General features: G+C 48.7%; 3 protein-coding genes across 3 annotated transcripts; 1 reads left to right on the top strand and 2 right to left on the bottom strand.

Annotated features, from left to right (window-relative positions):
* Positions 1–6,545: 6,545 nt before the first annotated feature.
* On the bottom strand, positions 6,546–36,725 carry FAM151A (family with sequence similarity 151 member A). The gene is made up of 8 exons (XM_075321068.1): positions 36,274–36,725; positions 25,397–25,537; positions 14,921–15,070; positions 12,954–13,113; positions 12,529–12,756; positions 10,717–10,856; positions 9,395–9,532; positions 6,546–7,340 (listed from the first exon to the last, which is right to left on the bottom strand). The coding sequence occupies exons 1-8, from the start codon at positions 36,386–36,388 to the stop codon at positions 6,673–6,675; spliced, it is 1,740 nt and encodes a 579-aa protein (XP_075177183.1). The 5' UTR covers positions 36,389–36,725; the 3' UTR covers positions 6,546–6,672.
* Positions 36,726–53,977: 17,252 nt separating this feature from the next.
* Positions 53,978–129,748, bottom strand: TTC4 (tetratricopeptide repeat domain 4). The gene is made up of 11 exons (XM_075320111.1): positions 129,667–129,748; positions 127,100–127,209; positions 126,746–126,851; positions 113,840–114,001; positions 92,976–93,053; positions 92,578–92,702; positions 89,527–89,613; positions 81,360–81,574; positions 81,195–81,279; positions 72,445–72,527; positions 53,978–55,891 (listed from the first exon to the last, which is right to left on the bottom strand). Exons 2-11 carry the CDS (start codon positions 127,202–127,204, stop codon positions 55,789–55,791), a joined length of 1,149 nt encoding a protein of 382 aa, XP_075176226.1. The 5' UTR covers positions 127,205–127,209; positions 129,667–129,748; the 3' UTR covers positions 53,978–55,788.
* Positions 129,749–129,789: 41 nt separating this feature from the next.
* Positions 129,790–134,069, top strand: PARS2 (prolyl-tRNA synthetase 2, mitochondrial). The gene is given in 3 exon segments (XM_075320110.1): positions 129,790–129,819; positions 129,821–129,866; positions 132,640–134,069. Coding segments are annotated over 3 exon segments (1,473 nt in total). The 3' UTR covers positions 134,037–134,069.
* The last annotated feature ends 10,110 nt before the right edge of the window (positions 134,070–144,179 follow it).

Genomic DNA, 144,179 nt, shown 5'->3' with positions numbered 1-144,179 from the left:
AAAGTTGTAAATGTACAATTCCAAAAATATAAAAAAAAGGATTTTTTTTTTTTTTGCAAAGTAAAACATCTTTTAACAGGGCTTAAAAAAATAATTAGATATTTTTTTTATGCACCATATGACATTTTCTTCATATGAGAATCCAATGATCAAAAACACAGAATAGTGCAGAGTCAATAATTTTAGGATAGAATTTATTTTTATTATATTTATTTCTAAGTCATTGCATTAAGAGGCCTTTATACATACTTTACATAATGGCAGGCCACACTGGACCTTCTACTCAAAGTACCTTCACCTTTGACTTGCCAACCCAGGAGATCTGTGACTGCCTGCCCCATCACCGCCATTAATGGTTCAGAAGTTCTACTAAGAGTTGTCGGGGAACAGGTATATAAATAATATACACTGTGTACCCTTATTATACACTGCTGTTTTTCTTTGTCGCTCCATTGGGAGACCCAGACAATTGGGTGTATAGCTTCTGCCTCCGGAGGCCACACAAAGTATTACACTTAAAAGTGTAAAGCCCCTCCCCTCCTGCCTATACACCCCCCGTGCATCACGGGCTCCTCAGTTTTTATGCTTTGTGCGAAGGAGGCACACATGCACGCATAGCTCCACATCTTAGTCAGCAGCAGCTGCTGACTATGTCGGATGGAAGAAAAGAGGGCCCATAACAGGGCCCCCAGCATGCTCCCTTCTCACCCCACTCTTGTCGGCGGTGTTGTTAAGGTTGAGGTACCCATTGCGGGTACAGAGGCTGGAGCCCACATGCTGTTTTCCTTCCCCATCCCTTAAGGGCTCTGGGTGAAGTGGGATCCTAATCGGTCTCCAGGCACAGGGGACCGTGCTCCCTCCGCAGCCCCTGGGGAATCTGCTGACAGGAGCCGAGTATCGACAGGGACAAGGCCCTGCTACTGTGAGGTACTCTGTGTCCCCGTGGGGACCGCGCATAGAGCGCTGATGCCACACACACTGCAGCACTGCTGGGTGTGTTAGTGCGCCGGGGAATAATGCCACTGACAGCCGCGCCGGCCGCGCTGTGAGGTACTCTGTGTCCCCGTGGGAACCGCGCATGGAGCGCTGGTGGCCATATACACTTCAGCACTGCTGGGTGTGTTTGTGCGCCGGGGACTACCGCGCCGACCGCGCTTATATGCCGGCCGCGCTTATTACTTTAGTCCCCGGCTTTTGCGGCCTAGTATCGCATATTCACGCCCCCAGGCCTGCCAGTCAGGGGAAGGGCGGGACGCTGCACAGGACGTTAGTGCTGAGGGTTGGAGCATACTTGTATCCTCCTCCCCCCTCATACAGCACACTGGGGCTCCAGATTCCCGCACTTTCTAGGGCACGCCCACGGCCCCCTCCTCTCCACAGAACGCCGGCAGCCATTCCTGTCAGCACTTCTAACGCTGGAGAGGAGAGACAACAGGCTCTGGGAGGCCCATGCAGGGATTCTGGTGATCACACAACCGCTTTGAGCGGTCGGTAAGCAGCACCTGAGGTGCTGGCCCCACTGAGTGCAGAAGTGTACATATATATATATATATATATATATATATATATATATATATATATATATATATATAATATATATATATATGCTTATATGCTATACATTTACACTGTACTGTCGCACTGTTGATTTTTGGCTATATACCCTCCTGGATTGTACTCAGAGGAGACAACAGCATGTCGTCTGCAAATAGCAAGGGTGCCAAAGCACAGGCTTACTTTGCAACCTGTACCTCATGTGCGGCTATACTACCGGCTGGTTCCACGGACCCTCATTGTGTGCAATGCTCGGCCCCTGTGGCACTTAATCAGCCGGAGCCTCTGCTACTGGTGGCCCAGGTAGAACCACCTGCTACCACTGTCCAGGTGACAGGGACGGAGTTTGCAGTGTTTGCTGACAAACTGTCTGAGACTATGGATAAATGGTCTGCTAGGATACTAGAAGCCTTACAGTCCAGACCGGTGACTCAGGCCCCGGGCACTGTTCAATCATTGACCCCAGGCCCCACTCAATTGGAGCTGCAGAGTGCTCCTGGGATGACCCATGGGTCCCAGGGTGAGGTCTCTGACATGGACCGCAGTCCCAGGCCGCCTAAGCGGGGGCGCTGGGAAATTCCCTCGACTTCATCACACTGTTCAGGGTCTCAGCAGGAAGACTCTCTGGATGATGAAGCGGAGTTAGCAGATCAGGATTCTGATCCTGAGACCGCGCTTAACCTGGATACACCTGATGGTGACGCCATAGTGAATGACCTTATAGCAACCATCAATCAGGTGTTGGATATTTCTCCACCAGCTCCTACAATTGAGGAGTCAGCTTCTCAGCAGGAGAAATTCCGTTTCAGGTCTCCCAAGCGTCCATTGAGTATGTTTCTGGATCACTCTGACTTCAGAGGGGCAGTCCAGAAACACCGAGCTTGTCCAGATAAGCGTTTTTCCAAGCGCCTTAAGGATACACGTTATCCCTTCCCCCCTGACGTTGTCAAGGGCTGGGCTCAGTGTCCTAAGGTGGATCCTCCTGTCTCCAGACTGGCGGCTAGATCCATAGTTGCAGTGGAAGATGGGGCTTCACTCAAAGATGCCACTGACAGACAGATGGAGCTCTGGTTGAAATCCATCTATGAAGCTATCGGCGCGTCTTTTGCTCCAGCATTCGCAGCCGTATGGGCATTCCAAGCTATCTCAGCTTGTCATGCGCAGATTAATGCAGTCACACGTACATCTGCTCCGCAAGTGGTGTCCTTAACCTCTCAGGCGTCGGCGTTTGCGTCCTACGCCATTAATGCGGTCCTGGACTCTACGAGCCGTACAGTGGTAGCATCCGCCAATTCGGTGGCAGTCCGCAGGGCCATGTGGTTACGTGAATGGAAGGCAGACTCCGCTTCCAAAAAGTTCTTAACCGGTTTGCCATTTTCTGGCGACCACCTGTTTGGTGAACGATTGGATGAAATCATTAAACAATCCAAGGGAAAGGACTCTTCCTTACCCCAGTCCAAACCAAACAGACCTCAACCACGGAAGGTACAATCGAGGTTTCGGTCCTTTCGGCCCACGGGAAGGTCTCAGTTCTCCTCGTCCAAAAGGCCTCAAAAGGATCAGAGGAACTCCGATGCATGGCGGTCTAAGTCACGTCCTAAAAAGACCGCCGGAGGAACCGCTCCCAAGGCGGCCTCCTCATGACTCTCGGCCTCCTCACACCGCATCCTCGGTCGGTGGCAGGCTTTCCCGCTTTTGCGACGCCTGGCTGCCACAGGTAAAAGACCGATGGGTGAGAGACATTCTATCCCACGGTTACAGGATAGAGCTCAGCTCTCGTCCTCCGACTCGTTTTTTCAGAACATCCCCGCCCCCCGAGAGAGCCGATGCTCTTCTTCAGGCGGTGTGCACTCTGAAGGCGGAAGGGGTGGTGATCCCTGTGCCTCTTCAGCAACAGGGTCACGGTTTTTACTCCAACTTGTTTGTGGTACCGAAAAAGGACGGATCCTTCCGTCCTGTTCTGGACCTAAAACTGCTCAACAAACACGTAAAAACCAGGCGGTTCCGGATGGAATCGCTCCGCTCCGTCATCGCCTCAATGTCCAAAGGAGATTTCCTAGCATCAATCGACATCAAAGATGCTTATCTCCACGTACCAATTGCACCAGAGCATCAGCGCTTCCTGCGTTTCGCCATAGGAGACGAACATCTTCAGTTCGAGGCACTACCTTTCGGCCTGGCGACAGCCCCACGGGTCTTCACCAAGGTCATGGCAGCAGTGGTAGCAGTCCTACACTCTCAGGGACACTCGGTGATCCCTTACTTAGACGATCTGCTTGTCAAGGCACCCACTCAAGTGGCATGCCAACACAGCCTGAACATTGCTCTGGAGACTCTCCAGAGTTTCGGGTGGATCATCAATTTTCCAAAGTCAAATCTGACACCGGCCCAATCTCTGACATATCTTGGCATGGAGTTTCATACTCTTCCAGCGATTGTGAAGCTTCCGCTGGACAAACAGCGTTCACTACAGACAGGGGTGCGATCTCTCCTTCAAGGCCAGTCACACCCTCTGAGGCGCCTCATGCACTTCCTAGGGAAGATGGTAGCAGCAATGGAGGCAGTTCCTTTTGCGCAGTTTCATCTGCGTCCTCTTCAATGGGACATTCTCCGAAAATGGGACAGGAAGTCGACGTCCCTCGACAGGAAAGTCTCCCTTTCACGGGCAGCCAAGGCTTCCCTTCAGTGGTGGCTTCTCCCCACTTCTCTGTCGGGGGGGAAATCCTTCCTTCCCCCATCATGGGCCGTGGTCACGACGGACGCGAGCCTGTCTGGGTGGGGAGCGTTTTTTCTCCACCACAGGGCTCAGGGAACCTGGACTCCGATAGAGTCCTCCCTTCAGATCAATGTTCTGGAGATAAGGGCAGTGTATCTTGCCCTAAAGGCGTTCCAGCCGTGGCTGGAAGGCCAGCAAATCCGAATTCAGTCGGAAAACTCCACAGCGGTGGCATACATCAACCACCAAGGGGGAACACGCAGTAGGCAAGCCTTCCAGGAAGTCCGGCGGATTCTTATGTGGGTGGAAGCCACGGCCTCCACCATATCCGCAGTTCACATCCCGGGCGTAGAAAACTGGGAAGCAGACTTTCTCAGTCGCCAGGGCATGGACGCAGGGGAATGGTCCCTTCACCCGGACGTGTTTCAGGAGATCTGTTGCCGCTGGGGGATGCCGGACGTCGACCTAATGGCGTCACGGCACAACAACAAGGTCCCAACATTCATGGCACGCTCTCAAGATCACAGAGCTCTGGCGGCAGACGCCTTAGTTCAGGATTGGTCGCAGTTTCAGCTCCCTTATGTGTTTCCTCCTCTGGCACTGTTGCCCAGAGTGTTACGCAAGATCAGGTCCGACTGTCGCCGCGCCATCCTCGTCGCGCCAGACTGGCCGAGGAGGTCGTGGTACCCAGATCTGTGGCATCTCACGGTGAGTCAACCGTGGCCACTACCAGACCGACCAGACTTGCTGTCTCAAGGGCCGTTTTTCCATCTGAATTCTGCGGCCCTCAACCTGACTGTGTGGCCATTGAGTCCTGGATCCTAGCGTCTTCAGGGTTATCTCAAGAGGTCATTGCCACTATGAGACAGGCTAGGAAACCAACGTCCGCCAAGATCTACCACAGGACGTGGAGGATATTCCTATCTTGGTGCTCTGATCAGGGTTTTTCTCCCTGGCCATTTGCCTTGCCCACTTTTCTTTCCTTCCTTCAATCAGGATTGGAAAAAGGGTTGTCGCTCGGTTCTCTTAAGGGACAAGTCTCAGCGCTCTCTGTGTTTTTTCAGAAGCGCCTGGCCAGACTTCCACAGGTACGCACGTTCCTGCAGGGGGTTTGTCACATAGTCCCTCCTTACAAGCGGCCGTTAGAACCCTGGGATCTGAACAGGGTACTGATGGCTCTTCAGAAACCACCTTTCGAGCCAATGAAGGATATTTCTCTTTCACGCCTTTCACAGAAAGTGGTTTTCCTAGTAGCAGTCACATCACTTCGGAGAGTGTCTGAGCTAGCAGCGCTGTCATGCAAAGCCCCTTTCCTGGTGTTTCACCAGGACAAGGTGGTTCTGCGTCCGGTTCCGGAATTTCTACCTAAGGTGGTATCCCCCTTTCATCTCAATCAGGATATCTCCTTACCCTCTTTTTGTCCTCATCCAGTTCACCAGTGTGAAAAGGATCTGCACTTGTTAGATCTGGTGAGAGCACTCAGACTCTACATTTCTCGTACGGCGCCCCTGCGCCGTTCGGATGCACTCTTTGTCCTTGTCGCTGGCCAGCGTAAAGGGTCACAAGCTTCGAAATCAACCCTGGCTCGGTGGATCAAGGAACCAATTCTCGAAGCTTATCGATCTTCTGGGCTTCCGGTTCCCTCTGGGCTGAAAGCCCATTCTACCAGAGCCGTGGGTGCATCCTGGGCTTTGCGGCACCAGGCTACGGCTCAGCAGGTGTGTCAGGCGGCTACCTGGTCGAGCCTGCACACTTTCACGAAACACTATCAGGTGCATACCTATGCTTCGGCGGATGCCAGCCTAGGTAGGCAAGTCCTTCAGGCGGCGGTTGCCCACCTGTAGGAAAGGGCCGTGGTACGGCTCTATTACGAGGTATTATTTTACCCACCCAGGGACTGCTTTTGGACGTCCCAATTGTCTGGGTCTCCCAATGGAGCGACAAAGAAGAAGGGAATTTTGTTTACTTACCGTAAATTCCTTTTCTTCTAGCTCCAATTGGGAGACCCAGCACCCGCCCCTGTTCCCTTCGGGCTGTTGTTCTTTGTGTACACATGTTGTTCATGTTGAATGGTTTCAGTTCTCCGAAATTCCTTCGGATTGAATTTACTTTAAACCAATTCATAACTTTTACTCCTTCTTGCTTTTGCACCAAAACTGAGGAGCCCGTGATGCACGGGGGGTGTATAGGCAGGAGGGGAGGGGCTTTACACTTTTAAGTGTAATACTTTGTGTGGCCTCCGGAGGCAGAAGCTATACACCCAATTGTCTGGGTCTCCCAATTGGAGCTAGAAGAAAAGGAATTTACGGTAAGTAAACAAAATTCCCTTCTTTGTGCTGAAATTAACCAAAGAAATTTCTGTAATTCAAGTGATCTGCACGCGGTCCTTAAGTGACTTTGCTCTACGTACTGTAGATACTTGTCATGAGCTTATAGCGGTACTCCGGTGGTAGTTTGTAATAGACACCATTTTCCGTGTGGGTTCTGAGGGCCATCAGTCCATGATACCCATCCATGAATGCTCCTTGTTCAGTCGTGTGTTCTACAATAAGAGTATACATAGGGGAGAACCTCTGCAGATTTATTGTGCTCAGCCAGGCTTTACCCAAGGAAACTGCCTGCAGTTGGAATGAGACCTCCTGCATGACGCCATTACAGAGATGAAGCATGTCCTCCACCATTATCTCTGTGTAACCTTTGTCCAACCGTTCTTGCGGCCAACTAGGTACAATCGTAACAGCGGAAAAGATATCGTTGATGCTACCAATGAAGTCTTCACCATGGATATACCCTGGTGTACTAAAACTTTTATAAGACACATCCATGCCAACCCACACTGGAAGATATAGGAGCTTCTGGTCATCTAGTTTCTTCAGGACATTGAGTGTCTCGTTTAGTGAGAGGTGGTCTTTTGGTTTAAGGAAAACTCCCCATGGATTATTGCTGTCAGTGACCAACTTGAGAAGATCTTCCAGTGGAAATGCCGATGATGATGTAGCAAAGATAACCATTGGGGTAAGAGAACTGTTTGATTGGACTTCGACCTGGAGCGTGAGCATCCCAAAATTACCTGTAGTGGAGGACAGAAGATTCTATAAATAATCCAACAGTTTCCCAACTGTTATATATCAACTTAATGATCTGATGAACCAATCTTCCTATAAACTCAATTGGGTGGAGAATCTTGTACATGTTCGGAAACGCAAAATCTAGTCTTCAACGTAGGGCTTTTTTCCACTTGCGAGAGACTCACGCGTATCTCGCATTGCATTACCCGGGACGGCCTGCCTCTTTCCCGACGGGAGCGTCTCCGTTGCATAGAAATACATGCAGCTGACCCGCTCCTGTCGGGAAAGAAGCAGGACGTCCCGGATAATGCAAAGCGAGATACCCGCGAATCACTCGCAAGTGGAAAGGAGCCCTAAAGAAAATACTCTAAGCCTGAATTTCTTCAAATCAAATTTCTACAACAAGCTTTTGGCTACTCTTAAAAGGAATCTGTCACCAGGTTTTTAACACCTCATCTGAGAGCAGCATAACATAGGGGCAGTGATCCTGATTCCAATGATGTGTCACTTACTGAGCTGCTTAGTGTAGTTTTGATATCACTGTTAATCAGCAGGAGATTATCATTACAGGACTACTTGGCATGCTGCAGGTAGTCCGCAATATTCATGACCTCTGTATAACATCTAGATCTGTAGCAGAGAAAATATTGATTTTGTCAAAACGACAGCAAACAGCTCAGTAAGTGACACATCGCTGGAATCAGGGTCTCTGTCTCTACATTATGCTGCTCTCAGATGAGGGAACAAATGCCTGGTGACAAATTCCCTTTAAAGGGTTTATTCCACTCTACTCACTTTCACTTTGAGAAGTGAGCAGGGTAGATGTTACTTCTACAGATACCAGCAGGCGCGTTTTCAATTTGCAGCTTTTGGACACCTGTCCCATTTATTACAATAAATCAGTTATACGATGACTTACAAGGTGCTTCCGAGATCAGCAAGTATCATAGAAGATGACACCTGCCCTGCTCACTTCTCAATGTGGAAAAAGTGTATGCAAATGAGCCTCAAAGTGAATTGGGGGTGAGCCATCTACAGCAGCTAGCCTATTTACCCACCCTCAATGCACTTACAGGCTCATTTGCATAAACTTTCCAATCAGGTTTTCGTTGTACTAATAAATCACTTTTGGATTTTACAGGTATACAAGAATTTGTAATTTTATGATGTACACGGCCATATTCCCTCTTTACTTACACTAAACACTAATCTGACGTCAGAATTTCACACCCCAAACTATTTACATGGGCATCTATTCAAAGACGTTTATCAATACATTTACACGACCAGTCCTCTCCTCCGTTACTGAGAAATCAGCTTATAAATTTATATGCAAACTAGGAAGAAGGGCTATGGTAGATCTGAAGCCTCTGTCACTCCAGCTCTATTCCCTGCCCAGAACCACCTCCTCCTGTGCTTGACTGATGGACCTTTTGTTTGAAGTCACACAGCAAGAGCATGTCCGTCACGCAGGAGGAGGTGCTGCTGGGTGGAGACTAGAGCTGGAGTGACAGAGGCTTCAGAACTACCAAAGCCCTTCATCCTCAATTGCATATCCGTTCAAAAGCCAATTTTTCAGTAAAAGGAGACTGACCATGTAAAGGTATTGCTAAACTTATCTTTATATGCGCATGTAGCTCCATCAAATAGTCTGTCCTGCTCACCGATTCCCTTTAAAGACAGAATCTTTTTGATTTACACATACCAGCCATTAACCAACATTAATAAATTGCATCAGCTGAGGCCGGAATTACCCACGTAAGCAAATTATTGCACAATAATAGCCAGTGACATCTGCCTATGGACACAGGAAGTGAGTAAATCACAGATATGGGTACTTAAAGGAGGTTATCTGGTACCATGAAAATAAAATAAAGCGTATCCTTTGCGGGATGGAATTAGTGCTATGTTTTGTTTTAATCTCTGCTTTCTGTCAGTGAATAAAATTTACTGATGATTGAAAATGCACATTTTAGACAATCGCATAGGAGAAATAAGCTTTATTTTGGTTATTCTGAACATTGTGGTTCTCCATGACTAGAGATACTTTTCTTACTTGATAAAAGATTCTGTACAGTGGAGACATTTTCCTCAGCATCAAACCATTTCACTGAAATTCCATCATCATCATCGGGATGAAAGTACAGCCGAAGACTGACCCCGGAATAGAACAGCTTCTTCCTGTTGGAATTCACTTAAAAAATAAACACAAGTAAAATTCACATATAGTATCATAAGGATCTGTGTATTCCATCTGCAGGAGCCCACCGCTCCCCAGCCTCGTAGCTTTCTACAGATTTTGACACTACAATGATTGTGGATGAAAAACGTAATTGTTGCAACTGTCTAAATAAACATTTTTTACTCTTGTTCCACCATATACTAACATTATTTAACTATTACTTTCACTAAGTATCTAAAACAAACAAAAAAAGCAACTTATTTTTTGTTTCACCACTTATTTGGCTTCATCATGGATACAGAAGCTTATAACTTTGTACCCCTGATGAAGCCAGATTATTAATGAAACATGTAACTCAACTTGTGTGTTTCGTTTTTTAAAGGGAACCGGTCACCAGATTTTTACCTATTAAACTAAAAGAATCCCCTTCTGCAGCTCCTGGGCTGCATTCTATGAAGGTGCACCTAGGCCCTGACTCACCCTCCAAACCCCAAAAATAACTTTATAAAACTTGGCCGTTAGGTATGCTAATTACCTTGGTTGGCCAGATGGGCGGGCTCATTTTCTGCTCCTTTATCCCCCCTCCTGCCAATGATCGCCGTCCTCCTTCCTTGATTGACGGGAGGACGCCCTCCATCATCCTCCTTGGCGCATTTTCAAATCTCGCGCCTGTGCAGTTAGGTCTGCTCGCGCAGGCGCAGTTCGCTCTGCCATATCGCGGCCAGAGCAGAAAACAGCTGCCCTCGCTCGCGCCGGTGAGCTAAATGCGCAAGCGCGAGATAATGGGTGGGTACGAGCATGACGCTGGTGAGGTCAGTGCTGTGCATGACCTCAACAGCGCCATGATCGTATCCGCCCAATTGTGGGTGTTGTCCCACACATGACTATTGCAGCAATAGGAGAATATAGCAATAGTGCTCTGAATTAGACAACAGTATTGGAGGAGAGTCTACACATTAGGGATTTTGCCTGCATGTTCCTTTTTAGTAATTGTGGGGTATATCACATTCACCTTAAATGATGCCTAATAAAATTAATCTTTTAATAATCCTAGCGGAAATGATGGAAGAGGGGTAATATTTTTTCTGTTAATTTGGACAATTATTTATGTATTCTGTATACCCTAGCACCATTCCATGGTCTGCACCCTGTTGTTATTGTAGGAGGATAGTCTTGTCACCAGGTTGATAACTTACATGCTATTTGTTTAAATTCTGATAGCAGCGGATCATAAATGTCATAGTAGATTTCCTCAGGCCTACTGTTATCTCGGATGAACAAAAGGTCGTCCAGTTTTAGTGGGTCTGAACTCCCCTGCCATAAAGTCAGGCTGTACCTGTGGAGATAATATTAACACCGTTATCAGACTGATATTATCACTGATGTGTTGCGTAACCGTGCACAGATGTGAAACTTATACAGTGCACAGTGTTCACATCAAGGCGAGCTCAGAATTATTTTTTTTTATAAAATCAAATATAATGCTAAATAAATCTTTTATTTTGGTAAAAAATTCAGTTCCTATATAAAAATGAAATGATGTACCACATTAATATTATACCATATTATGAGATGGTCATACCAATACCAATTCATTAGCGATTTTCAAGATCTCTGGATGCAGTCATTTCACTCTTTTAACCAGTTAGTGCAAATGAACGCAGGTTTAGAACAGGTTGAGGTGCCAGATGTTATACACCGAGGGCAGGGGGCCAAATGTTTACACCGGGGGATGAGGGGCCAAATGTTATACACTGGTGGCGGAGAGCTGGATGTTATGCACTGGGGGTGAGGGGTCAGATGTTATACATCGGAGTGGGGGGCTGGATGTTATACACCGGGGGCAAGGGGTCGGATGTGATACATCGAGGACGAGGGGCCAGATGTTATACACGGGGGACGAGTGGTTGGATGTTATGCATCGGGGTAGAGGGGCTGGATGTTATATACCCAGGGTGAGGGGCTGGATGTTATATACCCGGGGTGAGGGGCCGGATGTTATACACCCGGGGTGAGGGGCCGGATGTTATACACCCGGGGTGAGGGGCCAGATGTTATACACCCGGGGTGAGGGGCCAGATGTTATACACCAGTGGCGGAATGTTATGCACTGGGGGTGAGGGGTCAGATGTTATACATCGGAGTGGGGGGCTGGATGTTACCACGGGGGTGTGGTTGGATGTTATACACCGGGGGCAAGGGGCCGGATGTGATACATTGAGGACGAGGGGCCAGATGTTATACGCGGGGGACGAGGGGCTGGTTGTTATGCATCGGGGTCGAGGAGCCAGATGTTATACACTGGGGATGAGGGGCTGGATGTTATGCATCGGGGGACGAGGGGCTGGATGTTATGCATCGGGGTTGAAGGGCCGGATGTTATACACCCGGGGTGAGGGGCCGGATGTTATACACCCGGGGTGAGGGGCCGGATGTTATACACCCGGGGTGAGGGGCCCGATGTTATACACCAGTAGCGGAGGGCTGGATGTTATACACTGGGGTGGGGGGCCGAATGTTATATACTGAGGTGGGGGACTGGATGTTATGCATCGGGGCGAGGGGCCGGATGTTATATACCCGGGGTGAGGGGCCGGATTTTATACATAGAAGGTGAGGGGATGGATTTTATATATCGCGGCGAGTGGCCGGATGTTATACATCAGGGGCGAGGGGCCGGAGATTATACATTGGGGTGAGAGGCTGGATGTTATACATCGGGGACAATGGAGCCAGATATTATACACCGAGGGGGCCGAGATGTTATACACAGGTGGTGAGGGGTTGGAGGTTATGCACTGGCGGAAATGGAAAAGAGAAACCTGAATTCAATGATTAAGACATGTGGTCCTATACTTTTCTTTATATAGTGTCTGTAATCACATATGCTATGGTTTATGTATGGTTTTAGCTGTGTAATACCTGGGTTCTAGCATGTGGTTTCCATCTTGATCCGTAGTACATACACTTTATGTATATGCTTCTTTGGCCTCAGGGTATCTGCTTACCTATCTGATTGCTTCAGGAGCCAGTAGAAATTCTGCCAAGCCGAGCGAGTGAGGACAGCACGAGCCGGGAAAGTGATTCTTTGGGGCAGATCTTTTACTAGATTGTACATCTTGTCAATCATTTCTTTGGAGTAAGTCCTATTGGAGATGATAGGTGGCAAGTATAATGTCACCCAGCCGGGAGAGATGGTGATATCGGGGAACCTTTCTTGGATGAGGTTTAGAAACCTGTAATTATAGATTATAAGGGTTGTAAAGGATTAGAAAAGTTAGCTTTCTTCAAGAAATAGCGCCACTGTTGCCCACAAGCTGTGTCTGGTACTGCATCTCAAATAAAGCCGAGCTGCAGCACAAGACAATGCCCGCGGGGTGAAGTGGAGCTTAGTATTTAAAATTCTAGTATAAATACATCACCAGATACTGACTGTGTCGCATTTACTCCTATTTCATGATTGACATTGGGACCAGCCACGATATCTGCATTTAGCCACACGGGACGGTTTATAGGAGTTTTGGAAGACTTAGCAAGTAATATGTCTAGTGATGGCCCAACAGCTTTGATATTCTTGAAATCCAACTTGATTCCTACACGGGATAAACCAAAAACATGGATATGCATGAGACAAATACACGGAAGAGGTCTTCATATGGACAGAGTGCATTTTCATTGCATTTACTTAACCGCTGCTTTTTGTCACATCAGATTATATATCGGGCACACAAAACATGGCTACTTTCTTCCAAACAAGCAGAACTCTCGATCATGGGCTGTTCATGGTATTGTGTCTGCAATACCAAGCAAAGCCTTAAAATGGAAGAAAATGGCCTCGTTACAAAAGGGGGATTTTTTTAAATCTCTCCAGTCCAGTTTTCCTGTTGTCAAAAATTCGCAATTTGGTGCAAAATTTGGTACAAAAGTCAATTTTGGTGCAAATTCTCTACCCTGCTACCCTGCCTGTAACCTCTGACAGCAGTTGTTGTTGTTGTAAGCCTATCACATTGGCTCCCTTTCAATTTAAGATGGTGGAATCTGTCCTCTCATGCCTACTGTAGTTTATTGCTGTTTTGGTATGTGCTGTTGTGTCCCGGTCCTGCTAGTGATTATATTGCATAGTGCTTGGAGGAGTTGTGAAATTCTCTTGTTATCTTGTTGTTTCCTCCCTGCTCTTATTTTCCTCCTTACCTTTTATTGTTTTATACCTTTGTGTGAGCGTGCTGTGAGACACAGTTTTGGTTTCCCCTGTTTGTCTATTTCTGTTGATTTTATTCCTGTGCCAGCCCGCCCCAAGGGTAGGGAGGAAGGGGGTATAATATCAGGGCTGGTCAGGTGCAGGGTCAGGTTGGCGGCTCAGACATCCTCACCTTCAGATATAGCTCTGAGATCAGAGATAGCTAGGGTCCTCTAGCCTGTGGGCCAGTCTAGGAGCCCCTGTTCCCTGCTTTTTCTTTAATCTTCATGACACATATGAAACCCCAATCTTGATAAAGTCCTCCAAAAGACCAAACTTTTAGACTGTCTGTTTTGGAGCCATATGGGGCTTCTATCAAATCCAGCAACATCAGTGCCTCAACGATTTTATGGGACACTGTGTAATGCCCTATTTTACCCAATGGTGGCGCTTTTAACCTGTGTTTTTTCACAGATTAGAGCTAATTGTTGAGGGTTCCAGTATGTACTACACCCCGATACAGAGCTTTCTTCAGCCCTGAAGCCCATACAGCATTTGGGCTTGTTCAGACATTCATTTTTCACGTCAGTGTTCACATTTGATACAAAAAGAAATGATGACAAAAACTAACACACTGAAAAAATACTGATAAAAATCTGTTTTTTCATATACAAGAAAAAAAAAACATATGTATGAATGAGGCCTAATAGAACATTTTGTTATTGGAGTCCAAAATATTTTGTGTAGTGGATCTTGGCTTAACAAGGCCCTTTCATCAAATGACAAGCTTTATTCCTGTTGCTTCCAAGATAATTCTGGTTTTTGTTTTTTTTTTTTACAATACCACATAAGGTTCTGGATATTTGTTCCTGATTTTACTTAGCGCTAAATTTTACAGTCTTCAACTAAAATGTGTGGCTCACAGGATCCTCAGGGGCGTGTCTTTAGGCTGCTTTGCATAATTACCATGTAAGCCACACCCACTTAGTAAAGCCCATAAAAATGATCACTAAATAAAAAGGCCTGATATTGCAGATTGTAAAAAAATAAAAATAAAATCTTCTGGACTATTCCAGGAGGCTTCTGCGTGACCGCAGACTATTAGCCAACTCTTTTGGATATTCTATTATCAGGCAGAGTTCTCAGGGGAGCAGTGGAAATGAAATAAGAGCAAAAACCTGCTTTTTTAATATGTTCTTTGTCCAGACAGAATTATTTATTACCTTGTGAAGACTTAAGAACAGTATCCAACCAGTCTTGTAGGGTGTTGTCACTATATACCACGGGTGGGTGAGCCATAATCGGAATATCTGTCTCATTTGGGGTTCCTTGTCCTTCCACATTGACGTCTGCTTCTAAGACCATGACACCGCCTGTGGAATCATACAGTCACCATGTGATAATCCTCCCAGGAGTTATAGAAGTATGGAACATGTACATTCAGAGATAGTTTTAAGGAGTCCTGGCAACTACCCCAATTTTTAGAATATGAACCACACAAAATATAAACACTAGAGCCACCAAATATTTAGTAGTGGCAGTATACTGGAAATGTATTTACTATAGAACATGGCAGTAATCTGTGGGCTCTTTAGGAGAATAATGCTTGGACATAGGATATTATGTTGAGCACTATGTGACGGTGTTAGGGTGAACTCTTATGCTGGCCCCACGTTGGGCGCGATCCACACCAATTAGGCCAGGCAGTAGGCAACAAGTGATCTCTGATTAAGAGTTCACCCTAACAACGGTATTATGTGGGTTCTTTATGGTAGTATTATATTATGTCAGCAGATTATCGGAAAAAATAACTATAGATAAGCAATATTATTAGAACTGCTAAAATTACAAGAATGGCCTCATTTAGATTAGTAGCATAACTTAAAGGGAACCTGTCAGGTGCAATATGCACCCAGAACCACAAGCATTTCTGGGTACATATTGCTAATCCCTGCCTAACCGTCCCTGTATCTAGTAGCATAGATAAAGAGATCTTTAGAAAAATTTATTTCTATAGATCCTTTATGATATGCTAATGAGCGCGGGGACTAGTCACAAGGGCGTTAGTTCTTGTGCTCATTCCGCCCTCTTAGCATGTAAGCACACCCACAGGGACATGCTACCATGCTATTCAATGCAGCAATTAAATCACCAGTGGTGACGCTGTGACCACTGATCTGAAGTCCCGGCACTTCTGGTCATGCGCACTAGACCTTTCTGAAGGCGGGACACGTACACCCAGCTTCATACTGCGCATGACCGAAAGTGCCGAGCATTCAGATTCGCGGTCACAGCAAATACAGGTACGCGCGGCACTAATAATGATGATGATGCTGCTGCATTGAATAACATGTTAGCATGCCCCTGGGGACGCGCTACCATGCTTAGAAGACTGAATGAGCACAAGAACTATCGCCCTTGCGACTAGTCCATGACCTCATTAGCATATCATAAAGGATCTTTAGAAATACGTTACCTAACAATCTCTTTATCTATGCTATTAGATACAGAGACTGTTAGGCAGGGATTAGCAATATGTTCCCAGAACTGCTTGTGGTTCAGGGTGTATATTGCACCTGACAGGTTCACTTTAAATGTTCATTAATTTTAATAAATATTGCATACATCGAAAGTACAAGCAAATTAAAAAAAAAAAAAACAACAAAAAAACCCCAAAACTTTTTAAATGTTTTATCAGAGAAATCTTCTAAAATCCTTTTTGCTCACTGAGGTGTCAGATTTCAGTTGCCTATTGAAGTCTACAGAGTATTGTGGATGGAGAATCCGAGTAACAGAGAGAGGCAGATACACACAGAGCCATTCAGCTTCTTTCTAGTGAATGTGGTATCACACTCAATGGTGGCTTCACAGCTACAATGCTCAGTAGTGCTGCTGGCTAATGTTCTCCATGCTGCTGATTCTGAACATGAGAGACAGACGAGAAAGGAATCCCTTATGTCTGTGTGTGCTGTGTATGGATGACAGCAGCTAGTCTTCACACACTCACTCAGAGACAACTGAAAATTAAAGATAAAGTCAGCAGAAGATCTAGTGAATATTCCTAGAGATTGCCACATGAGTAGTTTTGTTTTATAGTACAGAGCTAAAGTAATAATACTGCAGCCTTCAGAGCTGTAATCTCCCAACATTCGTTCCTAAAGGGGGCTTTACACGCTACGACATCGCTAATGCGAAGTCGTTGGGGTCACGGAATTGGTGACGCACATCCGGCCGCATTAGTGTGGCGCCCCTGAGGCTTCCGTCGCCACAGGAACATTGCACCCCATCCAGCGGTGTGATGTCCCATCCTGGGTAAGGAAAGGAGTGAACGCCGGTCCACAGGCAAATTCACACTACACCCATTGTTAGGTGCACATAGGGACCAGGGACAGTGGCAGGCCCATCCCTGCTCCCATAGGGTGGTAGCTTAGCAACTGGGTGGGTGGGAGGAGCCAGCCAAGGGTAAGGGTATGTGCACACTAGGCGTTTTTTTCACGCTGCGTTTTTATGTGCGTTTTTGTCTCAAAAAACGCACCCGTGGCTAAAAAACGCGACAAAAACGCATGTGTTTTTGCTGCGATTTTGTGCGTTTTTTGCTGCGTTTTTGCTCACTGCGTTTTTAATCAGTGCACAATGCCATTAAAGATTGTTGATGAAAAAAAAAAAAAAGGTCTGATGTCATTTCCTTCTTCAAAATGTTCATTATATGCAGGAGAGCAGACAGCTGCAGAACTAGTGTATGCAGGAGAGCAGACAGCAGCTGCAGAACTACAAGGCTCAGCATCCTCCATTCACTAGTGTATGCAGGAGAGCAGACAGCAGCTGCAGAACTACAAGGCTCAGCATCCTCCATTCACTAGTGTATGCAGGAGAGCAGACAGCAGCTGCAGAACTACAAGGCTCAGCATCCTCCATCCAGGATTGTATGCAGTTTTTTGCCCCAAAAAAAAAAATGACATGGGCTTCGCCATATTTTTGTATGCTAGCCAGGTACAGCAGGCAGGTACGGGCTGCCCCCAACCCCCAGCTGCCTATTTGTACCCGGCTGGGAACCAAAAATATAGGGAAGCCCTTTTTTTTTTAATTATTTCATGAATTTCATGAAATAATTAAAAAAAAAAAAAATGACGTGAGCTTCGCCTAATTTTTGAGTCCAGCCGGGTACAACTAGGCAGCTGGGGATTGGAATCCACAGTGCAGGGTGCCCAAGCTTTCTGGGCACCCCCACTGCGAATTGCAGTCCGCAGCCACCCCAGAAAATGGCGCTTTCATAGAAGCGCCATCTTCTGGCGCTGTATCCAACTCTTCCAGCTGCCCTGATGCCGGGTGGCTAGCTGGGTAATAATGGAGTTAGGGCTAGCTGTATATTATCAGCTAGCCCTAAGCCCGAAATTCATGGTGTCACGCCAATATTAGACATGGCCACCATGAATTTCTAGTAATGATAAAAAAAACACAACACACAGAAAAATATTTTTATTAGAAATAAAACACAACACAATTAGTGACTCCATCTTTATTGAAATAAAGAACCCCCCTCCGCAGTAATCCTGGGTTAGGGTCCCACGCCGTCCAATCCGGGTCCAATATCATCTGACCGGTTTGCTGGAAGGCAAAGCGATCAGATGATGTGTCAGGTTAAACTACGTGAATCACAAGACACATCAGCTGATTGTATAAAAGCCGATTATACAATCAGATGATGCATCAGTAGAAAAAAAAAAAAATAAATAAATACATACTCCCTTATGTGCTGATTACCGGCGGCAGCTCCTGGAGCGATCGATCGGACGGGAGTCTGATCCTGTCCCATCGCTGCAGGAGCTGCCGGTAATCAGCTGATGAAGTCCCCTGACGGCAGGATCAGCTGATAGTCGGCCGGGCGCGAAAAAGCCGGCGACACCGCGAGACTACGATCAGCTGATGCGTCAGGTGACTGCATCAGGTGATCCACCGCCAGGTCCTGCAAGCTTCGTACGTGCCCCGGGGAGACTGCACACAGCCAGAGCGGCGGTACCGAGACAGGGGCTGGGAGCGGACATGGCACCGGGACCCTGCAGACAGGTGAGTATGACATTTTTTTTTTTTTCTACTGTTCACTTTGGTTTTCGCCGCTGCCTCCACCTCCTGCCCAGACATGGCGCCGCACGGAGCTGACATGGCACCGGGCGGGTTGTGGACGCAGCGGTGACGGTACCGGGAGGATTCATGCTTCTGTGTTTACCAACAGAAGGAATCCTCTTCCTGTACACGTCACTGTAGTACCCACCCCTTGCGTTTATAGCTGCGTTTTAGTCATAGAAACGCGGCTATATGCGTTTTTCATTGCGTTGTTGAACATCTCATTGAACTCAATGGGTGAAAAACGCAGAAATAATTGACATGCTGCATTTTTGTGGTCACCACAAAAACGCAGCTACAAAAAAACGCTGTGTGCGGACAGCACTTATGAAAACCCATAGACATTGCTGGGGAAGCAATGTCACTGCGTTTTCAGCACAAAAACGCGGTAAAAAACGCCGCTAAAAACGCAGCAAAAACGCCTAGTGCGCACAAGGCCTAAGAGTTGTCAAGGAAGGTCAAGTTGAAGAGTGAGTTGAGTCTGAGAGAGAGGAAGGAGAAAGAAGGAGTTCTGCGGGAGGCAGAGGAGAGAGCTGAGAGAAGTGCTCTAGTCAGCCAGGAGCAAGAGAAGAAAGTGACGCTTCCTGGTGAAGACCCTGGGACTCAGAGGGTCCAGGTGACACCAAGTAGAGAAAAGAAGGGATCCCAGGGCCACAGATAGCTTTCAGGCTCGTGGCCTGTTCCACAGGAACATCGGTGGAGGGATCAAGCTGCACGCAGGGGACGGTCCCTAGAAACCGGAGGAGGAAAAGTCATCTCCAAAAGTAAAAACCGAGGCCCAGGGAAAGTTGCAAACTCCCCGGGCCACAGCCCACAGCAGAACCTCTGGAAAGGGGGTAAATTACCGACAGGCAAACCCCTGGCCCGGAGGCTGTAGTGGAGGCCGAGCCAGGTTCAGCCAACAAGGGCAAGGCTTAAGGAGTCAGCTGAAGGAAGGAACACATAGAGGGGTGCATCGGCTTTCATTCCAGGATCTACCCAGGATCGGCAGAGGTCCCTGACAGTGGGTTCCAGCAGTCCGAAGGCACCAGTGTGCTGCAGCCCAGGACCAGTGAGTAAACATCTTGAAATTGCACCCCCTGGTGTTGTCTCCGTTATTCTGCCTGCACCATTCCATCACTGCATAGACACTTACAAGCACCAACAGTGTCCCCGGGGCACCGCTCCACCTGTGGGGAGCAGGACCATCCAAGCTGCCATTCCACCAGCCCCGGAGGCCTCATACAGCAGCGGCGGCTTAATAGCCGCAAACCACAGGTGGCGTCACGAAGATTATAAACTTTAATCACCCCCACTGAAGCCATATTTAATTGACTCCCGCCAGGGTCACGGAGTCGGGCCCCGCCACCACTGACGACCCCCGGACTAGTCCGGCCCGGCACCGGGTGTCCCATAGCCCTGGGGTGGGCAAGTCATTAGCGATGCCGTTGCGTGTGACACCTATGAGCGATTTTGCATCGTCGCAAAAGCATGCAAAATCGCTCATAGGTGACATGGGGGTCCATTCTCAAATATCGTTACTGCAGCAGTAACGAAGTTGTTCCTCGTTCCTTCGGCAGCACACATCGCTATGTGTGACGCCGCAGGAACGAGGAAGCTCTCCTTACCTGCCTCCCGGCCGCTATGCGGAAGGAAGGAGGTGGGCGGGATGTTACGTCCCGCTCATCTCCGCCCCTCCTCTTCTATTGGGCGGCGGTTCAGTGACGCAGCTGTGACGTCGCTGTGACGCTGAACGAACCACCCCCTTAGAAAGGAGGCGGTTCACCGGTCACAGCGACGTCGCCGGGCAGGTAAGTAGTGTGACGGGTCTGGGCGATGTTGTGCGGCACGAGCAGCGATTTGCCCATGTCGCACAACAGATGGGGGCGGGTACCCACACTAGCGATATCGGGACCGATATCGCAGTGTGTAAAGCCCGCTTAACACAATGTCTCATAGTGATTTGTATGATCCAGCCCCATGACTGTCCAGTAGTCACATATCATATAACATTATACGAGCTAAGCTAAGTGGTTAGGATTAGTGATGGGCAGACCTGGACTGTAAAATTTTGGGCTTGATGACAGTTGTGCACTGTCGATGACCCCTCTTACCCCGATTGCCACCACACTAGGGCAATTGGGAAGAACCAGGTAAAGCACCTTGATTGTTGTATATAATGGATGCGACAATTCCTGGGCGGTTGTAGGCCGCTATTCTCAACCCTGGGGGGTCCCAATAACCATGGGACTCCCCAGACTGAGAATTCCAGCTCCCAGCTGTTGGGCTTTATCATGACTGGGTATCAAAATTGAGAGGGACAGCACGCCCTTTTTTAAAACTATTTAAATAATTTAAAAAAAAAAAAGTGCCACAAATGGTTCCTCTTATTATGATACACAGCCAAGAAAGGAGCATTGCTGGGGGCTGCAGACTGTAGCTGTATGCTTTATATGTGCTGGGTATCATAATATGGGGGGAACCTACGCCAAATTTATTTATTTTTACTGTACGATACTGACCCGCAGACAGTGCCTGTGATAGGAAGCGTCCGACACACTGTCATTCAGCACGGTGGCGCGTCTGGCTGCAACCAAGCACAGACGCCGGTGGGTGTGGAAAGCAGTGCATATGAAATGAAGGTAAATTATTGGCCACGGAAGTGAATGCGCAGCATGGAAGCAGTGTACAGCTGACCCTGGGCCTCATTAAGTATAGCGTGCTTGCTCCTATCCCCTATCCCTTCTATCAACATTTTTAATGGCAGAATTCTGGTCCCCATAGACTTGTATGGGGACCGCAATCCGACACGGAACCGGATTTAAAAAAACAGATAACACAGACCTGCCGGTCCCGGTTATCTGCAAGTCTGCTCATCACTAGTTAGGATGTGTCTGAAAATAAGCTTGTTGACTGTTTTCAGCGTTGGCCATTAGAACTGTGATCACAATTTTGGTTTATAATTCAGCCTGTAATGCAGCGACCTTGTAAGTCGCTGTTATGATCGCTGCTTAGCTGTCAAACACAGCAGCCGAAGCAGCGATCATAACGACACGCGTCGCTGTTCTGCAACATGTGCAGAGAGCAGGGAGCCGCGCACACTGAGCACTGGCTCCTTGCTCTCCTAGCTACAGTACACATCGGGTTAATTACACGATGTGTACTGCAGCTACATGTGCAGAGAGCAGGAGCCGGCACTGGCAGCGTGAGAGCGGCGGAGGCTGGTAACGAAGGTAAATATCGGGTAACCAGGGAAAGGGCTTCCCTTGGTTACCCGATGTTTACCTTGGTTACAGCTTACCGCAGCTACCAGATGCCGGCTCCTGCTCCCTGCTCGCTTCATTTCGTCGCTCTCTCGCTGTCACACACAGCGATGTGTGCGTCACAGCGGGAGAGCGACGACCAAAAAATGAAGCTGGACATTCAGCAACGACCGGCGACCTCACAGCAGGGGCCAGCTCGTTGCTGGATGTCACACACAGCGACGGGACGTCGCTGCAACGTCACAGAAAATGGTGACGTAGCAGCAACGTCGTTGTCGCTGTGTGTAACACCACCTTTATATGTAAAATACATCAAGAAATACCGTGATTATGAATATTGTGTGATTGCAAGAATATAGAGAACTTACTATCAAGAATGTCTCTTATACAAAACTGTTTCCTTAGACTAAAATAGAGACTTCATGCCCAATAAATTCTCTTGTCATCAAGACAAACAGCTCGTTGCACATGAACTACACTGCACTGGGCAAATAATAGTATCTAAAATACCTGTAGATGGTTAAAGCACCTGAAGGGTTAAAATAACTAGAAAGGCAAAAGCAGGTCACCGGATAGTGATCCATAGCAGAACAACTACATATCACATCACATCCTAATCTTGACCTTTCCTCGATCACCTTTTCCCATTGATATTCGGTTACAGTGAATAAAAGATCTGGATAAAAAGATTAAACTGCGCAGTGCTCATGTCACGCATTGTCCTCCTATGTGAGTATATGGTGAAGATAGTACAGAGAACAGAACCTAAAAATTAGTAATGGGTGCAAATATTAAACTTGGTACCTATTTCCAGAGTGGCACAGCCCCCCCCCCTCCATCTACCATGTACCATTTAGAATACAAGGTTGTGGCAGTGTCCTTTGGGGTCTGTGATGTACTAAGGGCCCCCATCCACCTGCTACCTCTGCATCAGTATAGCTATTTCTCACATTTTAAGGGGTTGTTCACTTCTTTTACATTGACGGCCTATCCTTAGGATAGGTCATCAATGTCTGATCGGCCGGGGTCTGACACCTCGCACCCCTGCTGATCAGCTGTCTTCAATCAGGGCAGTGGCAGCAAGAAATGCTCATTTCCAGCACTGCTCCTTCTTCTGATAGTGGCCGCGGCTGGGTACTGCACATCCGTCTCCCTTTCTAATCAAAAGGAGGCGGATGTGCAGTACCCAGCATTGGCCGCTATCAGAATATGGAGCAGCGTCGGAACTGAGCATATCCGGCAGCTAGCTTCCACCACCGAGACCAGCTGATCAGCGGAGGTGTGGGGTGTCGGACCCCAGCCGATCAGACATTGATGACCTGTCCTAAGGATAGGCCATCAATGTAAAAGTAGTGGACAACCCCTTTAGTATATTTGTGGGCCAGAGATTATTAGTCCCACTGAGGACAGAAACTAATCCAGCATTCCCTTTTTTCAGTCTAAAGTTTGATATTCTAACATTAGGAGATATACCATACTGGCCAACTCATCTGGAATGTCTGGGAAGGTCCTACAAAAATGTGAAATCTTCTGGACTTTTCCAGAAGGCTTCTACGAGACCGTAGATTATTAGCCAACTCATACATCTATGTTGAAAAGACAACCTCTGGATATGATGCTGAGCACGTGAACTCAACTTTTTTGGTTGACCATGGCGAGGCCTGTTCTGAGTGGAATCTGTCTGGTTAAACTGCAGTATGGTCTTGGCCACCGTGCCAAATCTTTTGATGTTTTTGCATTTTTTTGGGGTTTCCTTTGTGGGCAAGGATTGGCATTTCCAGATGTATTCGGCTGCTTCATCAATTTTTAAAAATTAGCAAAATTTTTGTGCAAGTGCGCTCCAGTCCCTCCCTGGAGACGTTATGTACTTATAATTTTTGTGAAATTTTAGTGGTACATATAACTTTTTGCGCTCAAAAAGTGCAACAAACGTAAAAAACAAATGTACAGAGCATTTTTGCTTTTGCGCAAAATTCATTAACCATGTGCACCAATTTGAAGAAATTGGTTAAAAAAAAAGTCAACCAATACCACAAGAGAATAAAAGAAAAGGTGACTTACAAAAAAAGCAAATTATGAATTGATAACTTGCTGTCCAAATTAATATTCATGGGGTGGGAAAGGGTGTAGCCTATAAATGGAGACGAGTTATGCAAAGCCCTATTGTGGAATCTCCGAAACTTGACTTATACTGTACATTTGGTGGAGAAATATCTTTCAGTGACTACCGAGGTTCTGCCAGGTACAAGGGAACCCTCAGAAAAGTGACGCAACACACAGGGTACAATGGGAACATGATACAATGGTGGGCCCTGGCACTAGGGAGAGGGGAGCGGGGTCACCTCCTACACTCACATGAGGCTGTTCCTTGCACTCATTAACATCCCTATATGGGTCCTTTAATCCATCGCCGATCACGTGCCCAGGCCCTAGCTTGCTTTTAACTAAACCCAGGCTAATGAGAAGGCCGGCGAGAGCACTAGTCTCACCACTTCAATAATATAACACAAGGGAAGGGAGACAGACAGAGGGAAAATAGACACAATAAGGAAAACACTCCAAACTCCTCCAATGCAGCTTAACACCACGGATGCAATTCTCAGGACACCTCAGCTTCTTCCAGAGACTGTCTCCTTCCAAAGTCGACAGCATAAAGATGAAGATTCTATAACCGACATCAGATGGTGAGATGTGACCATTTATAATGAATGGGAGTGATCACAAGGAGCTGAACCTAAGATCAAGGCTACAAAGTATAGGCAGACAGGAATGAGTCCTTAACCCCTACAGTACCAAAAGAAAGTAGTTACATTTAAACACAAGCTGCAGACCTGTGCATAATAAGACATTGTGACCTGTTGGTTCCAGGCTTGCCAGAGGGTCCCCCGAGCAGGGCATACCCATAACAACATGTTATGGGTGTGCCCATAACATAAGAGAGTCTCATGAACTTATCATAGTTAGCAAGAAGCAGAGTAGAGAGTTCATTGCCAAATTCATTATTTCCGCAGATGGAATGAGAAGTTGGAGACCACACCAACCTAAACTATGGAAGATCCCTGAAAATATTAAAGTCAAAAAAGTCCAGTCAAACTTCTTGTTAAGTGGAGCTCCCTTTTAACATATAAAATATCAGATATGATTTATCAAAACTAATACAATTGGATATGTTACTCATAGAAAAACTCTGCAAATAAACAAAATATAGACTTCACTTTCTGACTGGTTGAAATGAGGAACAAGGAACAACATTTTCCCTGCTGGACCATGTTGATGAATGTGGCCTATATTTTCAGCTGAAAACCACTAATAGCAGATATCAATAATAGAAATTACTTTTCAGTGCTTTCTGCAGCTCGCTCTTGTTGTTTGCCGCATGATACCAGGTGACCAGGAGTCCGTCAAGGGACGTAATTTCTCCTTGTGACAGCAGATAGTCCAACATGTCTCCTCCAGTGTGAAACGCAGACATTGCATCTAAAAAAAATGGCAGAAGGTGATAAGAGTAGAGGTAATTTACAAGAGATTCAGTGTGGAGACATCAAAAATGTTAAGGCCACTTCACACATAACGAGATCGCTAACGACATCGTTGCTACGTCACAATTTCTGTGACGAAACAATGACTTCACCAGCGATCTCGTTATGTTTGACACGTACCAACGATCCGCCCCCTGCTGTGAGATCGTTGGTCATTGCTGAATGTCCTGGGCCATTTTTGGCTCGGTCAACGATCTCGTTAACGACCTAGATAAGAACTTAAAATTGTGACACATAGGCGTGTAGTTGCGTCACCTTTTCCGGGTGCCCTCTGCACCGATTGGTTGGCGCTGAGAACAGTACTGCGTTTTGATTGGGTATCGCTTCATACTTTGTTGCTTTTTGAGCCTTGCTTTGAGGTCTATCAGTGAAGAACAGGTAATCCTTGTGGAATCGCAGCTTCGATCCTCAAAGCAAACACTTGGGAACGAAGGAGGGATGAATCCGGGTGCAGATGCAGCTTCGATCCGAAAAGCAAGCAAGGAACCGGGAACAAAGTACGAATGAATCCGGGTGGAGTCGCAGGTTCTATCCTCAAAAGCAAAGAGAAAGGACGGGACTCGGCACCAATTCCAGGATAGGAAAAATATAAATCCACCGAAAAATATATGAAAGTGTAGAAACTTTATTCAACGATTAAAAATCCAAGAAAATATCGGTTCCATGAAAACATCATGGCTTGACGCGTTTCGGACAGTTGGAATGTAGATAAATCCTTAATCATAAGCTTATGCTTAAGGACTTATCTACATTCCAACTGTCCGAAACGCGTCAAGCCATGATGTTTTCATGGAACCGATGTTTTTCTTGGATTTTTAATCGTTGAATAAAGTTTCTACACTTTTATATATTTTTCGTTGGATTTATATTTTTCCTATCCTGGAATTGGTGCCGAGTCCCGTCCTTTCTCCTTGCTATTGCCTCTAGGGACCTGCCTGTCCGGTGGACATCCTGCATCCCATCTGAACTGAGCGGATACATATACGGGTGAGCTGAATTTTTCTTTCTTCGTTCTATCCTCAAAGCAAGGCTCAAAAAGGGACAAAGGAAGAAGAGACACAAAGTTGCCTTCTAGGCTGGCCGCCTAATCAGAACGCAGTATTGGCCACCAATCGGAACGGAGGGGTGTGGAAAAGGCGACGCATATGCACGCCTACGTGGCTCACAGCGTCAAACTACGCCCCTATTCGAGGTCTGAATCGTTACATAGCTGCTGTGTGACAGGGACCCAACGACCAGCGAGATCATTATACAGGTCGCTGCATCGTTACTAAAGTCATTGGGAAAATGACTGTGTGATATCTCACTAAAGATTTAACAACGATTTGGAAACTATGACGTAGTAACGAACTCGTTAACGATATCGTTATGTGTGACTGGACCTTTATAGCTTTGATTTTGACACTATTTATTCTCAATGGGAATGTCGGAGATAGCCGAGCACTACTCCAGGCTGGTCTTTGGCACTCCCATGGCGAATGTATGGAGAGGATGTGTGCATCCATTCAGATGAGGATCTTTACAGCCCCATTATCAGGAAGATATCTTGTATTCTGTGGATAAAAGCTTCCAAACGTGGCACAAACCCTTCAAGATCCATGTCACAATGGCTCTATAATCTGAATATAAAACTAGATATAAAGTCTCTAGTGGAAAAAGCAGGATGACCAAAAGAAAGAAAAAAAATCCAGCACGTGAGAAAAGTCCAAAAATACTTTTTTTTATTAAAAATTAAAAATCCATTTATTTAAGAACAATTAGATTCCAAAAATTTTAATGTCACAATTTTGGATTTAAACTAATTGTTCTTCAATATATAAATTTTTAATTTTAAATACAAAGAAAATCTTTTGGACTTTCATCGGGTGCTGGATATTTTGTTCCTTTTCCTCATCCTGCTGTTTCCTCGGAGCACCACCCGAAACTTTTCCACGCACCTACATGGACTATCCTTGGACAGTATTACGATAAGTTGAAACTTTTTTCTTTTCGTCTAGTGGAAAAACACTTTCAGTAGAGCAGAGGTTTGGATGTGCCACCTGCTTTATCCACACTGAATGGAGACCGATTTCCATCAGTGTTTGGTCCGTGTGTCAGTTTTTACCATCAGAGCCTCACCCGTTTTTCTTCTATGCAAATACCCACCTCCCAAACTGATGGAGGTTTCTCAAGCTTCTCCTGCAAACAATTGAGGGTATAAAGAAATATTGATTTTCACCCAGAAACCCCCCAGATTATTTTCATCTCATGTACCTATTGTGCTGTATGTCATGATCCAGGTCTGTATTAGCTGCTGTGATTATTTCACCCAGCTCCGGCCTGGTCATATCAGGGGTTAATTCCTCCTTGCCTCGCTCTGGTTTCCGGGACACTATATCCTGGTACTGCACCTCCAGTTCAGTGCCAGTGATACTTTATGCTCTGCAGCATGTGTTACTGGCTCTGGTGAGTTATCTGATCTGTCCTGCCTCCCAGCTACTTTGCTCTGACCCGTACGCTCCTCGTTCGTCCATCTGTCTTGGTCCCTGACTACTCGCTCCTGTGTACCCTTCCCTGTCTGTCTTATCAAGGTCCTGACCTGTTTGTCCTCGGACTTCCCGGCATCTGACCTGTATCCTCGTTCCTAACTTCGGCTTTGTCTCTCCTCTCTGTTGCAGACATGACTTCCCGGCTTCCGACCCTCGGCTATCACCTAACCTCGATTTGCTTATCCCTGTGCTATTGACAAGACCTCCTGCTGCTGACCTGGTTAACGGACTACTCTACTGCCCTCTGGTGATTATCCTGCTAACTGCACTCTGAGGCTACATGGTTTGTAACTTCAGCGTCTCCCTTAGTACAGTGTGACAGTATACAGTTAGGTCCAGAAATATTTGGACAGTGACACAAGTTTTGTTATTTTAGCTGTTTACAAAAACATGTTCAGAAATACAATTATATATATATAATATGGGCTGAAAGTGCACACTCCCAGCTGCAATATGAGAGTTTTCACATCCAAATCGGAGAAAGGGTTTAGGAATCATAGCTCTGTAATGCATAGCCTCCTCTTTTTCAAGGGACCAAAAGTAATTGGACAAGGGACTCTAAGGGCTGCAATTAACTCTGAAGGCGTCTCCCTCGTTAACCTGTAATCAATGAAGTAGTTAAAAGGTCTGGGGTTGATTACAGGTGTGTGGTTTTGCATTTGGAAGCTGTTTCTGTGACCAGACAACATGCGGTCTAAGGAACTCTCAATTGAGGTGAAGCAAAACATCCTGAGGCTGAAAAAAAAGAAAAAATCCATCAGAGAGATAGCAGACATGCTTGGAGTAGCAAAATCAACAGTCGGGTACATTCTGAGGAAAAAGGAATTGACTGGTGAGCTTGGGAACTCAAAAAGGCCTGGGCGTCCACGGATGACAACAGTGGTGGATGATCGCCGCATACTTTCTTTGGTGAAGAAGAACCCGTTCACAACATCAACTGAAGTCCAGAACACTCTCAGTGAAGTAGGTGTATCTGTCTCTAAGTCAACAGTAAAGAGAAGACTCCATGAAAGTAAATACAAAGGGTTCACATCTAGATGCAAACCATTCATCAATTCCACAAATAGACAGGCCAGAGTTAAATTTGCTGAAAAACACCTCATGAAGCCAGCTCAGTTCTGGAAAAGTATTCTATGGACAGATGAGACAAAGATCAACCTGTACCAGAATGATGGGAAGAAAAAAGTTTGGAGAAGAAAGGGAACGGCACATGATCCAAGGCACACCACATCCTCTGTAAAACATGGTGGAGGCAACGTGATGGCATGGGCATGCATGGCTTTCAATGGCACTGGGTCACTTGTGTTTATTGATGACATAACAGCAGACAAGAGTAGCCGGATGAATTCTGAAGTGTACCGGGATATACTTTCAGCCCAGATTCAGCCAAATGCCGCAAAGTTGATCGGACGGCGCTTCATAGTACAGATGGACAATGAACCCAAGCATACAGCCAAAGCTACCCAGGAGTTCATGAGTGCAAAAAAGTGGAACATTCTGCAATGGCCAAGTCAATCACCAGATCTTAACCCAATTGAGCATGCATTTCACTTGCTCAAATCCACACTTAAGACGGAAAGACCCACAAACAAGCAAGACCTGAAGGCTGCGGCTGTAAAGCATTAAGAAGGAGGAAACCCAGCGTTTGGTGATGTCCATGGATTCCAGACTTAAGGCAGTGATTGCCTCCAAAGGATTCGCAACAAAATATTGAAAATAAAAATATTTTGTTTGGGTTTGGTTTATTTGTCCAATTACTTTTGACCTCCTAAAATGTGGAGTGTTTGTAAAGAAATGTGTACAATTCCTACAATTTCTATCAGATATTTTTGTTCAAACCTTCAAATTAAACGTTACAATCTGCACTTGAATTCTGTTGTAGAGATTTCATTTCAAATCCAATGTGGTGGCATGCAGAGCCCAACTCGCGAAAATTGTGTCACTGTCCAAATATTTCTGGACCTAACTGTATATGAACAAAAACACACACTAATGCATCAGCTCACCTTGTTTTCCCCAACACTCACACTCACAATAAAACTACACGGGGTGTACAGAAAAATCAAAGCATCAACGCATTTCGGCCTTTCATTGAAACCGGAAGATACATTGCACTAGAAGCAGATAGCCGACCCTCACATGACTACATACGAGTATATATGGAGCATTTCTGTTTTTATTTGTTATATCATGATTAAGGCTATGTGTTAGCCGAAACGCGTTGATACTTTGATTTTTCTGTACATGTAGTTTTATTGTGATGATGACTGCCAAATTTGTTTAAGGATTTTTATAGAAGAAATAAATGTGAAGTTTTATTTTTCTTCATCCCCGTGGTCACATATTTCCTCATCTGGATCTGAATTCCTTTTTCTATTATGCTCTATGGCATTATTCACATGTCCAAGTTTTTTTTTTTGCAGACTCTTGTCAAAAATGTCATAGAAACATGTCTGTTATTGATCGGTGGGTTAAAATCACCCATACAAGTCTATGGGTTCTTGAAAATCACAGACAGGACACGGATGACACCTATGTCCTATCTGTTTTTAACTCTGTGACAGGTTGAAGAAGCTTTGCAGTTTTATGTTTTGGCATATAAGAAAGTCACAGATGGTAAAAAAAAAAACCCCTAACATACAGAACACTGAAGAAAATCAGATACAGAATCGATAGCAATCAGTCCTTTTTTCTTTAATCGTCATACACTGGAAATCAAAATTAGAGAACAATGTATGATCACTTGCTTTTTCAGATATAATGTAATCTACATTGATCAACATTTGAACGTGTTTTTATATGGGGTGCACCATGCCACTAGAACAGTGTTTTATCAAAGATCCAAAGTTTATCAACACAAAACCTTTATTTTGCCCAAAATGTGATGATCATAATTAGAGAACAGCAATGACTAGCACAGAGAAAGATCATAATTACATTTTCTGAAGGTATGAAGGTAACAACAGTCAATCAGTAGGACGTGTACAGGCCGTCGCTGTGAATGACTTCAGCACATCTGCAGCCACAGGACATCACTAGTCTCTCACAGTGCTCGGGTGTGATTTTGGTCCACTCTTCTTCCAGTGTTCTTTGACTGTTGTGTGTTTCTTGGCCATAACTTTGTCACCAAGGATTTTCCAGAGGTTTTCTATTGGGTTTAGATCAGGACTCTGGGCGGCCATTTCATTGTTTCAGTGTATTCTGTTTCAAGGAACTGCTTTAGGCTATGTGCGCACTAGAAAAGTGATTTTTCTCAAAAAAATTTCTTGAGAAACTTCTGGGAGTTGAAGATTACCGCACCTGCAGTAAAAAACCACACCAAAACCGCGGAAAAAACGCATGCGTTTTTGCCGTGGTTTTTCCGCAGGTTGGTCCCTGCGGTTTTTTTATGCTGAACTGCAATAAATAATATAGATAATAGATAGACAGATAATGGATAGAGGGAAAGATGGATAGATGAATAGATAGATAGATGAGAAAGACCTATATAATGTCCCACCCCCCTGCATATTCTAAGCTGGCACCCTTTAGTGACTTTCATGTGGCACTAAAGGGTGCCTAGCCTTGTATTTAGCCAAAAAATAAATAAATAATTTAAAAAAAAACCGACGTAAGGTCCCCCCATCTTTTGTAGCCAGTAAGGGTAAAGCAGACGGCTGCAGCCTGCAGACCACAGCTGGCAGCTTCACCTTGGCTGGTAATCCAAAACAGAGGGCACCCAACGCTATTTTACATTTAATAAATAATTTAAAACAAAAAACGTGGGGTCCCCCCCAAATTGGATCACCAGCCAAGGTAAAGCGGACAGCTGGGGTCTGATATTCTCAGACTAGGGAGGTCCACTGTTATTGGACACTCCCCAGCCTAAAAATAGCAGGCTGCAGCCGCCCCAGAAGTGGCGCATCCATTAGGCGCCAATCCTGGTGCTTCGCCCCAACTCATCCCATTGCCCTGGTGCGGTGGCAAACAGGGTAATATATGGGGTTGATGCCAGATGTGTAATGTCACTTGGCATCAGGCCCTGGGGTTGGTGATGTCACGCGTCTATCAGATACCAGACATCACCAACCTAGTCAGTAAGAAATAAAAAATAGACAACAAAAAACGTTTTATTTGAAAAAACACTCCCCACATTCCCTCTTTCACCAATTTATTGACAAGAATAATAAAATCCAAGTCCGGCGTCATCCATACCATAGTCACTGTCCCAGTCAATGAAGAGCAGAATGTTCCCCATTGGCTGGGAGAGCAGTGCAGTGACCTGAGCGAACATCAATAGGTCAGCCCAGGTCACTGCAGGGGATGCCGAGCGCTGCCATCAGGAGGTTAGATGAGATCATTACCTGCTGTGATGATCTCCTGCACTGCTGATGTTAGCGCTGTCTGCCTTCTATGCCCGCCGCGTTCTCAGCAGTATCGCGAGAGCCCGTGACGTCACCACTAGTGACAGTCTCGGGCCGCGGGCATAGACGGCAGTGACAGCGGTGACGTCAGGAGGCAGGAGATCGTCACAGCAGGTAATGACCTCATCTAACCTGACAGCAGCGCTCGGCATCCCCGCGGCTGCACGCACTGCAGGTTGACAAGCTGCTGACACTGCGGGCAGACACTGACACTGCTGTGCTGGCAGCCGCGGGACTGCAGGGGGACACAGACTGCACGGGCACCTGGAGGTCACACGGAAGTGCTTCTGTGCGGCGTCCAGGGAGTGTGACGTGTGTGTTTACTCTGCTCCGCTTCCTCTTCTGTCATAATGACATCACTTCCTGCAAAACCGCAGGCAGCGATGAACATTACCGCAGGTAAATCGCGGCTATACCGGGGGTATACCGCACATCATTTGCTACCTGTGGTATACCCCCAGTATTTTGCAATTACATTACAGTGAATGGAGTGAAATTCCGGGGGTATTCTGCAGGTACCTGCAGAAAATAAGTGACATGCACATTTTCTCAAGAAATTTTCTCAAGAAAATCTTCAGAAAGAATTTTCTTGAGAAAAAAACGCAGTGTGCGCACAGCTATTTTTTTTTCCCCATAGGTTTTGCTGGGAAATGTCTGCAGGAAGATTACAAACATTTCTCAAGAAATTTCTGCAGCAAAACCGCGGGTAAAAACGCCTAGTGCGCACAGGGCCTTACCCATTTTACAGTGTGACAGGGGAGATTGTCCTGCATGAAAATTGCTGGCTGATTGAGTGATGAACACAAGTAAGGAAACACGTGTTGTTGAAGTTTCTGATACACACTTGCATTCACTCTGCCATGTAGCTGTATGAGAGGTCCAAGTCCTCCTGCAGAAAACATTCCCCAAACCATGACAATCCCTCCACCACCTTTCACTGAATTCTTAACACGCTTTGGGTTCAGTCTTTCCCCAGTTCGTCGATGAACATAAGGTTTCCCATCAGATCCAAATGAATTAAACTTGCTTTCATGACTAAAATGAACTGTGGACCACTTCTCCTCTCTCCACACACGTTCCTTTTGATTCTGCTAATGAGAGGTTTGGTCACTGAAGAGAGGGCTTTCAGTCCAAATGCTCTTAAACGTCGTGACACTGTATCACGAGACAGATCCTTACCCTGTTGAGTGCTGAACTGGTAATTCCAGCTGCACTGTTGAAATGATTACCCATGGAGATTCTTCAAATTATCCTGTCCTCTCTTGCATTTGTCTTTCGAGGGCGACCAGCATTCATGGAGGACTTGAAAGAATTTGTGATATTGTAAAGAAGCAATATTCTCAATATCACAGACTTGGAATGACCAACTTCTCTTGCTATGGCTGATAGGGTCACCCCTTTGGCTTTCACCTGGACAACCTGCTGCCGGAGGATTTCAGTCACCTTGGAACGGCACAATATTTTTGCAAAATCAACGCAAACTGGCAAGTTAGGCTGCTAGTTACATAGGGTTTGTCTGATAATTAAGGAAATTAACACTAGGTGCCAGATTAACACCAATAACTTGCAGGTATCTGAAAGTGTTCTCTAATTTTGATCAGTATTCTCTTACATTTACCTAATTTACATTTTTATTATGTGCTTTACAATAAATTCAATTTATGAAATAAGCTTAAAATACTGCAAGTTTACTCATGTTAGGACTAATCACATAGGACGACCCAATGACCGCAACATTTGGGAAATTGTGTGTTCTCTAATTTTGATTTCCAGTGTATAAATACAGTCATATGAAAAAGTTTGGGCACCCCTATTAATGTTAACATTTTTTCTTTATAACATTTTGGGTTTTTGCAGCAGCTATTTCTGTTTCATATATCTAATAACTGATGGACTGAGTAATATTTTTGGATTGAAATGAGGTTTATTGTACTAACAGAAAATGTGCAATCTGCATTTAAACAAAATTTGACTGGTGCAAAAGTATGGGCACCCTTATCAATTTCTTGATTTGAACGTTCCTAACTACTTTTTACTGACTTACTAAAGCACTAAATTGGTTTTGTAACCTCATTGAGCTTTCAACTTCATAGGCAGGTGTATCCAATCATGAAAAAAAGGTATTTAAGGTGGCCACTTGCAAGTTGTTCTCCTATTTGAATCTCCTATGAAGAGTGGTATCATGGGCTCCTCAAAACAACTCTCGAATGATCTGAAAACAAAGATTATTCAACATAGTTGTTCAGGGGAAGGATACAAAAAGTTGTCTCAGAGATTTAAACTGTCAGTTTCCACTGTGAGGAACATAGTAAGGAAATGGAAGAACACAGGTACAGTTCTTGTTAAGCCCAGAAGTGTCAGGCCAAGAAAAATATCAGAAAGGCAGAGAAGAAGAATGGTGAGAACAGTCAAGGACAATCCACAGACCACCTCCAAAGACCTGCAGCATCATCTTGCTGCAAATGGTGGCAATGTGCATCGGTCAACAATACAGCGCACTTTGCACAAGGAGAAGCTGTATGGGAGAGTGATGCGAAAGAAGCCGTTTCTGCAAGCACGCCAAAAAAACAGAGTCGCCTGAGATGTGCAAAAGCACATTTGGACAAGCCAGTTACATTTTGGAAGAAGGTCCTGTGGACTGATGAAACAAAGATTGAGTTGTTTGGTCATACAAAAAAGCGTTATGCATGGAGGCAAAAAAACACGGCATTCCAAGAAAAGCACTTGCTACCCACAGTAAAATTTGGTGGAGGTTCCATCATGCTTTGGGGCTGTGTGGCCAATGCTGGCACCGGGAATCTTGTTAAAGTTGAGGGTCGCATGGATTCAACTCATTATCAGCAGATTCTTGACAATAATGTGCAAGAATCAGTGACGAAGTTGAAGTTACGCAGGGGATGGATATTTCAGCAAGACAATGATCCAAAACAACGCTCCAAATCTACTCAGGCATTCATGCAGAGGAACAATTACAATGTTCTGGAATGGCCATCCCAGTCCCCAGACCTGAATATCATTGAACATCTGTGGGATGATTTGAAGCGGCTGTCCATGCTCGGCGCCCATCAAACTTCACTGAACTGGAATTGTTTTGTAAACAGGAATGGTCAAATATACCTTCATCCAGGATCCAGGAACTCATTAAAAGCTACAGGAAGCGACTAGAGGCTGTTATTTTTGCAAAAGGAGGATCTACAAAATATAAATAGCACTTTTATGTTGAGGTGCCCATACTTTTGCACCGGTCAAATTTTGTTTAAATGCGGATTGCACATTTTCTGTTAGTACAATAAACCTCATTTCAATCCAGAAATATTACTCAGTCCATCAGTTATTAGATATATGAAACTGAAATAGCTGTTGCAAAACCCCAAATTGTTGTAAAGAAAAAAGGTTAACATTAATAGGGGTGCCCAAACTTTTTCATATGACTGTAGAATAAAAAGGAAAATGGAAAAATATATATATATTGTATATAAACTACTTTAGTAAAATCTACAAAACAAACCATACACATAGACTATCAGTTTCCTAAAATTGCAGAATAAATTATAAATTAGTTTAATTATTTCAAATTTTCCAGAAAGGGGTAATCAGATTTGCCAGTTTGCCAGATCATATGCCGGATTACTTATATTATATGTTTCTATAACTTTTTGGCATTCACTTTAGATTTTACCGTCACTTTGTAAGATTTTGACGTGTTACCTTCTAATGATATAAAGTTGAAGCTGATTCCGTACCTTTTCTAGGAGGTTTTCCCAGCGTCAGACACAGTGCAGCAATGGTAACGCATACCCCCAGAAAGACACAGACGCCTGCTACCGTCCTCAGGTTTGACAACGTACAGTGCTTCATTCCGTCAGATTCCCCAAATTTTTCAACCAACAAGAAGATTTCATATGGCCATCAAATCCTTGTGAGAATGCCGGTTTTTCAGCTCCTTCTCGAGTGGCCTCTTCTCAGCTGCACATCCTCAATCTGAGCCCATAAATGGCTTTTTTTGCCTTTTTTTCTTCCAGTTCGAAGACGTCTTCTCACGTTACTGAGAAGGCCCCACAACCCCTTTGTTCTGGCTGGGATTACAGGATGCACTGCTAAAAAAATTGTTTAAAAGAACAGAGAGTCCTCAGTGGTTGATACCTTTTAATGGCTAACTGAAAAGATGGTAATAATTGCAAGCTTTCGAGACTACTCAGGTCTCTTCATCAGGCATGGTATAACACAAAATCTGAAGAGTCACGTATTTATACACAACAGGACTTAGAATAGTGCAGTAAAAAGAAAAAAAAAAAAAAAAAAAAAAAAAAAAAAAAAAAAAGAACAAGTTATATGAAACAGAACTATCTCTATGGCAGGGGGACAAGCTGTTCTAGCCATAAATACTGCTGCAGTTCAGTTTCACACTGAACTGCAGCAGTATTTATGGCTAGAACAGCTTGTCCCCCTGCCATAGAGATAGTTCTGTTTCATATAACTTGTTCTTTTTTTTTTTTTTTTTTTTTTTTTTTTTTTTTTTTTTTTCTTTTTACTGCACTATTCTAAGTCCTCTTTCACACTGAACTGCAGCAGTATTTATGGCTAGAACAGCTTGTCCCCCTGCCATAGAGATAGTTCTGTTTCATATAACTTGTTCTTTTTTTTTTTTTTTTTTTTTTTTTTTTTTTTTTTTCTTTTTACTGCACTATTCTAAGTCCTGTTGTGTATAAATACGTGACTCTTCAGATTTTGTGTTATACCATGCCTGATGAAGAGACCTGAGTAGTCTCGAAAGCTTGCAATTATTACCATCTTTTCAGTTAGCCATTAAAAGGTATCAACCACTGAGGACTCTCTGTTCTTTTAAACAATTTTTTTATCTCTACTGGCTAACACGGTACAAAGATATATTTTACTTGTATCAGGATGCACTGCTAGAACTCTGCACTTGGACCTTGTGCCATTGAAATTCTTTCACGCAAGAAGAAAGGAATCCAGAGCGATTACTGACAATAGCTGGAGCAGCGATAGGATCCCGGATCATATCTACTAGGGGGAGTTACAATAAGTATCATTACACCTAACCCTAGGACGCTCAACAGTTGGGTCCCTTTCTCTCCGCTCCATATCCAATTACATAGGTTTCTGACTAAGCAAAAATCACAGCTCAGTAACTCGGCTAAATTTCTTAATAGCAAACTGAGGGGTCAGTACAGCTCGCACCGGCTGACTTTTCATGCACAAAATTGTTATCAGTGTATTATTTTTTTTTTTCTTAAAGAAAAACTATTATTTTTTTTTATTTTTTTTTAAATAAAAACTAAAAAAAAAAAAATAAAACACTGAAATTCAAAATTACATAAGACTTTCTTTTTGTGGAGTTGGGGTGGAATATTGTAATTCAATTTTGTTAAAAATCTTTCAGCATTTGACTTTTACAGTCTTTTTTTTCCCCTCTAAATGTTGGTAGGCTCTTATTGAGCTAATTGAGTTTCCATTAGTGAGCTTTTTCTCGAGAGTTCGTATTGTTTATAAGAATTTTTAACTCTTAGCCACAATCTTCAACTCAACTTTTATGTGCTCTGTGGTCGTAAATCAACACAGAAGAGACAGCAAAGAGATAGATAAGAGTTACAAATTCTGTTCAGCATAAGCTCACTGATGGTTCTCAGTTGCCTCATTCTGCGACCACAAATTTGAAGGAAAACAAAGCAACTTGTATAAGGCTGTGTGCATACAGTGCGTTTTTGTTGCAGTTTGTGGCCCAAATCAGCATGTCGCTCTTCATGCCAGCTAAGGGTACTTTCACACTTGAGTTTTTTTCCTTCCGTCACAATCCGCCCTTTTTGAAAACAGCGGAATCTGTTAACGGATTCTGCTGTTTCCCATAGACTTGTATGGATGACGGATTGTGCCAAAAGTACCTGCATTGCTTCCGCTGGCCGACGCTGTGTTGCTTCTGCCAGGCGGAAGGAACGCAGCATGTAACTTTTTTTTTTTTTTTGCTGTGCATGCTCTCTCTGGCTCCCCGCACACGTAACCAGGGTACACATCGGGTAACCAAGCAAAGTGCTTTGCCTAGTTACCCCATATTTACCCTGGCTACGTGTGCAAGGAGCCAGTGCTAAGCGATGTACGCTGATAACCAAGGTAAATATCGGGTAACCAAGCAAAGTGCTTTGCTTAGTTACCCGATATTTACCCTGGCTACGTGTGCAGGGAGCCCGACACTTCCCCCTTGGCTCCACCCCCTCCCGCGCTCCACTCCGCATGTACACACGCGTTCACACACGCAGACGTACACACACACACACACACTCTCTCACCTGACCTCAGCGCCATGGCCCTGCTCGGCTCCACCCACCCCGCACTCCGCCCCCCACACATTCTCGGCGGCCGAACGATCAGCTGATCACCCGGCGACCGGCTGCTGCGAGCGATCACCTGATCACCCGGCGACCGGCTGCTGTGAATGATCAGCTGAGCGCCCGGCAGTCGGGTGATCAGCTGATCGTTCACAATAGTCTGCCGCCGGTGAAACTGTAAAAAATAAAAAAAAAAAAGAAGAAGAGCTAATTCCGTTATTTTGTACGATCCGTTGCATTCGTTGTGCCACTTATGCAACACAGGCGTTGCATCCGTCATACAACGCAATGCAACGGATGCCGTTCAACGCAAGTGTGAATCTAGCCTAAGTCAATGAGAAATCCGAAGTGTTGTACACAAGTTGCTTATTTTTTACTTGATGCAGAAAATAATCTGCAGCATGTCAATTTTTGGTGCGTATTTTTCCTGCATTTTTTTTTAAGCCCTTCCACTCATTGAATTCATTAAAAAAAATTTATGGCACAAAAACGCACCAGAAACACTTGGGATTTTTGGTGCATTTTTCTGCCAGAAAGTGCAGATTTCATGCAGAAAATTTCTGCACCCAATATGTAACATGCACACAAAGCCTAAGGGAGATGGTGCAAAATTTGTAATGAAATGCAATTGCAAAAAAACATTTTTAGCACAATTTTTCATTTTTAAATGGAAACAATTGTCCTCAAAGTTGTCTTTTAACAAGAAGATACTTTTTTCAGGCATTTGCATCCAGATTTGCAGATGTTTTTGGGATCACTGTTGATTGCATGATTCAAGTTCAGCTAAGTGTTATAATCAGTTGCTGCCTGTTACTTAAGGCCGGTTTCACACATCCGGCTTTTTGCCGGTTTGCCGGATCTGGCGCTCTCCCATACAGTGACTACAGTACAGTGACAGCGCAACAAGCGCCGGTCACGTGCTGTCATGTGACCGGCGCATGTGACCCGGAAGTTACAGCGCTGTCACTGTACTGTATTGTCTGTACGGGAGATCGCCGTACCCGGCAAACCGGCAAAAAGCCGGGTGTGTGAAACCGGCCTTAAGTAATCCGTGCAGACCGGGAATCACGGACCTGCTGTTCGTCCCTTGACAGTCTCATTTAGGACTATGAGGCTGTAAAAGTTTGGGTCTGTCTATTTGGCCGGTCTGTGAACCATCAGCAGCTCAGGACCTAGCGCTGGATCGAAGCGAAGCGAAGTAGTTACAACAAGAATCCAGCATGGATGGCAGCCTATGATAATGGGGAATAAGAAATACTTATTTGCATATTAAATATTTTATGTATATTGACCCTGACTAATCTGGATCAACCTTCATAGATCTGAAGTATTCATCCTGCCGAGATATCCATTTTTTTATGATACATTACACATGATTTTTATGCAATCTGTAATTTGTCCCATGGAAGGGGTAAAAAAAAAAAAGTGAATACAAATCTTTATTGGGCACCATTTTGTTAAATATTACAGCAATTAAAGGCAACAGAAGGTGATGGGGAACACTCCCAAATCCAGATCCAAAAAATAGAGAAACGTCTGCACTCTCAGAGTACAATGCAGTCCTTTTTTACTTTAATTTTTTTATGAATAGGAGAGACTAAATTATTTTCTTTATCGTTCCTATGGAAGACCCAGACCATGGGTGTATAGCTACTGCCCCCGGAGGACACACAAAGTTACTACACTTAAAACGTGTAGCTCCTCCCTCTTAGCATATACACCCCCTGCTAGCCAGTCCTAGCCAGTTTCATGCTTTGTGTCTGGAGGAATCACACACACACATGCATCCTCTTTTTGATTTTTCATTTTTTCTAAAGATTTGGAAGAAAAGCGGGTCCACTGGACTCCCGGCATGTCCCTTCTCACCCCCCTGGCGGCGGTGCTGTTAAGGTTGACTTCAGGGCAGGAGCCCTTCATGCCGCGCTCCTTCACCATCCCTTAGGGGCTCTGGCTTGAAGTTAGAGCCAACACGGTTCTCACTGCCTGGCAGGAGACCGACCTCCATCCGCAGCCCTTTTGCAGGACCCTGCTGGACGGAGCACTGAACCCCCACCCCACCCAGGGACTGGGCCCTGCGTCTCAAAGCTAAGTATAGAGACGTTATTCAGAGGGTCCTTCTGCAATGTGGGGCACTTTTATTGGGGGGGGACAGTGATTTACTTTGGTAATGCTGCTTTTTACTGTGTTTCCGGCCGGTTCCACGGTTTTTACTGAGAACCGCGCCGATGATGCCTGATTGTCGGCCGCATGCTTAACTCTAGGCCCCGGCTTCAGCCGCGGCCTAGTTTCGTTTCGTTCCCCTGCATGTCAGTCATGCAGGGGGACACTGCAGTGCCGCCCGCCGGCCGCTCTGCACAGGGGAGGACACTCCTATCTGAGGAGATGATTCCCTCCCCTGTACATCTTCTTAGCCCTCCGATTCCCGCTCCTGGGTTAACCCCCGCCCCCCCCCTCACTCTGGCGCCATTTTCTCAGCGTTCTTAGAACACTGGTCGGCGCTGGCTGCTCTGCAGTGCAGAGGGAGTGAATATCTGGCTGGGGGTCCAGGCTTGGAATCCGGAGGGCACTCATATAGCGGCCTGATAAGTCACAACCTCTGGTTGTGCACTATTATACACTCTCAGGGCATTCTGAAGGAGTTAATTCTTTATTATAGAACCTCCTCCTCAGCAGCATGTTTCACTCTAGGAGCAAAGCTCCAAGGCTGTACACTACATGTTCTGCATGTAAGCTCACATTGCCTGAACCGGCACAGACCCACACTGTAATGGTTCTTATGTGGTGGTGCCTCAGCCTGGAGTCTCCCCAGGCTGAACCCCTGTCTTGGGTATTCTAGACATTCGACAGAGCCCCCACCTCTGCAGCATGTCTCACAGAGCGAGGCTGCAGGCTGTTTTTATTGTCCACTGCAGGTAGTCTCGTACGGCTGTACCGAGCTCATAACCACTGTGGCCCCTCAGCTTGGAGGCTCATTAATGGTCCCTCCAGCTGCTCCGGTTTCGGTGGCTGACCCCTGGGGGAATCCTATTTCCAGGGGTCGGCTGTCCCGGCATCTGCTGAGCATGCAGCCCCCTTCTCAGGGCGTTTTCTGCTTCAGCTCGCTCAGCGAAGCTCACAAGGGACTCTCCTTCTGGGCTCAGACCCCGTCCTCCTGACAGGGAGACGCAGGGTCCCCTGTCCTCCCCGTCCCGCAGCTCCGATTACGAGCTGACTCACTGGACGAGGAGGATGTCTCTACCAGGGGCTCGGACGCTACCTTATGTACATTGATCCGTCCGTAGGTGACGCAGATGCGAATGATTGGATTGCGTCCATTATACTTGTACTGGACCTCCATCCGCCTGTATCAGGGGACTATTCCCCGCTGGCAGAAAGGCATCAGTATACCTTTAACAGGACGAGGAGTGTGTTCCTTAACCACTCCAGTTTTCAGCCCGCTGCGTGCAAGCCCACAGCCTGTCCTGCAGACCCCACAGCGGGGTTCTGCTGCCTGTCTCCCCCTCCCATCAGAGGTGGTCTTGGAGTGTACTCATTCGCCAAGGGTGGCCACTCCGGTGTCTAGACTTTCAGCCCGGATAGTTGTATCAGTGGCTGACGGCATCTCTATAAGGATCCCACGGTACATTAATTTTGTACTGGACCTCAATCCGCCGGAGTTACCTTATCTAGGTGAACACAGAGTGTGTTCCTTAACCACTCCAGTTTTCAGGCCCCTGTGACCAGCCCAGGGTCCGCTCTGACATCGCTTCCCATGAAGCGTGATTCTGAGGACTGTGTTTCCCCTGTCCACCAATGGTGTTCAAGAGGTGGGCTCATTCACCTCAGGTGGCTCAGCCCGGACCGTTATGTCAGTGGCTGATGGCTCCTCACTTAAGGTTTTGCGGTCCGCCCGGTTGTCCTTTTGGCCAAGTCGGTATGGGGGCGGCAGGAGCTTCGTTCTCCCCAGCTTTACAGCAGTGCGGTTTTTTTGTACCTTCTCTGCTTCTCTGGAGGAGATGCATTCCCTCACAGGGACTCTATGCCCAAAACGGTTGCCTGAACTTCCAGACTTCAGTCTTTTCATCCTCTGCCAGGTCTGCCATGCTGGACACCGCACGGCGGTGGTCTTGGCTACCTTCCTCGCTATCCGCAGGCTCCTGTGGCTTCGGAGGGACCAGTTTCCTCGGAACCAACTGGATGAAATTAAGGAAGCTCTTGGCGGGGAGTGTTCTTCCTTGCCACAAACCTAAACCAGGGAACCTGTCCAGGGCAGGAATCAGTTGAGGTTTCGGTGGTTTCCGTTCCTCCATCTGATCGTCCTCTAGCTCGGCCTAGGTTCATAGAACCAAATGGCTCGAAGCTGCGTCTTCAGAAGACCGCAGGAGATGCTGCCACTGAGTCAGCTTCCTCCGAGCTATCTAGCCACGCCAACAACCTCCTTGGTCGGTGGCAGGCTCTCTCCACTTGGCGACGTAGGGTGCTAACACGTCTCCGTTCAGTGGGGGCGGGATTATATCTCCCATGGCTACAGGATGGAATCCTGTCCACCCGCCAAACAGATTTTTTCTGTCAACTCCTCCCGGCTCCAAGGCCGCCGCCTTCTCACAGGCCGTGGCATTTCTTGCAGGCCAATGGAGTAATTGTACCGGCTCCCGACTGGGAACGGTTCTGAGATTTTTGCTTAAATCTATTCCTAGTCCGCGAAGAGGGCGGTGCCTTCCGACCTGGATCTTTAGCTTTTCAAGCATAGTCAGGTGTGGCGTTTTCACATGGAGTCTCGGTTTTGTTCAGTGTGTTTTTCACCGGATCAATCAAGAACCCAAGGAGATTCCCTAGCAGCCACCGGCATCACAGATGCCTATCTGCAGAAGTCAATCGCAGTTTCACACCAGCGTTGACTACGTTTTGACAATCGGAGTGGTCCAATTCGTGGCTCTTCCCTTGCGGTTAGCCACGGCCCCTCGAGTATTCTCATTGGGGCAGCTGTGATTAGGGTCCTGCACCCCTAGGGATTGGCAGTGATCTTTTGCCCTGGACGGCCTTCTTGAGATTCTGTCGGCACTTGTGAAGCTGCTCTTAGTCGATCAGTAGTCCCTCCGCTGGCGGTCGACGTCGTTCTATCAGACACCATATACAGGTGCTGGTCAGACGGTGGCGTCAATGGAAGCGATTCCTTGCCCAGTTTCTCCTGCGTCCTCTGAGACTGGATGTTTTCCGCTGTACAAGCGAACTCCCTCCTCCCACGGGGTGGTGGCTTCGCCACTGACCAGGGGCTCGTTTCAGTGGTGGCTTCGGCCACTCTGTCTCAGGGGCGCTCCTTCCTGGCCCCGTCCCGGGTGATCCTCACCAGGATGCTAGCCTATCCGCCTTGGGAGCAGTATATCTCCACCGTGGAGCGCAGGGCGCTTGGACTCTGTCCGAATCAGCCCTCTGGATCAATGTGCTGGAAAGCAGAGCTGTATTTCTAGCTCTCTAAGCCTTCACCATCTGTTGGCGGCTAGGCACATTCGAGTCCAGTCGGACAACGTGACAGCGTTTTCCTACATCAGCTTCCAGGGCGGGACACTCAGCCGCCTGGCAATCTTGGCGGCTCAACATTCTTCAGTGGACAAGGGACTCCTAGTCCACCGTATCCGCAGCCCACATCCTAGATGTGAAAACTGCGAGGCAGACTATTTCAGCTGTCCAACCGTGGTCCACAATCCTCAGGTTTTGCGGTAGACACACTGGTTCATGTTTGATCCCAGCTTCGTCTCTTTACGTATTTCACCCTCTACCTCTTGTCCAGAGTCCTGCGCAAGATCAGTAAAGGGGGCCGTCGGGTCATTCTCATACTCCAGACTGACCAGGCAGGCTTGGTACTCTGACCTGCTCCTTCTGTCCGTTGGGTTGCCATGGCATCTTCCGGACCGTTCAGACCTTTTCTCAAAAGGTCCGTTTTTTCCGTCAGAATTCTGGATTCTCAGATTGACGGCGTAGCTCTTGAGTCCTGGATCTTGGCGACTTCTGATATCCTTCCTGAAGTCATCTCCGCTATGACTCGAGCTCCAAAGTGTCCTTTGACCTTTTTGGCCTTGCCGACCCTCCTGTCCCTTCCACAGTCCGGTCTACAGCTAGGACTATCCCTCATTAAGGGACAGGTCTCGGCTCTGTCAGTATGTGCCAGCGGCGTATCTTCCGGCTGGCTCCGGTGCGCTCCTTTAAGGGCGCATCTCACATCATTCCGCCTTTCCGGCGGCCTATGGAGCCTGGGACCTTAATCCGGTCCTCCCGGTTCCCGGAAACCCCCCTTTGCGCCTCTTGGGGAGGTTTCTTTGTTTCATCTTTCACAGAAAGTAGTCTTTCTAGTGGCTATAATTTCCCGCCAGAGAGTTCTGGCTGCACTCTCTCGGAGTCACCCCCTTTTTTGGTCTTTTGCATCAAGACAAGGTGGTCTTCGTCCGACTCCGGACTTTTTTTCCCTAAGGTGGTTACCGCTTCCACCTTATCCGGGGCAATTTTCCTGCCTTCCTTTTGTCCGGCTCCTGTTCATCGCTTGAGGAAGCGTTGCATATCCTGGATCTGGTGCGGGAGCTCCGGATCTATGTGTCTCGCACCGCCGTTATTAGGCGGTGCACCTCTCTCTGGTGCTGACTGCTAGTCAGCGTAGCGGTCTCTCGGCATCTAAGCCGACCCTGATTCGTTGGCTTAGGTCGGCCATTTTCGAGACCTACAAGTGTACTCAAGTGCCTTCCCCGCCGGGGATCAGAGCACATTTGATCAGACCTGTCGGCGCCTTTTTTGGGCTTTCAGGCACCAGGTTACGGCTCAGTAGGTCTGTCAGACTGCAGCTCGAATTAGTCTGCATACTTTTTCGAAGCACTACCCAAGGCATGCTCATGCTTTGGCAGACGCGGGCTTGGGCAGACGCATTTTTCCGGCGTCTGTCGCCCATTTGTGAAGTTAGGTTTACCTGCTTCTCAGTTGTCTGTTTATTCCCACCCATGGACTGCTTTTGAACGTCCCATGGTCTGGGTCTCCCATAGGAACGATAAAGAAAAAGAGAATTTTGTTACTTACCGTAAATTCTTTTTCTTATAGTTCCGTCATGGGAGACCCAGCACCCTCCCTATTGCCTGTTGGCAGGTTTCTTGTTCCGTGTGTCTTCACCGGCTGTTATTGTTGTAGACAGAGGTTCCGGTTCTTCCGGATTTTACTCTGTCTCTTCTTGTGGGTGGATGTCCTCCTTCAGCTTTTGCACTAAACTGGCTAGGACTGGCTAGCAGGGGGTGTATATGCTAGGAGGGAGGAGCTACACGTTTTAAGTGTAGTAACTTTGTGTGTCCTCCGGGGGCAGTAGCTATACACCCATGGTCTGGGTCTCCCATGACGGAACTATAAGAAAAAGAATTTACGGTAAGTAACAAAATTCTCTTTTTCCAGGAATGGGATTTTCCAGAGCCCATAACAGCACCATATAAAAGAGAAGGATTTGACCCAACAGGACTAAATAAAAGGGCAACACTTCTCCCCAGCGTCAGTTGGGTTACAGAGCATGAGAGGACCTCTACCTGGCAAGTCCCAATTTCCAAAGTCCCAAGCAATCTGGAAGGCATCTACTACATGAGGCTTCTACCTGGGATTTAAAAAACCAAACTGCTTTTTACCTTCCTGTTCCACTTCTTTGCGAATAAATCTATACTTGGAAGACCCAATAGGTCCATTAACTGCTGAAAAAGCGTCGGATTCATGGCCAGCTCCCCCTTTCTCAGATGACTGCGACTTAGGAAATCGTCTTTGGTGTTCTCCTTCCCCTTTATATGATGTGCCTTTCTACCAGCCGGAAATTCTTCAACTATCGCAATCAGAGGTCTTGATCTTGTCGTCCCCCCCTCCCCCCCCATTGCTGATGTTAGCAAACATTGTCTGATTAGACACGGACATGTGGGTTCTGGAGAATCGAGAGGAAATACTTCACCACATCCTTTACAGCCAGAAGCGCTTTTACGTTGGAGTAACACATTGTCTCTTGTCACGACCAAGTCCCCTGGGCTACACGATACCTCAGACGTGCTACCCAGCCCTTTGGCCTTGCATCAGTGGTTATAAGTAACCTCTGAAACCTGATTTACCCACAAAAACCCTTTTGACACATTTGATATGCTTAACCACCATGAGTGGGCCTTGGTTGTGACCACACAAGGATTTAAGCTTCCCTTTCAACCATCCTCTTAGCCTCCTCTGGCCTGACAATACCTCCAAACATGAAAACTTCGTTTTAACTTCTCTGGTCATCCTACTTCTGATTTCTGGGAGGTTCCTTTGGTTGTATCTTCTCCTCCAAAAGGATCTACTACTTTCTGGGACGGAAAAGTTAGGAAAACCTTTCTATCCCCTCCTTTGTTCTGGATGTCACACAGAACAGGACCAAATAAGTATTCACCACCACACGGGATAGAATATAACTTGGCCTAACATCCCCGGCCAACACTTGAGCCACAGTGTCCAACGAGCAGCGTTAGACAAACCCTCTAATCTGGCAGCTAATAAAACAGAGTCTGCGGAGGCTTCTGCCAAGAAGGTTGCTCCTCCACTTCTCGTTCATTGGAGGAGTTACCTTTCATGCACAGCTTATTCATAGTCCTTCCTGTTCAACCACTTCTCGAAAAGCTGTGTTTTTTTTCTTTTTTTTTTTTATCATAAAGGTTTTTATTGAGTTTTCAGAAAAATACAAACTTCTCATACAACAACATCAAGAACAGGAGCATTGAGTAGCAAGAGGTGGAATAGCCTCGAGCCATTATCAGAATATCAATCTGGGACATTAAATACCCCTTACAACAACAACCTGAACATAGGAGCAGGGAGGGAGGGGGGAAAGAAAGGGGGTGGGGGAAGCAGCTCTACAAGACATTCTTAGGCATAATCAATTTATTTATGGTGTAGGTGTCAGTATCTGGGGGAGGGCCGTTGCATAAAGGGAAGTGGCCCACGGGTGCCATTGTTTAAGTCTCACCGTTCTCTTCTCTAGGTTGGGGGCCAAGTTGGTTTCGTATAGCCAGTGTAGGTTGATCCTCTCAATTAGATCTCTTTTTGTAGGGGGGCTCACCGACCTCCACTTGTATGCCACACAGTACCTGCCAGCTATGAGAATGTGAGAAATGATGTTTTTTAAAAGATCCGGGATCCCATCTAAGCCAATGTGTAGCACCGCTAAGGTTGGGTTTGGAGAAAGGCGGAGACTAGTAACCTCATGGATTAGATTGAACACCTCCTGCCAGAAGTTAGATAACTTAGGGCAAAACCACCACATATGACATAAGGTGCCCCTGTGGTTGCAGCCCCTCCAGCACAGTGGTGACACATGTGGGGAAAAAGAAGCCAGTTTAGTAGGGGAGTTGTACCACCTCAGATGAACCTTTTTTAATTGCTCTATATGATTGAGACAAGAAGAGAACTTGTGGATCCATTTTGAGGCCGCGAACCATTCTTGCGGCGGAAGCGGAGAAGCTAGATCTTTTTCCCATTTGAGCATATACGGCAATTGTTTGTCCGGTTGTGGGGAGTTTAGCATATTATGGATATATGAAAGGCCTTTGATTTTGCTATTTTGAAAGAATTTTTTAATTGAGGCGTGGTCAGCTGTCGTGGGAGCCGGGAGATGAGGAGCGGACTGAAGAAAGTGACGTATTTGAAAAAACTGGAATAGACTGTGTCGGGGAAGGTTAAATTTATCACACATTTCTGAGTACGGGAGTAGGACGCCTTCTCTATAGAGATCTGCTAGGGTGATTGGACCTCCACGTGTCCAGGCGGCAAGATTCAAGTTTGGAATGAAGGCTTCTAGCGATCTAAGGGGAATGCTGGGACCTAAAGCATGTGACACTGGCTTGCTCCACAAGGACCAAGCTTTCTTTAGAGCTGCTGTGGTGGGTAGAAGATCGCCGGGGGGCGAAGGGGTTAGGAGCAGGGAGTCTATGAATTGTTTAGGGGAGTGGACCTGTGCCCAGGTGTACTCAATCTGTAACCATCTTAAGTCTGAATCATTCCTCCACCAATCTCGAGCCGGTTCCAGGATAGCGGCTCTGTGGTATGTTAGAATATTAGGAATACCCATTCCTCCACCACTTAACGGGGCATGCATGCATCTCAGGGCTATTCTAGGTTTTTTCCCAGCCCATATAAATTTACTCATTAGCGAATGAATTTTGGTGAGATACCGTTGCGGAATTGTTAGGGGCAGGCACCGAAGTAAGTAGATAATTTTTGGGAGGCAGATCATTTTAAAGGTCTGCATTCTCGCCACCCAAGAGAGCGGGAGAAGAGAAAGGCGAGTAAGTTCTCTATCCAGTGAGGTGTGCAGGGTCAGCAGATTTTTCCGGATCACGGAGTGTAGCGGGGCCAGTATAATACCCAGGTAGGGGATACCCTCGTCTTCCCATTTGAAAGGGTAAAGATGAGAAAGAGTGGCTCTAGTTGAGGCGGGCAGGAAGAGCGGAAAAATTAAGGACTTGGTAATATTAAGCTTGTAATACGAGACTTGAGCGAAGGAGGACAGGATCTCCATTACGTGTTTTAGGGACACCTCTACATTAGTGCAGGATAAAATCACATCATCCGCATATAGACTGATCACATGGTTTGTACTCCCCACTCGAATCCCCGAGATCCGAGGGCATTCACGGATAGTCTGCGCCAGAGGCTCTATAGCAAGGGCATAGATGATAGGGGAGAGCGGACACCCCTGGCGTGTCCCATTGGATAATTCAAAACTCCGAGATATAAATCCGGATGCCAGAACTTTGGCGTTAGGGTTAGAGTATAGTGCCATTATGGCGGTAAGTATGGGGCCTTCAAATCCAAACTTGGCCAGTACAGATTTCAGATATCCCCAGTGCACCCTGTCAAACGCCTTCTCTGCGTCCAAGGACAGGAATACACTGGGGATTTTCCTCCCCTCAGCCACCGCAATCAGGTCCAGCATACGTCTCGTCCCATCTTTCGCCTGCCTCCCCGCCACAAACCCCACTTGATCCGGGGAAATCAGTGATGGAAGGACTTTATGTATTCTAGCTGAGATTATTTTGGCGTACAATTTTAAGTCGCAGTTTAGGAGGGATATTGGCCTGAAGTTTCCTGGTGATGTAGGGGGTTTTCCTGGCTTTGGCAGGGTAGTTATAATGGCCTCTAGATTATTTGGTGAAATATCTGCTGTGGCTCGCCAAGAGGAGAAAAGTCTCAGGAGGAAAGGAGACAGGGTTTCAGTGAATTGCCTATAATAGGAGTTAGTGAGGCCGTCTGGGCCTGGAGCTGAATTTCTTTTGGCTGTGATCACCGCCTGGCGAACCTCTTCCAGGGAGAAAGGGGAATTTAGTTGCTCTAGATGTACTGTAGATAACCGAGGAAGATTAATATTGTTTAAGAAGGAATTAATTGCCGATTGGGTAGGCTTTGGGGCAGTGGGGTCATTTTTAAGGTTGTAGAGAGACTGATAAAAATCAGCGAATGCATTGGCTATTTCCGTTGGGTTGCGTATTGTGGCATTAGAACCCGTCACGAGGTATTCAATTTTGTTTTGCATTTCTCGTTTTTTAACCCTCCTGGCTAGTAAGGCACCCGCCCTGTCACCCATCATATAGTACCGCTGTTTGAGGGATCTTAAATTTTTCTCATAGTCTACCATCAGCAATTGGCGGAGCTGTGTTCTTAGTTTCCTGAGTTCGTCAGATGTTGACATGTTTGGGGCAGATTTATTGTGGGCTTCTAAAAGCGCTATGTGGGACAGTAGAGCTTTGGAAGTTGCCTGACGCCTCCTTTTCTCCCTAGTGGCAATTTTGATGAATGACCCCCTAATAAAGGCCTTGTGTGCAGACCATAGCGTTTCCTCTGTCACCTCCTTGTTGTCATTAAATTTAAAAAACTCTGCGAGGTCGGCCTGCAACTCCTCAGAGATTTGTCTACAGGCTAGGAGGGAGTCATTCATGCGCCACCGGGTAAAAACGGGCGTGCGGCTTTGCTCCTGGACTGTCAGGTATATGGGGGCATGGTCCGACCAAGCTATAAGTCCAATTTTTGAATCTGAGCAATCCAAAATAAGTGAGCTTTCAACCAGAAAGTAGTCCAATCTGCTGTATGAGGTGAACCGAGGTGAGAAGAATGTGTAGTCCCTCTCATTTGCATGTTGGTATCTCCATATATCATGGAGATGCCTTTCTGAAATTATTGTGCTCATTTCCTTCCTCTTTACAGCAGTATTGGAGCAATCCAGAGTGCTGGACATTAACATGTTAAAATCCCCGCAGATTATTTGCTTACCCTCTGTAACGGATGAAAGCTTGGAAAGAAACCTCCGCAAAAAGCTGATCTGACCAGAGTTGGGGGCGTAAAGGGTTGCAATAGTATACTTAGATCCATTTATGGAGCAATTAATAATGGCGTATCTACCTTCAGGGTCTAAATGTTGGGAATGTAGTGTGAACGCAACAGTATTTTTTACACAAATGAATACTCCAGCCTTTTTTTTTCCCACAAGCCAGCAGTATGAAAGGAAATTTAGCATTATTTAACCTGTGCGAGTCCCCCTGGAGGAGATGAGACTCTTGACCACAAATCACGTCACATTTGGATTTAACCACTTCCCGCCAAAACATGGATCTCTTGGCCGGCGAGTTCAGGCCCCTAACATTTATAGACATACAGTTCAGTACCATTGTACATGAAAAAAAGTCTCTTTCCTAGAGCTGCGGGGGGAGAAAGGAAGGTTAGGCAGGAAAGAGGTAACACTGACAACATTAACATCACTAACATTACTGATGTAGGGAGCATCAGTCCACATAGAAAAAAGCCCAAAAAGGGGGCCTGCGGTATGGTGGAAATGTACCGCCATGGGGGCTCAGGGTCCTGGTTGAACAGAACCAGCGGACCTTAAAAGTAGCAACTAAGTCTCAGCCGCGACTTAGACATATCACATAACTCACGCAACGGACCAATCTTCATTCACTTTATCCCTTTGGGATGATCCTGTGGCTCTTGGAGATCTGGCCGGGAGATTTGCCATGTTCCATGAGGATAGGAGCTTTGCCAACTGTTGTGGGGAATGGCAGACGTGGGTGTTTCCTGCACGGAAAAGCAGGATCTTTACAGGGAAACCCCATCTATAGGATATAGCTTCATCCCTGAGAATTTTGGTGTAAGGGGCAAATTCCCTCCTTTTTGCCAGGGTTCCTGCAGACAGATCCGGAAAAATGGACAGGTGCTGGAATTGCTCAGACAGAGGCGGCCTCCTTCTCAGGGCTTGCAGCAGGGCTTCTTTGGTCTTGTAAAAGTGCAGGCGAGCCAAAGTGTCCCGGGGGACATCAGCACTGAGGGATTTAGGTTTAGGGACTCTGTGTATTCTGTCCACCAGGAAATCAGTTGCAGACAGGTCTGGGAGCAGCTCCTGCAGCAAGGAGCCTAGAAAGCTCTGCAGCCCCTTGTCTGGTATGGCCTCTGGAATTCCTCTGATTCTTATGTTGTTTCTGCGGGACCTGTCCTCTAAATCCAAGACCTTGGTATGGAGCTTTTGCACTTGTTCCTCCAGTGCTGCATTGGCATCAATGAGGCTATTGTGTGACTTTGTCAGCTCCTGCATTTTAGTTTCAATGTGTGCTGTGCGACTGCCTATGGCAGTGATATCTCCCCTCAGCTCAGCCACCATATCTTTCCAATCCTGCTGCAGTGATGAGCGGAGGGCACTGAGCAGTTTCTGCATGGTACCTTTGGTAAGCGGTATATCTGCAGCGTCTGTGTCCAAGTCTGGGCCTGCTGTGGATCCCCTCCTGGATGAGCGTGAGGAAGCTGTGGAGGAGGATGCTGCTGCCATTTTCCCTCGTCCCGTGCTGGAGAAGAAGTCTGTAACTTTCGCCGGGGACGGCTTCTTCTGGGACTTTCCCCTTGGCATGCCACGTTCCTGGGTACCTCCGCAGCACTTTCCCCCCGTGTGCAGAGAGATTGGTGCCACTGGTGAGCCGCAGTGAGCCGGTTAGGAGTCGAGGTGGCTGGAGCTCAGCAGCTAGGTGACCGGTGCCATTAGCAAGCAGGCCACGCCCCCCTGTTTTTTTTCTTTGATATACAGCCTATACACATTCGCTCTTGCTGTCCTATCTCTGAGGTTCTCCCTTCATGCACAGCCCATCCACAGTTCCTTTTCTGCCCCCCCCCCCCACCTTCTCCAGTATGTAATGCTCTGTTCACAAACTTTACACACCACACAATAGTGAGAACCCTGTCTTCTACCTCTTTGAGCCCAGTCTGCTCCTCCATCATAATCAACGCTTTAAAGGGAACCAATCACCAGGATTTTTGTATATAACCTAAAGCCAGTGCAATACTGGCACTATCAGACTGATTCTATACATACCTGTAGTGTTCAGCTCGGATGTTTAGGCTTTGAAATCCAAGAAAGTAAAGTTTGTAAAATCATCAGCTTCTTGACTGACAGCAGCTGAGGATCAGATAATATCTGGGGGTATTCATGGTTATCCCCTCCCCCTGTTAAAATTAGCACAAGTATTATACCATCGATTTAGCTTTTCACTAGGAGGACCTGTGTGAGGTCATACCCATGTGACCAGAAGGGGCGGGGCCTCAGCAAACAGAAAAATGTTGCTTCCTGGTATCAGCTTTATTGGCTGAGGCCCCGCCCCTTCAGGCAGACTGCTCCGGATACGTAACCTCCCACCGAAAAAAAAGTTGGTAACTGTACAAAAGCTTAGAAGCTTTTCTGTGGCAAATTTACAGATGTGTCCACAGTTACCCTTATAAATATTTCACAAAGCACTTATGCTTTTGCAAGGTGCAAAATTAACACATTATCGTGACACACTAGCAAAATACATCAATATATGTTAAAAAAATATCAAAAAGGAGTGCAGGACCCGGTACTTAAAAGTAAAATATTATTACACACACACACACACACACACACACACACTGGGTGAAATAAGTATTGAACACGTCACCAATTTTCTAAACAAATATATTTCTAAAAGTGCTATTGACATGAAATTCTCACGAGATGTCGGTAACAATCCATCCCATCCACACAGCAAAGAAATTAAACCATACATATCATTTATGTGTAATAATGAGAAATGACACAGGGAAAAAGTATTCAACACACTTAATAAAATTTATTGAACAATTCGTACGAAAGCTTTTGTTGGTGATAACAGCTTCAAGACGCCCCCTATACGGAGAAATTAGTTGCATGCATTGCTCAGGTGTGATTTGGCCAATTCTTCCAGACAGACACTCTTCAAATCCTAAAGGACCCAGGGCTCCTGCTATGTACAACTATTCTAATAACTTTTTTCACTCCTGTCTGAAATCTTGCGGGAAGCAGCTTCTCATGGCCGGTTTATGGTGAAATTATATTCTTTCCACTTCCAGATTATGGCCCCAACATTGCTCACTGGAACCTATAGAAGTTTATAAATTCTTCTGTAACCAGTGCCATCAGCATTTTTTGCAACATTACGATTGCAAAGGCCTTGAGACAGCTCACTGGTTTTACCCATCCAGAGATGTTTCTTGTGTGTCACCTCGGGAATGATAAATCTTTTTATAGGCCATCAGTTAAACCAGCTGATATTATTCACTAAATGGCAGAATTGCTTTCAAATTACTGATAGATTTTAGCTGTTGTCATGAATTTCCATAGATGTTTTCACCTCGCTTTCTTCATGTGTTCAATACTTTTACCTTGTGTCATGTCTTATTATTATACATTACTAAATTTACGGACATCGGTGGTTTGATTTTTTTGACCGTGTGGATTGGATGATTTGTAATTAGATATATACTTTATTAGAGAATTGGCGGTGTGCTCAATCCACATACATGTACAGGGAGTGAAATAAGTGTAAATATATTAGGCAATAACATTTCTTATTGTAACTCACTCATTTGAAGCCTAAAATATTTTCTGTTGTGTGTTATTTTTTTATTTTTAAAACTATGCATTCATAACTATACTATACATTTTCAAACATTTAAGTGTATTCTTCACTTTTTTGTATAGGTTATTTGACATTTTTGATGCAAATAGAACTATATATTTTATGGCACCTCTTCATTTCGATCTAATATAGGGTTATACTCAAACCCTTTTATAGGTTTGCATAGTCACAACACAGCCTTTTTGATTAATGGGGATCTCTAATAAAAGTAAGGCAATGTCATTGGCTGGCGATTTTGCTTTTTTGTAGCGTGTGTGTGTGTGTGTGTGTCCCTGTTAAAGGAATCCGCACCGTCGTAGTTACGATCACAAAATTTTGCACAGACGCCTCATGTGACTCAGGGAATGTCAGACTATGTTTTGACAAGAAAATGTAACCCCGCACTTTACAGTTACTCTCCAAAAAAAACCTGCCTCCATTAAAGTGAATGGAGCTGTGAGCTACAGGTTATTAATAGGAGCTGTGATTGGTTGCTATAGGAACAAAGGACTTTCTTAGTATTAGAGGCTGCTTCAGCTAAAATGAAGGGGTTTCTCTCTGGTTGACCCAAACAGCATGAAATACTACAAACTGTTAGAGGGGTGGCACGAGATTAGAGGAACATGGCTGTTTTTTTCCAAAAGCTCAAATCACATTTCTAAAGTTGTGTTTACTATCAATAACTACATAGGACCTGTGTTCAGGTGTGACACCACTTTTGGAAGAAATCAGCCATGTTTATCTAAACCTGGGATATCCCTTTAAACTCAAGGGTTAGAGAAGCCGGACCTAAAACAAAAGGCAATAATATTGGCGTTGTTTAGTAATGCACACTTCCAGAGAGCTGCAACAATAATGTAAAAAAAAAAAAAAAAAAAAAAAGAAGAGGTGAAACCTCTATAAACAATAGGGATTACATTGTATTCAGCCGCCAGCTCAACATGACATTATGTCAAAGTTCATAAACTTCCTTTACATATCAGCAAATTCTGTGAAGTTTTTTGTCGGAAAAATACTTTTTGCAGAAATGGGATTGCTTAGCAAAAATGAGGAAGGATGGCGTCCCGGCTTTCACACAAAACCTAGGTAAAAACAAGACAACAGTAAGTTACAGTACACCAATAGTTAATGCATTCATTCAATGCTGCTTAAAGGGAAGGTGCCGCGATTGTAATAGAGTATTAATAATTACTGATTACGGAATCCATTATTTTTAATACAAAAATAAATTAATTTTTTATTGAATTCTAATTTTACTAAAACACTGGGGGCGGCCATTTGCAGTGTGTAAGAACAGTTACACACCGCAAAATGGCAGCCCCTGTGCATAGGGGATAATAGATGGAATCCAACTGTATTTCCTGCACTGTGGCTGCTCGCTGCTGTGATCTGAACACCCCACCCTGGGCTGTCCTATGAAAGCAGAGGGAGGAGATCAGTGTCCTCCTTGTAGAGCCCACAGCGTATACTATGCGCTCCACTTTGCTCCTGAGCATGGTGGCGGTGAGTGATCTGCAACCTGAGCCTGGTATTGTACTATGGATGTCAGGCTGCAATCACCGCTCCCTGCCGCATGTACTGACTTCGGACCTCCGCTTCCAGCAGCTCCTCCTGTCACCGCTCTGACAGAAGGAGCTGCCGAGACACCAGGCTGACAGAAGGAGCTGCCGAGGCACCAGGCTGACAGAAGGAGCTGTCGAGACACCAGGCTGACAGAAGGAGCTGCCGAGACACCAGGCTGACAGAAGGAGCTGCCGAGACACCAGGCTGACAGAAGGAGCTGCCGAGACACCAGGCTGACAGAAGGAGCTGCCGAGACACCAGGCTGACAGAAGGAGCTGCCGAGACACCAGGCTGACAGAAGGAGCTGCCGAGACACCAGGCTGACAGAAGGAGCTGCCGAGACACCAGGCTGACAGAAGGAGCTGCCGAGACACCAGGCTGACAGAAGGAGCTGCCGAGACACCAGGCTGACAGAAGGAGCTGCTGGGAGTGGATGTCTGAGGTGAGTAGATGAGGCAGGGAGTGGTGATCTGCAGCTTGAGCCTGGTATTGTATTAATGATGTTAGGCTGCGATCACCGCTCCCTGCTGAATGTACTCACCTCACATCAGACCTGTGCTACTGACAGATCCTCCTGTCAGTGCTCAGTGTGAGCAGAGCGGTGACAGGAGCTGCTGGAATTGGAGGTGGCATAGTAATATGGTGGCACAGTATTACGGGGACAGTAATATGGTGGCACAGTATTTAAAAAAAATAAAATAAAATTGATGGCACTTTCCCTTTAAACAGATTTAAAAAAGAACTAAATTTTTTTTGCATAATTTTGTCCTATATTAAAATGTTTGCTAACTATTGTACTAGAGAATCTGACTTTATGCCTAAAAAAAAAGGCACAGTATTTTTTGGACTATAAGACCCACCCCAAATTTAGAGGAGGAAAATAGAAAAAAAACCCAAAACAGTTAAAATGGGGCCAATCTTATGCTCAGCCTGGGGGGTGGGGCGCGTATCACAGGAGGCAGGGTCACTTCTGCGGAAAGCCGGTGGTGGTACAAGTGGGGTGATGTTTGGAGAAGGGGGTGTAGCAGTGGAATGAGGCAGACACCATTGATCTCCTGACAATGGATACGATGAACTTCAGGAATATGGCGTTGCATGCGCAGATTGAGATCTTGGCTCATCACCGGGAGATCAATGGCGCCAGCCTTGTGTTGCCTGTACATCCCCCTCCTCTCAGCCCAGGGCCTGCAGCATCGCCCACTCGTACCGCCGCCGGCTTTCCTGCAGCGGTGTCACTCCTGTGATCCTCGCACCTTTCCCCCTTGGTGAGCTACATTTAACCTATACGATGCATCTCCATGTTCCCCCAATTTGTGGGGGGAAAAAAGTGCGTCTTATAGTCCAAAAGAAGGGAATTTTGTTACTTACCGTAAATTCCTTTTCTTCTAGCTCTTATTGGGAGACCCAGACGATTGGGTGTATAGCTACTGCCTCCGGAGGCCACACAAAGCATTACACTAAAATGTGTAAGGCCCCTCCCCTTCTGGCTATACACCCCCCGTGGGAACACGGGATGCTCAGTTTTAGTGCTAAAGCAAGAAGGAGGAAAGCCAATAACTGGTTTAAACAAATTAACTCCGAATAACATCGGAGAACTGAAAACCGTTTAACATGAACAACATGTGTACCCGCAAACAAACCAAAAATCCCGAAGGACAACAGGGCGGGTGCTGGGTCTCCCAATAAGAGCTAGAAGAAAAGGAATTTACGGTAAGTAACAAAATTCCCTTCTTCTTCGGCGCTCTATTGGGAGACCCAGACAATTGGGACGTCCAAAAGCAGTCCCTGGGTGGGTAAAGAAATACCTCATATTAGAGCTGCAAGACAGCCCTCCCCTATGGGGAGGCAACTGCCGCCTGCAGGACTCTTCTACCTAGGCTGGCGTCCGCCGAAGCATAGGTATGCACCTGATAATGTTTGGTGAAAGTGTGCAGACTCGACCAGGTAGCTGCCTGGCACACTTGCTGAGCCGTAGCCTGGTGTCGTAATGCCCAGGACGCACCCACAGCTCTGGTTGAATGGGCTTTCAGCCCAGAAGGAACCGGAAGCCCCGCAGAACGGTAGGCTTCCAGAATTGGTTCTTTGATCCATCGAGCCAGGGTGGCTTTAGAAGCCTGCGACCCCTTGCGCTTACCAGCGACAAGGACAAAGAGTGCATCAGAGCGGCGCAGTGGCGCCGTGCGGGAAATGTAGATTCTGAGTGCTCTCACCAGATCTAACAAATGTAAATCCTTTTCATACCGGTGAACCGGATGACGACAAAAAGAAGGTAAGGAGATATCCTGATTAAGATGAAACGAGGATACTACCTTAGGGAGAAACTCCTGAATGGGGCGCAACACTACCTTGTCCTGGTGGAACACCAGGAAGGGAGCCTTGGATGACAGAGCTGCCAGCTCAGACACTCTCCGAAGAGACGTGATCGCTACCAGAAAGGCCACTTTCTGTGACAGGCGAGAAAGGGAAACATCTTTCAGAGGCTCGAAAGGCGGCTTCTGGAGAGCAACTAGTACTCTGTTCAGATCCCATGGATCTAACGGCCGCTTGTACGGGGGCACGATATGACAAACCCCCTGCAGGAACGTGCGCACCTTAGAAAGGCGTGCCAGACGCCTCTGAAAAAACACGGATAGTGCCGAGACTTGCCCTTTAAGGGAGCCGAGCGACAAGCCCTTTTCTAACCCTGATTGCAGGAAAGAAAGAAAAGTAGGCAATGCAAATGGCCAGGGGGATACTCCTTGTGCAGAGCACCAGGATAAGAAAATTCTCCACGTTCTGTGGTAGATCTTAACAGAGGTGGACTTCCTAGCCTGTTTCATGGTGGCAACGACTTCTTGGGATAATCCTGAAGACGCTAGGATCCAGGACTCAATGGCCACACAGTCAGGTTCAGGGCCGCAGAATTCCGATGGAAAAACGGCCCTTGGGACAGTAAGTCTGGCCGGTCTGGGAGTGACCACGGTCGGCCGACCGTGAGATGCCACAGATCCGGGTACCACGATCTCCTCGGCCAATCTGGGGCGACGAGTATGGCGCGGCTGCAATCGGCTCTGATCTTGCGTAACACTCTGGGCAAGAGTGCCAGAGGCGGAAATACATATGGGAGCCTGAACTGCGACCAATCTTGGACTAAGGCGTCTGCCGCCAGAGCTCTTTGATCGCGCGACCGCGCTATGAATGCCGTGACCTTGTTGTTGTGGCGAGACGCCATTAGGTCGACGTCCGGCACCCCCCAGCGGCGACAGATTTCCTGAAACACTTCCGGGTGAAGGGCCCATTCCCCTGCGTCCATACCCTGGCGACTGAGGAAGTCCGCTTCCCAATTTTCTACGCCTGGGATGTGAACCGCGGATATGGTGGATGCTGTGTCCTCCACCCACGTCAGAATCCGCCTGACTTCCTGGAAGGCTTGCCGACTGCGCGTCCCTCCTTGGTGGTTGATGTATGCCACCGCTGTGGAGTTGTCCGACTGGACTCGGATTTGCCTTCCTTTCAGCCACTGCTGAAAGGCTAGGAGGGCAAGATACACTGCCCTGAGTTCCAGAACATGGATCTGAAGGGTGGACTCCTGCTGAGTCCACGTCCCCTGAGCCCTGTGGTGGAGAAAAACTGCTCCCCACCCTGATAGACTCGCATCTGTCGTGACCACTGCCCAGGATGGGGGAAGGAAGGATCTTCCCTGAGACAACGAGGTGGGAAGAAGCCACCATTGCAGAGAGTCCTTGGCCGTCTGGGAAAGGGAGACTTTCCTGTCTAGGGACGATGACTTCCCGTTCCATTGGCGGAGAATGTCCCATTGAAGTGGACGCAGATGAAACTGCGCAAAGGGAACTGCCTCCATGGCTGCCACCATCTTCCCTAGGAAGTGCATGAGGCGCCTTAAGGAGTGCGACTGGCCTTGAAGGAGAGACTGCACCCCTGTCTGTAGGGAACGCTGCTTGTTCAGCGGAAGCTTCACTATCGCTGATAGAGTATGAAACTCCATGCCAAGATACGTTAGTGATTGGGCCGGTGACAGATTTGACTTGGCAAAATTGATGATCCACCCGAAAGTCTGGAGAGTATCCAGCGTAATATTCAGGCTGAGTTGGCATGCCTCGAGAGAGGGTGCCTTGACAAGTAGATCGTCCAGGTAAGGGATCACCGAGTGTCCCTGAGAGTGCAAGACCGCTACCACTGCCGCCATGACCTTGGTGAAAACCCGTGGGGCTGTCGCCAGACCGAATGGCAGAGCTACGAACTGAAGATGGTCGTCTCCTATCACAAAACGTAGAAAACGTTGGTGCTCCGTAGCAATTGGCACGTGGAGATAGGCATCTTTGATGTCTATTGAGGCAAGGAAGTCTCCTCGAGACATTGAGGCAATGACGGAGCGGAGGGATTCCATCCGGAACCGCCTTGCGTTCACATGCTTGTTGAGCAGTTTTAGGTCCAGAACAGGACGGAAGGAGCCGTCCTTTTTTGGAACCACAAAGAGATGGGAGTAAAATCCTTGCCCTCGTTCCTGAGGGGGGACCGGGATCACCACTCCTTCTGCTCTTAGAGAGTCCACCGCCTGCAGCAGGGCATCTGCTCTGTCGGGGTGTGGGGAGGTTCTGAAGAACCGAGGTGGGGGCCGAGAGCTGAACTCTATTCTGTACCCGCGAGACAAAATGTCTGTTACCCACCGGTCCTTGACCTGTGACAGCCAAATGTCGCAAAAGCGGGAGAGCCTGCCACCGACCGAGGATGCGGAGGGAGGAGGCTGAAAGTCATGAGGTAGCCGCTTTGGAAGCGGTTCCTCCATTTGGTTTCCTGGGGCGTGAGTGAGCCCGCCAGGAATCTGAGTTCCTGGGTTCCTTCTGAGTCCCTTTGGAAGAGGAGAATTGGGCCTTGCCCGAGCCTCGAAAGGACCGAAACCTCGACTGCCACTTTTTCTGCTGAGGTTTGCTTGATCTGGACTGTGGTAAGGAAGAGTCCTTACCCTTGGACTGTTTAATGATTTCAGCCAATGGCTCACCAAACAGTCTGTCTCTAGATAATGGCAAGCTGGTTAAGCATTTTTTGGAACCAGCATCTGCCTTCCAGTCCTTTAACCACAAGGCTCTGCGCAAAACCACAGAGTTGGCGGACGCCATAGAGGTACGGCTGGTAGACTCTAGGACAGCATTGATAGCATAAGTTGCAAACGCAGACATTTGCGAAGTTAGGGACGCCACCTGCGGCACTGCTGGATGTATGAAAGCATCCACCTGTGCTAAACCAGCTGAAATAGCTTGGAGTGCCCACACGGCCGCGAATGCTGGAGCAAACGACGCGCCGATAGCTTCATAGACAGATTTCAACCAAAGGTCCATCTGTCTGTCGTTGGCATCTTTAAGTGAAGCGCCATCCTCTACTGCGACTATGGATCTAGCCGCCAGCTTGGAAATTGGTGGATCCACCTTTGGACAGTGGGTCCAGCGTTTGGCCACGTCAGGGGGAAAAGGATAACGGGTATCCTTAGAACGTTTAGAGAAACGCTTGTCTGGATGAGCGTCGTGTTTCTGGATTGATTCTCTGAAGTCAGAGTGGTCCAAAAAAGCACTTAATTTACGCTTGGGATATAGGAAACGGAACTTCTCCTGCTGTGCAGCTGCCTCCTCTGCTGAAGGAGCTGGGGGAGAAATATCCAACAGTCTATTGATGGCCGATATAAGGTCATTAACCATGGCGTCACCATCAGGGGCATCCAGATTGAGAGGGGTTTCAGGGTTAGAATCCTGATCACCGTCCTCAGACTCATCACAGAGAGACTCTCCTCGCTGAGACCCTGAGCAGTGTGATGACGTCGAGGGTCTTTCCCAGCGAGCTCGCTTAGGCTGCCTGGGGCTGTCATCTGAGTCAGAGACTTCAGCCTGTGATGCCTGGGACTCCCTTGAAGTACGGATTAGTTCCAACTGAGGGGGACCTGGGAGCAAAGGCCCAGCAGTGTCCATGGTCTGAGTAACTGGCCTGGATTGCAAGGCCTCAAGGATTTTTGTCATAGTCACAGACATCTTATCAGCAAAAACTGCAAAGTCTGTCCCCGTCAACGGGGCAGGGTTCACAGGCGGCTCTGCCTGGGCAACTACCACCATAGGCTCTGGCTGACGAAGTGCCACTGGGACTGAACATTGCACACAATGGGAATCATTGGAACCTGCCGGTAGATCAGCCCCACATGCAGTACAAGCAGTGTACACAGCCTGTGCCTTGGCACCCTTGCGTTTTGCGGATGACATGTTGCTGTCTCCTCAGAGCAATACAGGGTGTCCAGCCAAGAAGCGACCTTACAGTGCAACTATATAAATATATTTATATATATATATGGTACCAAGAAAAAAGTACACTAATATAACACTGAGGCACTATGGGGCCAGCACTGAAGCGCTGCTTACCGCCCGCTTAAGAGCGGGTGTGTGGTCGCCGAAATCCCTCCAGTCTGGGTCTCCCAGAGCCTGCTGCCTTTCCCCAGCCAGACTGCATGTGTAATGGCTGCCGGCGTTCTGTGAAGGGGGGGGGCGGGCCCTGGGCGTGCACAGACAAAGAGCGGGAAGTCTGCGTCCCCCTGTGCCTAGTGAGAGGGCTGGAGCATGCAAATAAGGCTCCAGCCCTCGGCGCTGCCTATTGAACAGCGTCTCTCCCCTACCCTGATTGACAGGGTGGGGGCGGGAACGAAACGGCGCTAGGCCGCAGAAGCCGGGGACTGAAGTTAGAAGCGCCGCCGCCGTAAAAGCGCGGTCGGCGCGAAGTCCCCGGCGCACTACAGGTCGCAGCTGCGCCGCCGCTCCAGGAGCGGTCGGCGCAGTAGTTCCCACCATGTATCGTCACTCAGCAAAGCTGCAGTGACCTAACCCCGGCGCACAGCGCTACTGTCCCCGGCGCACTACAACACTCAGCAAGTCCTGAGTGTGTCCGTGCCTGCCGGGGACACCGAGTACCTGAATGATGCAGGGCCATGTCCCTGACTGTACTCATGCTCCGAATCCAGCAGGTTCTCTGGGTCTGTGGATGGAGCCCGGCCTCAGGGCTTGGAGGCCGGCAAGATCCCACTTCCACAGAGCCCTACGAGGGGATGTGGAAGGACAACAGCATGTGGGCTCCAGCCTCTGTACCAGCAATAGGTACCTCAACCTTACAAGCACCACCGCGGGTGAGAAGGGAGCATGCTGGGGGCCCTATATGGGCCCTCTTTTCTTCCATCCGATATAGTCAGCAGCTACTGCTGACTACAAACAGTGGAGCTATGCGTGGATGTATGACCTCCTTCGCACACAAAGCTTGAAAACTGAGCATCCCGTGTTCCCACGGGGGGTGTATAGCCAGAAGGGGAGGGGCCTTACACTTTTTAGTGTAATGCTTTGTGTGGCCTCCGGAGGCAGTAGCTATACACCCAATCGTCTGGGTCTCCCAATAGAGCGCCGAAGAAAATACAGTAAGTGTGTTCCAAGCCCTGGCTTTTCCCCAGTCTATTTTTCTGCCTTCAGTTACATTGACATCAGAAAGTATTTATTTGGAGTACAGATGATGGCAGTGATGGGTCTCCTCCCCTGAGTTTTGTGCTTATCAGACCAATCTCCTGCAGCAGCTTGTCAGTTAGTGAGACGCAGGAGCTGAGCTGACCTCTCACTGTCATCATCTATTTTCAAAAGTTTTTATTGGTCTCTGAAAGTGAACAAGTTGTAACAAAAGCTTGAGCATTTTGTGTATATATAATGATAATAAGAAAGCATTAGAAGTAACTATATCAATTAACAAATTGTGTGTCGGGGGGGAGGAGTGAGGAAGATTGGGGGACAAGGAAGGGATTAGGGAAAGAGAGGAATTTATTGGGGGTAATAGAGGAACAAGGGAGGTAAGATGGGGTGGGAAGAGAAGCGGAGGAGGAGAACCATCTTGATCAAAATATGTACAAAATTATGAAACAAATTTGGCTATATTAGGAATAGTTTAGTAATACCTCGCAGAAATTGAAAAGAGAAGAGCTCATAAGTGTAAAAAAAACAATGAAAAAAAGAACGAAAAAAACCCCCCAAACTTTAATGGGAGAGAAGAGAAATTGGAGAAAAAAAAATTGCTGGCACTTTCCCTTTAAACAGATTAAAAAAAAGAAGGATTTTTGTGTACTTACCGTAAAATCTCTTTCTCTGAGTCTTCATTGGGGGACACAGGACCATGGGTTATGCTGCTGTCACTAGGAGGCTGACACTAAGTAAACAGAAAAAGTTAGCTCCTCCCCAGCAGTATAACCCCTGAGCCAGAGGCGGGCTCAATCAGTTTAGTGCACAAGCAGTAGGAGGAGAACCAAACAATACTGGATAAAACAAGGTAACAAAAAAACTATGACGAACAGTCGTGAGACCAGTGACCTGGGAATATGGGCACTGGGGTAACATGCATGTCAAACATAACAATAAACACAAGCAGGGTGGGTGCTGTGTCCCCCAATGAAGACTCAGAGAAAGAGATTTTACGGTGAGTACACAAAAATCCTTCTTTCTCCATCGTTTCATTGGGGGACACAGGACCATGGGACGTCCAAAAGCAGTCCCTGGGTGGGAAGAAAACCATCACCGGAGATAGGAAGGAAGTCACTTCCCCTTGCCGGGCTTGACCCGGACCTACAAGCACCTACGGTGTTACAGGTGAGCCACTGCCACCCGCAAACCTTACGCCAAGACTGGCCTCTGCCGAAGCTCGAGTGAGAACCTGGTAGAAACTAGGAAAGGTACGCCGACTAGATCGGGTGGCGGACCAGAGGACCTGGTCGATCGACGTCTGGAGTCCGACCGTTCAGGGGTGCCCCTTGCTCGGTAGACCGCGGCGGAAGACCGTCCCTCATGTGATAGTCTTCACATATGGAGGAAGGGATCCATGTGATATTCAGGCCCTTGGCGCCGGCATACGCTTCTTGGGCCAGGGTGGAAGGATGGACTGACAGTCGGTGAAACCGAAAAATGGTGTCCTGCAGACACGAAAGACTGAGGGCTCGTACCAGCCCTAGAACGAACTATGCCCCTTTCAGGCTGAGAGGGGAGCCTAGAACCGAAGAACCGAGACCTAAAGTCCTCTTCTGGAAGGAAAGGCGAGGTGACCCAGACAGAAAAGAAGGGTTCTGGCTGGAGCCCCCCCCTTATCCTGCTGGCGGAGCCGGAAAAGTGGTGGAAAAGACTACAAGAGGGCTGTCCGCCCCGATGCCGTCCGTAACCACCGGATGGCCACGAAGAGCCCACCTCTCAAATCAGGAGGGAGCAGGGAAAAGGGGGGCCTTGAGGAAACCCATCACTGGATTAGGGACTCACATTTCCAGTGAACTATGAAAGCGCCGAGCCCGATGGGCGTTTCTCTGAGCGAAAGCCATGAATGAAGGACGGGAAGTGAACGGGCTCCGAAGATGCGGTCCTCACACCACCGGGGGAGGTCTTTCCGAGTGGAAACAAAACCTCGAGGAGACTGGATTCCCGGCCCTCCTCACTGTCTGCCATCATTGTGTCCCAGACCTGACCGAGCCAGCACCCGGGAACCACAGGTGAGGCCGTTGAACTTGGGGCTTCTGAGTCCTAGTAGAAGTAGAGGGGCCCCGACACGGAAGAATGTGGCGGTCTGGAAGAAGCCACGGCGCATCTGCGAGGAGATGAGTAATTTATGCGAACTATGCTCGCCTGTGCCACCCTCGAGCTATCGTCTGCCTTGATCCATCTTGAGAACCCTCGAGGTCATGGGAAGCCGCGGGAAGATGCGCGAGAGTCTGACCAGGCTACACGACCAGTCGAGGGCGTCGTCATCTAGTCCAGAGCAGGTGGCACCCTTGAAGCACCAATGACTTGACAGTTGGATCGGGAGCTCAAAAGGTCCACGAGTGGAGGTCTTCCTTCATCAGAGGTCTGGCTGGTGACTTTCCTATTGAGGAGCCCTCTACCTAAGCGGGGTCCATCCTACCGAGAAAATCGGTCGTCCAAACGTCCACGCTAGGGATGTGCTGCCGCGATTAGCGAGTGAAGGGCCCCGTCCCAGAGCAAAATCTTCTTGGCCTCTTCCTTGCCGTGACGCTCTCTGCGTCATCCTGGTGGATGATGCACGTCACCGTTGTGGAATGGACCGATTGGAACCTGACTGGGCAACCCCGACTCAGAGAGGAAACTGTAACCGGGTAACCGGATGGCTATGAAATCGGAATGTTGAAGGGAAGACAACACACTAGGGGTGTCCCTCGGGACCGTGCTGAGGAATGTCGGGGTAGCCTACCCTAGCACGGGAGGCTGGAGACGGTTGACACTAAACTCCAGAGGAGGGGGGGGAAGCTTCCCAAGGGACGGAAGCGGAGACCGGTCCGCTAGGAGGAGATTGGCGGTTCACCCGCGAAGACGGAACCTTCCTGTCTCCTCCTTGAGTGGTTCGTTGGAGAGTCAGGGACGAAAAATGGTAAGTGCACCGTCGCTATCCCGCCACAGACTGCCGAGGATTCGCATAGCAACAAAACGAAGGAAAAAGTGGCGCGGGAGGCGCACTCTGTGCCCGGAATGAAACTACTCCTGCGCGAGGAGTACCCACTCTAGAAACGGCGCGAATACCGTGCCTGATGGACGATGGACCGGGACGGGGTCAAGGAGGACTCCTTCCGGTAGCACCGCTACCTTGGTAATGAAAACGTTATGATGACGGACTACAAACTCAAGGGAGGGTCCTTGATAAGAGAACTCAGGGCCTCCCGGTCGCTTCTAGAAAAAAACTGGAACGGTCCACTGCCCCGGAAGGCGGAGAAGCTGTTGGAGGGATAGAGGCTCCCTGAAGTGGCGCGGCGTGGACGGCTGGGACCTAGCGTGAGGGGACGATCCTGGCACCTCTGGTCCGATGTAGGAAAAAGGGATGTACCCTTCCGTTATGGAGCCTTGGGGAGGGATGTACACTATCCTGACGTAACCTGGCGGATCAACTGGACTTGCCTATCTCCTAGTGGGCGATTCCTAGATCGGGAAGAGAAGTCAGCGACTTCCTAGATGCCGAATCTGCGTTCCTGATCCCGAGTCAGAGGTCTCAATCGGTAGGCACACTGATGTCAGAGGCTCAGGCCGAGTGGCAGGCAGACACCAGATTTGTGAAGAGAGGGTACTCACTGAAGCTGATAACCAGCGTTGGGTCGGCATAGGTGGCGCGAGGACCGCTGCGTAGAGTGTCCGTGGAGTCCCTGCGGGGCGTCGCGATAAGGACGAGAAGCTTGGAGGAACCCGGGCGGGTCGAGTACAGGGAAGCGTGCTCCTTTATCACGGAGCCCTCTTCGAGAAGGGGTAAGACAAATAAAGGACTTACCGCTGGTAAAAATTGCGACCGGGGAATATACGTGATCACGCAGTCATACGGCGAACTGGATGTCCACTGAAAACCGCAGGGACCTCCACCTTCCTGTCCTTCCTGCAAGGCGGCATGCCCCCCTCTCTCCAGAGCCCTCTGGGGGAATGATAAAGACAATAACACGACTTACCGCAGGTAAACGCCGTGTCTGGCTGTTGTCTGTGATCAGCCAGCGACTCCAGTGTGGCATGCCCATTCTCTCCGGGACCCCTTTTGGAGAAGGGAATAATGACGATGACAAGACTTACCGCTGGTAAACGTCGTGTCTGATAGTTGACTGTGAGCACGCGGTAACTCAGCGAGCTCTGGATGTCGTCTGAGCACATCACGGGTCCGCTCCAAATGACTTAAGGGGGACCTGCGTGCACGGAGATAAGAGGGCTGTCCGTAGCCTTACGGCCTGACTCACCAATTCCGGCAGGCTTTTCGTCATGTGGCAAAACATCCAGGTCCTGCTTGAAGTCCAACAGAGGTGGAAGGCCTGGGCCATCACCCGAGAGGTCGGGAGACTGCCGGAGGAAGGGCAGTCTGGACCTGGGGAATAAGGTGGAAACACAGGGGGGCCACAAAAGACGAGACCTGGCGGGTCCGCTTCTAGCATAGGTAAAGGTCCCTGGAACGGGACTCAAGACCCTGGGCGGATTGCGCTAGACCTATGGATGGAATAACAGAGATTGGCCGGGGACGCAGCGCGTGCGCGCGAAGCCGAGGGATGACGGCGAGGGGATTTATGGCCTGAGACAGGGCATTAACCCGCCCAGGGGACTAAAAACTAAAATCTCGAGCTGGGAGCGCGATATACAAAAGGTGAAGCCAACGAAGTGCCCGAAAGTACTGCAAGAGTTAAGGTATAAAAAACTCATGTACGGAAAACTTTAATGAAAATTGACCAAAATACAAAATAAAGAAGAGTGTGTTCTAATTTTCCCCTAAGAAAAGTGTTGCTGCGGCCTCAGTAAGCCCAGACTAGGAGTCTGGTATAAACTCCCTTTTACTTTTTTTTTTTTTTTTTTTTAAAAATGGGACGCTGTGTGAGCGGGAAAAAATATCCCCCACCCCCCAGTGATGCCTGGAGCAGGGCGGAGGGCGGGAACGGAGAGGCCGGCGGCCAATAACGCTGTGCGGGAGGCGGGGCTGGGGACGCCGAGGACAGGGCCGAAGCCGGGGGCTAAATTTTGAAGGTGCCGGGGCGGCAGAGGCAGCGCCGGCGGACCCGGCCGCAGGCGGCGGCGGAGAGGATCCTTGGCGCGCTGTGCGGGAGGTGGCCTGGGGACGCCGAGGACCGGTCTGGAGCAGAGGTACCGTCGCGGGCAAGGTAGCTCCGGGGGACCCGACCGCAGGTAGCGGCGAGGATCCTCGGCACGCTGTGCGGAGGCGGCCTGGGTACGCCGAGGACAGTGGCCGAAGCAGAGGTGCCGTCGCGGGGAGAGGCAGCGCCGGCGGACCCGACCGCAGGCGGCGGCGGCGGCGAGGAACCTCGGCGCGCTGATGGGGACGCCGGGGAGTAAATTTTGGAGCGGGCCGAGGAGGAGGGTAGGGGAAAACGGTCCTACCTGAACTCGGCGGCGGAGGCCCAGCGACGGAGGCGGTGCAGGCAGGGCACCCTGCCCCTGCCTGTGAACGGTGCCCTCGCCCTGGGAGACTATAGACTCCGGGAGAGAACGTGTAGAAGGCAGGGAAGTGGACCTCATGATGGGGGAAGGAGCCCCCAGCAGCAGAAAGCAGCGGTGAGGGCCCGTCAGATCACAGCACGCTGCAAAGGATCCATCCCTGCTGAATGTCCCTGTAGGCCCATTGGGGTGATACCGCAGGGCGAATCAGGGGTGCCCACGACAACCTGCCCACACGAACACCCCCGGGAGTGGTACCAGCGGGGGCGGACGGGGGAGAGGGCCCAAAATCTCAAAACTCCTGCGACCCTGTGGAGTGGTACCGACAGGGCTGCGGATGGAAGAGTGAAGGGAATACCTGCATAGAGAAAAAAGACAGGTATGAGAGCGATGAGCGGCGCCGATATAAGAGAAAAAAGCGCAATAAAAAAGCAAATGGCTGAGGGGGGCCGAGACAGCCCACATCAGCCTCCTACGACACTAAGCTAAAAACTGATTGAGCCCGCCTCTGGCTCAGGGGTTATACTGCTGGGGAGGAGCTAACTTTTTCTGTTTACTTAGTGTCAGCCTCCTAGTGACAGCAGCATAACCCATGGTCCTGTGTCCCCCAATGAAACGATGGAGAAAACTACATTTGTTTTTGCATAATTTTGTCCAATATTATAAATGTTTTCTAACTATTGTACTAGAGAATCTGACTTTATGCCTATAAAAAAAATGCACAGTATTTTTGGGACTATAAGGACGCACCCCAAATTTAGAGGAGGAAAATAGGAAAAAAAAAATTAAAAAGTTAAAATGGGATCCATCTTACGCTCAGTCTTATAGGTCGAATGTAGCCTCGGGGGAGGGGGGGGGGATCTCCAAGTGCTCCATTTTTTATAATAGGAGTGGAAGAGGTTATTATATATGGCATGTGTTCTTTCGTAATCGTGATGAGTTGAGAATGAGTGGATAACGTCAGATATCGTTGAAACATTTCCGGTTTTCCAGTTGGCCAAGATCAGTTGTTTAGTGGTTAGGAATATATGAATCATGATTGGGTTTATATAATAGACTAGCTGTAGTACCCAGGTGTTGCCCGGGATAGTAACTGTCTCTCTGTATCTCTCTCAGTCTCTGTATGTGTGATGCTGTCTGTCTGTCTCTTTCCTTGTCTGCTTCTATCTCTCTGTCCGTATTTGTCTCTTTCCACGTCTGTGTCTGTCTCTCGGTCTGTCTGTCTTTTTCTGTCTCTCTTTATCTGTCTCCCCACTGACATCTTATTACCTCACACATAAGCTTCTTATACTAACAGTTTATTTTGTTCCTATAGCAACCACTGACAGTTGCTATTAATAACCTGTAGCTCCCACCTCCATTCAGTTTAATGGAAGCAGGATTTTTGGACAGTAACTGTAAAGCGCGGGGTTAAATTTTCCCGCCCAAACATAGTCTATGACTTCACTGAGTCACATGGAGTGTCTGTGCAAAATTTCGTGATTGTAAATGCGACGGTGCGGATTCATTTAGCGGACATACACACATACCCTCAGCTTTATATATTAGATTTATATCTTCGAGGTCTATAAAGAGAATAGAGCCATTTGTGGAGAGATTACTTATTTTGATCACTGTCATCATCTGTACTCTTAAAGGTAACCTGCCATCAGAAATTTGGCTTTCAACCTAAATGATTCCCCCTCTGCAGCTTGTGGGCTGCATTCTAGTAAGGTTTCTATACTTTTTGTGCCCCCTTTTAAACCAAAATAAATACTTTATAAAACTGTACCTTTCGGTTTGAAAATCTTGTAAATTCTCCATGGGGGCGGGCCGTGTGTCGTCCGTTGCTGTATCTTACGCCGTCCCCCATGCTCCAAATCATCCCTCAGAACGCCGCCCACTGCGCCCGAGGTCCTGTGCACGCCGGGACACCTAGTGACGTGGTCACAGGCACGAGAGTATGGGCGGCGCTGTGATTGCATCGCAAGTGCCCGCCCATACTCTCGTGGGCGCGCTCTCCCCTCTGTATGTCGCTCAGATCCTCCGCTTCTCCTGTAGTGGCCTGCTCCGCTCCTCCCATCTATTTCCTGCTGCAGGGTACGATGGGAAGGAGGTGACGTCGGGCCGGCGCAGAACGTTGGAGGCAGTGGGGAAAGGGCGGGCACGAGAGTATGGGCGGGCACTTGCGATGCAATCACAGCGCCGCCCATACTCTCGTGCTTGCGACCACGTCACCAGCTGTCCCGTGCACGGGACCTCGGGCGCAGTGGGCGGCGTTCTGAGGGATGATTTGGAGCATGGGGGACGGCGTAAGATACAGCAACGGACGCCACACGGCCCACCCCCATGGAGAATTTACAAGATTTTCAAACCGAAAGGTACAGTTTTATAAAGTATTTATTTTGGCTTAAAAGGGGGCACAAAAAGTATAGAAACCTTACTAGAATGCAGCCCACGAGCTGCAGAGGGGGAAACATTTAGGTTGAAAGCCAAATTTCTGATGACAGGTTCCCTTTAACGAAAAAGTTGTGATATCAATGTTGCTGAAGGTAGGAAAATAGACTGGGGAAAATAAGGGGTTTGGAAGCCACGAATCTGAAATTATTTTTACAGGCATGAAGGCAAATCTCAGAATAAAGTGATTTGCAATTGTTTCTAACTTTGCTGGGACATTGATCTATGGATCTAGTCTGATTGCCATATGTGGAGTCAAGAAGGATTTCTTCCTCTAATATGGAGCGTTTGCCTTTCTGTAGATCAGTGTTCCCCAACTCCAGTCCTCGAGAGCCTCCTTCACTGCGTGTTTTCAGGATCTCCATCATATTGCACAGGTGATTATGTGTTGGAAACATCCACTGTGCAATACTAAAGAAATCCAGAAAACACGCAGTGTTGGTGGCTCTCGAAGACTGGAGTTGGGGAACACTGCTCCATATCAACATGTTAGGGTATAGGTTGAACTCCACGGACTTATGTCTAGCTTTAATCTTAAAACCCATAAACCTTTCCATGCTGGACAAAATTCTAAAAAAATAAAATAAAAAAAAAAGTTTAGTTATTCTTTAACTTAGGAAAAACAATGCGCATCATCCAATCCTAAATAGGTTCTTGTTCAATGGCCAAATTCTCACCTGCTGTGCTGCAGGACCTGGAGTAATGTCCTGTTCGGATCCACCTGGTAAAAGGATTGAGACGTTTCATCCTCAAAGAAAACCTACAAGATGAGACGAGATTGTAGACATTTTCCCTGCAATAGTGAACTGTATTTTTTAGGCTAGAAGATGCACTTCCCTTTACCATAAGACTCAGGTTTAGACACCAGAAAGAAGGGAATTTTGTTTACTTACCGTAAATTCCTTTTCTTCTAGCTCCTATTGGGAGAGCCAGACAATTGGGTGTATAGCTTCTGCCTCCGGAGGCCACACAAAGTATTACACTTAAAAGTGTAAACCCCTCCCCTCTGCCTATACACCCTCCCGTGCATCACGGGCTCCTCAGTTTTGGTGCAAAAGCAGGAAGGAGGAAACTTATAAATTGGTCTAAGGTAAATTCAATCCGAAGGATGTTCGGAGAACTGAGAACCATGAACCAAAAGAACAATTCAACATGAACAACATGTGTACACAAAAGAACAACCAGCTCGAAGGGCACAGGGGCGGGTGCTGGGTCTCCCAATAGGAGCTAGAAGAAAAGGAATTTACGGTAAGTAAACAAAATTCCCTTCTTCTTTGTCGCTCCATTGGGAGACCCAGACAATTGGGACGTCCAAAAGAAGTCCCTGGGTGGGTAAAAGAATACCTCGATAAAAAGAGCCGACACGACTCCCTCTTACAGGTGGGCAACCACCGCCTGAAGGACTCGCCTACCTAGACTGGCGTCTGCCGAAGCATAGGTATGCACCTGATAGTGTTTCGTGAAAGTGTGCAGACTAGACCAGGTAGCAGCCTGACACACCTGCTGAGCCGTAGCCCGGTGCCGCAATGCCCAGGACGCACCCACGGCTCTGGTAGAATGGGCTTTCAGTCCCGAAGGAAGCGGAAGCCCCGAAGAACGGTAAGCTTCAAGAATCGGTTCCTTGATCCACCGAGCCAAGGTTGACTTGGAAGCCTGCGATCCCTTACGCCGGCCAGCGACAAGGACAAAGAGCGCATCTGAACGGCGCAGGGGCGCCGTGCGAGACACGTAGAACCGGAGTGCTCTCACTAGATCTAATGAGTGCAAATCCTTTTCACATTGGTGAATTGGATTAGGGCAAAATGAAGGTAAGGAGATATCCTGATTGAGATGAAAAGGAGATACCACCTTAGGGAGAAATTCCGGGACAGGACGCAGAACCACCTTATCCTGGTGAAAAACCAGGAAGGGGGCTTTGCATGACAGCGCTGCAAGGTCCGACACTCTTCGGAGTGATGTAACTGCCACTAGAAATGCCACCTTTTGCGAAAGACGTGATAAAGAGACATCCCGCAGCGGCTCGAAAGGTGGTTTCTGAAGAGCCGTTAGCACCCTGTTAAGGTCCCAGGGTTCCAGCGGGCGCTTGTAAGGTGGGACTATGTGGCAAACTCCCTGCAGGAACGTGCGGACCTGCGGAAGCCTGGCCAGACGCTTTTGAAAAAATACTGAGAGCGCCGATACTTGTCCCTTGAGAGAGCCGAGTGACAAACCCTTGTCCATTCCGGATTGAAGGAATGAAAGAAAAATGGGTAAGGCAAAAGGCCAGGGAGCAAAACCATTATCAGAGCACCAGGACAAGAAGATCCGCCAAGACCTGTAATAGATCTTGGCGGACGTTGGTTTCCTGGCCTGTCTCATAGTGGCAATGACATCCTGAGATAACCCTGAAGACGCTAGGAGCCAGGACTCAATGGCCACACAGTCAGGTTGAGGGCCGCAGAATTCAGATGGAAAAACGGCCCTTGTGACAGCAAGTCTGGGCGGTCTGGAAGCGCCCACGGCTGACCCACCGTGAGGTGCCACAGATCCGGGTACCACGACCGCCTCGGCCAATCTGGAGCGACGAGAATGGCACGACGACAGTCGGACCTGATCTTGCGTAACACTCTGGGCAGCATCGCCAGGGGAGGAAATACATAAGGCAGTCGAAACTGCGACCAATCCTGAACTAATGCGTCCGCCGCCAGAGCTCTGTGATCTTGAGACCGTGCCATGAATGCCGGGACTTTGTTGTTGTGCAGTGATGCCATGAGATCGACGTCCGGCGTTCCCCAGCGGCGACAGATCTCTCGAAACACGTCTGGGTGAAGAGACCATTCCCCCGCGTCCATGCCCTGACGACTGAGAAAATCTGCTTCCCAGTTTTCTACGCCCGGGATGTGAACTGCGGAGATCGCGGAGGCTGTGGCTTCCACCCACTGCAGAATCCGCCGGACTTCCTGGAAGGCATGACGACTGCGCGTGCCGCCCTGGTGGTTGATGTATGCGACGGCAGTGGCGTTGTCCGACTGTATACAGATCTGTCTGCCTTCTAGCCACCGCTGGAAGGCCAATAGGGCTAGATACACTGCCCTTATCTCCAAAACATTGATCTGAAGGGAAGACTCTACCGGAGTCCAGGTTCCCTGAGCCCTGTGGTGGAGGAAAACCGCTCCCCACCCTGACAGGCTCGCGTCCGTGGTGACCACGGCCCAGGTTGGGGGCAGGAAGGATTTTCCCTGCGATAGAGAATTGGGAAGAAGCCACCACTGAAGAGACGTCTTGGTTGCAAGGGAAAGAGAGACGTTCCTGTCGAGGGAAGTCGACCTCCTGTCCCATTTGCGGAGAATGTCCCATTGGAGTGGGCGCAGATGGAATTGCGCGAAGGGCACTGCCTCCATCGCTGCCACCATCTTCCCCAGGAAGTGCATGAGGCGCCTCAAGGGGTGTGACTGACCCCGAAGAAGAGATTGCACCCCTGCCTGCAGAGACAGCTGTTTGTCCAGCGGTAGCTTGACTACCGCTGATTGTGTATGAAACTCCATCCCGAGGTAAGTCAGTGACTGGGTCGGTGTCAACTTGGATTTTGGGAAGTTGATGATCCACCCGAACCGCTGGAGAGTCTCCAGAGCGACGGTAAGGCTGTGTTGACACGCCACCCGAGAAGGTGCCCTGACTAGGAGATCGTCTAAGTAGGGAATCACCGAGTGGCCTTGAGAGTGTAGGACCGCCACGACGGATGCCATGACTTTGGTGAAAACCCGTGGGGCTGTCGCCAGGCCGAAAGGCAATGCCACGAACTGAAGGTGTTCGTCCCCGATGGCGAAACGCAAGAAGCGTTGATGTTCGGGTGAGATCGGCACGTGGAGATAAGCATCCTTGATGTCGATCGATGCTAGGAAGTCTCCTTGTGACATCGATGCGATGACCGAGCGGAGAGATTCCATCCGAAACCTTCTGGTGCTCACATGTCTGTTGAGTAGTTTGAGGTCCAGAACGGGACGGAATGATCCGTCCTTCTTTGGCACCACGAACAAGTTGGAGTAAAAGCCGCGACCAAGTTCCTGAGGGGGAACGGGAATCACAACTCCTTCTGCCTTCAGAGCGTCCACTGCCTGAAAAAGTGCGTCGGCCCGCGCGGGGGGCGGAGAGGTTCTGAATAAACGAGTCGGAGGACGAGAGCTGAACTCTATCCTGTAACCGTGAGACAGAATGTCTCGCACCCATCGGTCTTGAACATGTGGCCACCAGGCGTCGCGAAAGCGGGAGAGCCTGCCACCGACCGAGGATGCGGTTCGGGGATGCCGAGAGTCATGAGGAGGCCGCCTTGGAGGCAGTACCTCCTGCGGCTTTTTGGGGTCGTGACTTAGACCGCCACGCAAAGGGGTTCCTCTGGCCTTTCTCCGGCCTGTTGGACGAAGAGGATTGGGACTTGGCGGAGGGACGAAAGGACCGAAACCTCGATTGTATTTTCCGTTGCTGAGGTCTCTTCGGTTTGGACTGGGGTAAGGAGGAGTCCTTTCCCTTGGATTCCTTAATAATCTCATCCAATCGTTCGCCAAACAATCGTTCGCCAGCAAACGGCAAACCGGTTAAGAACCTCTTGGAAGCCGAGTCGGCCTTCCATTCTCGCAGCCACATGGCCCTGCGGACTGCCACTGAATTAGCGGATGCCACAGCTGTACGGCTAGCAGAGTCCAGGACTGCGTTCATGGCGTAGGAAGAAAATGCCGACGCCTGAGAAGTCAAAGACGTAACCTGCGGGGCAGAAGTACGTGTGACCGCATTAATCTCAGCCAGACAAGCTGAGATAGCTTGGAGTGCCCACATGGCTGCAAAAGCCGGGGCAAAAGATGCGCCCGTGGCTTCATAGATGGATTTCACCAGGAGCTCTATCTGCCTGTCAGTGGCATCTTTTAGCGATGAGCCATCTGCAACCGATACCACAGATCTAGCCGCCAATCTAGAGACTGGAGGATCCACCTTGGGACATTGAGCCCAACCCTTAACAACGTCAGAGGGGAAGGGGTAACGTGTGTCAGTAAGGCGCTTAGTAAAGCGCTTGTCCGGAACCGCTCTGGGCTTCTGGACAGCATCTCTGAAGTTAGAGTGATCGAAAAACGAACTCCGTGTACGTTTGGGGAACCGAAACTGGTGTTTCTCCTGCTGAGAAGCCGACTCCTCTACAGGTGGAGGCGGGGGAGATAGATCTAACACCTGGTTGATGGACGAGATAAGATCATTTACTAAGGCGTCCCCTTCAGGTGTATTAAGGTTGAGGGCGACGTCAGGGTCAGAGCCCTGAGCTGCGCCGTCCGCCTCGTCCTCCAGAGAGTCATCAAGGTGGGACCCCGAGCAGCGTAAAGAAGTCGGGGAAGATTTCCAGCGAGCCCGCTTAGCCGGTCTGGGACTGTGGTCCGTGCAGGAGTCCTCCACGTGAGGTCTAGGGTCCCCCCCGGGAGCGCGCTGCGACGCGGACCGAGAGGTACCTGGAGGCGACGAACCAACAGGGCCCGGGGCCTGTGTAAGGACCGGTCTGGACTGCAAGGCTTCTAGCAGCTTGGCAGACCATTTGTCCATAGACTGAGCCATGGATTGTGAAAGTGACTCAGAGAGTTTCTCAGCAAAAACTGCAAACTCTGTCCCTGCCGCCTGGACAGGTGGAGCAGGTGGGTCTACCTGAGCCGAGGGGCCCACTAGTGACCGAGGCTCCGGCTGAGCAAGCGAAACAGGGGTCGAGCATTGCTCACAGTGAGGGTAGGTGGAACCCGCAGGTAACATAGCCGCACAAGAGGTACAGGACGCAAAAAAACCCTGTGCCTTAGCGCCCTTGCTCCTTGTGGACGACATGCTGTTGTCTCCTAGGAGAGTGATCACTGAGGGTATATGGGAAAGGGTATACAGCCCGGCCGAACAGAAATATATATATACAGAATACGTATCTATTCCGGCACCCTAGGGGGACCAGCACCGGGTGACCGGTGTGGCTTACCGACCGCTAAAAAGCGGAGTGTGTGTCCTCCAGATTCCCTGCCTTAGGTCTCCCAGAGCTGCAGAGCTCTTCCCTGATAATCCTCCACCGGCAGAATGGCAGAAAAATGGCTGCCGGAGCTCTCAGGGGAGGAGTGGAGCCGTGGGCGTCGCTAGGAAAGTGCGGGAATCTGGGGTCCCCACAGTGATCAGTGAGGGGGGAGGAAACATACAGGATGCTCCGGCCCTCACATCCGACGTCAGGTCGGCAGTCCCGCCCTTACCCCTGACAGACAGGCCCGGGGGCGGGAGTTTTGCTACTAGGCCGCGATGAAGCCGGGGACTAAATTTAAGACCGCGGCCGACAAGCAGGCGCGGTCGGCGCGGAAGTCCCCCGGTCTTCACAAATCAGCAGCTGCTGTAGCGTCCGGGAAGCAGGCGCTCCATGCACAGTCCCCATGGGAACACAGAGTACCTTATAGATGCAGGGCCCGGTCCCTGAGGATGAATAGACTCCTGTCCGGCAGATTCCCACAGGGGCTGCGGAGGGAGCCCGGTCCCAGTAAATGGATGACCGGTCAGGATCCCACTTCTCCCAGAGCCGCTAAGGGATGGTGAAGGAGACGGCATGAGGCTCCGGCCTTTGTACCCGCAATGGGTACCTCAACCTTAACAGCACCGCCGACGTAGTGGGGTGAGAAGGGAACATGCCGGGGGCCCCGTGGGGGCCCGCTTTTCTTCCAACCGATATAACTAAAATGAGAATGCATGAGTGGATGTGTGCCTCCTTCCACACAAAGCATAAAACTAAGGAGCCCGTGATGCACGGGAGGGTGTATAGGCAGAAGGGAGGGGTTACACTTTTAAAGTGTAATACTTTGTGTGGCCTCCGGAGGCAGAAGCTATACACCCAATTGTCTGGGTCTCCCAATGGAGCGACAAAGAAATAATAAAAACATTTTTTTCTAATGATTATAACTTCCCTGGTGGTGAAAAGAGGAGAGTTTATTATCCCTAATTTTAACATACTATAGTAGAATAGTAATGTAATGGATCTCAATGTTCTGTGCAGTGTGTATTATACACACACCTCTGCTAGATACACACACACACACACACACACACACACAACTCAGCGCTCTGCTACATGCACATATAGACACACACAACTCAGCGCTCTACTACATGCACATATAGACACACACATCGCTCTGCTACATGCACATATAGACACACAACTCAGCGCTCTGCTACATGCAAATATAGACACACAGCGCTCTGCTACAAGCACATCTAGACACACACAGCGCTCTGCTACAAGCACATATAGACACACACAGCGCTCTGCTACAAGCACATATAGACACACACAGCGCTCTGCTACAAGCACATATAGACACACACTGCGCTCTGCTACAAGCACATATAGACACACAGCGTTCTGCTACATACACACAGCGCGCTGCTACATGCACATTTATAGACATGCACAGCTCTACTGAATGCACTTCTACAGCCACACATAGCTCTGTAATATGCATATATACATATAAACACAGTTCTGCTAAATGTTCACATATATACATACATACATACATACATACATACATACATACATACATACACACACACACACACACACACTTTTCAGTTCATTCCAGGCATGTCAATTATCACATGACCTGAAAAGTCCTGGAGCTTGTCGGATGGAAGGTCCTTCAGCTGTTCATGACCTGCAGCCTCCATGCTGGTCCCGGTAGCTTTCTCTACTACCCTACACTGATGACATGGATCAGTGTGGGGCAGGAAGACACGAAGTTGTTCTCTCAATGATCAGGAAGGACGTGGTGTCAGCGTTCTCATCCATCACAGGAAGCTGCTACCAGGCTATAAGATGCATACACTTTTTTAGCAAGAGTTTTTCTTGTTAAAATGAGTTTCTTATAGTCTAAAAAATATAGCATGTATTAAGTAGATTTATCACTGGCTAAACATTTAGTTCCACAGAGATGGACCCAGCCCTCTGGTTTTGATAATGTAAAACGATATTATGCTTCTACAAAATTTCATTGCGGAGTGATCTATGAACAGTGATGAAAAAACAAACAAACAAAAATGTCACATGAGTGTTATTGAATTTACAGAATTTGCTTTTATGATACAAAAGGTCCAGCGATATTAGGCTGAAAATGGAGTCTTGTTGCTTGATCCACAGCTACAAACTATAATTTACCTAACAAGTGTTCAGCTCCCCTGCAAACGCACAATGGGGGAAATTTAAGGGGTTGTCCACTTTATTCTATTAAATGTGTTAAGGCATGATTTTGAGTTAGTTGCTGGCGATGGTGCAAGTCATTTTGCAAGACCCTGTTCAGCAACCACGTCACTAATATGTTGTGGTTGGACAAAAGCACTGCAAAATCCTCTCTTAGTCAGCCTGGCATGGCATCATAATTGAGGTGTAATGCACGTGACGTCGTAACAGGCTGAATACTCGTAAAAAAAGGTTGAGGATTCCGGCAAATAGGAGACGACTCTCAGGGCTCCTTTATGGCAGTCACAGATTACAGTCCTGGCTGCTAGATCAGGGTCCTGTGAATTGATTTGCACTCTCTCTAGGGCCTCTGTCACACGTTCGTGCCTCCGGTACGTGTTTGACAGTTTTCTCACGTACCGGAGACACGTACACACGTAGACCTAGGTATTCCTAATGGTTTGGACACACGTAAGTATTTTGGAACGGAACGTGTGTCCGTTCCGTACTTACGTGTGTCCGTGTGTTTCTCACGCTGACATGTCCGTTTTTCTCTGGCATCACGGGTGTCACACGGCCCGCACCCGTACCACACGGATGTAGTGTGGATGCGGTCCTGTGTGACACACGCCGGAGAAAACGCACGTGTCAGAGAAAAAAAATAACAAACCTTTACTCATCTTCTCCAGCCCTGCAGTCTCTGCCGCTGCTGTCACTTGCTGCCAACCGCCGCTCATTATGCTCATTTAATATTCACTTCACTGCGGCCGGAAGCAGCAGCGGGGAGTCGGTAGGACCGGAGACCGAAGATCAGTACCCTGGATAGCAGCAAGGACCACGTGAGTACGCAAATTACCGGTTCTCCGTGTGTTATCGCGGATAGCACACGTAGAACACACGTGGCCCGCATGTACCGGAGACACGTACTTACCAAACGCAACACGCAGGGAAAATTCGTGTCTCGCGGCACGTGCGTGATTTTCACGTATGTGTGGCAGAGGCCTAGTGCTCAGTAGTAGGTATAACAATTTCGCCAGTGACCTCTTCTTTCATGAGGCATCGCCTGCTTGTTAATACAGCCTTCATCACAGAACTTCTTCATGACCCCCGATGAAGGAGCTAGTCACCGAACCTGTCCTTCAGTCTTCTGCAATTGAAAATGACTGCACACAAAAACTAAAAAAAGTGACTACATATTAGAATGACTGTCTGTATAGTACTGACCTCTAGATTGTGAGCCAAATATTTTTTGTCTGTGTCCCACGGCGGCAAATCCTGCGAGAACATTTCATTCAGATGATCTATAAACCTAAAAATAATAATTAATGATAAACTGCAGAAATCCCAATATAACTATAGGGCCCAGTGAGCAAATAATTCCCAACCTACCTGGAGTCTTCCGGAAATGCAGAGATGAAGTCCGTCTGACCGTGCTCCGGATAAAGGAACAGCACCGGCCAGTGAAGGCGGCCAGTCTCATCTAAAAAGACTTGTGCCCCAGTCACATTCTCAGAACTGGAGATGCCATTATGCAACGTTCCCGATGTCTCCTCCTCTTCATCGTCTTCCTTGCGCTTTTCTTCTAGCAATTTTATTCCTCGTTCCTGCAGTAAAAGTTCAATAAACATAATAAATACATGTTCTGCTTAGTCATGGAGAAAAATACAGTGGGCAAAGTACTATCCTAATATAGTGACGGGCCAGATAAGCTCATCCTCCCGCTCGTCAAAGGTTTACTTATCTGGGACTATTTACAGGACAGTCCCACATTGTGTTACGGTGCTTGGAAATCAGACAATATTTCAAGGGAAAGTTGCTGATGTCAAAAGGGCGAGGGTGGTGTTACAAGGTGCACATTAAAGGGAACTGGAGCCATGTGATACTCCAGAGCCGGAACCGCTCTTCACTAACAATATGGCAGGTTTCAGACAGCCATACCGAAACTGGACCATTCACGTCTGCAAACTGCGGACACGACTAGCTCCATGCACTCATCCGCCCAGCAGACGAGGGCAAGGGTTGCTCTGCAAATTATATGCACTAGTTTGAGCCGTAAATCAGACCACAATAAGTGCATGCTGTCATTTTCTTTCCATTCAAACCAATGCTCAATGTGGAAAATTGGTCATGCACACTGGCTCCACACACGGTCAGCACATGTACGTATAATACGCAAGTCTGAACAAGCCCCGAGATAGATCAACTGAATGAAATATGAACAGGGACCGTCCTAAGTGGATGGGGTTGGTCATACTGCAGTCAAAGTAACTGACGACAATGCTAAATAGTAGTCACACGCCAAAGCAAGCTGGATATCAACATCTCACAACCCTGTTTGACCCCATCCAACACCAACATGTGCATGCAGAGTAAGCTGCCGCTGTCAATCACTAAAGGCTACTTTACACACTACGATATCGGTCCCAATATCGCTAGTGTGGGTACCCGCCCCCATCTGTTGCGCGACACGGGCATATCGCTGCCCGTGCCGCACAATATTGCCCAGAGCCGTCACACATACTTACCTGTCCGGCGACGTCGCTGTGACCGGCAAACCGCCTCCTTTCTAAGGGGGCGGTTCGTGCGGCGTCACAGCGACGTCACTGAAGCGTCACTGAACCGCCGCCCAATAGCAGCGGAGGGGCGGAGATGAGTGGGACGTAACATCCCGCCCACCTCCTTCCTTCCGCATAGCGGCCGGGAGGCAGGTAAGGAGAGCTTCCTCGTTCCTGCGGTGTCACAAGGAGCGATGTGTGCTGCCGCAGGAACGAGGAACAACTTCGTTACTGCTGCAGTAACGATTTTTAAGAATGGACCCCCATGTCGCCGATTAGCGATTTTGCACGTTTTTGCAACGATGCAAAATCGCTTATCGGTGTCAAACGCAACGGCATCGCTAATGCGGCCGGATGTGCGTCACAAATTCCGTGACCCCAACGACTCCGCATTAGCGATGTCGCAGCGTGTAAAGCCCCCTTAACAATAGAATTTAAATGACTCCATTGCCAGTGCCCATGTGTGTTTGCTCCTATTGCCCCCCAAGAAGGACGTAAGGAAAAAAATAAAAAATTAAAAGTTAGGCTATGTGCGCACGCTGTATTTTTTTCTGATCACAAAGATGCAGCGTTCTTGGCCCAAAAAAAAACAAAAAAAACCCAAAAATGCAAAAATACACACTCACAGGAGAAAAGCATAAAAAAAGAGAATTTTGTTTACTTACCGTAAATTCTTTTTCTTATAGTTCCGACATGGGAGACCCAAACCATGGGTCTATAGCTTCTGCCTCCGGAGGACACACAAAGTACTACACTAAAAGTGTAGCTCCTCCCTCCGAGCATATACACTCCCCGGATGACAAATCCAACCAGTTTAGTGCCAAAGCTGAAGGAGGACATCCACCCATAAGTAGAGATAGAGTAAAACCCGGAATAACCGGAACTTCTGTCTACAACAACAGCCGGTGAAAACACACGGAACAAGAAAGCTGCCAACAGGCAACAGGGAGGGTGCTGGGTCTCCCATGTCGGAACTATAAGAAAAAGAATTTACGGTAAGTAAACAAAATTCTCTTTTTCTTTATCGTTCCTTATGGGAGACCCAAACCATGGGACGTCTCAAAGCAGTCCATGGGTGGGAAATAAACAGAAACTGAGAAGTAGGCGAAACCTAACTTCACAAATGGGCGACAGCCGTCCGAAGGATGCGTCTGCCCAAGCTTGCATCTGCCGAAGCATGAGCATGCACTTGGTAGTGCTTCGAAAGGGTGTGCAGACTAGACCAAGTGGCAGCCTGACAGACCTGCTGAGCCGTAGCCCAAGAGGCACCGACAGCTCTGGTCGAGTGCGCCTTAATCCCTGGCGGGGGAGGCATCTGAGAACATAGGTAGGCATCGGATATGGCCGACCTAATAAAATGAGCTAGGGTCGGTTTAGAAGCCGAGAGACCCTTGCGCTGACCTGTGGTCAGCACAAAAAGAGAGGTGCACCGCCTAAAAAAAAAAACAGCGGTGCGTGACACATAGATCCGGAGCGTCCGCACCAAATCTAAAGCATGCAACGCTTTCTCAAAGCGATGCACAGGGGCCGAACAAAGGGAAGACAATGAAATGTCCTGGTTAAGGTGGAACGGAGACACCACCTTAGGGAGAAGGCCCGGAGTTGGATGGAGAACCACCTTGTCTTGGTGAAAAAAACCAAAAAGGGTGACTCCGAAGAGAGCACAGTCAAATAAGAGACTCTCCTGAGAGAAATTATGGCCACCAGAAAAACCACTTTCTGTGAAAGACTAAACAACGAAACCTCCCTAAGAGGCTCAAAGGGGGGTTTCTGTAAGGCCATGAGGACCAAGAAAGGTCTCAGGGATCCAGAGACCGCCGGTAAGGCGGAATGATGTGAGATGCGCCCTGCATGAAGGTGCTCACCTGGGCCAGTCGGGCGATACGCCGCTGACAGAGCCGAGACCTGTCCCTTGAGGGAATGAGGGACAGACCTAGCTGCAGGCCGGACTGTAGAAAGGACAGGATGGTCGGCAAGGAAAAAAACGGCCAAGGACCATGGCCGGAAGAACGACACCAGGACAGGAAAATTCTCCAAGTCCTGAGGTAAAACCTGGCCGAGGAAGACTTCCGAGCCTGAGTCATAGTGAGGATGACCTCGGAAGGAATGCCTGAAGCCGTAAGGATTCAGGGCTCAAGAGCCACGCCGTCAATCTGAGAGCCGCAGAATTGTTGTGGAAAACGGACCCTCTGAGAGAACGTCTGGCCGGTCCGGGAGATGCCACAGCACCTCTACGAACAGACGGAGCAGGTCTGGGAACCAAGCTCGCCTGGGCCTGGGGCGATGAGTACGACCCGACGGCCCTCCATTTTGATCTTGCGCAGGACTCTGGGCAAGAGAGCTAGAGGGGGAAACACGTAGGCCAGACGGAACTGGGACCAGTCTGGAACCAGCGCGTCCGCTGCCAAGGCCTGAGGATCGTGGGAGCGAGCCACGTAAACCGGGACCTTGTTGTTGTGCCGGGATGCCATTAGATCCACTCCCGGAGTGCCCTGCCTGCTAAATTGACCGGAACACTGCCGGATGCAGGGCTCACTCGCCGCTGTCCACGGTTTGACGGCTGAGATAATCTGCCTCCCAGTTCTCTGCGCCTGGGATGTGGACTGCGGATATGGTGGACTTGGAGTCCTCCGTCCACTGAAGGATATGTTGAACTTTCAACATTGCTAGGCGGCTGCGAGTCCTAGGACTACAGCCCTGATTTCCAGCACATTGATCGAGAGGGCTGATTCGGACGGAGTCCAAGTGCCCTGTGCTCGGTGGTGGAGAAACACTGCTCCCCAGCCGGATAGACTGGCATCCGTGGTGAGAATCACCCATGACGGGGCCAGAAAGGAGCGTCCCTGGTACAGAGAGAGGGGCCGAAGCCACCACTTAAAGAGAGCTCCTGGTCTGTGGCGACAGAGCCACCAGCCTGTGCAAGGAAGAAGTCCCTTGTCCCAACAGCGGAAAATGTCCAGCTGCAGGGGACGCAGATGGAACTGGCAAGGGGAACCGCTTCTATTGACGCCACCATCTGACCCAGCACCTGCATGAGGTGCCTGATGGAATGACGGCGGAGCCTCAGCAGAGAGCGAACTGCCAGATGAAGAGACTGCTGTTTGACTAAGGGCAGCTTCACAAGTTCCAGCCGAGTCTTGAATTGCATCCCTAGGTACGTAAGTTCCTGGGTCGGGGTCAGAGTGGACTTGCAAGCGTGGCGAGAGTGAGCGAGACACTCCGCTGACAGTCTGCACTGGATGAAGCCCTGACTAGAAGGGCGTCCAGGTAAGGAATCACTACCAACCCCTGGAGGAGCAGAACCGCAACTGGTGAATACACGAGGGGCCGTGGCTAACCCAAAGGGGAGAGCCACGAATTGGAAATGTTCCTCTCCGATTACAAAACGTAGCCAACGCTGGTGTGAAACTGCGAATGGCACATGCAGAGAGACATCTCTGATGTCGATGGATGCTAAGAAATCTCCTTGGGTCATTGACTGATCGCAGAGATTCCATGCAAAATTGCCGCACCTGAACATGCTTGTTGAGAAGCTTGAGATCCAGGTCGGAAAGCACCGTCCTTTTCGGGGACTAGGAAGAGATTTGAGTAGAAATCTCAGAACCGTTCCCAGTCGGGAACTGGTACAATTACTCCATTGGCCTGCAAGAATGCCACGGCCTGTGAGAAGGCGGCGGCCTTGGAGCAGGGGGGAGTTGTCAGAAAAAATCTGTTTGGCGGCTGAATAGAATTCTATTCTGTAGCCGTGGGAGATGGTAACCCACACCCACTGATCGAAGACGTGTTGAAACCACACGTCGCCCAAGAGGGAGAGCCTGCCACCGACCAAGGACGTTACTGGCGCGGCCAGATAATCAAGAGGAGGCTGCCTTGGTGGCAGCAGCTCCTGCCGACTTAGGACGCGGCTTCATGCGCCAGTTGGTTTACGGACCTTGGCTGAGTTAGTGGACGAGGCCGAGAGCTTAGAGGACGACCAGTTAGAGGAAACGAAAGGAACGAAACCTCGACTGGTTCCTGCCCTGGAAGGTTTCCTGGGTTGTGGCATGGAAGTACTCTTCCTGCCAAAAGCTTCCTTAATAATTTCATCCAGTTGTTCACCGAATAGACTGGTCCCAGCAAAAGGGAGTCCAGCAAGGAACTTCTTAAGAAGCATCTGCCTTCCACTCTCGAAGCCACAGGAACCTGCGGATAGCGAGGGAAGTAGCCGAGGCCACCGCAGTGCGGTGACAGTCTCCAGCTATAGGATGAAAAGACTGAAGCCTGGAAGTTAAGGCAACCAATTCGGGCATAAAGGCCCTGGTGAGGGAATGCATCTCCTCCCGAGAAGCAGAGATGGCTTTGAGAGCCCGCACTGCTGCAAAAGATGGGGAGAACGAGGCCCCTGCCGCCTCATATATAGATTTGGCCAGAAGGACAACCTGGCGGACAGTGAGATCCTCAGAGAGGTGCCGTCAGCCACTGATACAACTGTCCGGGCTGAAAGTCTAGACACCGGAGGGTCCACCTTTGGTGAATGAGCCCACTCCTTGACCACCACTGGTGGAAGGGGGAAACAGTCATCAGAACCACGCTCTGGGAAGCGTCTGTCAGGACAGGCTCTGGGCTTGGTCACAGTGACCTGAATGCTGGAGTGGATAAGGAACACACTCCTTGTTCTCTTAGGCAAGGTATACTGATGCTTTTCTGCCAAAGAGGGGTGCTCCCCTGATACAGGTGGATTGAGGTCCAGTACAAATATAATGGACGCAATCAAATCATTAGCATCTGCGTCACTTTCGGACAGATCAATGGGGTACATGGAGAGCGTCCGAGCCCCCAGTAAGGCATCCTCCTTGTCCTGCGAGTCAGCTCGTGAACCAGAGCCGCGGGGCGAGGAGGGAAAGGGGACCCTGCGTCTCCATTTTAGGAGGACGGGCTCCCAGATGAAGAATCCTCTGTGAGCTTTGCTGAGCGAGCCGTAGCAGCAGAAGCGCCCTGAGAAGGGGGCTGATGCATGCTCAGCAGTGTCCGGGACAGCTGTCTCCTGGAGAGAGGGATTCTACCCCGGAGCCGGAGCAGCCGGAGGGACCACTGGGGATAAGCCTCCAGGCTGAGGCACCACTATGTCAGAGCAGGCATCACAATGTGGTTATGTGCTCAGTACAGACAGTACGAGTCAACATGCGGTGCATAATAAAAATAAAAAAAAAACCCAGCCTTGCAGCCCTGCACTGATATGAGACATGCTGCAGAAGTGGGGGCTCTGTCCAGAAAGACCCCCAGCAGAGTATATAAACAGAGTATATAAGCAGCAGCACAACCAGAGGTTGTGGCTTGCCAGACCGTTTAACATAACATCTCTGCTCCAGATTCCCCAGAAGTGGGGGCTTTTCGGAAAAAAAACCCCAGCAGAGTATATAAACAGAGTGTATAAGCAGCTGCACAACCGGAGGTTGTGGCTTGCCAGACTGTTTAACATAGGGGCATCTCTGTGCCCTCCAGATCCCCCAGAACTGGGGGCTCTTTCCCAGGCCCCCATTTGTCACAATGTGTTTGCAGACATTGATCTCTGTGCCGTAGAACGCTGTGCAGCAAGGAGAGGGGGCGGAGCCTACTCTGAGAGCAGGACGGAGGGCAAATGAGGCATACAGGGGAGGGAATCTTTCCTCAGTGAGGAGTGTCCCTTCCCTGTGCTGAGCAGCCGGTGGGCGGAGCCACCCTGTCTCACTGCACTGACTGACATAGAATCGAAACTAGGCCTCAGGCGAAGCCGGGGCCTAGATTTAAACATGCGGCCAGCGTGCAGGCACCATCGGCGCGGTACTCCAGTGAAAACTGGAGAACCGGCCGGAAATGTTAAAACATACATATAACACATTCTCCCCCACAAATAAAGTACAAGGGACCCCTAGAAAGACCACTTTCTGTGGTAATAACGTCTCAGTACTTAGCTTGAGACGCAGGTGCCAGGTCCCTGGGGGGTCATCGCTCCGTCCGGCAGGATCCTGAACAGGGCTGCGGATGGAGACCGGTCTCCTGCAAAGCAGTGAGAACCGTGATGGCTCCCACTTCAAACCAGAGCCCCAAGGGATGGCGAAGGAGCGCGGCATGTGAAGGCTCCAGCCCTGAAATCAACCTTAACAGCACCGCCGACACAGTGGGGTGAGAAGGGACATGCCGGGAGTCCAGATTGGACCTGCTTTTCTTCCAAATCTTTGAAATCAAAAATCAGAGGATGCATGTGTGTGTGTGACCTCCTGAACACAAAGCATTGAACTGGTTGGATTTGTCATCCGGGGAGTGTATATGCTCGGAGGGAGGAGCTACACTTTTAGTGTAGTACTTTGTGTGTCCTCCGGAGGCAGAAGCTATACACCCATGGTTTGGGTCTCCCATAAGGAACGATAAAGAAAACACCCATGCATTATTGCATGTTTTTTGATGCGTTTTTTTAGCTGCGTCTTTATTCAATGGGTGAAAAACGCAAAAAGAATTTACATGCTACATCTCTGTGGTCACCACCAAGATGCAGCAATAAAAAAACTGCACTGTGCGGACAGCAAAAATAAAATCTCAGACTTTGCTGGGGAAGGAAATTCATGCAGTTTTGAGACCAAAACTGCACCCAAAAACACGCAAAACGTGGCAAAAAATGCAGCGTGCGCACATAGCCTTACAAAAGGTTTCTAAATATTAAAAACATACCAAAAACAAATATAAAATTTAAATAACCCCCTTTTCCCACCAATTCAAAAAAAGTAAAATAATTCAAAACTCCAACTGGTAAAGACCAAGCTCTTATGGGAAATGATAAAAGGAAATAAATAAATAAATAAATAAATAAATAATGGCTTTAAAAAAAAAAGGAGGGGTTTAAAAAAGTTCAATGGAAGATGGCCCTGTCCTCAAGAGGTTAGTAATGTTTTGGGAAGTCAGACAGCGAGCGAGTTCAGGTTTTCCTTGCTATGCACCAATCACAATGTGTTTTCGGTAATTATGCTTTACAGGTGCAATACACTTGCCTTAATTGTGCGGAGGACAGAGTCATTTTGCGCCTGCTTCTTCTTCTCTGCCTGTCTGACCTTCCTGGCGTCTCGCTCCGCAGCCCTCTGTATAGGGAGAAAGCATTTAATTCCAGATCAGCGGTTAAAACAACAAACAGAAAGTCAAAGGACTTGTATATGATCTGGAGATAAAATAGCCACACGTCCTTTTGTGCAGTCGGCCACAATCGGGAAACTTCACCGCACCGATGTGTTTGTTATCATAGTATTCAGGAGTTGTCTGTTCTATTAGATTCCCTGACAGATCATTTTGCCCTTGTTTTAAAGGGGCTGTCCAGGATTAAAGTTCAAGATGGCAGTCACGCTATAGGACTGCAGACCTGTGAATGCTTTCAGGATTCCCTAGTTCCTAAAGTGCGATTTGCATACTTCCGGCCACATTCCTACTAGACGTGTCGCTCAATTCACTTGTATGGTGCGAGGCCAAACAAGTCTAGTCGGCACAAGAGTGAATATATGAAAATCATAAAACTATCTGATAAAGGGTTAAATATGAAAATCATATACTTGCATTCGCATGTCGGACAGCTCTTAGCTCCGGAGATTCCTGACAGTGTGCACGCTGTGAGAATTCACAAGTCTGCAGTCACACACAGTGACTATGAAACTGAATCCAGAGCAAAGCCTGGACAACCCCTTTAATGTTGATATATTGGCTAGACCAGTGGTTCCCAACTTGAGGCTTGGCAGTCACTTGTCGCTTTTCGGTTCCCCGGCTTTTGATAACTGCAGTTACTAATGTGCAGTAGTGACACCAGGGATGCCATTGCATTTCTAAAGAAATTCAGTCCAGCTCATCCAATTAGCAACATACAGCAGAAATAAAGTGCAATATACATAGGATAATGTCCAGCATCCAGTGGTTTAAACTTTAAAACTTGCAGCCTCTGTTAAAACTTTCCATGCAATGCATCATATGGTCAAAACAAAAAACCCTAACGCATTTCAGGCCCTTTATCAGTGAAGCCAATGCTTGGCCTGACAAGCATATGCAACGTGTGTTTTGATCATTTGATTAATTTTTATCAATACTTTTAAAGTGCAGCTAAATTTTTAAATCACTCTTAGTATGTTGTATCCCAGAACTCTTGATCAGACATGGTCTGGGTTACGAGACCTCCACGGATTACTCAAAGTAAGCGGCAGAAGTGCTCAGCCTATGCATGAGCAGAGTGGTATCTGGCCCTATACACTTTCTAATGAGCCACACATCGCTGTCCTCGAGACCCCACTGAACATCAGAATCCCAAAATTTCCTTTATGAGTGAAGTGTCAGAAAGCATGAAAAGTGCTTACTAGTGATGAGCGAGCACTACCATACTCGGATGCTTATATCTAGTGATGAGCGAGCACTACCATACTCGGATGCTTATATCTAGTGATGAACGAGCACTACCATGCTCGAGTGCTCGGTACTTGTAATGAACAGCTGGTTTCTCGGATGGGTGCGACTCAAGTACAGAGTATAATGGAAGTCAATGGGGGGGACTCAAGCATTTTTCCAGAAACTCTTCCAAAAAATGCTTGGAGTTCCCCAATGGCTTCCATTATATTCGATACTCGAGTTGCACCCATCTGAGCATCCGATTGCTCGTTACGAGTGCTGAGCACCCGAGCATGGTAGTGCTCGCTTATCACTAGTTACTAGTACTGAGCACCCGAGCATGGTAGTGCTCGCTTATCACTAGTTACCAGTACTGAGCACCCGAGCATGGCAGTGCCCGCTCATCACTAGTTACGAGTACCAAGCACCCAAGCATGGTAGTGCTCGCTCATCACTAGTTACTAGTACTGAGCACCCGAGCATGGCAGTGCCCGCTCATCACTAGTTACGAGTACCAAGCACCCAAGCATGGTAGTGCTCGCTTATCACTAGTTACCAGTACTGAGCACCCGAGCATGGCAGTGCCCGCTCATCACTAGTTACGAGTACCAACCACCCAAGCATGGTAGTGCCCGCTCATCACTAGTTACGAGTACCAAGCACCCGAGCATGGTAGTACTTGCTCATCACTAGTTACGAGTACCGAGCCCCCGAGCATGGTACTGCTCGATCATCACTAGTTACGAGTACCGAGCCCCCGAGCATGGTAGTGCTCGATCACCACTAGTTACAAGTACCGAGCCCCCGAGCATGGTAGTGCCCACTCATCACTAGTTACGAGTACCGAGCCCCCGAGCATGGTACTGCTCGATCATCACTAGTTACGAGTACCGAGCCCCCGAGCATGGTAGTGCTCGATCACCACTAGTTACAAGTACCGAGCCCCCGAGCATGGTAGTGCCCACTCATCACTAGTTATGAGTACTGAGCATCTGAGCATGGTAGTGCCCACTCATCACTAGTTACGAGTACTGAGCACCTGTGCATGGTAGTGCCCGCTCATCACTAGTTACCAGTACCGAGCACAGGAGCATGGTAGTGCCCGCTCATCACTAGTTACCAGTACCGAGAATGGTAGTGCTCACTCATCACTAGTGCTTAGCCTTCATACACACTGGGAAATTTAAGACTTCTGTGTATACCATGTACATATTATCCCTGCAAAGGGTTTCTTGGATCCTCACTCCACGACTCAGGTATATGTTATAACCTCACTGTATTGCAGATTATTCTTGCTGTTTCAATTGCACCTGCTGTTGTCCTCTGGGTACCACAATATTTTAACCCCTGGACTTTGTCCTTGTGGTGCATGGCACTGTCTGCTTTTTACACTTAATCCTTTAAGTGGTAGCCGGTGGACACTTCTATGTGGTGCTTTTGCTCAGCTGTTTTTCCCTCTTTTTCTCGATACAATTTTTCCTTCTAATACTTACTGAGTTGTGGAGTGAGTACGCCACCTGCTGGTCCTCTCACCAAAGTTCTCTCTTTTTTAATCTTATTATGTATGTCTTTTTTGGATTAACAATTTAAATAAACTCATTTTTCTACTTTCATAATTTGCCGTTGTACAGTGTTTTTTTCTTTTCTTCTATATTATCCCTGCAGTAGGACATGAAGAACCTTACATGAAGTTTATCCGCTTTCGTCCTTGTTTCCAAAAGTTTCTTCTCAGTTGGACTGATCTGTAGTCCTTCATCGCACCACTTCAAAGCTTCCGAGTAATTCTTTATTTCCATGTAGCAGAGAGCACCTAAAAAACAGGACATATGGAGTCTCCAGCATCAGATGATAAGATTAATCACATAAGGCACCAAATATAAGCTCCTATTTTTAGTCCATCAAAACAGTCAGAAAAAAAAAGAAAAAGAAAAACAATCGTATATTCTCTTTATAAAACAAAAGATCAAGAGTTTATTTTGGCAAACATGAACATCCTCCACAATAAAAGTAATCATTTAAAAAGAATAAGGATTAAGATGATGGTTAGTTTGGACTAATTTCCAGCCTATGTAACGCACATTACCTCGAATCACTGCCTTTAAATGGTCGGACTTCTGCTTTCTTGCAGCAATTGCATCATTAAGAGAGGAGCGGAAGTTGCCTACAGAGAACACAACAGTTTAGTTTATTTGGAATAAATAAAAAAAATGAGTAACAACCTAAATCTATGACAATTATTACAATTAGCAAAAAATGTAAAAAAAAAAAAATAAAAAAATATAACAAAGAAAAATCTAAAATAAAAAATGTAAGAAACATTTGAAAAAAAAAAAAAGGGATTGTAATCTAACCCTAACTACTAGATGTATTTTTGGATTTTATCCACAAAGTTATCACATGGCCACTAAGTACAACTTTAGGGTATATTCACACTTAGTGACACATTAGCTGCAAAAATTACAGAAACATGGCAGGACTTAAGAGCCCTTAAAGGGAATCTGTCACCAGGTTTTTGCCACCTAATCTAAGAGCAGCATAATGCAGAGGCAGAGATCCAAATTCCAGCAATGTGTCACTTACTGGGCTGCTTAGTTTAGTTTTGATAAAAAAGAGAATTTTGTTACTTACCGTAAATTCTTTTTCTTATAGTTCCGTATTGGGAGACCCAGACCATGGGTGTTTAGCTTCTACCTCCGGAGGACACACAAAGTACTACACTTAAAAGTGTAGCTCCTCCCCCTGAGCTTATACACCCCCTGGTGAGCAGACCCAGCCAGTTTAGTGCAAAAGCTGAAGGAGAATAGCCACCCACAAGTAGAACAGAGCAAGAGCCGGAACAACCGGAGACTCTGTCCACGACAACAGCCGGTGATAACACGCGGAACAAGAAACTGCCAACAGGCAACAGGGAGGGAGCTGGGTCTCCCAATACGGAACTATAAGAAAAAGAATTTACGGTAAGTAACAAAATTCTCTTTTTCTTCATCGTTCCTTATGGGAGACCCAGACAATGGGACGTTCCAAAGCGGTCCCTGGGTGGGAAATAAACAGAAAAACAAAGAAGTAGGCAAAACCTAACTTCACAAATGGGCAACAGCCGCCTGAAGGATGCGTCTGCCCAAGCTCGCATCTGCCGAAGCATGAGCATGCACTTGGCAGTGCTTCGAAAAGGTATGCAGACTAGACCAAGTGGCAGCCTGACAGACCTGCTGAGCCGTAGCCTGGTGCCTGAAAGCCCAAGAGGCACCGACAGCTCTGGTCGAATGTGCCTTGATCCCCGACGGGGGAGGCACCTGAGAACTCAGGTAGGCGTCCGAAATGGTCGATCTAATCCAACGGGCTAAGGTCGGCTTAGAAGCAGGGAGGCCCTTGCGCCGACCCGTGGGTAGCACAAAAAGAGAAGTGCACCGCCTAAGTGCAGCGATGCGAGACACATGGATCCGGAGCGCACGCACCAGATCCAGAGTATGCAGCGCTTTTTCGAAGCGATGAACAGGAGCCGGACAAAAGGACGGTAGGGTAATGTCCTGGTTAAGGTGGAAAGGAGAGACCACCTTAGGGAGAAAGTCCGGAGTCGGACGAAGAACCACCTTGTCTTGATGAAAAACTAAAAAAGGTGACTCCGAAGAGAGCGCGGCCAAATCAGAAACTCTCCTGAGGGAAGTTATGGCCACCAGAAAAACCACTTTCTGTGAAAGACGATGCAAAGAGACCTCCCTAAGAGGCTCAAAGGGGGGTTTCTGCAAAACCGTGAGAACCAAATTAAGGTCCCAGGGATCCAAGGGCCGCCGATAAGGCGGAATGATGTGAGACGCGCCTTGCATGAAGGTGCGGACCTGAGCCAGGCGAGCGAGACGCCGCTGGAACAGAACTGACAGAGCTGAGACTTGTCCCTTGAGAGAGCTGAGGGACAGTCCTAGCTGCAGACCGGACTGTAGAAAAGACAGAAGGGTCAGCAAGGAGAATGGCCAAGGAGGATGGTCAGTAGAGCGACACCAGAACAGGAAAATTTTCCAAGTCCTGTGATAGATCTTGGCGGATGAAGACTTACGGGCCCGAGTCATAGTGGAGATGACTTCAGGAGGGATACTAGAAGCCGTCAAGATCCAGGACTCAAGAGCCACGCCGTCACTTTGAGAGCCGCAGAATTCAGGCGGAAAAACGGACCTTGTGAGAGTAGGTCTGGACGGTCCGGGAGATGCCACGGCATCTCTACGGACAGATGGAGCAGGTCTGGATACCAAGCTCGCCTGGGCCAGTCCGGTGCAATGAGGATGACTCGACAGCCCTCCATTCTGATCTTGCGCAGAACTCTGGGCAAGAGAGCTAGAGGGGGAAACACGTAGGACAGACGAAACTGGGACCAGTCTTGAACCAGTGCGTCCGCGGCGAATGCCTGAAAGTCGTGGGAGCGAGCCACGTAAACGGGAACCTTGTTGTTGTGACGGGATGCCATTAGGTCCACGTCCGGAGTGCCCCATTTGCGGCAGATTGACTGAAACACTGCCGGGTGCAGGGACCATTCGCCACCGTCCACGGTTTGCCGGCTGAGATAATCTGCCTCCCAGTTTTCCACGCCTGGGATGTGGACTGCGGATATGGTGGACTTGGAGTCCTCCGCCCATTGAAGGATGCGTTGTACCTCCAACATTGCCAGGCGGCTGCGTGTCCCGCCTTGGTGATTGATGTAGGCAACCGCTGTCGCGTTGTCTGACTGGACTCGAATGTGCCTGCCCGCCAACAGGTGGTGAAAAGCTAGGAGAGCTAGAAGCACGGCTCTGGTTTCCAGCACATTGATTGAAAGGGCTGACTCGGACGGAGTCCAAGTGCCCTGCGCTCTGTGGTGGAGATATACCGCTCCCCAGCCAGATAGACTGGCATCCGTGATGAGAATCACAGAGGACGGGGCCAGGAAGGAGCGCCCCTGGGACAGGGAGAGGCCGAAGCCACCACTGAAGAGAGCTCCTGGTTTGTGGCGATAGAGCCACTAACCTGTGTAAGGAGGAAGGCCCAACAGCGGAGAATATCCAGCTGCAGGGGGCGCAGATGGAACTGGGCAAAGGGAACAGCCTCCATGGACGCCACCATTTGACCCAGCACCTGTATCAGACGCCTGAGGGTATAACGGCGGGGTCTCAGCAGAGAACGCACCGCTAGCTGAAGGGACTGCTGTTTGACTAAGGGCAACTTCACAAGTGCAGTCAAGGTCTCGAACTGCATCCCTAGGTACGTGAGACTCTGGGTCGGAGTCAGAGTGGATTTGGGCAGATTGACCAGCCACCCGAATTGGGCTAGAGTGGCGAGAGTGAGCGAGACACTCCGCTGACAGTCTGCGCTGGATGAAGCCTTGACTAGAAGGTCGTCCAGGTAAGGAATCACTGCCAACCCCTGGAGGTGCAGAACTGCAATCACTGCTGCCATGACCTTGGTGAATGCCCGAGGGGCCGAGGCCAACCCGAAGGGGAGAGCCACGAATTGGAAATGATCTTCTCCTACTGCAAAACGTAGCCAACGCTGGTGTGACACTGCAATTGGCACATGCAGATAGGCATCTCTGATGTCGATGGATGCCAGGAAATCCCCTTGGGACATAGAGGCAATGACTGATCGCAGAGACTCCATGCGAAAGCGCCGCACCTGAACATGCTTGTTGAGAAGCTTCAGATCCAGGATGGGCCGGAAGGTACCGTCCTTTTTGGGGACTAGGAAGAGATTTGAGTAGAAACCTCTGAACCGTTCCCGGGCGGGAACCGGTACAATTACTCCATTGGCCTGCAAGGCTGCCACGGCCTGTGAGAAGGCGGCGGCCTTGGAGCAGGGGGGAGTTGAGAGAAAAAATCTGTTTGGCGGACTGGAAGAAAATTCTATCCTGTAGCCGTGGGAGATGATATCTCTCATCCACTGATCGGGGACGTGTTGAAACCAAGCGTCGCCAAAGTGGGAGAGCCTGCCACCGACTAAGGACGTTGCTGGCGCAGGCAGATAGTCACGAGGAGGCTGCCTTAGTGGCAGCAGCTCCTGCGGTCTTCTGTGGACGCGCTTTTGGGCGCCAGTTGGATTTCTGGTCCTTGGCTGAGTTAGCGGACGAGGCCGAGGGCTTAGAGGACGACCAGTTGGAGGAACGAAAGGAGCGAAACCTCGACTGATTCCTACCCTGGACAGGTTTCCTGGATTTGGTTTGTGGCATGGAAGTACTCTTCCCGCCAGTAGCTTCCTTAATAATTTCATCCAGCTGTTCACCGAACAGCCGGGACCCAGCAAAAGGGAGCCTAGCAAGGTACTTCTTTGAAGAAGCATCTGCCTTCCACTCTCGAAGCCACAAGACTCTGCGGATAGCGAGGGAGTTAGCCGAAGCCACCGCAGTACGGTGAGAAGCCTCCAGCATGGCAGACATGGCATAGGATGAAAAGGCCGAAGCTTGAGAAGTTAAGGCATCCATTTCGGGCATAGATTCCCTGGTGAGGGAATGCATCTCCTCTAGAGAAGCAGAGATGGCCTTGAGAGCCCACACTGCTGCAAAAGTCGGAGAAAACAAGGCCCCCGCCGCTTCATACACGGATTTGGCCAGAAGGTCAATCTGACGGTCAGTGGAATCCTTAAGGGAAGTGCCATCAGCCACCGACACAACGGTCCGGGCTGCGAGCCTAGACACCGGAGGGTCTACCTTTGGGGAGTGAGCCCACTCCTTGACCACCTCAGGTGGAAAGGGAAAACGGTCATCAGAACTACGCTTTGGGAAGCGTTTGTCAGGACAGGCCCTGGGCTTGGTCACAGTGGCCTGAAAACTGGAGTGGTTAAAGAACACACTCTTTGCTCTCTTAGGCGAGGTAAACTGGTGCTTTTCTGCCAGAGAGGGTTGCTCCTCTGATACTGGCGGATTGAGATCCAGTACAGAATTAATAGAAGCAATCAAGTCACTAAGATCTGAGTCACTTTCGGACAGATCAATGGGGTACATGGAGTTAGCCTCCGAGCCCCCTGTAAAGGCATCCTCCTCATCCTGCGAGTCAGCTCTCGAATCAGAGCCGCGGGAGGAAGAGGGAGAGGAAACCCTGCGTCTCTTCTTAGGAGGATGGGGTCTGGGCCCTGATGATGAATCCTCTGTGAGCTCCGGTCCTGAGGGACCCTTAGCAGCAGAGGCACCCTGTGCTGATGCATATTCATCAAAGTCCTGGACAGAAGTCCCATGGACTCAGCAAAAGACTGGGAGATAGACCTAGAAAAGGATTCTACCCAAGCCGGGGGTTCAGCCACAGGAGCAGGAGCAGCCTGAGAGACCACTGGGGGTGAGACTCCAGGCTGTGGCACCGCCAAGTTAGAGCAGGCATCACAATGTGGGAAGGTGCTCGGTTCAGGCAGCAGGAGCTTACATGCAGCGCATACAGCATAAAGCTTTGGGGCCTTGCTCCTTGTGTGAGACATGCTGCTGGAGTGGGGGCTCTGCCAGAGAATGAACCCCAGAGAGTATATACAGAGGTCCACAACCAGAGACCGGTTGTGGCTTACCAGACCGCTGGAGCGGTGTTGTGTGCCCTCCAGATTCCGAAGCCCGGACCCCCAAGCACAGCACCTCAGCAGGGATGCAGAGTGCAGACCAGCGCTGAGAGAACGCTGAGAAAATGGCCGCCGGAGCGAAGAGAGGGGGCGGGGCCAACCCTGAGAGCGGGATCTGGAGGGCCATAGAGACCTACAGGGGAGGGGACACACACTGCAGTGGGGAGTGTCCCTCCCCTGTACAGAACGGCCGCCGGGAGGAGCCGAGCCTGTCCCTCTGCATGAGTGACATGCGAGGGCAGTGAAACAGAAACTAGGCCTCCAGTGAAGCCGGGGCCTAAATTTGAGCGGCGCGGCCGACGCGCAGGCACCATCGGCGCGGTTCTCAGGCGACAGCTAGAGAACCCGCCGGAAATGTCAGTAAACACAATAAGCACACTCTCCCCCAACAATAAAGTACAGGGACTTAAACGTCTCAGGTACTTAGCTGCTGAGACACAGGGCCAGGTCCCTGGGGATGAGTGCTCCGGTCCAGCAGGGTCCTGAAGGGCTGCGGATGGAGACCGGTCTCCTGCCAAGCATGGAGACCGTGCTGGCTCCCACTTCAAGCCAGAGCCCAGGAGGGATGGTGAAGGAGCACGGCATGTAAGGCTCCAGCCTAGGAAATCAACCTTACAACACCGCCGACACAGTGGGGTGAGAAGGGACATGCCGGGAGTCCAGACGTGGACCCGCTTTTCTTCAATCTCGTTCCAAAAGAAAAAAATCGTATGAGAATGCATGTGTGGATGTATGCCTCCTGAACACAAAGCGATAAACTGGCTGGGACTGCTCACCAGGGGGTGTATAAGCTCAGGGGGAGGAGCTACACTTTTAAGTGTAGTACTTTGTGTGTCCTCCGGAGGCAGAAGCTAAACACCCATGGTCTGGGTCTCCCAAAGGAACGATAAAGAAAATCACTGATTAATCAGCAGGAGATCATCCTTACAGGACTACTTGGCAGCCCAGTAAGTGACACATTGCTGGAATCAGGGTCCCTGTCTCTACATTATGCCGCTCTCAGATGGGGGGGGGAGCAAAGATCTGGTGACAGATTCCCTTAAAAAATACTCTTGAACCATTAAATGTAACCAAAAGAAAAAAAACAATAACCGCATATTTGGTAGTGCAGAGTCTAAAAATATCTAAACAAAAATCTAAAATTATTTAACCCATATGGTAAACGCTGTATACAAAAACAGCATCTAAAAACAGTAAAACTGCTGTTTTCAAGGTCACCTCTCCTCCCTCCCAAAAAAAACCAAAACAAAACAAAAAAAAGGACCAAAACGTCCCCTGTATCACAAAATGGTACGAATAAAAACAACAGCTTGCCACGTAAAAAGACAAAACAAAAAAAAAACACAAAAACAAGCCCTCACAAAACATAATGGAAGAAAAATGGCTGCACGGATGTTAAACTCCCCAAACGTCAGAAATGTTTAAGCAATTAAAATCTGAAAGAATACAATGCTTGGTATTGCCGTACTTGTACTGACCTGGAGAATCATTTTTCCGGGTCATGTCTGCCACTTAATTAACACTGTAAATATAAACCCCAAAACAAAACAGTCGAAATTGCATTTTTTTCACTACTTCATCCCACTTGGAATCTACTAGAGCATCGAATGGTAAAATGAATGGTAAAGAACACCTTAGTCTGCAAAGAAGGGAATTTTGTTTACTTACCGTAAATTCCTTTTCTTCTAGCTCCAATTGGGAGACCCAGACAATTGGGTGTATAGCTATTGCCTCCGGAGGCCACACAAAGTATTACACTCAAAAGTGTAAGGCCCCTCCCCTTCTGGCTATACACCCCCAGTGGGATCACTGGCTCATCAGTTTTAGTGCCAAAGCAAGAAGGAGGAAAGCCAATAACAGGTTTAAGGACCAATTCAATCCGAGGAAAATCGGAGAACTGAAACCATTCCACATTAACAACATGTGTACCCGAAAAAACCCCCGAGAAAACAGGGCGGGTGCTGGGTCTCCCAATTGGAGCTAGAAGAAAAGGAATTTACGGTAAGTAAACAAAATTCCCTTCTTCTTTGTCGCTCCATTCGGAGACCCAGACAATTGGGATGTCCAAAAGCAATCCCTGGGTGGGTAAAAGAATACCTCATGATAGGGCCGTCAAACGGCCCTCTCCTACAGGTGGCCAACCGCCGCCTGAATGACTTATCTACCTAGGCTGGCGTCTGCCGAAGCGTAGGTATGCATCTGATAATGCCTGGTAAAAGTAAGTAGACTCGACCAGGTGGGTGCCTGACACACCTGCTGAGCCGTAGCCTGGTGCCGTAATGCCCAGGACGCACCCACGGCTCTGGTAGAATGGGCCTTCAGCCCTGAAGGAACCGGAAGCCCAGTAGAACTGTAGGTTTCAAGAATTGGTTCCTCGATCCTCCGAGCCAGGGTGGATCTGGAAGCTTGCGACTCTTTACGCCGACCAGCGACAAGGACAAGAGTGCATCCGTGCAGAACCTGAGTGCTCTCACCAGATCCAACAGCTGCAAATCTTTCTGAAGTTGGTGGACTGGATGAGGACACAAAGAAGGTGAGGTGATATCTTGATTGAGATGAGAGTGGGATACCACCTTATGGAGAAATCCCGGAATCGGGCGCAGAACTACCTTGTCCTGGTAAAGGACCAGGAAGTAAGATTTGTATGAGAGCGTTACTAGCTCGAAAACTTCTCCTAAGAGCCGTGACCGTACTAGAGAGGCCACTTCCCGTGAAAGGTGGGAAAGGGAAAATCTTTCCTAGGCTCGAAAGGCGGCTTCTTAAGAGCAATTAGAACCTTGTTCAGATCCCAGGGCTCTAACGGCCGCTTGTACGGAGTGCTGAGAAGACAAACTCCCTGCAGGAACGTGCGTACCTGCGGAAGTCGTGCTAGGCGTTTCTGAAAAAATACAGATAGCGCTGAGACTTGTCCCGAGAGGGAGCTGAGCGACAACCCATTTTCCAACCTAGATTGCAGGAAGGAAGGAAACATAGACGATGGAACCGGCTTGGGAGAAACCTCTTGAGCAGAGTACCCAGATAAGAATATCTTCCACATCCTGTGGTCAATCTTGGCGGACGTTGGTATCCTAGTCTGTCCCATGGTGGCAACCACGTCCTGAGATAATCCTGAAGACGCAAGGCTCCAGGACTCAATGCCACACCGTCAGGTTGAGGATCGCAGAATTCAACTGGAAAAATGGAAAACTGGCCCTTGAGACAGCAAGTCTGATCGGTCTGGTAGTGCCTCCGGTTGGCCCACCGTGAGGTACCACCGATTCGAGTACCACGTCATCCTCGGCCAATGGAGCGACGAGGATGGCGCGGCGGCAGTCGGGCCTGAACTTGCGCAGCACTCTGGGCAACAATGCCAGCGGCGTGACCCATAAGGTAGCTAGAACTGCGACCAATGCTGAACTAAGGCGTTCGCCGCCAGAGATCGAAGATTGTGAGACCGTGCCATGAAGCCGGGACGATGTTGTTGTGCCGTGACGCCATTAGGTCGACGTCCGGCATCTGTCAGCGGCGACAGATCTTGAGGAGACCATACGCCTGCGTCCATACCCTGGCGACTGAGGAAGTCTGCTTCCCAGTCCTCCCCTGGGATGTGAACTGAGGATACGGTGAATGCCGTGCCTTCCACCCACGTCAGAATCTGCCGGATTTCCTGGAAGGCTTGCCGGCTGCGTGTTCTTCCTTGGTGGTAAATGTATGCCACCGCTGTGGAGTTGTCCGATTGAATTCGGATTTGCTTGCTTTCCAGCCACTGCTGGAAGGCTAGTCGAGCAAGATACACTGCTCTGTTTTCCAGAACATTGATCTGAAGGTTGGATTATTTCTGAGTCCAAGTACCTTGAGCCCTGTGGTGGAGAAAAACTGCTCCCCACCCTGATAGACTCACGTCTGTCGTAACTACCACCCAGGATGGGAGTAGGAAGGACCTTGGGAAGTACATGAGGCGTCTCAATGTGTGCGACTGGTCCTTAAAGGAGAGATTGTAGCCTTGTCTGTAGTGAACGCTGTTGTTTAGCGTAAGCTTCACTATCGCTGAGAGAGTATGAAACTCCATGCCTAGATATGGTAGCGATTGGGTCAGGGTCGGATCTGACATTGAAAGTTGATGATCCACCCAAAAACTCTGGAGAGTCTCCAGCGCAACATACGGGCAGTGTTCCCTAAGAGGGTGCCTTGACCAGGAAATCGTCCAAATACGGGATCACAGAGTGACCTTGAGATTGCAGAACTGTCACTACTGCTGCCATGAACTTGGCGAAGACCCGTGGGGCTGTCGCCAGCAGGAAGGAAGAGTTACGAACAGAAGGTGTTCGTTTCCTATAACGAAGCGCAGAAACGCTGGTGCTCTGGATCAATCTGCACGTGGAGATAAGCATCCTGTCTATTGATGCTAGGAAACCTCCTTGGGACATTGAGGCGATGACGGAGCGGAGTATTCCATCGAGAACCGCCTGGTGCTCACGAGTTTGTTGAGCCGTTTTAGATCCAGAACGGGACGGAACGACCCGTCCTTTTTTGGCACCCGAAATAAATTGGGGCAAAAACCGTGACCTTGGTCCTGAAGAGAAACGTAGTCACCACTCCTTCTGCCTATAAAGTGCCCATCGTTTGCAGAAGCGCAACGGCTCGGCCGGGAGGTGGAGAAGTTCTGAAGAATCGAGTGGAGGACGAACTAAACTCTATCCTGTACCCGTGAGACAGAATGTCTCTCCCCCAACGGCCATTGACCTATGGCAGTGAAATATCGCCAAGGCGGGAGAGCCTGCTACCGAGCGCGGATGCGAAGAGAGGAGGCTGCAAGTCCTGAGGAAGCCGCCTTGGAAGCGGGTTTTCAGACTGTCTGTTTTGGGCGTGACTGAGCCCGCCACGAATCTGAGCTCCTCTGATCTTTTTGAGTCCTTTTGGACGAGGGGACCCCTGCTCTGTTGGGGTTTGTTTGTCTGGGCTGAGGTAAGGATGAATCTTTACCCTTGGAGTGTTTAATGATTTCATCCAAACGCCCACCAAACAGTCGTTCCGTAGAAAAAAAAACAAACTGGTTAAGTACTTTTTTGGAAGCAAAATCTGCCTTCCATTCACTTAACGACCAGGGTCTGCGTAAAAACACGGAGTGAGCGGACGCCTCTGTCGTACGGCTCGTAGAGTGTAGGACAGGCGTGATCGCGTAAGACGCAAATGCAAACATTTGAGAGGTTAAGGATGCCACCTGCGGTACAGATGTACGTGTGACTGTGTCCATCTGTGTAAGACAAGCTGAAATGGCTTGGAGTGCCTCTATGGCTGCGAATGCTGGAGCCAACGGCGCGCCTACAGCCTCATAGGTGGATTTCGACCAGAGATCCATCTGTCTGTCAGCGGCATCTGTAAGTGGAACCCCATCTTCCACTGCAATTATGGATCTAGCCACAAGCCTGGAGAGCGGAGGATGTCCCTTGGGACACTGGGTCCAGCCCTTGACCACGTCAGGGGCAGGGATAACGTGTATCTTAAGCCGCTTGGAGAAGCGCTTATCTGGATAAGCGTGGTGTTTTTGGACTATCTCTCTGAAGGCAGAGTGGTCCAGAAAAATACCTAATTTACGCTTGGGATACCTGAAATAGAATTTCTCCTGCTGTACAGCTGGCTCCTTCACAGGAGGAGCTGAGGGAGAAATGACCAACATTCTATTGATGGACGCTATAAGATAATACACTATGGCGTCCCCATCAGGTGTACCGAGATTGAGAGCGGTTTCAGGATAAGACTCCTGAGCAGCTATCTCCGCTTCAGCACCCAGAGAGTCCACCTGCGGGACCCTGACCAGTGCGATGAAACTGAGGGCCGCTCAGCGAGCCCGCTTAGGCTGTCTGGGACTGTCGTCCGTGTCAGAGCCGTGACTCTGGGATGCACGTGACCCCCCCGGAGCTGTAATTGTTCACACTGAGGGGGACCCTGGATCAATGATTCAACAGTGCTCATGGTGTCAGAGACTTGTCTGGACTGCAAGGCTTCTAGTATCACAGCCATAGTCTCAGAAAATCTGTCAGTAAACACTGCAGACTTCATCCCCAGCCTCTGGATCATTAGCAGAGACTCCGGCTGAGTTGCATACAATGGGGGTGTATGTAACTTGCCGGCCATATAGCCGTACATGCTGTACCGGCTGCATGGAAAACATGTGCTTCTGCACCTCTGTTTTCCACAGACAGTATGCTGTAATCTCCTCCGCACAATAAGGAGGATATATACAAAAGTACGACCAAAACAGTGCAATGCATAGCGTAGAAGCATATATCTCAATGCACTTCGGCACTAGTGGGGTTAGCACCACAAGTGCTGATTAACGCCTGCTCACAGCGATTGTGTGAACCTCAGAATCCCTGTCAGGGTGTTCCCACACTTGTCTGTTTTATCGCTATCGAAAGAACTGACAATAATGGCTGCCGGCGTCCTGTGTTAGAGAAGGAAGCCGTGGGCGTGCTTGAGAAAGTGCGGGAATCCGGTTTCACAGTGCACACAGTGAGAGGGGTGGAGTATGCAAAACATACTCCAGCTCTCCGGGCTGCCGTGATGTGCAGCGTCACGCCCCTACCCTGACTGGCAGGCCTGTGGGCGTTAACGAACGAACTAGGCCGCAAAAGCCGGGGACTCGATTTATAAGCGCGGCCGCCGTAAAAGCGCGGCCAGCGCGGAAGTCCCCGGTGCACCACAAGTCCCAGCCGCGTCGCAGTCCCAGCGGCCGGCGCGACCGTTCTACATAAGTCTGGCCACTCAGCTAAGCTGAAGTGAGACAATGGCACAAGCGCAGCAGCGCTGATGTCCCCGGCGCACTAACACACCCAGCAATGCTGCGGTGTGCGTGCGAAATGCACGGGGACACAGAGTACCTTGAGGAAGCAGGGCCATGTCCCTGATGTACTCCGCTCCATATCCAGCGTCTTCTCCAGGGGCTGCAGATGGAGCACGGTCTCAGTGCCTGGAGACCGTTAAAATCCCACTTCGCCCAGAGCCCTGTAACAGGGATGGGGAAGGAATCAGCATGTGGGCTCCAGCCTCCGTACCCGCAATGGGTACCTCAACCTTAACAAACACCTCCGACATAAAGTGGGGTGAGAAGGGAGCATGCTGGGGGCCCTAGTATGGGCCCTCTTTTCTTCCATCCGACATAGTCAGCAGCTGCTGCTGACTAAACAGTGGAGCTATGTGTGGATGTCTGACCTCCTTGCACAAAGCATGAAAACTGATGAGCCAGTGATCCCACTGGGGGTGTATAGCCAGAAGGGGAGGGGCCTTACACTTTTGAGTGTAATACTTTGTGTGGCCTCCGGAGGCAATAGCTATACACCCAATTGTCTGGGTCTCCCAATGGAGCGACAAAGAAAAACAACAACAACAAGCCGTAGTATGGCTATGTCAACGGCAGAATAAAAAAAAAAAAAGTTATGGCTCTTGGAAGGAGGAAGAGAGAAACTGAGAAAGCAAAAACAAAAAGTTGGCTGCTTCTTTAAGATGTTGATGGGACTGTGCAGCGCCTTTCTCTTCTGCACGATCCGATGTGACATGGAGAGATGTTGCTGAGCACAGGACGGACCGCTGCTGACATAATTCTATGACAATATACGTGTGTCCACTATGATTAATACATGTTCTCATACTTATATTACCTATAAGTGGACTCTCAAAATACAACCTACAAAATACTCCGGAATCACAAATTAAGATATACAAAGTGCCAGTGCAATAAACAGTAAAAGAATTTCATTATACATAGGCTAACATATGTTTGGATATTGGGGGGATAAAGAGCCGCACCACAAAGGGGTGGTACATTCAATACAGTTAGTGCAACAGTTAATATGTAAGTACAGCTAAAATAGCCAGTGATGGCTACATATCACACATAACAAAAAGAACATGAGTGGCATGTATCAAATATCATATAGCAAAGCATTAAGCAATGAATGAAGCCTCCTGACGAAACCGGTAGTGCGGTGAAACGCACGTCGAGGTGGGGGGGTGGCATCTTTTGCAGGATAAACAAATGGCTACAGGTAACTAGATGGTTACATTTATTTAACACCAAACTCATGGGGTGGATGTAATGTACAGGGGCATTAAGTCCAAAACATAAACAATTCCTGAGGTTTATGATGTGCACAGGGCCATATTTACCATTAGGCACCCGTGGTCCGGTGCCTAGGGCGGCAGATTGTGAGGGGCGGCACCTTCTGGCAGCAAAAAAAAAAAAAAAAAATTTTTTTTTTTTTTTTTTACATTTTTTTTTTTTGTGGCCGCCGAGCACAGGGAGCTGATTGACCCCGGAACTGCCGGCGCCTGCACTTCCGGGGTCACAGGCGCGCGCCAATCAGCTCCTTCCTCTGTGCTGCGTCCACTGCTGTGTGGACGTCACATGCAGAGCTCACAGCAGGACGCCGCGGAGGACGCCGTGATGGAAGCCGGTGTCAGAAGAGGATACTCACGTGAGCCAGGAAGATGGCGGCGGGCACTGGAGCAGGTAAGTGGATTCATAAGGAGCGTGGGAGTGTCTCTAATGCAGACCAGAGATCTGCGCATGCGGGGGGGGGAGGCGGCAAAGGCAGATACTGGAGGGAGGCAGAGGCTGAGACTGGGGGGAGGCTGGAGGGAGGCAGAGGCTGAGACTGGGGGGAGGCTGGAGGGAGGCAGAGGCTGAGACTGGGGGGAGGCTGGAGGGAGGCAGAGGCTGAGACTGGAGGGAGGCAGTGGCTGAGACTGGGGGGAGGCTGGAGGGAGGCAGAGGCTGAGACTGGAGAGAGGCAGAGGCTGAGACTGGGGGGAGGCTGGAGGGAGGCAGAGGCTGAGACTGTGGGGAGGCTGGAGGGAGGCAGAGGCTGAGACTGGGGGAGGCTGGAGGGAGGCAGAGGCAGAGACTGGGGGGGGGCTGGAGGGAGGCAGAGGCAGAGACTGGGGGGGGGCTGGAGGGAGGCAGAGGCAGAGACTGGGGGAGGCTGGAGGGAGGCAGAGGCAGAGACTGGGGGGGGGCTGGAGGGAGGCAGAGGCAGAGACTGGGGGGAGGCTGGAGGGAGGCAGAGGCTGAGACTGGGGGAGGCTGGAGAGAGGCAGAGGCTGAGACTGGGGGGAGGCTGGAGGGAGGCAGAGGCAGAGACTGGGGGGAGGCTGGAGGGAGGCAGAGTCAGAGACTGGGGGCAGGCTGGAGGGAGGCAGAGGCAGAGACTGGGAGGAGGCTGGAGGGAGGCAGAGGCTGAGACTGGAGGGAGGCTGAGACTGGGGGGAGGCTGGAGGGAGACTGAGGCTGAGACTAGGGGGAGGCTGGAGGGAGGCTGAGACTGGAGGGAGGCTGAGGCTGAGACTGGGGGGAGGCTGGAGGGAGGCAGAGACTGGGGGGAGGCTGGAGGGAGGCAGAGACTGGGGGGAGGCTGGAGGGAGGCAGAGACTGGGGGGAGGCTGGAGGGAGGCTGAGGCTGAGACTGGAGGGAGGCAGAGGCTGAGACTGGAGAGAGGCAGAGGCTGAGACTGGGGGGAGGCTGGAGGGAGGCAGAGGCTGAGACTGGAGAGAGGCAGAGGCTGAGACTGGGGGGAGGTTGGAGGGAGGCAGAGGCTGAGACTGGAGGGAGGCAGAGGCTGAGACTGTGGGGAGGCTGGAGGGAGGCAGAGGCTGAGACTGGGGGAGGCTGGAGGGAGGCAGAGGCAGAGACTGGGGGGAGGCTGGAGGGAGGCAGAGGCAGAGACTGGGGGGAGGCTGGAGAGAGGCAGAGGCTGAGACTGGGGGAGGCTGGAGGGAGGCAGAGGCAGAGACTGGGGGGAGGCTGGAGGGAGGCAGAGGCAGAGACTGGGGGGAGGCTGGAGGGAGGCAGAGGCAGAGACTGGGGGGAGGCTGGAGGGAGGCAGAGGCAGAGACTGGGGGGAGGCTGGAGGGAGGCAGAGACTGGGGGGAGGCTGGAGGGAGGCAGAGGCAGAGACTGGGGGGAGGCTGGAGGGAGGCAGAGGCAGAGACTGGGGGGAGGCTGGAGGGAGGCAGAGGCTGAGACTGGGGGGAGGCTGGAGGGAGGCAGAGGCTGAGACTGGGGGGAGGTTGGAGGGAGGCAGAGGCTGAGACTGGAGGGAGGCAGAGGCTGAGACTGTGGGGAGGCTGGAGGGAGGCAGAGGCTGAGACTGGGGGAGGCTGGAGGGAGGCAGAGGCAGAGACTGGGGGGAGGCTGGAGGGAGGCAGAGGCAGAGACTGGGGGGAGGCTGGAGGGAGGCAGAGGCTGAGACTGGGGGGAGGCTGGAGAGAGGCAGAGGCTGAGACTGGGGGGAGGCTGGAGGGAGGCAGAGGCAGAGACTGGGGGAGGCTGGAGGGAGGCAGAGGCAGAGACTGGGGGGAGGCTGGAGGGAGGCAGAGGCAGAGACTGGGGGGAGGCTGGAGGGAGGCAGAGGCAGAGACTGGGGGGAGGCTGGAGGGAGGCAGAGGCTGAGACTGGGGGGAGGCTGGAGGGAGGCAGAGGCAGAGACTGGGGGGAGGCTGGAGGGAGGCAGAGGCAGAGACTGGAGGGAGGCAGAGGCTGAGACTGGAGGGAGGCAGAGGCTGAGACTGGGGGGAGGCTGGAGGGAGGCAGAGGCTGAGACTGGAGAGAGGCAGAGGCTGAGACTGGGGGGAGGTTGGAGGGAGGCAGAGGCTGAGACTGGAGGGAGGCAGAGGCTGAGACTGTGGGGAGGCTGGAGGGAGGCAGAGGCTGAGACTGGAGAGAGGCAGAGGCTGAGACTGGGGGGAGGCTGGAGGGAGGCAGAGGCTGAGACTGGAGAGAGGCAGAGGCTGAGACTGTGGGGAGGCTGGAGGGAGGCAGAGGCTGAGACTGGGGGAGGCTGGAGGGAGGCAGAGGCAGAGACTGGGGGGAGGCTGGAGGGAGGCAGAGGCAGAGACTGGGAAGAGGCTGGAGGGAGGCAGAGGCTGAGACTGGGGGGAGGCTGGAGAGAGGCAGAGGCTGAGACTGGGGGAGGCTGGAGGGAGGCAGAGGCAGAGACTGGGGGGAGGCTGGAGGGAGGCAGAGGCAGAGACTGGGGGGAGGCTGGAGGGAGGCAGAGGCAGAGACTGGGGGGAGGCTGGAGGGAGGCAGAGACTGGGGGGAGGCTGGAGGGAGGCAGAGGCAGAGACTGGGGGGAGGCTGGAGGGAGGCAGAGGCTGAGACTGGGGGGAGGTTGGAGGGAGGCAGAGGCTGAGACTGGAGGGAGGCAGAGGCTGAGACTGTGGGGAGGCTGGAGGGAGGCAGAGGCTGAGACTGGGGGAGGCTGGAGGGAGGCAGAGGCAGAGACTGGGGGGAGGCTGGAGGGAGGCAGAGGCAGAGACTGGGGGGAGGCTGGAGGGAGGCAGAGGCTGAGACTGGGGGGAGGCAGAGGCTGAGACTGGGGGGAAGCTGGAGGGAGGCAGAGGCAGAGACTGGGGGGAGGCTGGAGGGAGGCAGAGGCAGAGACTGGGGGGGAGGCTGGAGGGAGGCAGAGGCAGAGACTGGGGGGAGGCTGGAGGGAGGCAGAGTCAGAGACTGGGGGCAGGCTGGAGGGAGGCAGAGGCAGAGACTGGGGGGAGGCTGGAGGGAGGCAGAGGCTGAGACTGGAGGGAGGCTGAGACTGGGGGGAGGCTGGAGGGAGACTGAGACTGGGGGGAGGCTGGAGGGAGGCTGAGGCTGAGACTGGAGGGAGGCTGGAGGGAGGCAGAGACTAGGGGGAGGCTGGAGGGAGGCAGAGGCAGAGACTGGGGGGAGGCTGGAGGGAGGCTGAGGCTGAGACTGGAGGGAGGCTGAGGCTGAGACTTGAGGGAGGCTGAGGCTGAGACTTGAGGGAGGCTGAGGCTGAGACTGGAGGGAGGCTGGAGGGAGGCTGAGGCGGAGACTGGGGCAGGCTGAGGCTGGGGGGAGGCAAAGGCTGAGACTGGGGAAGAGAGGCTGATGCTGAGGGAAGATAGAGGCTGATGCTGGGGGAGAGAGGCTGATGCTGGGGGAGTGGGAGAGAGGGGCTAATGCTAGAGACAGAGGACAAGGGATGAGGGATAGTGCAATGACAAAATCGATTGGGTGGGGGGAGTGTAAGGACTCAGAATAAGAGGGGGCAGCATTGGGAGCTCATTGTGAAGAAGGGGCAGCATGTGTGGGATCAGTATGGAGTGGAGCAATGTAGGGGAGTCAATATCAAGAGTGGGGTAGTGTGTGTGGGGGGGGTCTCAGCATAAGCGTTAGTGTGGTGGTCTTAGCATGAGTGGGGCAACATGAAGGTCTCATTATGGAAAAGAGGAAGGCAGCATTAGGAGCTCATGGAGAGGGACAGCATGCATGGGACATTGTGAGAAGGGGGCAGCATGCATGGGACACTGAGGAGGGGGCAGCATGCATGAGACATTGTGAGAAGGGGGCAGCATGCATGGGACACTGAGGAGGGGGCAGCATGCATGAGACATTGTGAGGAGGGAGCAGCATGCATGGGACATTGTGAGGAAGGAGCAGCATGCATGGGACATTGTGAGGAGGGAGCATCAAGCATGAGACATTGTGCAGAGGGAGCAGCATGCATGGGACATTGTGAGGAGGGAGCAGCATGCATGGGACATTGTGAGGAGGGGGCAGCATGCATGGGACATTGTGAGGAGGGGGCAGCATGCATGGGACATTGTGAGGAGGGGGCAGCATGCATGGGACATTGTGAGGAGGGAGCAGCATGCATGGGACATTGTGAGGAGGGGGCAGCATGCATGAGACATTGTGAGGAGGGAGCAGCATTCATGAGACATTGTGAGGAGGGGGCAGCATACATGAGACATTGTGAGGAGGGAGCAGCATTCATGGGACATTGTGAGGAGGGAGCAGCATGCATGGGACATTGTGAGGAGGGGCAGCATGCATGGGACATTGTGAGGAGGGAGCAGCATGCATGGGACATTGTGAAGAGGGGGCAGCATGCATGGGACATTGTGAGGAGAGAGCAGCATGCATGGGACATTGTGAGGCGGGAGCAGCATGCATGGGACATTGTGAGGAGGGAGCAGCATGCATGGGACATTGTGAGGAGGGAGCAGCATGCATGGGACATTGTGAGGAGGGAGCAGCATGCATGGGACATTGTGAGGCGGGAGCAGTATGCATGGGACATTGTGAGGAGGGAGCAGCATGCATGAGACATTGTGAGGAGGGGGCAGCATACATGAGACATTGTGAGGAGGGAGCAGCATTCATGGGACATTGTGAGGAGGGAGCAGCATGCATGGGACATTGTGAGGAGGGGCAGCATGCATGGGACATTGTGAGGAGGGAGCAGCATGCATGGGACATTGTGAAGAGGGGGCAGCATGCATGGGACATTGTGAGGAGGGGGCAGCATGCATGGGACATTGTGAGGAGGGGGCAGCATGCATGGGACATTGTGAGGAGGGGGCAGCATGCATAAGACATTGTGAGGAGGGGGCAGCATGCATAAGACATTGTGAGGAGGGGGCAGCATGCAAGGGACATTGTGAGGAGGGGGCAGCATGCAAGGGACATTGTGAGGAGGGAGCAGCATGCATGGGACATTGTGAGGAGGGGGCAGCATGCAAGGGACATTGTGAGGAGGGGGCAGCATTCATGGGACATTGTGAGGAGGGGGCAGCATGCATGGGACATTGTGAGGAGGGGGCAGCAAGCATGGGACATTGTGAGGAGGGAGCAGCATGCATGGGACATTGTGACGAGGGGGCAGCATGCATGGGACATTGTGAGGAGGGGGCAGCATGCATGGGACATTGTGAGGAGGGGGCAGCATGCATGGGACATTGTGAGGAGGGGGCAGCATGCATGGGACATTGTGAGGAGGGGGCAGCATGCATGGGACATTGTGAGGAGGGGGCAGCATGCATGGGACATTGTGAGGAGGGGGCAGCATGCATGGGACACTGTGAGGAGGGGGCAGCATGCATGGGACACTGTGAGGAGGGGGCAGCATGCATGGGACACTGTGAGGAGGGGGCAGCATGCATGGGACACTGTGAGGAGGGGGCAGCATGCATGGGACATTGTGAGGAGGGGGCAGCATGCATGGGACATTGTAAGGAGGGGGCAGCATGCATGGGACATTGTGAGGAGGGGGCAGCATGCATGGGACATTGTGAGGAGGGGGCAGCATGCATGGGACATTGTGAGGAGGGGGCAGCATACATGAGACATTGTGAGGAGGGGGCAGCATGCATGGGACATTGTGAGGAGGGGGCAGCATGCATGGGACACTGTGAGGAGGGGGCAGCATGCATGGGACACTGTGAGGAGGGGGCAGCATGCATGGGACACTGTGAGGAGGGGGCAGCATGCATGGGACATTGTGAGGAGGGGGCAGCATGCATGGGACATTGTGAGGAGGGGGCAGCATGCATGGGACATTGTGAGGAGGGAGCAGCATGCATGGGACATTGTGAGGAGGGGGCAGCATGCATGGGACATTGTGAGGAGGGGGTAGCATGCATGGGACACTGTGAGGAGGGGGCAGCATGCATGGGACATTGTGAGGAGGGGGCAGCATGCATGGGACATTGTGAGGAGGGGGCAGCATGCATGGGACATTGTCCTCACATCATGCTGCTCCCTCCTCACAATGTACAGATCATATTTCATAATCGAGGAAGGTGTGGTGGATATACAGTAGTTTATAAGGGAGGGCAGTGTGGTGTTTATTAGGGGCAGTGTGACAGTCACAGTATATAAGTGGGGACGGTGTGGTGGGAATATTTTATACTCATGCTATGTTTTGATGTGCCTGTGGTGATCCCCATTGGGGGGGGGGGGGTTAGTGCCCTTCGTTTCTCATTGATACTTTTTAAAGTGTGCTACAGAGTAGATCTGCCTTAAACAGATGTCGTGTGCGAAAACTCAGTTTTACGTTGTCACTAAGGGGCGCGACCACTTAAAGTGCCTAGGGCAGCATGAAAGCAAAATACAGCCCTGGATGTGCAGTTTACATAGAATCATTTGTGGATATCTGTTATTCATTGCCTAATGCTTTGCTATGAGATATTTGATACATGCACTCGTGTTCTTTGTTAGGTGTGATATGTAGCCATCACTGGCTATTTTAGCTATACTTACATATAAACTGTTGCAGTAACTGTATTGAATGTACCACCCTTTGTGGTGCGGATCTTTATCCCCCCAATATCCAAACATATGTTATCCTATGTATCATGAAATTCTTTTACTGTTTATTGCACTGGCACTTTGTACAATAAATTTTGTACTTTGAAAATCATAATTTATGTTCTCATACCTGCTGGGTATCGGGGGATTTTCTCTGCTACTATCCCACCCAAGCTGCAAACCTGAGGTCAGACTGGGTGGTAAAGAGAGGAGCTGCATGTTTTTTATACAAAGTAGGTATATAATATGCTTTACGATCAGATAATCCTATATATTTGTCGTTGTCATCCGCACTCACCTTGATAAAACTGAGCGGCTGCCCGGTTGGTGTACAGCACCGCGTTCAGCTCTGCATCCTTACAATTCTTTTTGATGCCCTCTGTGTAAGCGACGATGGCTTTCCTATAATTCTTCTCTTTGAAGTAGTCATTTCCCTCTTCTTTATAGGATTTGGCTTGTTCTGCACAAGAAATGAGAGATTATATTAAGTAACGTGACTGCTGCACTTGGATTCAGGCTGTGTGCCCAAGTTGCGTGTTTACATGCAGTTACGCTGCGATCTGCACCGCAGCGTAACTGCGTGCGTCCTGCGTCCCCTGCACAGTCTATGGAGATTGTGCAGGAGCCGTGCCCAAGTGGCGTATTAGAGCGCAGCGCTTCGGCTGCTGCCCGAAGCGCGTGTTCTAAGAAGTGACATGTCACTTCTTCTGTGCGGTTTGCATGCTGTCTATAGGGAGAGGCAGCATGCAGAGCGCACGTTCTCTGCAGGCACCATGCGCTTCAGAACGGAGCTGTTCAGCTGCGCTCTGAAGCGCACCTTTTAGCTGCGGTGCAGAACGCACACGTGGGCACATAGCCTAATGAGTATCAATCCTTATCTGATGAGTTATAATCGAAGTTAAAGGGATTGTGTGAGATCAGAAAAACCTTGCTGCTTTCTCTAGAACCAGCGTAGTCCATCTCCATCAACTGGATCTTGTATGGCGGTGCTTGATGTTTTTTGTACGATACCAGAACCAGTTTACGGACATTAATGAAAGACTAGACATGCCACCCTAATAAACCCAACTGTAAACTACTAGCATCTAATATGTCAATTGATGTCCTGTTAAAGGGGTTGTGCATGCTACCTTTATATTAGAATATGGGCTGGTGACAGTTATGGGGACACTTAGCATAGTATAAGAGACATTAGTGAATAAATTTGAAGGACCCTGGTCCAGCAGCAACGTCAGTAGTCAATGGCCAGACAGGAGCCCTACAAACTGCCTTGTTCCTGCTACCAGCACCATAATGTAACAAATACATGATGTTGTGCCAGGCCGGCTAGTCAAAACAAGCGCCGATGTTGCTGGCAAGTAGGAGGTGGCTCACCAAAATCATGTCTGATAGCCACAGAATACTGACCTGTCTGATGGAGAAAAAACAAAAAGAATACAACTCACCTGCCAAACTCCAAAATCAATGGAAAAAGAAGGGAATTTTGTTTACTTACCGTAAATTCCTTTTCTTCTAGCTCCAATTGGGAGACCCAGACAATTGGGTGTATAGCTCATGCCTCCGGAGGCCACACAAAGTATTACACTAAAAGTGTAAAGCCCCTCCCCTTCTGCCTATACACCCCCCGTGCATCACGGGTTCCTCAGTTTTAGTGCAAAAGCAAGAAGGAGGAAAGCAAATAAATTGGTTTAAAGTAACTTCAATCCGAAGAATCTCGGAGAACTGAAACCATTCAACATGAACAACATGTGTACACGAAAAAACAACTGGGCGGGTGCTGGGTCTCCCAATTGGAGCTAGAAGAAAAGGAATTTACGGTAAGTAAACAAAATTCCCTTCTTCTTTGTCGCTCCATTGGGAGACCCAGACAATTGGGACGTCCCAAAGCAGTCCCTGGGTGGGTAAAATAATACCTCATAATAGAGCCGTAAAACGGCCCGTTCCTACAGGTGGGCAACCGCCGCCTGAAGGACTCGTCTACCTAGGCTGGCATCCGCCGAAGCATAGGCATGCACCTGATAGTGTTTGGTGAAAGTGTGCAGGCTCGACCAGGTAGCCGCCTGGCACACCTGCCGAGCCGTCGCCTGGTGTCGTAAAGCCCAGGACGCACCGACGGCTCTGCTAGAATGGGCCTTTAGCCCTGAGGGAACCGGAAGCCCAGAAGAACGGTAGGCTTCAAGAATTGGTTCCTTGATCCACCGAGCCAGGGTGGATTTGGAAGCCTGTAACCCCTTACGCTGACCAGCGACAAGGACAAAGAGTGCATCCGAGCGGCGCAGAGGCGCCGTACGGGAAATGTAGATTCTGAGTGCTCTCACCAGATCTAACAAATGCAAATCCCTTTCACATTGATGAACTGGATGAGGACAAAAAGAAGGCAAGGAGATATCCTGATTGAGATGAAAGGTGGATACCACCTTAGGAAGGAATTCCGGAACCGGGCGCAGCACCACCTTGTCCTGGTGAAACACCAGGAAAGGGGCTTTGCATGACAGCGCTGCTAGCTCAGACACTCTCCGAAGTGAGGTGACTGCTACTAGGAAGACCACTTTCTGCGAAAGGCGAGAAAGAGAAATATCTTTCAAAGGTTCAAAGGGTGCCTTCTGAAGGGCCAGCAGAACCCTGTTCAGATCCCAGGGTTCTAACGGCCGCCTGTAAGGAGGAACAATGTGACAAACCCCCTGCAGGAACGTGCGTACCTGAGAAAGCCTGGCAAGACGCTTCTGAAAGAACACAGAGAGCGCTGAGACTTGTCCCTTAAGGGAGCCGAGCGACAAACCTTTTTCCAATCCTGATTGAAGAAAGGAAAGAAACGTGGGCAATGCAAATGGCCAGGGAGAAAATCCCTGATCAGAGCACCAAGAAAGGAATATCTTCCACGTCCTGTGGTAGATCTTGGCAGACGTTGGTTTCCTGGCCTGTCTCATAGTGGCAATGACCTCTTGAGACAACCCTGAAGACGCTAGGATCCAGGACTCAATGGCCACACAGTCAGGTTGAGGGCCGCAGAATTCAGATGGAAAAACGGCCCTTGAGACAGCAAGTCTGGACGGTCTGGCAGTGCCCACGGTTGGCCCACCGTGAGATGCCACAGATCCGGGTACCACGACCTCCTCGGCCAGCCTGACGACTGCGTGTGCCGCCTTGGTGGTTGATGTAAGCCACCGCTGTGGAGTTGTCCGACTGAATTCGGATCTGCTTGCCTTCCAGCCACTGCTGGAACGCTTTTAGGGCAAGATACACTGCCCTGATCTCCAGAACATTGATCTGAAGGGAGGACTCTTGCTGAGTCCACGTACCCTGAGCCCTGTGGTGGAGAAAGACTGCTCCCCACCTTGACAGACTCGCGTCCGTCGTGACCACCGCCCAGGATGGGGGTAGGAAGGATTTCCCCTTCGACAATGAAGTGGGAAGAAGCCACCACCGAAGGGAAGCTTTGGCTGCTTGGGAGAGGGAGACGTTCCTGTCGAGGGACGTCGACTTCCTGTCCCATTTGCGGAGAATGTCCCATTGAAATGGGCGCAGATGAAACTGCGCAAAAGGAACTGCCTCCATTGCTGCCACCATCTTCCCTAGGAAGTGCATGAGGCGTCTCAGGGGGTGTGACTGACCTAGAAGGAGAGATTGCACCCCTGTCTGCAGTGAACGCTGTTTGTTCAGCGGAAGCTTCACTCTCGCTGAGAGAGTATGAAACTCCATGCCAAGATATGTCAGTGATTGGGCCGGAGTCAGATTTGACTTTGGAAAATTGATGATCCAACCGAAACTCTGGAGAGTCTCTAGAGTAGCATTGAGGCTGTGTTGGCATGCCTCTTGAGAGGGTGCCTTGACTAGGAGATCGTCTAAGTAAGGAATCACCGAGTGTCCCTGAGAGTGAAGGACCGCCACTACTGTAGCCATGACCTTGGTGAAAACCCGTGGGGCTGTCGCCAGGCCGAATGGCAGTGCCACGAACTGAAGGTGTTCGTCTGCTATGGCGAAACGCAGGAAGCGCTGATGCTCTGGAGCAATCGGTACGTGAAGATACGCATCTTTGATATCGACCGATGCAAGGAAGTCTCCCTGGGACATTGAGGCGATGACGGAGCGAAGGGATTCCATCCGGAACCGCCTGGTCTTTACGTGTTTGTTGAGCAGTTTTAGGTCCAGGACAGGACGGAAGGACCTGTCTTTCTTTGGAACCACAAACAGGTTTGAGTAAAAACCGTGACCCTGTTGCTGAAGAGGAACCGGGATCACCACTCCTTCCGCCTTTAGACTGTCCACCGCCTGCAGAAGAGCATCGGCTCGCTCGGGAGGCGGAGATGTGTTCTGAAGAATCGAGTCGGAGGACGAGAGCTGAACTCTATCCTGTAACCGTGAGACAGAATGTCTCTCACCCAACGGTCTTTTACCTGTGGCAGCCAGGTGTCGCAAAAGCGGGAGAGCCTGCCACCGACCGAGGACGCGGTGTGAGGAGACTGAAAGTCATGAGGAGGCCGCTTTGGTAGCGGCACCTCCAGCGGTCTTTTTAGGACGTGACTTAGACCGCCATGAATCGGATTTTGTCTGATCCTTCTGAGGCCTTTTGGACGAGGAGAATTGGGACCTGCCCGCGCCCCTAAAGGACCGAAACCTCGACTGTCCCCTCCTCTGTTGGGGTATGTTTGGTTTGGCCTCGGGTAAGGATGTATCCTTTCCCTTGGATTGCTTGATTATTTCATCCAATCGCTCACCAAACAAACGGTCACCAGAAAATGGCAAACTGGTTAAGCACTTTTTGGAAGCCGAATCTGCCTTCCATTCCCGTAGCCACAATGCCCTGCGTATTGCCACCGAATTGTCGGCTGCAACCGCCGTACGGCTCGCAGAGTCCAGGATGGCATTAATAGCGTAGGACGCAAATGCCGTCGTCTGAGTGGTTATGGACGCCACTTGCGGCGCAGACGTACGTGTGATTGCGTCAATCTGCGCTTGACCCGCTGAGATAGCTTGGAGTGCCCATACTGCTGCAAATGCTGGGGCAAAAGATGCGCCGATGGCTTCGAAGATGGATTTCAACCAGAGCTCCATCTGTCTGTCAGTAGCATCCTTGAGGGAAGCCCCATCTTCCACTGCGACTATGGATCTAGCCGCCAGTCTGGAGATTGGGGGATCCACCTTGGGACACTGAGTCCAGCCCTTGACCACGTCAGGGGGAAATGGATAACGTGTATCCTTAAGGCGCTTGGAAAAACGCTTATCAGGACAAGCTTGGTGTTTCTGGACTGCGTCTCTGAAGTCAGAGTGGTCCAGAAACATACTCGTGGTACGCTTGGGAAACCTAAAACGGAATTTCTCCTGCTGAGAAACTGACTCCTCCACTGGAGGACCTGAGGGAGAAATATCCAACATTTGATTGATGGACGCGATAAGATCATTCACTATGGCGTCCCCATCAGGTGTATCTAGGTTGAGAGCGGCCTCAGGATCAGAATCCTGATCAGCTACCTCCGCTTCATCATACAGAGAGTCCTGCTGAGACCGTGAACAATGTGATGATGTCGAGGGAGTTTCGCAGCGAGCTCGCTTAGGTGGTCTGGGACTGCGGTCCGTGTCAGAGACCTCACCCTGGGACCTATGAGACACCCCGGGAGGACATTGTTGCTCCAACTGAGGTGGACCATGGTGCAGTGATTCCACAGTGCCCATGGTCTGAGATACCGGTCTGGACTGCAAAGCTTCTAATATCTTAGCCATAGTCTCAGAAAGTCTATCAGTAAAAACTGCAAACTCTGTCCCCGTCACATGGACAGTGTTAGCTGGTGGTTCCCCCTGGGCCCCCCTTCGCAGAGGCTCCGGCTGAGCAAGTGCCACAGGGGCCGAGCATTGCACACAATGAGGGTCAGTGGAACCTGCCGGTAGTATAGCCGTACATGCAGCGCAGGCAGCATAGTAAATCTGTGCTTTGGCACCATTGCTTCTTGTGGACGACATGCTGTTGTGTCCTCTGAGCAATCCCGGAGGGTATATAGCCAAAAATCAATCGTGCACCATACAGTGTAAAGTATAGCATATAAGGATATAATCTATATGTACACTACTGCACTAGTGGGGCCAGCACCATAGGTGCTGCTTACCGACCGCTCAAGCGGTTGTGTGGTCACCAGAAACGCTGCCTGGGTCTCCCAGAGCTTGTCTCCCCTCTCCAGCGTCGGAAGAGCTGACAGGAATGGCTGCCGGCGTCCTGAGGAGAGGAGGAGGCCGTGGGCGTGCCCGAAAAAGTGCGGGAGTCTGGTGCCCCACTGTGCACAGTGAGGGGGGTGGAGTATGCAAAGCACGCTCCAGCCCTCAGTGCTGACGTTCTGCACAACATCTCTCCCTTCCCCTGACTGACAGGCCTGGGGGCGGGAAAAGACCGAGACTAGGCCGGAAAAGCCGGGGACTCAAGTTATAAGCGCGGCCGGCGTATAAGCTCGGTCTGCGCGGAAGTCCTCGGCGTACAAACAATCCCAGGCGCGCTGCCGTGTTGCAATGGCAGCGCGCGGTCAGGCGGTAGTCTCTAGTAAACCAAGCACACCAGCACGCTGTAGTGTGTGATGACACAAACGCGGTCAGCGCCGCGGTCCCCGGTGCACTAACACACCCAGCAATGCTGGAGTTATTCTGTGCGCGGTCCCCACGGGGACACAGAGTATCTCAAAGCAGCAGTGTCCCTGACGATACTCGGCTCCTTGTCCAGCAGATACCCCAGGTGCTGTGGATGGAGCACGGTCTCAGTGTCTGGAGACCGAATTAGGATCCCACTTCCCCAGAGCCCATCAAGGGATGGGGAAGGAAAACAGCATGTGGGCTCCAGCCTCCGTACCCGCAATGGGTACCTCAACCTTAACAACACCGCCGACAAGAGTGGGGTGAGAAGGAAGCATGCTGGGGGCCCTGTTATGGGCCCTCTTTTCTTCCATCCGACATAGTCAGCAGCTGCTGCTGACCAAGCTGTGGAGCTATGCGTGCATGTCTGACCTCCTTCGCACAAAGCATGTAAACTGAGGAACCCGTGATGCACGGGGGGTGTATAGGCAGAAGGGGAGGGGCTTTACACTTTTAGTGTAATACTTTGTGTGGCCTCCGGAGGCATGAGCTATACACCCAATTGTCTGGGTCTCCCAATGGAGCGACAAAGAAAAGAGGAATATGGTCCAGCAAACAAGTCGATTCAAATTTTTCTTTAAAAAAGTAGAAATTTATTTGGTCATGGATAAAACTTCATTATGTCTGGCAGAAGTATAGAGCAGGAGGACGCGTTTCGAATATCACATCCTTATTCTGTCTCCAATTCTGTCGGTCGAGAGGGGATGTCGGGCAAGAGACAGAACGTCGGGCAAGAGACAGAACGTCGGGCAAGAGACAGAACGTCGGGCAAGAGACAGAACGTCGGGCAAGAGACAGAACGTCAGCAAGAGACAGAACGTCGGGCTAGAGACAGAACGTCGGGCTAGAGACAGAACGTCGGGCTAGAGACAGAACGTCGGGCTAGAGACAGAACGTCGGGCTAGAGACAGAACGTCGGGCTAGAGACAGAACGTCGGGCTAGAGACAGAACGTCGGGCTAGAGACAGAACGTCGGGCTAGAGACAGAACGTCGGGCTAGAGACAGAACGTCGGGCTAGAGACAGAACGTCGGGCTAGAGACAGAACGTCGGGCTAGAGACAGAACGTCGGGCTAGAGACAGAACGTCGGGCTAGAGACAGAACGTCGGGCTAGAGACAGAACGTCGGGCTAGAGACAGAACGTCGGGCTAGAGACAGAACGTCGGGCTAGAGACAGAACGTCGGGCTAGAGACAGAACGTCGGGCTAGAGACAGAACGTCGGGCTAGAGACAGAACGTCGGGCTAGAGACAGAACGTCGGGCTAGAGACAGAACGTCGGGCTAGAGACAGAACGTCGGGCTAGAGACAGAACGTCGGGCTAGAGACAGAACGTCGGGCTAGAGACAGAACGTCGGGCTAGAGACAGAACGTCGGGCTAGAGACAGAACGTCGGGCTAGAGACAGAACGTCGGGCTAGAGACAGAACGTCGGGCTAGAGACAGAACGTCGGGCTAGAGACAGAACGTCGGGCTAGAGACAGAACGTCGGGCTAGAGACAGAACGTCGGGCTAGAGACAGAACGTCGGGCTAGAGACAGAACGTCGGGCTAGAGACAGAACGTCGGGCTAGAGACAGAACGTCGGGCTAGAGACAGAACGTCGGGCTAGAGACAGAACGTCGGGCTAGAGACAGAACGTCGGGCTAGAGACAGAACGTCGGGCTAGAGACAGAACGTCGGGCTAGAGACAGAACGTCGGGCTAGAGACAGAACGTCGGGCTAGAGACAGAACGTCGGGCTAGAGACAGAACGTCGGGCTAGAGACAGAACGTCGGGCTAGAGACAGAACGTCGGGCTAGAGACAGAACGTCGGGCTAGAGACAGAACGTCGGTCTAGAGACAGAACGTCGGTCTAGAGACAGAACGTCGGTCTAGAGACAGAACGTCGGGCAAGAGACAGAACGTCGGTCTAGAGACAGAACGTCGGTCTAGGACAGAACGTCGGTCTAGAGACAGAACGTCGGTCTAGAGACAGAACGTCGGTCTAGAGACAGAACGTCGGTCTAGAGACAGAACGTCGGTCTAGAGACAGAACGTCGGTCTAGAGACAGAACGTCGGTCTAGAGACAGAACGTCGGTCTAGAGACAGAACGTCGGTCTAGAGACAGAACGTCGGTCTAGAGACAGAACGTCGGTCTAGAGACAGAACGTCGGTCTAGAGACAGAACGTCGGTCTAGAGACAGAACGTCGGTCTAGAGACAGAACGTCGGTCTAGAGACAGAACGTCGGTCTAGAGAGAGAACGTCGGTCTAGAGAGAGAATGTCGGTCTAGAGAGAGAATGTCGGTCTAGAGAGAGAATGTCGGTCTAGAGACAGAATGTCGGTCTAGAGACAGAATGTCGGTCTAGAGACAGAATGTCGGTCTAGAGAGAGAATGTCGGTCTAGAGACAGAATGTCGGTCTAGAGACAGAATGTCGGTCTAGAGAGAGAATGTCGGTCTAGAGACAGAATGTCGGGCAAGAGACAGAATAAGGATGTGATATCCGAAACGCGTCCTCCTGCTCTATACTTCTGTCAGACATAATGAAGATTTATATTCATCACCAAATAAATTTCTACTTTTTTAAAGAAAAATTTCAATCGACTTGTTTGCTGGACCATATTCCTTTTTTTTCCACTAACCTGTATGAGGGGCCAGGGTTAATTCGCTCATCTATAGTATATACGTATTACAAATTCTCCTCCTGCACCTTCCACACAGACTGCTCTTCTGTCCATAAAACGACTGCTGATGGAGGAGCATGTGACCAGATCTGTCCATCAACCGCCTCCAATTGAAAAAGACTGCAAGCAGGAAAATTGTTTTTTTTTATTGGAGGAGGCTGTTACATTGGACAGATCAGGTCAACAGTCATATGAAAAAGTTTGGGCACCCCTATTAATGTTAACCTTTTTTCTTTATAACAATTTGGGGTTTTGCAGCAGCTATTTCAGTTTCATATATCTAATAACTGATGGACTGAGTAATATTTCTGGATTGAAATGAGGTTTATTGTACTAACAGAAAATGTGCAATCCGCATTTAAACAAAATTTGACCGGTGCAAAAGTATGGACACCCTTATCAATTTCTTGATTTGAACACTCGTAACTACTTTTTACTGACTTACTAAAGCACTAAATTGGTTTTGTAACCTCATTGAGCTTTGAACTTCATAGGCAGGTGTATCCAATCATGAGAAAAGGTATTTAAGGTGGCCACTTGCAAGTTGTTCTCCTATTTGAATCTCCTATGAAGAGTGGCATCATGGGCTCCTCAAAACAACTCTCAAATGATCTGAAAACAAAGGTTATTCAACATAGTTGTTCGGGGGAAGGATACAAAAAGTTGTCTAGAGATTTAAACTGTCAGTTTCCACTGTGAGGAACATAGTAAGGAAATGCAAGAACACAGGTACAGTTCTTGTTAAGCCCAGAAGTGGCAGGCCAAGAAAAATATCAGAAAGGCAGAAAAGAAGAATGGTGAGAACAGTCAAGGACAATCCACAGACCACCTCCAAAGACCTGCAACTTCATCTTGCTGCAGATGGTGTCAATGTGCATCGCTCAACAATACAGCGCACGTTGCACAAGGAGAAGCTGTATGGGAGAGTGATGCGAAAGAAGCCGTTTCTGCAAGCACGCCACAAACAGAGTCGCTTGAGGTATGCAAAAGCACATTTGGACAAGCCAGTTACATTTTGGAAGAAGGTCCTGTGGACTGATGAAACAAAGATTGAGTTGTTTGGTCATACAAAAAGGCGTTATGCATGGAGGCAAAAAAACACGGCATTCCAAGAAAAGCACTTGCTACCCACAGTAAAATTTGGTGGAGGTTCCATCATGCTTTGGGGCTGTGTGGCCAATGCCGGCAACGGGAATCTTGTTAAAGTTGAGGGTCGCATGGATTCAACTCAGTATCAGCAGATTCTTGACAATAATGTGCAAGAATCAGTGACGAAGTTGAAGTTACGCAGGGAATGGATATTTCAGCAAGACAATGATACAAAACACCACTCCAAATCTACTCAGGCATTCATGCAGAGGAACAATTACAATGTTCTGGAATGGCCATCCCAGTCCCCAGACCTGAATATCATTGAACATCTGTGGGATGATTTGAAGCGGCTGTCCATGCTCGGCGACCATCAAACTTAACTGAACTGGAATTGTTTTGTAAACAGGAATGGTCAAATATACCTTCATCCAGAATCCAGGAACTCATTAAAAGCTACAGGAAGCGACTAAAGGCTGTTATTTTTGCAAAAGGAGGATCTACAAAACATTAATGTCACTTTTATGTTGAGGTGCCCATACTTTTACACCAGTCAAATTTTGTTCAAATGTGGATTGCACATTTTCTGTTAGTACAATAAACCTCATTTCAATCCAGAAATATTACTGAGTCCATCAGTTATTAGAAATATGAAACTGAAATAGCTGTTGCAAAAACCCAAATTGTTATAAAGAAAAAAGGTTAACATTAATAGGGGTGCCCAAACCTTGTTCATATGACTGTATACTCCTCCGTCAATACTATGGATAGCTGTGCAGTCTGTGAGTAAGGAGGAGAACCTCTAATACTTATACAATAGTAAGTGCCATAAAATTATGTCCTACAAACACATCTGCTAAAATAAAGTGAACTATCCCTTTAAGTAGTTTGCCAGTGTATAATGCCAATGTGAACAGTCCTGTCGGTATTTAGAGGATCCTAAAAAATGATGCATCATTAAATGGCTGGACAGGGATGGAAAGGAAATAGATCCCTATTTACTGACCGCTAAGTCTAAGTTCACACTTCAGTTGTTTTAAATCCGTCAGGTCCGTCAGCAACGGATCAGTCGTTTTCAAGATGTCAACTGATGCAACGGATGTGTTTTTTACAGGATTCCTTTCACAGGAATCCTGTGAAAAAACTGATCCGTTGCGTCCGTTACATCCGTTATGCGACCGTTTTTTGACGGATCAGTCATAATCCGTTTGTGTTTGGGACAGCCCAGTGGGTGTGCCAAACATGCTGGGCATGCTCAGTAGAGCATGACGGAATCCTGCGCTGGATTCCGTCGTAAGACGGATTACGACAGAATCCAGCACCATAGACATACATTACAAGCTTGACGGATGGCAACGGATTCCTGCGGGGCGCGTTTATTTTGATGGCCCGAAAAACGTTACATTCTGTGTTGCTACCCGCTCGGCGGTCAGTCAAAAACGACCGACCGCGGCGCAGCAGATGCAACGCAAGGTCCATCAGTCGCAATCCGTCACTAAGGCTAAGTTCACACTTCAGTTGTTTTGCATCAGTCACAATCCGTAGCCTTGAGGAATTACGGAATCCTGCAAAATATTTTGCAGGAATCCTGTATTTCCCCATAGACTTCTATTAGTGACGGATTACGACTGATGACCCTGCGTTGCATCCGCTGCGTCGCGGTCCGTCGTTTTTGACTGACCGCCGAGCGGGGAGCAACGCAGAATGTAACGTTTCTCGGGCCATCAAAATTAACGCGCCGCGCAGGAATCCGTCGCCATCCGCCACACTTGCAATGTATGTCTATGGTGCTGGATTCCGTCGTAATCCGTCTTACGACGGAATCCAGCGCTGGATTCCGCCATGCTCTACTGAGCATGCCCAGCATGTTTGGCACGCCCACTGGGCTGTCCCAAACACAAACGGATCATGACTGATCCGTCAAAAAACGGACGCACAGCGGATGTAACGGACGCAACTGATCCATTTTTTCACAGGATTCCTGTGAAAGGAATCCTGTATAAAACACATCAGTTGCATCAGTTGACATCTTAGGCTAAGTTCACACTTCAGTTGTTTTGCATCAGTCACAATCCGTCGCCTTGGGGAATTACGGTATCCTGCAAAATATTTTGCAGGAATCCAGTATTTCCCCATAGACTTCTATTAGTGACGGATTACGACTGATGACCCTGCGTTGCATCCGCTGCGTCGCGGACCGTCGTTTTTGACTGACCGCCGAGCGGGGAGCAACGCAGAATGTAATGTTTTTCGGGCCTTCAAAATAAACGCGCCCCGCAGGAATCCGTTGCCATCCGTCAAGCTTGTAATGTATGTCTATGCTGCTGGATTCCGTCGTAATCCGTCTTACGACGGAATCCAGTGCTGGATTCCGTCATGCTCTACTGAGCATGCCCAGCATGTTTGGCACACCCCCTGGGCTGTCCCAAACACAAACGGATCATGACTGATCCGTCAAAAAACGGACGCATAACGGATGTAACGGACGCAACGGATCAGTTTTTTCACAGGATTCCTGTGAAAGGAATCCTGTAAAAAACACATCCGTTGCATCAGTTGACATCTTGAAAACGACTGATCCGTTGCTGACGGACCTGACGGATTGAAAACAACTGAAGTGTGAACTTAGCCTAATAGAAGTCTATGGGGAAATACTGGATTCCTGCAAAATATTTTGCAGGATACCGTAATTCCCCAAGGCGACGGATTGTGACTGATGCAAAACAACTGAAGTGTGAACTTAGCCTAAAAGAGATATTAAAAACTGCAGAAAAAGACAATGTATAGTAATATTGTGTGCAAAATGATTACACTCTATGTACACGTCCATATATACAATACCTTCATTGTCAAAGAGCATAGACTGGAGGCAGGCCAGCTCAGGGGTTTTCTCCGGGTCAATTTCATCTGGAGCTTTCTTCATAAACATGGGAATCTTCTCAAACTCCTATGTTAGATGTAGAAAATGTAAGTGACATTGCGGGATGTCACACCAGGGGTCATATAACTGGTTACATAACATATTACAGCTCCTTCCATGGTACCATATGTGTCCTGTAGGTAAAAGTGTACAGTCCACCCGAAATGAGCGAGTGAGAGCTCTCAGCCCTGTAGTGTATATCGCCCGAATCTGGTTGTGGGCCAGGACCTCTCCCTTTAGAAAATACAATCATCACTTAATATCCCGGGTCTCACCTCCTCCCAGTTGTCCTCATTGAACGCCCCCTTGTATTTCTGCGTCCGGAATTTATCCATAAACTGGTCCATGACTTCATCTTCTTCCGGCTGTTCTGGATCCATTTGATCTATGTAAAAAATAAATACAATCTTTATCGTCGGATTTGTAAAAGCCCCGTATATTAACAATAAAAGAAAAGCCACAAGGGATTAAAATTCTCCCCCCCAAAAAATATAAAGACTAGAGCAGAAATGGCAACAATATTTACCTGTCCAGGTCACAAATGAATGCATTAAGAGGACACCGTGAGAGCGCGGCTGTCGGGCGAGAGCGCGGCTGTCGGGCGAGAGCGCGGCTGTCGGGCGAGAGCGCGGCTGTCGGGCGAGAGCGCGGCTGTCGGGCGAGAGCGCGGCTGTCGGGCGAGAGCGCGGCTGTCGGGCGAGAGCGCGGCTGTCGGGCGAGAGCGCGGCTGTCGGGCGAGAGCGCGGCTGTCGGGCGAGAGCGCGGCTGTCGGGCGAGAGCGCGGCTGTCGGGCGAGAGCGCGGCTGTCGGGCGAGAGCGCGGCTGTCGGGCGAGAGCGCGGCTGTCGGGCGAGAGCGCGGCTGTCGGGCGAGAGCGCGGCTGTCGGGCGAGAGCGCGGCTGTCGGGCGAGAGCGCGGCTGTCGGGCGAGAGCGCGGCTGTCGGGCGAGAGCGCGGCTGTCGGGCGAGAGCGCGGCTGTCGGGCGAGAGCGCGGCTGTCGGGCGAGAGCGCGGCTGTCGGGCGAGAGCGCGGCTGACGGGCGAGAGCGCGGCTGACGGGCGAGAGCGCGGCTGACGGGCGAGAGCGCGGCTGACGGGCGAGAGCGCGGCTGACGGGCGAGAGCGCGGCTGTCGGGCGAGAGCGCGGCTGTCGGGCGAGAGCGCGGCTGTCGGGCGAGAGCGCGGCTGTCGGGCGAGAGCGCGGCTGTCGGGCGAGAGCGCGGCTGTCGGGCGAGAGCGCGGCTGTCGGGCGAGAGCGCGGCTGTCGGGCGAGAGCGCGGCTGTCGGGCGAGAGCGCGGCTGTCGGGCGAGAGCGCGTATCTGATCTGGCTTATGAGAAGCTATGTGGGGACAACGGGAAAGACTATTCTCCTTATTGAGACCTGACAAACCAGTCTGGCTGCCAATGAGGGGACTTATAGCTGCAATGCCCCTCTGGGAATTATTCCAATTGTCCCTCCAGTAAGGAAGGAGACAAACTCTAGCACCACCTATTGGAACTGGTTTGTCAGGTCTCCATAAGGAGAATAGTCTTCCCCGTGGTCCCCACATAGCTTCTCATAAACCAGATCAGATACCCACACTTTGCCCTGACGAGGGGCAATTACCACGAAACCCCGTGTCTGCAAATTGGGATTCTGATCTGGTATAAATCCTAAGTCTTATGAAAAGGCTTGTTTAAAAGGCCACTTTTGACTTTTAGGATTGCTACTTCCAATAGGTGGCGCTAGAGTTTGTCTCCTTCCTCAGTGGAGGGACAATTTGAATAATTCCTAGAGGGGCATTGCAGCTATAAGTCCCCTCACTGGCAGCCAGACTGGTTTGTCAGGTCTCAATAGGGAGAATTGTCTTCCCCGTGACCGTACAGAGACATGGTCTGATCATAACACATCTCCTGAGCCGGGGAGTTAGAAGAAGAAGAAGAAAAAAAAAAAAAGTGTACAGACATTACAGCACAGGATCACAAATTATTCTGTGAGGTAAAACTTTTTTTAAATGAGTAGGGAAATGTTTTACCTCACAGAAACAATTTGCAATCCCGTGCTGTAATGTCTGTATATTTTTTGGAGTCCTCTCCTGCCCAGGAGATGTGGTATGATCAGACCATGTTTCTGTACGGTCAGACACGGCTATTACACAGTACACAGCAGGGACACATATAGAAGATTATCTCAGCGCAGGAACATTTTTGTTAAACACATCCAATTGTGGAAATTAGTATTATTCCAAGATCTATTGACTAAAATGAATTTGGTTGGTGGGGAAAACCCCCTTTAAGCCGTGCGGCCATGCCATGGACTTCCCTACTGGCCTCAGAGAGCCACAGCGCAAGATAAATGTCAATGTCAGCACTCAGCTTTGTGCCCTTCTTCTTCTAAAATTTATTGGGGTCCTAATGGCCTGACTCCCACTAATTGCAATATCATGACATATTTTAGCAATTTGGGGGGGTTATTGCTGAAAACGTTTTTTTTTACAACTTCTGATCTTATTGGAGGAGCCTAATATGAGCGCCCCATGGTCCCATACTGTGCGGCGCACTCACATCTGCCATATAACGCCGCGTTACACTATATCTTCCATACAAGGAGCTGCAATAGAGTATTGGAAGCCAGCACCAACTGCAGGGGAGTCATTAAAGGGGATAATAAAGATGGACATCCCCTTTAAGAACCAGACAGGTAGCATGTAAACCAATACAGTACAATGAAATTATTGAGACACAACTACTGCAAAGTTTATCAGAAGGACTGCAAACGACAAAGAGGTACCAGATGGCTGACATGCTGGTACATGTAGTTCTCCTTTCAGTGACATGAAAGCTCCACGTGTGATAGCGCTCACCTGGTAATGTCAGCTGCTCCACTAGGTCTGCAGTCCTCCGGCGCCGCCCGACTGTCACACACTTCCGGTGTGCTCTATGGTTCCCACGTGTTCCTGGCTGTGCACCGCACTTTCCGTTCCCCCATGTGTTTCCGGTGTGCGTCTTCCGGGTTCTTTTTACCCTTGGATATCGGTGTTGAGCAGCGCAGTGTGTGATAAGGGTGAGCAGTGCTGGGAACATGGGACAAGGAGCAATGGTTCCCTGTGTGGAGTGTGTCTGCAGCGCACATGACAGGTGCAGGGTGTCATGGCTGCTGTGTACAATCCTGCATGAATATTAGCATTTATTTATTTTTCTGAACCTTTCCAATTCTTCCTCCTTTGCTTTCAATGTCTCTATAGAGCAGTATAGTGCACAATAATGCACAGCTCCTCTATGGTGATATATAGGACCGGCTTCAGGTGTGTGTGGCGCTTGGGGCCGCCTCTTTGCGTTCAGTTTTTCCTCCTTGATTGCCAAGACCCGTGACTTGTCCAAAGGGAGAAATACCGGTGACCTGCGCTGCCGAGGAAGACTTCACAGGATTCGATGTAAAGAAATAGATTGTTGCTTATTCCCATCGTCTTTCTAGGTCGGACAGACCTCTTCCTCAGGGGTACTACAGAAAAGAACATTATTATGGTTCCCCAGAGGAAGAGGTCCGTCCGAGCTAGAAACATGTTGGGAATAAACTACAATCTATTTCTATACATTGAATCCTGTGACTTCTCTCCCAGCGGCGCAGATCACCGTTATTTCTCCCTTTGGTGTATATCTACATTGGTCTATCCAACCAGCGGAGTTGCAGCAGATGGGGTATTGCTATTTAAAGCCTCATTCACACATCCGTGTAATATACACACACATTTTGAATGGTCTGTGGTGAAGACGTGTGCGTGTGGCCGTGTGTGCGGTCCCTGTGCTCTCCATGTTACATCCGGATAGCACACAGACAGCATAAAGGTCTATACTCCCCTGTCTCCAGCACTGCTACTTCCAGGTCCGTGGTGCAGTGAATATTAATGAGCTTAATGAGTGGGACCGGAAGCAAGTGACAGCAGCACCGAAGACAGCAGTGCTGGAGACAGGTGAGTATAGAAAATAATTTTATTTCAAAGACATGTATTTTCTCTGGAATGTGTCACATGGATCCCATCAGTGTGCGGCCCATGTAACATCAGTGCTGCTGGAGAAAATAGACATGTCACCGTGTGGAGCAAACGGACACGATTGTGCTCCACATGGACACACATTTGTATGAAAACATGGATGTGTGCGCGGACCCATTGATTTTAATGGGTCTACATGTGTCTGTGTCTCCGGTACATGTAAAAACGGATGTCACACGTACTGGAAACACAGACTTGTGAAAGAGGCTAAGGCTGTGAGTGCAAAAAAACCCCAAACAATAAAACCACATGCTAACTGGTAAACGCCTTATATGCGCTTTTTGTCAATCCCTAATCTAAGACCCATGACTTTTTTTATTTGTCGGTTGATGGAGTTGTATTGGGTTTTTTATTTTACAGAACAAGCTGTAATTTTCAGCAGCACTTCACACAACTTCCCAGTCTCTTTTTATTTTTTTTTATTTATTTTTTAATAGTTCAGACACAGAGCGATAATAATTGTTTAACATTTTATTTACATTTTGGAAAAAGGTAGTAGAGATGAGCGAACCCAATATTCGTTTTCGGGCTGAACACCAACCTTAAAAAAAACAAAACAAACAAAACAAAAAACAGATCGCTGTACGTATCCTGACCACTCACGTGAGCATCACTGTGCTCGGGTACGCTCGGTACTCAGCCCAGTGCGAGCCGCTTGCAGTGTTTGATCGGCATTTGATTGTGTATAGTATTGTCACTCAGCCCAATTAATTTAAACAGAGCTGATTTGTAATACCAGACACGACCCATGGATAAGAATGGGGCTATTCCATGTAAAAATGATCCTCGTGTTTTATACTCGTACACTTCCTTTAACCGCTGGCACAGACCGCTTGGTTATAGTATAGTGTAGTGTGACATATGAAAAGAGGTAAGGAATCACTCGGAGATGGAGCATATATGTTCAGCCATCTGCAGCTGTATAATGGGTGTAGATTACATCATGTAGTCCAGTATTCGATCTCTTTCACAAAAATACGGCACATTCAATTGTTTTAGCTGAAATGCAGGATCACAAGGGAAATAGGTAACATATCTCAAAGAAAACAAATATGAAATGTTTCCTGTCTACCTGCTATCCATCCTTCTTTTGATTTAAGATGATGTATAGAACAGATCTCCCTTATACAGTGTGACAGCGAACGTATAAGGACAGATGGAAGTTGCTTTAAATGTGAGTAATAGCATGGCTGTATAGGCGCTTGTTCCTCCCCAAAAACAATGTTATTTGCAGCGATCCGATGAGCTATGAGAACTCTAGCATATAAACCATATGCAAATCAGACTGCAAGTGCACTGGGGCGTGTCCATGCACTTGGAGTAATCAGCCTGTGTGCACTGACACGCCCCTAGTTCACTTCCATTCTGATTTGCATGTGCTTCTACAATAGATATCTCATGATTGGCACATTGGATCTCTACAAATAAGATATTGTTTTTATTGGGAGACAAGCACCTATACAGTAATACCGTTACTGAAATATGTAACAACAAGCTGACAGGTTGCATTTATCGTAGTGGTTCCCTACACTTTACAAAGGAAACCTTCCATTGGGGCCACCAAATTTAAAAGCTCAAGTTTTTTGGGGGGATAAGTATTTGTAGGGCTCTGGAGTTGAGTCTGACCGTTCAGTGACCATTGAGAATCTTTTTGTGACTGAGATGCAATAATGGACAAGATTGATGCTGCTGGGGGGGGGGGGGTGGGAGGGAGTGGTTCATTTTTTTTTTGTATATTTATGCACAATATAATGGATTAATGACCTTGTATGTTTTTATTCCCAGAGTTTGTGATGAGGAGGCTGCTGAGATCATCACTACCCCATCTAGTGGCCAAAAGAGCGTATGGCAATGACTCATCCAGAGTTAGGCGCCACCTGGTGTCCACGATTTACCAGCCAGGGACTCTGTGGAAGGAAAACTCGTCTGAAATTCAAGCCAAATCGAATGAGCCCTCCAGTAAGAGTCAGAGACTTATGTTCAAAGCGGGTTTAATCCGACCAAGCAGCCCTGGGTGTTTCCATTATCTGCCCCACGCTGTGCGCTCAATGGAGAAGCTCATCCGGCTCATAGACCGAGCTATGCAGGAGATCGGGGGGCAGAAGATTGATTTGGCGACTCTTTGCTCAGCAGCTCTATGGAGGCAAAGTGGACGCTGGGATCTGGTGGGAAGAGAGCTGCTGTGTCTGATGGACAGACACAATCAGGAATACTGCTTGGGGCCCACACATGAAGAGTCCATCACCAGTATGGTCGCCGCAGAGGGCGGCATAAACTACAAGCAGCTTCCTCTCCTGTTGTACCAGATCACCCGCAAGTTCAGAGATGAAAAGCGGCCATGCTTTGGTTTGCTACGTGGCAGGGAGTTTTACATGAAGGACATGTACACGTTCGATGTAACAGAGGAAGCCGCCTACATGACGTATAACAGCGTGTGCGATGCCTACTCTAATATATTCCGCACCCTTGGCCTCAAACATGTGAAAGTCCAAGCAGATACGGGTAATATCGGGGGGAAGATGTCGCACGAGTTTCACCTCCCTGCCAATATCGGTGAGGACAGGCTGATGGTGTGTGGCAGCTGTCATTTTGCCGCCAATGTAGAGACGTTGCATCCAGATGAGAAGAATTGCCCGAGCTGTAAAGGCGAGCTGGCGGAAAGCAAGGGCATCGAGATCGGGCACACCTTCTACCTGGGGACCAAGTACTCGCAGGTTTTCAATGCCATATGTCACGATGCCCAGAACAAACCCATTGTGGCAGAAATGGGCTGCTATGGCATTGGTGTCTCACGACTATTGGCGGCTTCTATAGAAGTTCTTTCTACCGAGGAGGAGATTCACTGGCCAAGTCTCATTGCCCCATACCAGATTTGTCTTATCCCCCCTAAAAAGGGGAGCAAAGAGACGGCGGCATCATTAGTCGCAGAGGAACTGTACGACTTTATACGCACAATTCCTCACATTAGTAACGAGGCCGTCTTGGATGATAGAGATCATCTAACCATTGGAAAAAGGGTAAAGGAAGCTCACATGATGGGTTATCCCCATGTTATTGTCGTAGGTAAAAAGGCTTTAGAGAGCCCCCCGCTGTTTGAAGTGCGCAATCACAGGACTGGCGAAGTGCAGTTTCTTTCTAAAGACGGAGTGTTAGACTTTATACGGGAAATTAATGTCATCTAGAATATTTTGTAACTATATGTGTAAAAAAAAAATGTATAACAATAATAAAAAAATCTTTTTTCCTAATTTGCACAATCATTTCTTCGTTAGATGGCTCTTGGTGGAGACACCGGAGCAGCGGGGGATGGAAATGGTAAGTAACACTTTTTCTTTATTTTAACCCCTTCAGCCCCGGGGCACTTTCCGTTTTTGCGTTTTTTTGCTCCCCTTCTTCCGAGAGCCGTAACTTTTTTATTTTTCCGTCAATCTTGCCATATGAGGGCTTGTTTTTTGCGGGACAAGTTGTACTTTTAAATGAAACCATAAGTTTTACCATATGGTGTACTGGAAAGCAGCAAAAAAATTCCAAGTGTGGAAAAATTGCAAAAAAAGTGTGATGGCACAATAGTTTTTGGGATGTTTTATGCACGGTGTTTACTATATGGTAAAACCGATGTGTGGGTGTGATGCCTGAGGTCGGTGCGAGTTTGTAGACACCAAACATGTATAGATTTACTTGTATCTAAGGGGTTAAAAAAAATTCACAAGTTTGTCCAATAAAAGTGGCGCACGTTTTGCGCCATTTTCCGAAACATAGTAGCGTTCTTATTTTTTGGGATCTATGGCTCAGTGACGGCTTATTTTTTGCGTCTCGAGCTGATGTTTCTAATGGTAGCATTTTTGCGCAGATGCTACGTTTTGATCGCCTGTTATTGCATTTTGCCTAAAACTTGCGGCGACCAAAAAACGTAATTTTGGCGTTTGGAATTTTTTTGCCACTACGCCGTTTACCAATCAGATTAATTGATTTTATATTTTGATAGATCGGGCATTTCTGAACGCGGCGATACCAAATATGTGTATATTTATTTATTTTTTAACCCTTTAATTTTCAATGGGGGGAAAGGGGGGTGATTTGAACTTTTAGGTTTTTTGTTTTTTTTTTTTCATTTTTTAAAACTTTTTTTTACTTTTTTTATTTTATTTTACTAGTCCCCCTAGGGGGCTATAGCGATCAGCAATCCGATTGCTGATCGCTATCTGCTGATCACAGCTATACCGCTGTAAACAGCAGAAATAGTCACTTTCTTTTTTCCTCTGCTCCGTGCCGAGGAAGAATGAAAGTGAAACTTCATAGCATCAGGCATCATCACATGACCCTGTGCTACGATGGCAACCACCGAACGTCACGTGATCACTCACGTGACGTCCGGAGGGGGCGGCGGTAAGTAAAAAACATGGCCTCGAGCATATAGATCTCGCTGCCAGACTTTGGCAGCGAGATCTAAGGGGTTAATGTTCCGGGTGGAATGCGATTCCACTCGGAACATGTAGGCACACATGTCAGCTGTTGAAAACAGCTGATATGTGTGCCGATCAACGCCGCCTGTCCGCGGCAGGGGGCGGGGCTTACCGGGACACGATCCATGACGGAAAGATCCGTCCATGGTCGTGAAGGGGTTAAAATAATCCCTTGAAAACTTCATGGACAACCCTTTAAAAGATTTATACCCATTTTAGCACATTAACACCGCTCCCATTGTGGTAAGATGGGAATAACCAATAACCTTTTAAGAATTAAACACATTCTTAAAGGGGTTGTCCACTACTTGGACAACCCGTTCTCTGTATATTTTCAAGTAAACAAAAATCCGGCAGTCCTTGAAATAGGATAATAGTATTTTATTTGTAGAAAAAATGTGATGTTTCAATCTTACATCAGACCTTTTTCCAAACTACAAAAAAAAATAAAGGAAAAATACATGAATTACAATGATATTGTTGAGGAGAGCCATAAAATGAAATACTTAATTAACCTCTGGACATAGAGCATTGTGGGAAATATGTCGATTTGCCTTACATAATTCAGGTTTCAGATCATATACATGACACAGATATAAAGGTGGCTGTCATTGCCTGTTTCTCCACACCTTGCCTGGAATGCAAGGAATGTCCAGGTGTAAGAAGATACCATATAAGAGAAGACCAAACCAAAGATCAGATGACATTACAGACCAGACCATCCAGCATGGATCCACCAGATGACGTCCCTCCCATCACCATCGCCATGGATCCATCCAATGATGTCATAGACCCGCCTACAATGACGCCTACCAATCAGCTCATGGACTAATACATTGTTCGACCCACTGACCAATGAACACATCCGGACATGCCCCTTTGCAAGGTTATATCAGAGCAAGCTCAGTTGTAATAAAGCAGAGCATGGGCTGACTTCTGTCGAGGAAAGATGAATATCCGACTGTGTCTGATCTCATTTTTCAAGCATGCACTCGACCCACACCAATTAGGCCAGGCAGTAGGCAACTAGTGATCTCTGGTTAAGAGTTCACCTTAACATTATTGGTGCCCAACGTGGAGCCAATAGACGTAGACACCTGAAATCCTGATGAACCGGCAACTGGAATGGCATGACGTGCTGGACACCCCAGGAAACTGATCACTTCCGAACGAGAGTACGGTAGGTCTGCTCGGTGGGGTGTGTGGCACTGATTGCCTGACTGTGTCCGGTTTGTTGGGGTATCTGTTGACGGGCAGACGGGTCTCACGGCTTTTGGCCATATTTGATTGCGGAAGAACCGTCACATATTCAGTTGCCTGCTGTCTCTTCTGTATTTGTCTAGAGGGGAGATTGACTGGTAGTTAGGATAGCAAGTGAGTTTTTGAGCGCTGTTTGGAAACGTGGAGGACACTCCATGTAGTACGGTTTTTGGTTGTTGCCTGTCATATGTTTTGCAGTTCTGGTGGAGATTTAAATAGAATTGTGGCTCGAGGCCTAGAGTGAATGACTCGGCGAGAGGCCTAGAGATAAAGCGCAAGTTTTAATTGGTCAGGTTAGGCACGTGTTTTTCACGAGCTCTCAAATTTGTTAACGGAAGTCTGTGTTATAGAGGCTAGTTAACATGTCCTCCAAGAGAGGCAGGTTAATGGGAGCTGGTGTTATAGAGGCTAGTTAACATGTCCTCCAAGAGAGGCAGGTTAATGGGAGCCGGTGTTATAGAGGCTAGTTAACAAGTCCTCCAAGAGAGGCAGGTTAACGGAAGTCTGTGTTATAGAGGCTAGTTATAAGTCCTCCAAGAGAGGCGAATCGTTGTAGTCAGGGGTGATACTAGGTGGTTTTTTATTAGGCTAGTTGTAAGGGTATGTGCGCACGTTGCTTTTTACCTGCTTTTTACCTGCTTTTTTGCTGCTTTTTCTTCTGCGCTGTTTAATGCCAAAATGGATGTGTTCTTCTATTCAAGCAAAGTCTATGGGAATTTGGGTTTCTTGTTCATACTATGTTGTTCAAAATGCTGCCTTTTTGTGGCAGAACTTTGGTCAAAAACTCAGCTTTGCAGTGCAAAACCCAAATGGCAAAAACAATTGACATGTTGCTTCTTTGAAAAGCTGAGTTTTTGACCAAAGTTCTGCCTCAAAAAGGCAGCATTTTGAACAACATAGTGTGAACAAGAAACCCAAATTCCCATAGACTTTGCTTGAATAGAAGAACACATCCATTTTGGCATTAAACAGCGCAGAAGAAAAAGCAGCAAAAAAGCAGGTAAAAAGCAACGTGCGCACATACCCTAAGTCCTCCAAGAGAGGTGAATCGGCCGGTATAGACACCTTGTAGTCAGGGGTGATACTAGGTGGTTTTTTATTAGGCTAGTTGTAAGTCCTCCAAGAGAGGCGAATCGGCCGGTATAGACACCTTGTAGTCAGTGGTGATACTAGGTTTTTTTTTTTGTATATTACGGAACGCAGAAATCAGACAGGGACCACGTGGCAGTATAAGGAAGGATTTGGAAGTGTGTGCTGCAAACTGCAGGTTTTCTTTAGTGTTTTAGTTATTTCTCATCTCCCCCGTCTTTTTGTTTGTCTGTTTTTATCTGGTATGCATAGAGAAAGATTGCTTGTTTGGTGTTGTTTATCTTGAGAGAAAGATGGAAAAATTGATGAAGCGGTGTCTAGTTGTGGCCGGAAAGATCCGGATGAGTGGACTGTGTTGGGATGTGGGGACTCTAGGCTGCAATCCTGTGATAAACCATGTGCTAGTCATGGAGGCAGACATTTTAGGTAAGATTTTAAAATGGTGGACGAAGCACATGGCTACAGCATGATTGAGACAAAGAAAACAAAGTGAGTCAGGGGTTTGTGTGAAGAAGACCATGTGCTCTGTACATGTTTGAGCAATGGATTGGATGGAGTACTATATACTTAGACCGAAAAATAAGTGTTTTTGTCTATAATTAGACTTAGATCTAGGACATATGTGTGTGTGTATAAATATATATATGTATAAGTACAGACTATAGAAAATGGGGAGACAGAGTTTGAGCAGATGTGAGGTCAGTTTTCCCTTTCCTCTGCCACATGTTCCTACAGATTTTAAAATGGTGGATGAAGCACATGGCTGAGGCATGATTGAGACAAAGACAGAGAGTGAGTGGGGGATGTGCAATGGTGTGTATGTATAATATCCAGACTATAGAATATAGAGGGAAATAGTTGAAAAAAAAAAAGAAGTTTACCTTTCCCTCCCCCACATGATTACAATCCCAACAAAGAGAAGGAAATCACGTGCTGTGGGGCCATTTTCTATAGGCCTCAGTGGAGCTGACAAAACTGCAGCCACTGAATAACATGAAGTGTTAGTAAATGTTATTAGCACTAAAAGATGGAATATTGAATGATTGGGTGGTTGTGGAAAACACTTAATATAGATCCAGTGTGCAGGTTGGATTGAGTCAGGACAGTCACAAGGAGGAATATCTTATTAATTAATATGCAATAAAATTAGAAAATAAACCTTTAAATATCGTACCTTTGCAGTAGAGGTCATGATAAAGAAGTAAATAGTAAATATTTCCGTTATGGATCTGATAGATTTATCCTGAGAGTTGCATGTTTTAAAAAAAAAAAAAAATAAAAATAAACAAATCAATAGAAGGGAAATGTGACTTGTCTCCTGCAGCTGAGGAGGCCTCTTTCCAACTGATTTTGGGGGGGAGGAGCAATCTTAAAAACTTGTGGAACAGGGTTTTTTTGTCTCCCCTTGGAATCTATTGTGAGAGCAGCCAAAAAGAAAAAAAAAAGGGGAATTCATTGCAAATTATATTGGAAAAAGGTCATTGACAATAGTTTTATTTTACTAATTTTATCCCAAAGAAATAAAAGTCAACTGTGGACATGTTTAGATTCATTGATAGCTTTTCAAGCATAGAGGTCTGTTGGATAATTTTTCTATGGCAAATCAACATTTTGTTTTCCCACATGGCCAGTTTATTTGTTCTAGATTCTTTTATCCCTTCAAGTTATAGGACAGTATCACAGAGATGCTGATAATGTCCTCTGATTCAAAAATGAACGCCCCTACATCCAATATCCAAAGGTGTGCTACGTTATTATAGTTATTAATAATAATAGTAATAATAATATAATAATTTATTAATATATTTATTAATAATTACAATAATTTGTTTTAAGGAATGTGGATCATTTATGGAATTCTGCGTTTTATATTTAATGTATTGAATAATCTGCTTTCTTTTTATAGAAAGAATGATTGCAGTGCAGATTTCTGTGGTCCAAGCAAAGGTTATAAAAGCCATTGAAAGGGTTTTCCATTATTAAGTTACAGATAAAAACAATATTTCTGGTGTTCCTGATTAGGTACAATCTACACAATGTGACTTTCATGCCTAAATGTAGAGCTCTGGGGCCACACACTTTTTGAATCTAATTATGCTTTGGATAATAGATTCAAAAAGGGGGGGAAGATGATGTGGAAAATCACACGTATTATTTAAGGTTTTAATTTGTTCATCGATTGAGTTTTTCTATTAAGTTGTCTTTATATTTTTATCTGTAAGGAGGATACAGTAGACAGACATATATCTCATGATTGCTCTGATGTAACAAGAATTGTCAGGTTTTGAACATGTCTCAGATGAGGCCATTGCTAATGCAGATTTTGAGTTTTTCCGTAGATGGATCCAGATACCAAGATGCTGGTTGATTCTGCACTGGATATGCTGAGGTTACACAACATGAGGTATTAAAAAAATAAACCACTCCTCTCCCATCGGAATAGGAGAATGAGATGAAGATTTGCGATCACTGTGGTTCGTAGAGCGGAAAGGGGTAAGATAGTCAAAATGTGGATATAGGCAGCAGCCGGAGATGCTCGCACAGGTGCACAACAAAGAAGCAGTGAATGGGCCTAGAGTTGAGAGTCCAATGCAGACCAGTACCTCGGTGGCTCCTGTCACGTCGTCCGTGACATTGGTCACTCCTTGTGTTCTTAAATCCTTACAGGAACAAGCGATTCAGCAAGGAACGGAGTGTGAGACGCAGGGAGCCAGTGACTGAGGAAGGTCTGTGGATAAAGGGCGGTAAGCTTTCTCTGCCGTGAGCGTTCTACTCAATAATGGCCCAGGTAACCCATGTGACAAATGTGTTGGGATGGACAAGATATGGGCGGCAGCACTGCTCAGTACCCAGGTGGCCAGACACATCCAGTCTAGTAAGACGTGTGTCTATTAAGATAGAAAAACTGTAAAGACCTCGTAGAAACACCCCCCTCATCCGCTCTACTGCTCCGGTGATTGCAGATTAGTCCTATACATCTACCATGAGTAGGTTTATATGAGTTTTGTGCGTGTTGTGTGAATTTCTTTTCAGGTCTGCTCTGAAACATATCCAGTATGGAAAACATTACTGCTGAAAAACTCATGGTGCTGGTGGTATGTAAAGATGGAGTTCCTAAAAAGTGGTAAAAAGTACATATTCTATAGCAGAGGTCATTATAGAGATCTTACAGTACCTGGGGATGCCCCTGATGAACCCATCTGCCACTGCGAAGAGGGGAGAAATGTGTTGCGCTTCTTTCATGCTAAGTGTCTGATAAATATGCGTTTATTTTATTAGCCTGAGTGTGAATTGTACAGTGGAGAGCCTGTGATTGGACGAGATCCCCTCATGACTTTACCTGGCCTTATTATTATTATATTGATACAGTGGGTACATGTTATACATGTGAGATATTTAATTTATTTTAGGGTTTGGTCCTTCAATGTTGCTGTATCATATTGATTTAAGCTACCAAACAGCTATGTAAAATACAGAGTGTGAATATTTAATCTTTGGGAATGAATTGGATATATATAATTGCATATTGACGCCTCTTTATCCCCTGTATCTCACGGTTTCTATATTCCCTCACTGACATTAGCAGCATGTATTAGCTTAGCAGTGTAGGGATAGGGAGGGCGAGCCGTCGGTGAGCGGGGGCGCCAATTCGCCTTATAGGGTGCCGACCTCCGCTGCGAGGTAGGGAGAGTTTAGGGCTATTGCCCCAATCCCTGCCCCCTCCTTTATTGGAATATTTAATTGTGTCTATACTCACATGGGTGTATGTTGTTTGGAATTTTAATGATTATAACATAAACATGTAACGATCCACAAGATAATGGTGGACGCTGCAAATCATGTAACAAATGTTCGTTTTCCTTAATAATTCGATCTTTACATAAGGTATTTTTGGTTTAGTTCCTAGAACGTGATTATATTTCTCACAGATACTGCAGATACAGTGTGATATCCTGACCAGTGATGTACGAGCCGTATACAACTGCCTATATAGTGTGTTAAACATGTGTATCCTCCAATTCCAGATCCTAAATCAGTGTCAGGAGCACGTGGTCTCAAGCCAGGAGACTGGGTGATCCTAAAAAGACAAGTCAGAATGAGCCATGAGTCAGAATCAGGTGGACCGATCCAGCTTATCCCAACCACAGCGACTTCCATGAAACTTGAGGGAAAACCCATCTGGAGACAACAACCACTGTAAAGAGTCCATCGTACCAGCAGAATGAGGGTCACAACACACATAGTGCTGGATTATCTCACATAGCACATTATGGAGAATTTCTAGATTGGGGATGATACATGGGAAATAACCATAAGGGAACAATGGGTACAGGAACATTACACAAATAAGGGCTCATGGTGGGAAAGACATTATTTGACCTGAACCAATCAATTATTTTAAGGGTTTAAGTGACTTAAGGATAACATACACTTATAGGTAACTGGTATTGTTTTATTTGTTGGTATTTGAAGCCGTAAAAGTGCTACTCTGTGTTACTGAAGGTAATCGGATCCATGTGTAAGGGAAATCTTGTTAAAGGCCTCCTGGTGGTAGATTATATACCCCAGACAAGAAGAGATCCATTAGTGTTGTGATACAATTAGGTGTATTAAGGTAGAAAAGTCTCGAAGACGTGGACAGCACTTGGATATTGACTGAGAATCAGTCTTTCAGAAACAGTAACGCTAAAAGCTGCAGCATAACAGTAAGAAGCTTATTCTTACAATTGCCTTACTCTTTCTAATCGATTAATCTCGAAATCTGAGTGAGCTCGTCAGCATTAAATAGTCTGTTCTAGTTACCTATACCTCTGTGAACTGTGTGTGCGCGGGATGTGATCAACTCTCTGATCAGCAGTCTGTACCAGCGGGGGCAAAGGCTTAGCATTGCTTGTATAGTGGATAGCAAAACGAAAAAAAGGTTGCAGTTAAAGCATTAGAGCTGATGTGTTAGAGGACCATGGTAGGGTCAGAAGGTTAATAAAGTATTTAGGGGGGACTGTTGAGGAGAGCCATAAAATGAAATACTTAATAAACCTCTGGACATAGAGCATTGTGGGAAATATGTCGATTTGCCTTACATAATTCAGGTTTCAGATCATATACATGACACAGATATAAAGGTGGCTGTCATTGCCTGTTTCTCCACACCTTGCCTGGAATGCAAGGAATGTCCAGGTGTAAGAAGATACCATATAAGAGAAGATCAACCCAAAGATCAGATGACATTACAGACCAGACCATCCAGCATGGATTCACCAGATGACGTCCCTCCCATCACCTTCGCCATGGATCCATCCAATGATGTCATAGACCCGCCTACAATGACGCCTACCAATCAGCTCATGGACTAATACATTGTTCGACCCACTGACTAATGAACACATCCGGACATGCCCCTTTGCAAGGTTATATCAGAGCAAGCTCAGTTGTAATAAAGCAGAGCATGGGCTGACTTCTGTCGAGGAAAGATGAATATCCGACTGTGTCTGATCTCATTTTTCAAGCATGCACTCGACCCACACCAATTAGGCCAGGCAGTAGGCAACTAGTGATCTCTGGTTAAGAGTTCACCTTAACAATATGTCATACAGAATTATGTATAAAATGAGAAACATCGTACAACAAAAGATGCAACTGAAAATAGGTGCATAAACCAGCAAGTGAACTAATAAATGAACTATGGGGTGTGCCTCACCTAGTATGCAGGCGCAGCCACTAACCCTCCCAGTGTGACACTGGTCACACATCACTTCCTGGTGCTGCACTTCCGGTTCAGTGCCAGTGATAGTTTATGCTCTGCAGTGTGTATTACTGGCTCTGGTGAGTTACCTGATCTATCCTGCCTCCCAGCTACCTTGTTCTGACCCATACCCTCCCCTGTTCGTCCGTCTGTCCCAGTCCCTGAACACCTGCTCCTGTGTACCCTTCCCTGTCTGTCTTATCCCGCTCCCAACCTGTTTGTCCTCGGACTTCCCGACATCTGACCTGTATCCTCGTTCCTAACTTCGTCTCAGTCTCTCCCCTCTGTTTCATACATGATTTCCTGACTTCCAACCCTCGGCTATCACCTGACCACGATTTGATTATCCCTGTGCTATTGACAAGACCTCTTGCTGCTGATCTGGTTGACTGACTACTCTACTGCCCTCTGGTGGTTTTCCGGCTAACTGCACTCTGAACCTACACTGCTTGTAGCTTCAGCGTCTCCCTTAGTATAGCGTGACACCTTCCTCTGATGATGAGACGTCTAAAAACTCTTCTGGAATTAATCAGTATGGATGTAAAAGAACCCCAGTGGGAAAATTGCAACATTCATAATTTTAATATAGATTGTGATGTGAAAAAAAAAAACATATTGTCAAAAAGGTTTTAAAAATGAATGCAATGGAAAAACCTGATTTAAACAATAGGCCATTTTCCGATGTTGGTGTCCCTTTACTGTTTGCATAACCTTACGTCCTGTATGCTCTTAATCTTCCTTCATTAAAGTTACATTACATTCCTCATATA

The sequence above is a fragment of the Anomaloglossus baeobatrachus genome, chromosome 8, assembly GCF_048569485.1.
Source record: "Anomaloglossus baeobatrachus isolate aAnoBae1 chromosome 8, aAnoBae1.hap1, whole genome shotgun sequence".
Classification (NCBI taxonomy): domain Eukaryota; kingdom Metazoa; phylum Chordata; class Amphibia; order Anura; family Aromobatidae; genus Anomaloglossus; species Anomaloglossus baeobatrachus.
The sequence above is the reverse complement of the archived record's forward strand: the minus strand, read 5'-3'. Positions and strand labels throughout refer to the sequence as shown.

Bases quoted from the DNA above. Each gene is read 5' to 3' on its own strand.
- FAM151A (XM_075321068.1), bottom strand. From the start codon at position 36,388: ATGAAGCACTGTACGTTGTCAAACCTGAGGACGGTAGCAGGCGTCTGT. The intron at 15,071-25,396 runs GTAATTTCTATT...ATGATTCCACAG, and splicing joins GCTGCAGAAAGCACTGAAAA to GCGGTGTCATGGTCTTAGAA. The intron at 13,114-14,920 runs GTAATAAATAAT...TATCCCGTGTAG, and splicing joins TGTTCTTAAGTCTTCACAAG to GAATCAAGTTGGATTTCAAG.
- TTC4 (XM_075320111.1), bottom strand. From the start codon at position 127,204: ATGGATCCAGAACAGCCGGAAGAAGATGAAGTCATGGACCAGTTTATG. The intron at 93,054-113,839 runs GTGAGTGCGGAT...TGTTCTCTGTAG, and splicing joins AGCCGCTCAGTTTTATCAAG to GCAACTTCCGCTCCTCTCTT. The intron at 72,528-81,194 runs GTCAGTACTATA...CTCATCTTGTAG, and splicing joins ATTTGGCTCACAATCTAGAG to GTTTTCTTTGAGGATGAAAC.